Source organism: Psammomys obesus, unplaced genomic scaffold (assembly GCF_907164565.1).
Source record: "Psammomys obesus unplaced genomic scaffold, mPsaObe1.curated_primary_1811, whole genome shotgun sequence".
NCBI classification, from domain to species: domain Eukaryota; kingdom Metazoa; phylum Chordata; class Mammalia; order Rodentia; family Muridae; genus Psammomys; species Psammomys obesus.
In genome coordinates, this window is record NW_026596166.1 from 2021646 (window position 1) to 2151592 (window position 129947).

General features: G+C 45.6%; 6 protein-coding genes and 1 non-coding gene across 9 annotated transcripts in view; 5 read left to right on the plus strand and 2 right to left on the minus strand.

Annotated features, from left to right (window-relative positions):
- Positions 1-5866, plus strand: part of Vti1b (vesicle transport through interaction with t-SNAREs 1B) — a 17793-nt gene extending 11927 nt beyond the window's left edge. The window contains exons 4-6 of the mRNA XM_055595328.1: positions 677-850; positions 4193-4254; positions 5496-5866. Coding sequence (XP_055451303.1) covers positions 677-850; positions 4193-4254; positions 5496-5592 — 333 coding nt within the window. The 3' untranslated portion in view covers positions 5593-5866. The remainder of the gene's footprint in view (positions 1-676; positions 851-4192; positions 4255-5495) is intronic.
- On the minus strand, positions 5767-30942 carry Arg2 (arginase 2). 2 transcript variants are annotated; one of them, XM_055595326.1, is made up of 8 exons: positions 30737-30942; positions 30002-30074; positions 14609-14786; positions 12408-12567; positions 11574-11668; positions 11332-11436; positions 9841-9977; positions 5767-6226 (listed from the first exon to the last, which is right to left on the minus strand). In XM_055595326.1, the coding sequence occupies exons 1-8, from the start codon at positions 30845-30847 to the stop codon at positions 6027-6029; spliced, it is 1059 nt and encodes a 352-aa protein (XP_055451301.1). In that variant the 5' UTR covers positions 30848-30942; the 3' UTR covers positions 5767-6026. The 2 variants fall into 2 exon arrangements, with proteins under 2 accessions (XP_055451301.1, XP_055451302.1); XM_055595327.1 differs by lacking the exon at positions 5767-6226 and adding an exon at positions 8462-8823.
- An 18156-nt stretch (positions 30943-49098) lies between these two features.
- Positions 49099-49205, plus strand: LOC129667830 (U6 spliceosomal RNA). The gene has a single exon (XR_008718823.1). It is a non-coding gene; the product is annotated as a U6 spliceosomal RNA (small nuclear RNA).
- Positions 49206-59125: 9920 nt separating this feature from the next.
- On the plus strand, positions 59126-68049 carry Pigh (phosphatidylinositol glycan anchor biosynthesis class H). Of its 2 annotated transcripts, none has more exons than XM_055595305.1 (4): positions 59126-59356; positions 65156-65360; positions 66438-66521; positions 67419-68049. In XM_055595305.1, exons 1-4 carry the CDS (start codon positions 59184-59186, stop codon positions 67509-67511), a joined length of 555 nt encoding a protein of 184 aa, XP_055451280.1. In that variant the 5' UTR covers positions 59126-59183; the 3' UTR covers positions 67512-68049. The 2 variants fall into 2 exon arrangements, with proteins under 2 accessions (XP_055451280.1, XP_055451279.1); XM_055595304.1 differs by having other exon boundaries at positions 59128-59356; positions 65151-65360.
- Positions 68050-68240: 191 nt separating this feature from the next.
- Positions 68241-116509, minus strand: Plekhh1 (pleckstrin homology, MyTH4 and FERM domain containing H1). Its single transcript, XM_055595303.1, has 29 exons — positions 116292-116509; positions 106867-107043; positions 97747-97809; positions 96574-96723; positions 93261-93344; positions 91801-91882; positions 90969-91708; positions 87625-87703; positions 87023-87114; positions 85223-85373; positions 84908-85035; positions 83690-83800; positions 82290-82376; positions 81758-81919; positions 80896-80976; positions 80375-80557; positions 79728-79836; positions 78838-78950; positions 77976-78152; positions 77547-77644; positions 76665-76842; positions 76015-76170; positions 74872-74972; positions 74572-74713; positions 73458-73600; positions 73218-73347; positions 71303-71389; positions 70890-71036; positions 68241-70454 (listed from the first exon to the last, which is right to left on the minus strand). Exons 2-29 carry the CDS (start codon positions 106987-106989, stop codon positions 70299-70301), a joined length of 4053 nt encoding a protein of 1350 aa, XP_055451278.1. The 5' UTR covers positions 106990-107043; positions 116292-116509; the 3' UTR covers positions 68241-70298.
- LOC129667639 (proline-rich protein 2-like) lies at positions 115029-116774 on the plus strand. Its single transcript, XM_055595310.1, has 2 exons — positions 115029-115049; positions 115923-116774. The coding sequence occupies exons 1-2, from the start codon at positions 115029-115031 to the stop codon at positions 116772-116774; spliced, it is 873 nt and encodes a 290-aa protein (XP_055451285.1).
- An 8311-nt stretch (positions 116775-125085) lies between these two features.
- Positions 125086-129947, plus strand: part of Tmem229b (transmembrane protein 229B) — a 50096-nt gene continuing 45234 nt past the window's right edge. Inside the window, exon 1 of the mRNA XM_055595480.1 lies at positions 125086-125137. The gene's annotated coding sequence lies outside the window, so the exon portion shown is untranslated. The remainder of the gene's footprint in view (positions 125138-129947) is intronic.

Below are 129947 nucleotides of genomic sequence, written 5' to 3' on the forward strand. Positions count from 1 at the left end.
AAAAAAAAAAAAAAAAAAAAAAAAAAAAAAAAAAAAAAAAAAAAATATATATATATATATATATATATATATATATATATATATATATATATATATAGAATTGCATCTGTTCAGGCATGGTAGCACCTACTTTCATCCTAGCACTTGGGAGGCAGAGGCAGGTGGAGCTCTGTGCATTGAAGCTAGGCTGGTCAACAGAGTAAGTTCCAGGTTAGCCAGCACTACACAGTGGGACTCTGTCTCAGAAAAAAAGAACTTCATCTCCAAGGTATCTCATGCCCTTTTCTGGAATCCCTGGGCCCCTGGGCACACACAGATATACATATAACTAAATCTTTGAAAACATTTTCTTTGCTGAACATCTACTGACTCTTTCGTCATGATTCTGTTGAACCATAAATAACTGTTCACATAGCATTTATCTTTTATCAGTATTCCCAAGATTTGATTTAATGTATTGGGAGGGTGTATATATGTTTTATACAGATAATGCACAATTTTACTTCAGTAGGAGTGCCCTAGAAGCAATGCCCTGCAGATACAAAGGAAAACCTAATAAAATGATTGCTCACTAATATCCCCATTACACAAGAAAAAGGTCACAAGGAATAATGTATTGCCAATGAATTTATTATAATGGAAGAAGCCTAACATGTATCTTCCCTACTTCTGTCAGAATCGGCTGCAGTCTCAAAGAGCATTGCTTCTACAAGGCACTGAAAGCCTGAACCGGGCCACCCAAAGCATTGAGCGTTCTCATCGGATTGCCACAGAAACTGACCAGATTGGTTCAGAAATCATAGAAGAGCTGGGGGAGCAACGAGACCAGTTGGAACGTACCAAGAATAGAGTAAGTCTGGGCAATGTGTAGAGTAGTGGATCCTCATACCCAGGTGCCATACCAAGGCCAGACACGACAGCAGCTCTGAATTCTGGGAAGAACCTTCTCTCTTTCTCTCTCTCTCTTACACACACTTCTCAGTTTTTAAATTGCTTGGCTAAGAGATTCCACCTTAGGCTTAATTTTACAGGGCTAAGGAGATGGGCCAGTCAATAAAAGTCAGTGTAGATGCGCATACATTTGCAACCCCAGAGTTGGGGGACGAGGATTAGAAACAGTGAGATCTTTGGAGTGTGTTGGCCAGCCAGTGTGGCCAGATTCATTGGAAGACCCTTTCTTAGAAAGGTGGAGAGCAGTCCTCCATACCCACACAGATACACATACAACACACACACACATACATAGATACGTACATATGTGTATGTATATACTTGTGACTAAGTCTCACTGCTTAGACCTGACTGCTGGCCTGGAAGTTGGTGGTCCTCTTGCCCCTGCCTCCTGGGATTAAAGTTGTATGCTACCATGCTGGGCCACAAAGAGGTAATTTTATCCGTAAGATTTAGAAGTCATTAGTTTTGCTTCTGAAGAGTCTGATTTATGCCACTCCATCTCTTACTTTATTCATTACAAGAGAATGTGAAACACAAGCAAAGATCCCCTAGCACCATCATGAGATTTTAATTCAGATCTAGTCGCATATTTTTCTATTCTTAAAAAAAAAAAAAAAATTTGGTTGGGGAGGACTGTGGAGATGGCTCAGTGGTTAAGAACACTGCTCTTTCAGAGGTCCTGAGTTTAATTTCCAGCAACCACAGGAGGCATCACAACCATCTGTGATCCGATGCCCTCTTCTGGGCATCAGGTGTACATGCAGATAGAGCACGTATATAAATGAATCCTAAAAAATGAAAAAAAAATTTTATGTGTTGTCTTCATATATGTCTCTGTACATATATGAGACATGGGCCACGTGGGCCTGTTGCCCGAGGAAGCCAGAAGAGAGCGTCAGATTCCCGGGAATTGGAATTAGATGGTTGTGAGCTGCCATACAGGTCCTGGCATCAAACCTGGGTCTTCTGGACAAGCAGCAAATGCTTTTAACCATTGTGCCACCTTTCCAGCCCAGTTTTATTGTTTTTTTTTTTTTGGTTTTTTGAGACTGGGTTTCTCTGTTTTAGCCCTGGCAGTCCTAGAACTCTCTGTAGACCATGCTGGCCTCAAACTCAGAGATCTGCCTGCCACTGCCTCCCAAGTGCTGGGTTTAAAGGTGAGATTTTCCTTTTTTTTCTTTCAGTCATTTATGTTATGTGCATTGGTGTGAGAGTGTCAGACTATCTGGAACTGGAGGTACAGATAGTTGTGAGCTGTTGTGTGGGAGCCAAGAATTGAACCCAGGTCCTCTGGAAGAGCAGACAGTGTGCTCTTCACCACTGAGCCATCTCTCTGGCCATTTTCCTATTCTTATGAAAACACTGTTTATACAAAAGACCTATTATTAAAAGCAAAGGCTCTTTTTTTCTCACCTGTCAAAAATAGTACAGCTGATTGTTTATTGGCTTATAAATTATATTTCAATCTCATTAGCCTAAGGTAAGTTGGACCATTGAGGAAGAAAGCAGAAATATGCAAGTCAACTGATGACTGTAAGTAGCTTTGGAAAAGAATTCCCTTTTCCTTTACATAAATGGGTTAGTTTACACCAAATTTAAAGAATAATATATATATATATATGTGTGTGTGTGTTTATGTATAGGTGTTTAGCCTGCATGTATGTCTGTGTGAAGGTCTTGTAATTACAGTTATGCACTGCCATGCAGGTACTTGGAATTGAACTCCGTGAAAGAGCAGTCAGTCAGTGCTCTTAACTGCTGAGCCATCTCTTCAGCCCCGAATGTTATATTCTTAGTATTTGTCCTGAGGCAAATCTTAACATTGGACAGGAAAATACTAGCTTACTGTGGAGATTTGAAGAGATTTTTCTTATATTTCTTTAAGATTTTTTTGAGGCTCTATCTGCATGTACACCTCCATGCCAGAAGAGGGCATCAGATGGTTGTGAGCCACCATGTGGTTGCTGGGAATTGAACTCAGGACCTCAGGAAGAGCAGCCAGTGTTCTTAACCACTGAGCCATCTCTCCAGCTCCCCATTTATATATCTTATTAAAGGAATTCCGTCCTCCCTCATTTTCCCATTTTGTGCAAATTCACAATAAAGTGCTAATTTTATAGCAAGCTATGGGAAAGGAAAATTCCTAATGGATTGTCTAAGTTTTAGGTCTTGAGTATACTTGAAGTATACTTGAATATAAACACTGAAGCTTGACCTGAGGGAGGGTACTAGATAGGAGCACCATTGAAATGTCCTTCTGCTAACCAGATTAGTAACAGGTAATCAAATGGAAAAGGTACAGTGGTGCTAAATCCTTTCTCCATTCAGTGTAATTACTCAAATAAGTAAAGAAAGAAAAATAACCAAGATCCCTAAAGCATTAACCTACAAAAGGACTAGCACCAGCCTACAAAAATACTAAGGACTGCAGAACAGCACTTACTGTTCTTATAGAGGACCCAGATTCAGTTCCTAGCAGCCACTTGGCAGAACACAACTCTGTCCAGTTCCAAGGGGTCTGATGACCTCTTTTGACTTGTAGGCAGCAGATATTCACATGGTGTGCGTACATGCAAATACTCATATACATAAACTAAAAATAAGTCCTTAAAAAATACTTTTGAATTTCATCTGTCAATGAAATTGACAGGATGAGAAACTACGAGGAGAGCCTCTTGAATTGGTGTTTGCTTAAGTTGCCCTACAGTCACTGGTTAGGTACAGGTCAAGTCTTTCTATTTAGCAGTCAGAAACCGTGGCACTATTCTTTGTGTGTGTGTTTGTGTGTTTTTTTTTTTTTTTTTTTTTTTTTTTTGTTACTGTTTTCCTTTTTATTTTCCTAAGACTGGGTCTCATAGCTCCGGCTGTCTTGGAACTCACTCTGTAGACCAGGCTGGCTTCAAGACGCAGAGCCTGCTTCCCAAGAGTGCTAGGATTAAAGGTGTGCACCATCACACCTGTGAACAAGCCTGTAGCCTTCCTGTTTGAATAGCCCATGTGAAGGATTAGCTCCCTCACAGCCACCGGCCCCCACAGGAACAATGAAAAGTAGTGATTTCCTCCCTAATGAACACCCAACACCTTGACCTTTCTAAGTTCCTTTACTTATACTTAGATAGTCACCATTAAATTCATTTGATTTCTTTTCTTTGCATTTCTAAAAAAAGACCATTGAATGACCAATGTTCAAATTCTACAGAAGTTTTTGAAAGAAGAAAATGATTATTTTCTCTTTCAGCTGGTAAACACAAATGAAAACTTGAGCAAAAGCCGAAAGATTCTCCGTTCAATGTCCAGAAAGTAAGTTACAAAAACCCCACAATTTCTTGACATTTAATGTATTTCAACTAAGAAAACTTAAGCCTCCTAGTAAATTCTCTTAGTGTTATACAAGTACACTCTACTCACCATCCAAAGGATAGTTTTGTATAGTTGAATAGCTCAAGATAAACTCCTTTGTTAAAGTCATGTATTTTTTCCAAAATAAAGCATTGGCAAACCTGTCCACTGAGCACTGTTAACCCCCATTTCTTTAAGGGGACCTAAGAAACTAATTGAGCTTTTAGACTCCCTGGAATATGTTTGTGAACACTGGTAGTGTATAGTTCTTCCCTTTTGTGGAAGGAGTCCTGTCTTGTTAGCAACAAGTATTAAAGTAAGCTAGAACAGTTCGTAAAAGTGGTTATGGCAGGAGCCTGACGCCCTGAGTTGATGGGTAAGAACCATCTCCAAAGTTGTCCTCTGACTGCCACTGGCAGTATGCACATTTGTACGTGCACTAATTTAAGAAACAAAACAAAATAAAAAACTTTGAATTAAGCAGCAAAAACTAGGCCAAAGGGAGGCCAAACCAGGCCACTAGTTACATGTCCTAAAAGTAGGACCCATCCATGAGCTTAATTAACTTTGAAACCAAAGCGTGTACCCCAAACCCTGCTTCTAGTACACTCAAAGTGTAGCTAATAGGACCACATTTAAAGCATCAGAAATACAAGTGGAAGATTTTGGTGTTTTTCAAGACAGAGTTTCTCTGTGTAGCCTTGGCTGTCCTGGACTCACTTTGTAGGCTAGGCTGGCCTCGAACTCATAGCAATCCATAGGCCTCTGCCCCCCTGAGTGCTGGGATCAAAGATGTGCACTACCACACCTGGCTGGAAGATTAAATAAATAAATAAATAAATAAATAAATAAATATATATATATATATATAATATATTATATATATATATCTTTTTTTTTTTTTTAAGAATCGAGACGCCATGTTTAGGTGGTGCACGCCTGTATGGCTATACAGAGAAACCCTGTCTCACCCCCCGCCCTCCGTTTTTTATGTTTTGGTATTTATATTCCTGTTTCCCACCTGTAATATAGTCAGTGTTGTTTCTCAGTTACAGCTGAATAGCACCTGAAATGTCACTGACCAAAGGACTTAGTGCTTACTTCTAAGTGGCTATGTGGACAAGTACAAACGCGATCCGCATTAGAAACTGCTAGAAATAAAGTTACCCAGACTTGTGTCCACTTACTGTTTGTCTTTGTAGAGTGATAACCAACAAGCTGCTGCTTTCCATCATCATCTTGCTGGAGCTAGCCATCCTGGTCGGTCTGGTGTATTACAAATTCTTTCGACACCATTGAACTTCCTGGAGGAAGGGATTGTGGACCAGAATCTTGACTCTGAATGAACGGTGTTAAAGACATATGTTGCTGCTGTGGGCTAACAGTTCAAGAATGCATTGTATAGCCAGACTATGGGAGGGAGGGCAATGGAAAACCATATAAATGTGAAGGGACAGCAACAAGACCAGTATGTTATACTAAGGTAATAAATGCTGTTTATGACGCCTTCAAATTGACATGTATAACAATATCTTGTAAACTTCAAAAACAAAACAAAACAAATATAGTTACAGTAGTAGTGTTGGTCATCAAAATAGAGAAGGGAAATTATACAGTTGTGATAGTTCATAGATGTTCTCATTAAGGCAATATTGATCCAGACAGCCATTCAGTATCTGTCCCCTTAAATGCCTTGCAACTTGGAATGCCACTGTGAATGTGTACAGTATTTCCTAAATTCGCACACATTCTTCATTTTTGTGTGATGAACTAGGAGTAGGAAGGTGGTCATAGACAATGTGTCCTCCTTCTCTTGTCTGACCAAAACTTGAGGCAATCACATCCACTGCTAGGCTGGCTGTGGCCTTGGCCCCTTCCTCTGAGGTGGCCAAATGCGGATTGACTTCAACAAGATCCAGAGCTGACAGCAACCCTGAAACAAGGAAAGGTAGAACATCTCAGACAGTTCCCTGCCTGCTGCTTTCAGCGACCCTGAAACAAGGAAAGGTAGAGCATCTCAGATAGTTCCCTGCCTGCTGCTTTCAGCGGCGGCTGTTCAGCTGGTACAAACAAGTTGTTTGTCCAGCATAAAATTACCTCCTGTCAGAAAGCGCTCTGCAGCCTGGCAAGATGGCTTAGTAAAAGGTGTCTCTGCTAAGCCTGACACCCTGGAATTCAGTCCTTGGGCCCCACATGAAGCTAAGAGAGCCAACCCAGCAAGCTGTCCACCCACCACATGTGCTCACACTGCCCACAAACAAGTGACAGCAAAAGTAACTTTAAAAACAAAAACAGCCAGCCAGTAGTGGTGTGTATCTTTAATCCGAGCACACAGGATGCAGGGGCAGGCAGATCTCTGAGTTCAAGGCCAGCCTGGTCTGCAGAACCAGAGGGAGTTCCAAGGAAGTCATGGCTACACAGAGAAACCCTGTCTTGGAAAAAAAAACAACAAATGAGGGGCTAACAAGCTAGCTCAGCACTTGTTCCTTTGGTAGAGGACCAACATTCAGTTCCCAGCACTCACGTGGCAGCTCATAGTGTTTATAGCTCTTAATTCCAAAAGACCTAACACCTACTTCTAATCTCCATGGGCACCAACCATGTGTACACATCTATATGTAGGCAAAACACTCATTCTTACATACATACATACACACACACACACAATTTTAAGAAAGCCCTTTGTACCCCATCCTCTTGACCACAAGTTTAAATTAAAACTTAAAAATTAGGGCTGAAAAATTATAAAACCTGCCCTTGTTCAACTACTGTAATAAGCAGAGCTGTCAGGCTTTTAGGCACCTTGTCTGGGGGTTTTATTGGTCCTTTGTCCTCCTACCCACTGCTATGGATTAAACCTGGGGTCTTACGCATACTAAGCACATACGTTACCGCTGAGCTGCAGTCAGTCCCTATCACGGAGTGTGTGTGTGTGTGTGTACATCTGCCACCGTGTGCATGTGGAGCTCAAAAGACAACCTTGGATGTGGGCCTTCATTTCTACTTTGACACAGGGTCTCCTGTTAGTTGCACATGCCGGGATAGCTGGCCCTCTGGGAATCTCCTGTCTCTGTCTTGCCACAGGAGCATTGAGATTTCAGGCATGTGCTGTCTCTGGGGATCCAAACTCGGGTCTTAATGTTTGTACAGCAATTGCATTACCCAACACTCAGCCATCTCCCAAGTCTCACCATCAGTATCTCTTGCAGCACTACCCCAGATGCCCAGAAGGACACTTACTACTGTAAACTTTTTTTTTTTTTTTAATTCTGAGACAAGGCCTTGCTATGTATCCTAGGCTAGCCTCAAACTCTCAGTCGGCCTGCCTTAACCTCCTGAATGGCATTTACTCCCACATTTTCATGACTGTAGAGCCTGTCTAAGAACAGGCTCTACATACACTATATTTCTGTCTCTTATCTGACTGGCCCAGCCCCTTAGCATTTGGTCAGAGAGAGATCCAACCATATGTTGACTGGTTCAGTCTGGATTCCAGTTGCCTTCTCTGAGGGTTTGAGTTTGTGCCCAAGACCTCAGCATTGTTCCTGTGTGTGGAGTGGGCTGAGGGAAAGGAGAGAGCTTATCCACTTCCATCCTCCCCCTATGTGGCCTACTTCCCTTGAGATTTCTACTTAATCAGTTTACTCTGGGTTAGTCTACCTCTTAAAGGGTGATCTGAACAAACTAGAATTCAGTAACACGAGTGCTTAAGAATATTTAGGGTAGCTATAAAGTATATTTTAATACCTAATGGTTCATTGACATTACATTATGGTACATGACAAACTGTCTAGTGTTTCCTACCTTCTTAGTGATGCACGGTTGAGTATATTGTATGGTAACCAAGGATGCTAACATTACATTGTCATCGTTTCCTGCACCTGAACTTGTGTACACCCTGGTGATCTGTGTCTCGTTCCCACTGGTTGAACCCAGCATCTCTAGAATATTCTAAAGTAGTAATCAAGAGGGGTTTTTTGCACCATCAAAAAGGTGTACTGCCTATGTTTCCAGACTTGCCACCCTACATGTTAGTTGAAGTAAATTGCTGTCTTTGTTGACAATGTCATGTCAACAAGACAGGAGGGAAACACAAGACACGTCACTGCCACACCTGCTTGCTAATGGTATTAGCCCCCTCCCCCGAATGAAGCAACACGAAGTGTTGAGCTTCCGAGTTCACTGTTCACTGAAAGGCCACTGGCAATATTTATGATGATGGGTCTAAGAAAAATTCTGTCTTCCTATAGGCAGATCTGATAGGCAGTTCTCTCCTAAGGTTCTAGCAGACTCTAGGACCCAACCCCCATTTCTTTTCCAGCTAGTTAAGGGTTCCTTATATGGCTAGGGAGATGGCTCAGGACCAACATGGCAGAAGAAAGTTAACCATTGCAAGTTGTCCTCTTAACTTCCATGTGTGTGCACACATACACACACAAGAAATACTTTCTAAAGTGTTCCTTGTCAGTTGTGAGGTATACTTACAGATCTGAGTTAAAGGCCAGCCTGGTATACATAAGTGAGACCCTGCTGAAAAACAAAAAAGGATTCTGTATAGGCCTTAGCCTTTGAATCTGGGGTTCCCTTTGCTTCTGTCTCCCAGTTTCATGAAGTGATTACATGTGGTAGTCACTCTTGATAATCTAGAATTCACCTTAATCCTTTATCAGTCATTCCTCTGACAGTATCCTTCCTACTAAAAATACAAACAAGCTCCAATAGAAGGCTTATCCCAGATTTAAAAAAGATAGTAATTTAAACTGTCTTCAAGATGGAGTCTGGGGAGATAGTTCAGTCAGTAGAGTACTCTTGTCCAAGCATGAGGACCTGAGCTCAGTCCCCAAAACCAACATAAAAACGCCAGGCATAATGCCATGTGATTGTAATTCCAGTGTCAAGGAGGCTGAGCTTGCCAGGCTGCCCAAACAAGAGATCAAAGGGGGGGGGGGGGGAATGGATGGCACCTGAGAAATGACATTGGAAGGTGACCATATTTAAAAAAAAAAAGAAAACTTTTTTTCAAAAGATGGTTTTAAAATCTGGATATGGTGTCACTGACTGTAATCTCAGCACCTGGGAGATGAAAAGCAGGATATGGAATTCAAAGTTATTCCCTCCTCGACTATATGAGTTTCGAGTCAGCCTTTACTACAGGAGACTTGTCTCCAAAATGATATTGGGCAGGTTTAACTCCAAATTCCCAGTGGCTTGTGAACCAACAACCCTTCACAATTAGAGAAAATGACCTAGTTGGCCTTGTTTTCTTCCCTTTAGGGTGCTTAGACACAGGAACTGCATGTTTGACAATCTGTATGTTAAATCTCCTAGGTGTGTGAGTGACATTTCCTGCTTGGTATTGGCATATTTTTGCACACTCCAGATTCAAAGATGCCTCTAAATATCTGTCTATATCCTCAATTAACCATATGATCCTGGGTTATAAAAGTTTAACCAAAAACAGAGTGACACAGAAAAGATCCCTTGCAGAAAGATTTCAGCATGTTTCATATATGTAGTTAACAGGCCGAAGACCTGGCTACTACGTACCTGTATTATGTATTTCTTCCGTAATATACACTCCTTCCCTATAGGTTAAACCCCCTACAACAGGAGTTCCTGTAGCTGGAGCCAGTTTAGGGTCAAAAGCATCAATATCAAAACTCAGGTGGATTGGCCTCTGTCTTCTAGAAAGGAAAAGGACAGGAGAATGTGTATCGGTTATGCTGTAGCCTTCATTCTGTGGCTACGGCCTGATTACCTGATTTTGTTCTAGTTTCAGTGTGTGTCTGGATTTCTGTTCCTGGAAATGACTGAGAATGGCATATTAACTTCTTACATAGGGCGCTAGGATATTGCCATTTGTTCTACATGCTTCAGAGAAACGCCAGTGCACATTTCTGGGTTAGCACAGCATTAGAGCCTCTCTACGCTAGTCAGGAAACTTCCACAATGTACCAATTAAGTTAGCTTCCTTAAGTTATGTTGTGGGTTAAAATATTTACTATTGATAGATCTTTTAGTTAAGCAATGGTTATTCTTAAACCAGCTGTATACCCAAATCACCACACAGAGACTGGGATTTATTTAATTAACCTAGAGCACAATGCTGGGCAATAGTTATTCCATCCTAAATCTCCAATCCCACAGTTTCCTCCCATTCAGATTTCACCCATTATATTTGCTTTGAGTCATATCTTAGCCACGTGGTTCATTTCTCCACGTGGTTCCAAGACCTCTCCTGCAGATTCTCCACCTCCCTCTCCTGCTTCCTTCCCCTTCCCTCCCACTCTGGACCAGGATGTCCCACCCTATCCTCTCCACTGTTCAGCATTGTGGCTCGTTGTTTTAATTGACAATGAAGAGAACAAATGGTGGCATGTTTACACAAATTTGATACAGGTGATCCCTAGAATAAGCATCACAATACAATGTCCGGATTGAAAGCAGATAGTGGGGGAGAGAAATCAGCAATTGTATACATTCCACAAGAACATTATATCAACAAAGTTGTAGTTGTTGCAGCTGAACGCAATCCAGTTTTACACCTGCAAATTTATCTTCCAATTCTAACATGAGTGCAGGTAGCCCATGGCTGAAACTAACATCAATGTCCTCATAGCAAATAACTAACTTCCTAGCAGCTTGGAGAGTGACAAGGCGGCAGTTCTAACATTGACCACCCAGAAGAGGAGCCCCACTGTCTGGAAAATGATCCTAACTGGTATGCGGTGTTACGCTTAATTCAGAACTCAGATGAAGCAGTAAATGAGGCTAAAAAGAACAGGGCCACTGGAACAATGAATGAACGCTTCTCATCGAAAGATACTTGCAAAATCGAGAACAGACAGAATTCCCAAATCTCGAAGACTACAATTTATGACTGACATTCCGCCTTTCTGAACTATTTAAAAATATATGTCCATGTTTTGCTATTTGAGAAGTGACATTACTATGCTCAAGGCCTAAGTGTGCTGTGCTCAGAGTCTGCCCCATCTCCCCCCTGAGACCCAGAAGTAGACCTGTGTTCTCATCACTTACTTTCCAATCAGCCGATCGAATGTCTGTTCCATGACCTTCTGGATACCAAGTCGATCAATGTCTCTCATGGAAAAATACTGGATGTCATAATTCTTCAAGATAAAACTGGTGAAGTAAAAGGAAAGACTCTAGTTTTAAGAGCAGTTTTGACCAATGTGTATGTAGGGTATCTTGCCTTTATGTTGAACTACCATCAAGCAGGCAGGACAGGCCCAAAGCTTGACCCTTCTGTGTCGCCTTACCGTTCAGGGGGGTCCACATCTCTTAGGCCGATATACACGATGCTTGGGGAAGAGAGGCAAGGTTTGATCCAGGAAAATCCTGGCAGCTGTGGTACCTGTGCAGAGAGGAATGAAGCAGATCAGAAATCCTCCTCCTCGCTAAGATAATTGCATGTGCTCCTAGGAGTGTTCCGTCACCTTCCTCTCCTGCCCACTGTCTATGTTTAGAATGACACAAAGCACACAAGCTAGGAGGGACAACCGTCCTGTGGAAAGGATTCAGAAGTCAACGGCAAAATAATACAGGTTTCTTGAGGCTGTACAAACATGTCTTCTAAGCTGGTCCTGGTCCCTCGTTAAGTAGCAGGAATATGCTGGTCCGTCCTTCCCAACACCTTTGCTCACCACAGACTGGGTCTTTAATCTGTCCTGGCTTAGCTTGGGCTTCTCGCCGAGTAGAGAGCTACAGAGTCTTGCCTGTCTAATAAGACTCCCTTGGCTTTTGAAGAGCTCAGAATTATTTTATTTGAAGGTAAGCACAGGGTCACTTAGCCTCTATCTAAATCAGTGTTTTAGAATGGGGCCTCTGACCTAAGTCCTTGGGCTATGGAAGTCTCCATCACTACGGCTGTCACCTACTACTACAAACTTAATTTCCTAAATGGTTATGAGCCCCACTGAGAACAAAGACCTAGTTATCTTTGTAGCCCTAGCCGCCTGCTGACTGCCTGGCCCTTAATAATGTAAGTTAGGTAAGGCACACTCAGCCCATCCTTCATCCAAATCTCGCTTAGAGTTCTCAAAGTCCCAGGACAACCCTGCAAGCCATTCACCTCCTCATTTTGGCCCACTTACCTTGTCTTGCAGTTCTCTGACAAGAAAGGAAAGTGGCTGTCCATGGATATTTCCAGATACAGTCGTGAGGGGTGTGTTAATGTCAGCATGAGCATCAACCCAGATGACACAGAGATCCGGGCGGTGCCGGGCGTGGCCGATAATGGTGCCTATTGCCAGGCTGCAAAGAACAAATATAACAATAATCTTCAAGGCCCTCTGCTTGGCAAACATGCCCGGTAACAGATAACTTCAGCCAACATTGCTTACACTCTGTCCCCAGGGCAAAGTCAGGGTCCATCCTGAGGCTGGTTACAGTGAGACAAAAGTCCCTTAGTTGTACTTCCCCAGGATTAACTTTTAGACAGGAGAAAAAGGAAGGCTTTAAAGAGTCAGTGCTCCAGTCCCAGAGGATCCAACACCCTCTTCTGGCCTCTGAGGACACTGTACTCAAGTGGTGTACAGACATACATGCAGGCAGAACACACATATACATAAAGTAAGTTTCACAGTTGGGGGCGGGGTGGGGGTGCTGGCAGGCAGTGCTGGTGACTGGCTGTCCCTGCACGGTGATACATTTCACTGCTGCTCCATGTTAATTTGTCTGTTAGTCCTAGCCTGTAAAAGGAGCTTGAATATTAACATTTGTCCAGGGAATGAAATTTGGTTAAGCAGTGGGGTCCTGTCTATAACAACTTGCAGAAATGCTGCTTAGTCCCTTTAATTCTAACTTCCCAAGAATCTGGGACAATAGAGGGGTTTTGTCGGTTGGTAGAGATGGAGTCTTGCATGTGGCCTAAGCTGCTCCCCAAGGAGCTCAGGCTGTCCTCCCACTTCAGCTTCCCAGGTAGCCATGGCAACAGGGATGTGCCACTACATCCAACTTGCACTAACTTTTTGAAGACAGAAATTAGGAAGCAGACTTGCAGCTGTAGCTAAGCGGTGTGCATTTGCCTTAATGTGTGTGAGGTCCTAAGCTTAGTTCCCAGCACAACACAATCAGAAGGCTGTAGAAGTTTGTGTAACACTGCTTAAAACATGAGAACTGGGGCTGTTAAAGTGACAGGACAACCCCTGTTGAGCTCATGTACACCACTGAATAAAACAGTCATTCAAATACTGCATTCCTTCCTTCCTATAACACCCTCAGTGTCAGCTTTGAACTGAAGTTAAGTAACCTGGTTGTAGTATATATAGCTATAGACAAAAAGAAAAAACAAAACAAAACTAAGGGCTGTGGCTATGACAACTGATGACATCCCCAGTGAGCCTTGACCAGAAGAAAAACAAGCAAACAAACAAGAATAAGCATTCAGAGACGGGACTGAGGTAGGAGACAAGAGACCTGCCCTCTCCTCTGGTTGATTCCATTGAATGCGCAGTCGTCTCTAGAGAACCTGAGTCTGACCCGTTTCTCATCCTTCCTGAGTTTGTATTCCTGATGAGGAATCTACTTGCTTCTGCGTGGAGCAAAGTTTAGCTTCTGATTGTTATCTAGGAAGTTCCTTGAGCACCTCGGGGGAAACTGCTGGGCTCAGTCAAAGCGAGAAGCAAAGTGGATTTGGACACCGGCTCTGCTACTTCCTGGCCTTGAACAAGTTTAACCTCTGTCCCTCAGAGCTTCCAGCAATAAACGAGATAGAGCTGAATCTCCCTCATAACGTTGTTAGAAGGAGCAACTAACCGGAAGTATTAGAAAGTGCTTGATACTAGTATTGCAGTATCTTTCTACTTTCACTGCTCAGCTGTACCACACTCCCTGGTGGAATCTGACTACACTAGCCCAGGCTTTTCCCTCTGAGATTCTGTAGTCTTCAGTATTTTTCAGTTTTTCATTTTACACGTACTTATTTTAGTCCTAATAGATCTCAGTTGAGCTTTCTCTTCTCCCTTGAAAAAACAATTCATTAAGAAAGACTCAAAGGACTGTCCAGACTAGAGAGAAAAATGCATTCAAATGCCCAGGAAGAGGATCACTAACAAATGAATTAGTAGAAATGCTAATAAAAATGTGTAAATTCAGTCCATGGATGGATCCTATGAGTTCTCCAAAATGGCTGCACAAATGTCTTGAAACAGTTTCTCAAGGATCTTGCTAAGCCTACCTGAGTTTGTTGTATTGAGCACGCATAGTCTCTTCGATTCTCTATTTTTCTCCAAGTATGGACACTGAAATAAAGAAGCTAATCACTAAGCCCAGAGCACCCCAGCGCCCGGCTTACCTGTGGTCTCCTCCCACGGTGACACAACTGTAGCCAGCTGACACAGCTCTGCTGACCACATCCGCCAGTTCCTGATTGGCAAGGCCCACTGAGCGAGGATACACTACCAGATTATTGTAGGGATCATCTTTGGGGACTTTAGTAAAACTCAGATCGCCAAAGTCTTTTAGGTGGCATCCTGCAACAATTGAAGACCAACAAAATGAACTGTCCGTACCCTTCCAACTTCTACTGGCCTAGGCCACACAAGTAATTACTTGGGACAAAATGGTGACATGGCATACTCATTTTGTCACAAACAATTCAGAATGTCAAGGTTAGGTCAATCGTTTGTTAGGAACCAAGCCCTTTTATGAACACCGTTTTCCAGAAGCTGCATGTTGGACAATGAAATCTAGAGACATTATTAACCAAAGAATCACCAAATAGTTGATTAGCAAGCAAATAGACCTCACATCTCAGAATTATAAAGTAGAATTAAAATTAAAAACCCATAAGGACATAAAGAAAGTTAAGTGCTGTTAATTCAGGACAAAAATGCATGTGTGGAAGTTCTTAAGGCCCTGGTGTGATTCTCAGCACTGCAAGAGAACAAATTCTCAATTTTTTTCCCCCTAGAATAGAAGGCCAGGAGCTAAGGCTGGAGAGATGGCTCAGCGGCTTAAGAGCACTTTCTCCTCTCTCAGAGGACCTGAATCATGTACTCAGTATTCATTTGGGCTGCCTATCACTACAGCTCCAGGAGATGCAGTACCCTCTCCTGCCCTCTTCAGGCACAAGAGCACATATACCATATACATACATACATAATTAATGTCTTCTTTAAAAGTAAGGAGCTGGGGAGTGCCCACAGCAGCACTCCTCTATAATCCCAGCACTTGGGGAGTGACGGCAGAAAGATGGAAGGTTGTCACCTTGGTTATATAAACAAGGACAAGGCCAGCCAAGGCTCCAAGACTTGACCCAAAATAATAATAACACATCAGTCAGAGGACGTAAAGAGAGAGAATATCTAACACTTATTGGTTACTTACAGGCTTAACATAAATTTTTTATTTCAGACTCAAAATAATGAGGCAACTAAAATAATGCCTACCATAGAGATGAGGGAACCTGCTCAAGGCCGCACACCTAAGTGCCGAAATCAAAAGCCACAGCAGACATCTGGAAGGTATTTGGGGATTTTGTTAAATTGTTTTGTCGAGACAGGATCTCACTGTAACAGTGCTCCTGTCCTGGAACTCATTATGTAAATCAGGCTGGCCTCAAACTCACAGAGATCCATCTGTCCCTGCCTCCCGAGTGCTGGGAAAACCATACATCTTAGCATTTGCAGAGGTTGGTTAAGGATCTGGGTTATGACCAGTGAGATTTCATCACGAATTTAAACTATACAGTTAGCTTTCCGCTTCAACCCAACTCATTCCAAAGCAAAACTTGGAGGGAATGTAAGAATGAGAGGCGTTAACTCGAAACATAAAATCGTAAGGCCACGGTGACCTGGGACATGAAGGCCGGACTTAACCACCAACAAAAAATGGATATTGAAAGCAAAACAAAAGACAATCTTTTCTCAGAAGAACCTCAGCTAAAAATTTGTATGAACCTTTAGATCACTGAACTGTTAAGCAATTATAAAAGGCCCCAAAGGTAATCTAGTCAACTATAGGAGAAACTACAGGCAAGTGGAAGATGACTATGACAGCACGCTGAAGACACTGAGAGTTGTTCTAGTTTGCTTGTCTGTTGCTGTGAAAACAGTGTAACCAAGATCCACGTGGGGAGGAAAGAGTCGATTTAGTATACACATCTCAGGTCACGCCCCGTCACTGAGGAAGTCGGTAGGAACTCAACACGGGAACCTGGAGACAGGAGCTCCGGCAGAGACCATGGAGGAACACTGTTTACTAGCTTGCTCTGCATGACTTGCTCACGTACAACCCAGGTCCACCTGTCCAGAAGGGGCAACGGCCACAGTGAGCTGGTTCCTTCCTCATCAATCATCATTCAAGAAAGAAAAGGCTCCACTACTGGGCATGGTGGCACACGCCTTTATTCCTAGTGCTGCGGAGGCAGAGGCTGGTGGATCTCTGTGAGTCCCAAGCCAGCCTGGTCTTCATAGGGAGTTCTAGGCCAGCCAGGGCTACATAGAGAGACCCTGTAACAAGAAAAAAGAAAAGAAAGACTTACCTATCTAATGAAGACAATTACAAATCTAATGAAAGACAATTTTTAATTGCATTCTTCCTTCCTAGATGACTCTAGCTTGTGTCAAACTGACAAAATGACCAACCAGCTCAATAACCAACAGAAAAATTATCAAATTATTAAACAGCTGTTTAAAAAGGCTTACGAGTAGGGGCTCATGGAGAGATGGCTCAACAGTTAAGAGCACTTGCTGCTCATACAGAGGGACCTGTGTTCAATTCCTAGCACCCACATGGTAACTCCAATTCAAGGTAGTCTGATACCTTCCATCTCTTGCACATACACATAAAAAAGTTTGGGGGTGGATTCGGCAAAGTGGCTCACAGAGTAAGGGCTTAAGGCTCTTGTCCCCAAGCCAGGCAACCTAAATCTGTAATATGCATGGTAGGTAGAGAGAACCAACTCCCAGCCTCTTCACATACCCCAGCATGCATGTGCTCACACTCACACACACACACACACACACACACACACACACACACACACACACACACACACAAGGTAAATGTAAAAAAAAAAAAAAAAGTTGAGTATTCACAAACAAAATTTTTTTCCAATTGTGAATTTTTGAATTCACAAAGATCTGCCTGCCTCTGCCTCCCTGTGTGCTGTGTTCCACCACGCCCAGAGGGGGATAACCAATTCTAATCCAGATCTTTTGAGGTGGGAAGACCCACCTTTAATCTGGCCCATACCTTCTGCTGGAAGCATACATAAGGCCAACGGAAGGAAGGAAAGTTTAGCTCACTCTTCGCCTGCTTGCACTCAGTTTGCATCCGTTCCTTCAGGATTCCGGTGTAGACTGAAGGCCAGCTGAGACAGCCAGCATTATGGACGGAACAACTACTGGATTCTTGGACCTTCTATTGGTAGACAACCATTGTTGGACTAGCTGGACCACAGCCTGCAAGCCATTCTAATAAATCTCCTTTATATAAATATATATTCACAAATATATATTCATTCTATAAGTTCTGCTTCTCTAGAGAACCCTGACTAATCAAAAGGTTATAATAATGTTAATATTAACTTTTCAGAACTACTTGCCAAACCTTTAACTCATAGAAATCTTCCTATGACCAATCAGAAAAACAAGGACATTAAAGTTCCAGTGGATAAGATTAAGTAACAGAACTCAGGAAACACTCACACCCAATCAAGGATACCACAGTGTAAACTGTGAAAAGCCAGACAGAAACAAGAGACAGTACGCTACTCCCTTACATGAACTTCACAGAAAGAACTAAAAAGGTCCCTTCTGCACAAGAAGCCGTAGACCTGCATACGGCCTAACAAGAATTTGGCCATCTTACAGCAGTCCTCCAAGGAAGGGAGACAGCGCTTCACGGGAGGATTTGGGTCATTAAATGCACAGGGCTAGGCTGTAACTCTTGTGCTTAGCATTCGTAAGATCCTGGATTTGAATCCCTGACACTAATCAGCTGCTGGAGGGAGTTCAACAGATTCCCATACACGCTAAATGTGAACTCTAAGATTACCAACTCTGGAGGAGTGCTAATTAATTAATCACTGTCTCAGTGATTCAGAGCACAGGCTGGCCTTCCAGAAGACCCGGGTTTAACCCACATGGTAGCTCACAACCATAACTCCAGTTCTAAGGGATCCGACGCTCTCTTCTGGCCCCTGCGGGCACCAGGCCTACAGGCAAAACACCACACATATTAAATAAAAATAAGTCTTTTTTAAAAAAGAGATTACCCGCTCAACTTACTGGTTCTTTCTCTCACCCAACGGCCTTCCCGTTTCCCCACTCACCTCCCAGGTGCCTCACATGCCCACAAGGGCTTCCTGACAGTGCACGCTGGAAGGACTAGTTCGAAACCTAATTATGCCCAGCTGCACGCATTTTTGGTAATTTACATGTCAACATGAGTCTGGCTGGGAAAACCCGAGATGAGCTCTGCCACAAAACTAAAAGGCAGCCCCTGAAGGCGCTTTTATCTTAAAAGCCCCAACTAAGTGACCTACCTAACTCGGCTGTTTAATTTTCACAATGTAAGTGTCAGGTAAAGTGTAGGAACAATGACTGACTGCTGGAGTCAAGGAAGGGTCCTCTACGAGTACAATTTGTACCCACACTGTTTTGCTGTGCATTTTCCCCCTTCCCTTATAGGCAATAGAAATTCTTCCTTAAAAGGAGTAAGAAAGTATCTAATGGTGCAGGCTCCGAGGTTGCTCCCCAAACCTGACAAGCGTATTCTTGAAGACCTTTCTGCATGATACATAATTTTAAAAACAAGATTATTGGGTGGAATGGCTAAGATGCCTCAGCTAACCACTCAAAATATATAGCTAAAGTGCAGCCATGTTTGTTTACCATCCAGGTAAACGGCAGACTTTCCTCAGGGACCTGGCTCATGGCTCTTTTTTAGAGGTTCTTGCTCTTGTGTGGAGAGGTTTCCACAGGTTCAAGACAGCAGGAAAGGAAAAGGCACGGAGGAGGCCCTTTCAAACCTATGAGACACACCACAGATTGTAATGCCTAAGGCAGACTTTGGTAAGCAGAGAGGGCTAGTTCACCACAGCAATGCTTCCCCACTCATCACGAAAGCCAATGCTTCAAAAGTTGAACCAGTTGGGCAACGAAGCTCTGTCTCATCTACCATGCTCGCCTGACCTCTCACGATCAGACTACCATTTCTTCACACATCCGGACAGCCTTGAACACAACCAGAAGGATGCATGCTCCCCAGGACTTTTGTCAAACCTCACAGCAGGATTTTTTTTTAACACTGCAGGAATAAACAAACTTATTTCACCCTGTCAAAAAAAAAAGTGTTGATTGTAATGATGCCTATTTTATGTAACAAGCATATATTTGAGTTAGGTATGGTGGTGTATCTCTGAGTCCCAGCATGGATACATTGATACATAGGCCAGCAGAGACTATGTATCAATTCCAGGACAGCCAGCGCTACATAGTCAGACCCTACATTTAAAAGGGAAAAAGAAACGGGGCAGTGGGGGTGCACACCTTTAGTCCCAGCACTTAGGGAGGTGGAGACAGGCAGACTGCCGTGAGTTAGAGGCCAGCATGGTCTACAAAGCGAGTCCAGGACAGCCAAAATGTAAATAAATAAATAAATAAATAAATAAATAAATAAATAAATAAATAAATAAATAAATAAATAAATAAATAAATAAATGAATAGATGTATACATGTATGTTTGGGCCTAATAATGACTTAAAATTCATGGTCTGAAACTATAACCAAATACACTAGGGCAAGAGTCCTAGCCCACTTCACCAGACTTCATAGAAGAGTGAGGCTATCAAAGAATAGTGGGTTTCCAGTGAACATAGTAACTAGAACAGGAAGGGCAGGGCATGCTAGGGATTACCAATTACATGAAGCATCTTTGTGGTTTTTCTTTCCATGCTTCCTCTTACATTTTCTTTGAAACTGATGTTGTAACCTAAGATTTCCCCAAACTTGTTTAATGGTATGTCTGTGTCATTTAATTAAATAGTTTTGGGTAAGAAGACCCAATCACACTGAGAGACACACAGAAAATAAGTGAAATAATTAAGAGATTTTAAAAAAATACACTTTCTGTTTGACTTGCTGACTTGAGTTTCATTTAAAAAAAATATCATCATCATATGGGGGCTGGAGAGAGGGGTAAAAGTTTGCTCTTGCAAAGGACCTGGGTATGATTTCTAGAGTTACAGACAGTTGTGAGATGCCTCTTCTGACCTCCCCAGGCACCAAGCACATACATGGTACACTCCCATACATACAAACAAAAACATTCATACATAAAATTGATTCATTACATGAATTTTGAACTTGGATTTGGGGGCTCTGAAAAAGCCCCAAACATAATTCTTCCACTTTGTATTACATACCATTCTTAAAGTTGATGATTATAGAGTGAAAATATTGATCAACTCTAAAAATATCTTTATGTTCTGCAAAATCAAATATTCAGCCAAGATTTAATTGTTTCTGTTTTTGTTTTTATTACAGAGTCTTGCATTTGTTCCTAGGTTTGCCTGGAACTCTATGTCCCTTAATAGCCTCAAACATGTAATGATTCTCTTGTCTTAGCCTCTCAAGCGTCAGCGCTATTTATAGGTGTGAGCCAGCATATCTGGTTCAAGACTTAATTCTGCATATAACACTAAACACATCCATCTCATTAGTGTACGGATTGGCTATTGTCTTTAATAAATGTTAAAGTATGTATAGTAAGGAATTGGTTTTAAACAAATTTATGATTATCAAATAGTCACCTCCCCCTGAGAGGGGAGCAGCCTTACCAGGCCACAGAAGAAGACAGTGCAGCCACTCCTGATGAGACTTAATTGACTAGGATCAGAAGGAAGGAAAAGAAGACCTCCCCTATCAGTGGACTTGGGGAGGGGCATGCGTGCAGAGGGGGGAGGAAGGGAGGGATTGGGATGGGAGGAGGGAGGGAACCACAGGGGGCATACAAAGTGAATAATGTGTAATTAATAAAGAATTTAAAAAAATAAAAAAGTTTGATTTGTATATCTATACATATAGAATTGGATAAAAATTTCTCAAGTGAGCTGGGCAGTGATGGTGCATGTCTTTAATCCCAGCACTTGGGAGATGACAAGGAGAATTCACAGAGCTTGTATCTGAGTTGGTAGAGGAAGGGCTTGAGATTATAGACAAGGAGCCATTACTGAAAATGAAAGCAAGAATACAGTAGGATCTTAAGAGGAAGTTGGTGTTGAACTCCAGGTTCAAGGCCAGCCTGGTCTACATAGTGAGTTCCAGAACAGCCAGGGTTACCCAAAGAAACCCTGTCTCAGAGGGAAAAAAATTAATTCTCAGGTGAAAAGGAGTCTCGAGTAGAAAATGTTTGAGCCCTAATATAGACCAGAAGATGTGATGGTGGAGGCTGGCCAAAATCTGGACTTCCACCCACAGAGAATTTTCGCTGGAGTAAACCTCTTAGAATAGATTAAAGTTACCGGCTTTCCCAGAAATGGGATGTAACCAGCACCAGGCAACAAGTCTGTGAAGAGAGATGTCCTGCCATAGCTTCTTAGAAAGGGAAAAGTTCTCCTTTGTGCCTTCATTGTCCACTCAGCTACCCTGCCTCCAGAAATGAGTATACAACCATTATGCAGAAGCCTTGCCAGTAGCACAAGCTAAGAATCTAGGTCCGAGAGACAGAGCCACCAAACCAGTTCTGAGCCTCTTTCCAGACTGTTTACTTGAGAGTGAAATTCATTTTTTTCCAGCTGCTGACATCTCAGGCTCTCATTATGTTTGTAATCCTAGCTGCCCGTTACAGGGATGGGGTGTAGACTCTGGTGATAGTAGAGGAAAAAAATCTTGTTTTTATAACTAATTTGGGAGATGACAAAGAGAACTTAGCTTGTTTCTGAGTTGGTAAAGCAAGGGCTTGAGATCATAGACAAGGGAAGTGGGAGCAGGAATACAGATGGACTTGATGTTGAAGACCATTTTATTTTATTTTCTGAAAAAGATCTTACTATATAGGTCAAACTGGCTTCTGCCTCAGCCTCCTGAGTACTGACTGGTTTTCTGGGTAGGTACCGCTATGCCTGCCAGACTGTACAAGCTGTCCTCTGACTTTTACATGCACAAGCACAGAATTCAGAATGCTTTTTAAAGGGCTAGAAAAATGGCTCACTAATAGAGCGCTTGCTGCTCTTTCCGAGGGCCCAGCTCGCATTCCCAGCACCATCTGTAACTCCAGCTCCAGGGGACCCAATGCCTTCTTCTAGCCTTCAAGGGCACCAGGCACCCATGTGGTACACATACATGCATACATGCAGGCAAAACATGTAAAATAAAAACAAATAAATGAAACCAGACACGGTGCCACATGCCTGTAACCCCAGCACTCAGGGAGGCAAAGGCAGGTGGACCTCTGGGAGTTTGAGGCCAGCAAGTCCAGAATAGCCAAGGCTACATGAAGAATAGAAAGACAGACAGATAAACAAATGAGAGAACAAACGAAAAAGTGTTTTTAAGAATGAAAAAAAGAAATGATCACTAATAGCAAAATTCCAAGGGATAATTGAGAATGGAGTGGGGACACTTAAGACTATTTCTCAACTCAGCACTCAGCTCCTATTTCCCTAGGACATGTGGCCCATCCCACAAGGGCAGAGTGGCTTAGACAGGTCCAAAGAAGTGCAGCATTTTGGTCTTGTGCTAGAGTCTTGCTATGGTTTTGAATGTGTCCCTTCAAAAATCATGTGTTGAAAACTTAGTCCTAACGCACCAATGCTGGGAAATTGGGGCTCAGTGCAGAGCATGTATGCAGACAGATCACAAGGCCTCCTCATCCACAGATTAATGCTAAGTACAAAAGAGCCTGAGGCTGTAAACCTACTGTTCTCTTCCTACCACTCTAGGATACACTAAACCTGGGCCTCACCACATGCCATCTCTTAATCATGGACTCCTCAGCCTCCACACCAAGAGCCAAGAGATTTCTGTTCATTATAAATTATCCATTCTTAGGTATTCTATTAAAACAATACGAAATGAGCTAACACAATCACCAAAGGGAATATAAAGCCAATGCTCTGGCATTCCGTTTTCCAAAGACATGTCCAAATGATGTTAGTGACAAGGCAGACTCCAAAACTTTGTTTTAAAGAAGCTGGTGTCAACAACTTAGCTTCCAGACCCACAGTCAGACCCACACTAAGCTACGCTTGACTGCTCTTTGACATTTGCTCTGCAAAGGCAGACTGTCTGTTTTCACATAAAAGAGTGGCTACACACCCACTCTCCTCCCTTCAGTCATAACAAAGTCTGATATTCGCTATTTGCTACTGATTCGACCTAGCAACCGATTTTTGTCCCAAAGGTATACAAGTGTTATTCAAACAGCAACCCAAAGACATTAATTTTATCTTTTTTCTCAAGGTAAAATTCGTTTTCTTTTCCCTCCAAAACTAGACATTGTAAATTGGTAGCCTAAGATCTTGATGTTGGCAGACATGATTTGTAAAGTCTATGTAAAATATAATAACTTTTTAGTGTTTATAAAGCAAACGTCATAACAGAACATGCACGCCACAAGTTCCCTACAGTCTACATAGTTTGTTAGAGACACAATTTATATACCATGAAATTCCTAGAATTTACAATTCAGTGTTTTTTTAAATATATTCACCAAGTTGTAAAAATGCCAGTACTATCTAATCCTAGAACAGCTTCAGTTACCTTCCCCCTTAAAACCTAAACCCATTTTCAGTCATCTCCTATTTCCTCAGCCCTTAGGAACTACTAGGCTACTTCCTCTAAAAGTTCCACCCACGATAGACAGTTCACACTTAAGGAGCCACGCAGTGGCCTTTTAGATCTGCCTTCTCTCATAGCATAATGTCTTCAAGGCTCACAGTTTCAATTTTGATGAAATCCAACTGATCTATTTTTACTTTTGTCATATGTGATTTCGGTGACTGGGTAAGATGGCTAAGAAACTACAATCTAGTCTAGCCCAGATTCACAAAAACATAACATGATTTGTTCTACAGTTTCATAACTGCATATTAAATTTAGAGCTTTGGTGCATGCCCAGTTAATTAAAAATGTTGAATACTTACTTATTTTTAATTTATTTACTTGTGAGTGAGTGCCTGCATGTATGCATGTATATGTACCATGTGCGTGCCTGGTGACTTGAATGTCAGAAAAATATGTAGATCTCCTGGAATCGGAACTACAATATAGAGACGCCATGTGGGTTCGGGAACCAAACCTCTGAATGTGGTCATCTGAAAAAAACAGCCAGTGCTCTTAGCCACTGAGCCATCTTTTCAGCCTGAGTTAATTAGGAATTTTGAAAAAATACTATGAGGAAACTTTTTGAAATTTTTTCTATTTTTTTTTTTTTTGTACATGGGTATCCAGTTGTCCTGAAACCATTTATAAAAGATTATTCTTTTCCCTGTTGACTTGTATTAGTCAAATAAGGACCAGCCTTGTAAACAGAGCAGCCTAAGAAACTACTGGAATCATCAAACATTGCAAAGTTCCTAGGAGCTGTCTCTGAAGATGCTAAAAACCTGGAGTAGAAGGCCCACCCCTTTGAACACATCAGTCTTGGGTAGGGCCTGGGAATGGGTTCTGTTAATCTTCTAGATCTACCTCAGGGTCTTTGTAAGGTACTGTTCTCTCTGCTGGAAACATTGTTCTTCCAATTTTTCTCAGATTCCTTTTCTCCCTCCCAGCTCACTCAACCCCTTTTCATAAGTCTAAGGTTCAATGCTTACCCAGCTCCAACCCTTGCTGTCCCCATCCCCGGCTTCTACGTGCTCACAGCCACTTGATGTGCTCACAGCCACCTGACTTCCCTGGGTTTTACATTTACGGTTCCAATCACAGCCCATTAAAACATTGTTAACAAAAACTTAGTTTGTACTCTGGCACAAATATGCTAATTATACAACTCTGCGCATAGACTATCAGTGAGTAAATACATTCATATTTTTGTTTTCGTTTTGAGAAAGGATCTCGAGAGCTAACCCTGTGACTCCTACAAAGAGCAGAATGGCCTCAAACTCACAAAGATCCACCTGCTTCTGCCTCTGAGTTAAAGGCATGGAACTCCATGAGTTTGAGGCCAGCCTGGTCTACAGAGTGAGTTCCAGGAGAGCCAGGGCTACTCAGAGATTCCATGTCTTGGAAAGAGAGAGAAGAGAAGAAAAAGAAAAGAAAGAAAAGGAGAAAGAAAGAAAGAAAGAAAGAAAGAAAGAAAGAAAGAAAGAAAGAAAGAAAGAAAGAAAGAAAGAAAATGCTGAGCTGGGCACAGTGCCACACCTATCATTCCATAACTTGGGAGGCTAAGGCAAGAGCATTGTGAGCTTGGGATACATAATGATAGCTACTGAAAGAAAAAGGGGGGAGAGAAAGAGAGAGGGAGAGAGAGAGGGAGGGAGAGAAGGAAGAAGAAACCTAAAGGTGTTTCAAAACAGATTTGAGGCATACTTTATATTAATTCACATTTTAAGCTCAATGTGTTTTGATGGATATATAGTCCACCATCACCACACTAAAAGCAGAATGGAAAAAAAAAAAAAAGATTCAAGTCACAATAGGTCCATTTATTGAGAACTTGATATCTGTAAGCAAATCAAGACTTTACACTGCTATTCTCAGAGGTCGCCTTTGGGAATGTTACAGCTCAAAAACCACAGCACCTTCAAAACAGGAAGCTGCTGAAATACAGAATTAAGCTCTAGTCCAAGACTAAAGGCCAAAGAAACTAAACTAGGAAGCTGCATTAACTCAAAAACAAACAAACAAACAAACAAACAAAAAAAACACCATCGTGTAAAAGGGGAGACAGGCAGACGATCAAAACTTTATAACCAAGGTCACCATAGCAGTCTGCTTCTCACTGGTGCTTATAAACCACCTTATTATCAACAAACAACAGAAACCCGCCTAAGCAGAAAAACGACCTACTGAATCAGAGGCTTTCCCAGAATCATTAGAAGGAGTCTTTAAGAATCTAAGTCTAAAACCAGGCACGGTGACACAGGCCTGTAACCCTAGGTCTAGGGAGGCAAAGGCAGAAGGATTTGCTGCAAGTTTGTGGCCACCCTGGAGTTGCAGACCACCCAGGGTTATCTAGTAAGACACCGACTTACCAAAAGAGTCTAGTTTAAATGCTTGCTAGGAATAATGACACACACAACACAGAAAGATCCAGTGAAGGTCTCCTTACAGTCCCTTCTGGAATTTCAAATCAAAATTTGCTATGCATGCTTCCCTTGGTGGAACCTAGGTCAAATGACCACAGCTTTTGCTGCAATGAAAACAAGGTGGAATGTGCAAAGTACCGAAACTGAGAGAGAGAGGCAATGGTAAAAGTAACTTTTATTCACCTGGAGCCATCGTCTCTAGGCAATAAGCCTTTGCGTGCTAACCTAGACCTAGACCTGGAAGCTTCTATCCTCAGTACAATCTTATCTAGGCCTAGAATGCTTTCAGTCTCTGAGACTTACTGCTAAATAAGCTCACCCTTTCTAGTTCTTTCTGAACTCTAGCTGGCTGGTTCAACTCAGCTGTTTGCACTCAAACTCCTCTCCAAGCTGATTGATTCAATCTGGCTTCTCTCAGTTTCTCACTGAATTGCTCTGCTTGGCCTCAAACTAACTCCAGCAGTCTGTTCTAATCTTTTGGCTCCTGCTCATATTCTGGCTCATTCTGTCTTCACCTGTGTCTAGCTTCTTCTCGCTCTGCAACCTCTCTGTAAAACTCTCTGGAGGTGGGGGGAGGAACTGCCTTCTCTTTCCTCAATCTCTGTGCAGCTCCTTTAAGAAGCTTCCCTTTCCTCTCTTTTCACGAGAGTTGGGCATATCCTAGTCTGTCTGATCTTTCTCTGATCTATCACTTTTTTTTTTTTTTTTTTTTTTTGCCACTCAATTAAACATCATTTTCAAACATGGATGGTTCCTTCTACAAACTTTACCTTCATTGTTTGGGATTAAAGGCATGTACCACCATACCTGGACCCAAACATTTCTTTACCTGAAACTCAGAGATCTGCTTGCCTCTGTCTCCGGGGATTAAACGTGTGTGCCACCACTGCCCAGGCTGCTTGCATTCCAGCCAGATCACACAGACCTAGAAGGTCTTTGGATGTGATCTCGTGCCAGAACAGCCATGTTCTGAATTAAAATTCCACTACTGTACTGACTGCTCCGTCGGGGCTCGCAGGCTTCCATCTGCTCCAGATTCCACGTACGCTCCGGCCACCACAAAAATCCGTCCCTTCTGCCGTTACAAGTAGAAGGAATGTTCTGTGCTTTAGAGATAGCAGCAAGACTAAATTAACACTTTGAAGTCTCACTTTGTAATTATGGTAATGGGACCCCGCTGTGATAGCGAACAGGCCACAAGTTACTGGGGCTGCTGTGTAAAAAACCTGACAGTGTTGGTAGGCCACAGGGGCTGGAATTCAAGAAGCCACTCGGGAATTTTTCTGGCCCCTCATCACAAAGCTCACATTATTTTTCCAAAGACATTTCTTCTTGAATCCACCTGGCACTTTTTCAGATAAGCCGAAGAGGAATCTGCTTTAATAATGCAAGAGCTGCTGACGGAGACCCTGAGGTAGTCGATTAGACATTAGAGATTTTAAGCATGAGAACAGAGATCTGTGAATTCAGCATCTGTATTTGCTTTCAGCAGTGAGGAGAACTTTAGGAGGTGCAAGCTGAGCTGTTTGACAGTGATGGCTCTGCCTGGCTTCCTCCCACCTTTCCACCAAAACTCTCATGCTCGTGCCCAGGAATCTGCCAACTTTTATTTTGCTGGATTTCTTAACATACAGCTGCTTGCTTTGTTCCCAAAATGCTCTCCTCTTTAGAGTGAAGGCTAACACTTCACTCTCTCCTGGACTCCACTCTCCCTTGATTGGTCCTTCCTAGGTTGCTTCCTGGGAGATTCCTCTTACCCACAAACCCTCAACTGATGTATCTCTGGCATTTGTTCATTATGGCAGACCAGTCACATCTTAAGTATAAGTTGTTTACCTGCAAGTGTGTGTGTGTGTGTGTGTGTGTGTGTGTGTAACGCGCGCGTGCGTTACAGTCTAGGGATCTTGATTGGTTTCTTTTTCTCCCAGTTAAAGAATTAAGAAGCAGGATAAGTCTTGAGTGCAACAGGGTACAGCAGAGCAATCTCAATCACCACAGATAGGGACAGATGCAATCAACAGCTGAAGAAAGGTCTTTGGGGGTGAGGAACCATACACACATGTAAACAGACTCACAGAGAAAAAGACCTTCTAAAAAGACCGAAAACTCAGCCTCTTCTTGAGGGCTAGGGTTCGTAAGTCTCCAAAGACAGTTTGTAGAAAGTCAGTTTATAAGAAAAGAGGGTGGTCGGTTGGCATACAACTGTGGTTACTGTGTGGCACGTCCTGAACTGGCTTTGGACTTATTGAGCCAGTCCATTCGCAGGATGCCTGCTGGTAGGAGAGAGATGCCTAAAGCATCTCTCTAAGGCATTTGTTTTAAGCTGCCAGGCTTTTGTCTCACGTCAGGAGGGTGAGGAAGATGATTATAGACAGTTCTGAGCAGCAATGTGGGTGCTGGTAACCAAACCTGGGTCCTCTACAAAAGCAGCAAGTGCTTTTAACTGCTGAGACGTCTCTTCAACCCCCACCTTCTTACAGCTCCACCCCAACTCTGACCATCCTCTAGAAAGCCCTGCTTGCTTCTCCACCTTTGTTCTAAGTGCCTCGTCTTCCTTTTGTAGGTATCTCAAACCCATCATGTTAAAGAAAAAGTTTATTTCATCTTCAAATCTGTTTTCTGCCTGGCATGGAGGCACACACCTTTAACCTCATCATTCTGGAGGGAGAGGCAAGCATATCTCTTTGAGTTCAGTGCCAGCCTGGTCTACAAGTTCTAGGACAGTTCTCTATTGACTGCAAAATTTGTATTCGTGACACCAGAAAAGATAGGTGAATGGTCCTAGTGACAATGGGGGGCATGTTAGAAGTATTAAGATTTGGTGCCTTGGCACTAATAGTTCTCCACCTCTGTAGATGTGGTGTTTATCTTTGAGTCAGATTTACTTCTGGTCCTAAAACCCTAAATACTACCTTAATCACAACACAGAAACCTGCAGATCTGACTACAAGGAATGCCTGTAAAAAAAATACACAGATCTACCCAGCTCCTGCCTCAGCTCCAAGGACTCAGAGCTCTTCCATGGAGGAGTTTAGGAACTGCTTTTGACAAGTCACCCAAGTGATTTCATAACCAGGTAGTTTTGAGAAACCCTACTACGCCAGCTGAGGAAATGGTTTGGAGAGGGGCAAGACGTGAGACTGATGGCTCAGAAGCTCAAGACTGCCTTAGGAAAGCGACCGTGTAATCGGCTAACTGTGCCGGTAAAGCTGGAGCTAACCAGCATTCTTAGCTGCACTTGTCCGTTCACCTATGTCTTGCTCCAGGACCGACTCTGCTCTCCCCCACCTGCCGAACACTATTTGCCAGAAGACTTCCCCTGAAGACTTCCTGATAGACGTTGGTCTGCAGAAGGGATCCCAAGGATTACCAGGTGGGAACAAAGCACTTACAGGTGCAAAGCTGATACCACAGGACCCGGATCATAAGAGAAGATTCTGAACAGGCCCTTTCCCCCCTTCCTGAACAAACATGAAAGTCCAACCACTTACCCAACGCGGAGAGCCTCTTCAGCAAGCCGGCTTCTCGGATGGCGGCGGGACCATATTCCACTCCTTTCTTTTTCTGTGAATCATGCAAACCCCCAGATACACGGGAAAGGTGAGGAAAGGGGCAGGGACACTTTGCCACGGAAATCTGTGACGACACACTCGAGTCCCTAACCGCTTCCCCCGCAGACCTTCCACAGCATCAAAACTTCCACCGCAGGGGGCTGCTCGCTTCATCACATTAATGGGTGGAGGAGGGAAAGTTCCGAAAGCGGTTGAATGCGGTTATGAGCCGCTGACCCGGAGTGTGCGGCTGGCTGGAGCCGGCACCTAGCTTCCCCATCAGCGAGGGCGCCCTCCGCGACAGCGGTTTCCTTTCACTGAAGACAGAACAAAGCCCCTCGGGTCCTCCCGCGAGCCGGAAAGGCAAGCGCCGGTTTCTTTCCAGGTTAATGCGCTTTCTACAGGAATAGATCCTGGAGGCTTCCTTAATCCCCAGCCGCAGCCTCTCACCGCCTCTCCCTCCCCTCCATCACCCCAAGCTGCAAATGCCCACCCCTGCGTCGTTCTGGGGAGGCCGCAGACGCCCGCTGCCCTGTCCCTCGCCTCCCGCCTGTCCCTCACCTGCACCGTCTCCACCGAGGCCAGGGAATCCCGCGAGCGCCCCAGGTGCCCCCCGCGTTTCTCCTCCACTCTCTCGGGGCTCCCTACCCCGCCGGCTCAGGTCGCAGCTCTCACCTGTCCCTGCGAGAAAGGGGCTCCGACGACCGCCACAGAGTGGACGGATCTCGTCAGGACGCGCGGCGCTTGCCCGTGGAGGAGGCGCGACACGCTGCTCCTCAGAAACATGATTGGCAGGGAGGGGATCGCCGCGGGAGGAGCGACCAGGTACCACCCGGGACCGCGAGTGAGCGCCGCCGCCCGCAGCTTCCCTGCTCTACTCGGCGAGCGCCCCGCCCAGTGACGTCAGCGCCGCTCGGACACGCCCCCAGCCGGCCCCTGGCACACCTTCTCCGAGGACCACGTTTCTCCGGGGCCTGGGACGAGCCTGCTGTTGAGTCACCGGAGTGGTGACTGTCTCTTCCTGGTCACGCCCCTCCCCCCCATCCTAGCCACGAGGACCGTCTATAAAGACGCAGGTCAGGTCGGAGTGGCACCTCAGCAGAACACCCACAGGTACCCGCTGCAGGCGCTGTCTGGACTGAAGAGTTGGCACGGGCCCGACTATGGCCTGGCTGCACCCACCTTCACCAAACCAGCATCCACCTGCAGCTTTCCATCTCAAAGCTTAAAATCCTAGAAACTTTGACCCCCATCTTTGAACAGTCAAGACTCAAGGGCATTGTCTGGGTCTGGCTTCTTAATAAAGACTCACCTACCTTGGATCTTCCCAATGATGAAACTACCAGCAATTACTTTCTAAGCGTTTTCATTAAAAAACCAAAACCAAAAAAACAAAACAAAACAAAACAAAACAAAAAAAAAACCCACATAGATTTCTTTTTCAGATTTTTAATTTTATGCGTATGAATGTTTTGCCTGTATGTGTGTTTGTGCACCAGATGCATTCATGGCGCCCGGGGGGGGGGTCAGAAGTGGATTTGATGGAACAGTAGCTACAGACCTGTGGGTGCTGGGAATCGAACCCAAGTCCTTTGCAAAAGCAACAAGTGCTCTTAACTGTTGGGTCACCTCTCCAGCCCCTGTTTTCGATTCTTTCCACGAATAATGAGAGAGCTGGTTCTTAAAGGCCAAGTGTCAACACATTTGGACCGTTCTAAATTAAAAGGGGGCTAAAACAAACATGAAAATGCCTTGTAGCTACTTACAGCTTCAATAGTAAATAATGTTATGGGCACACACTGCTCTTGCAGAGGACCCGAGTTTTGCAGTTTTGGTCACAGCCTGTGATGCCAGTTTCTGGGGAGTCAGATACTTCTTGCCTGCCCAGACACTGCAAGCTTGGGGAGATAAAAGGCTTTGAAATCTTTGTTGTAAGCACAAGTTTGCAAGCGTTTGATAGAATAGACATATTTAATGTTTCATACAGAGGCGAGGCTGTCTATCGCCACATTCTTAACTGTGACACTACAGCATGCAAAAAATCTAGACCTTGTTCTTTCGAGGATCCATTTATATATATATATATATATATATATATATATACCTGAAATTTATTTCACCTGATGCCAATTTGTGTACTTCTTTCTAAAGCGGTTCACAAGTCTCCATGGCAACACTAACTCCAAGGTGCTTTGCTACAAAGGCCTTTATTCTTAGGGGACACCTAGCATGCTTGTCTCCCCCTACAGCTTTAAGAAAGACGACTTGTGCTCCTAGCAAAATCAGCTCAGTATTACTTGAACCATTATGCAGGACTGTGAGGCTTTGCCGGGTTGTTTTGTTCTTATTGCTGAGATAAAACATCACGACCAAAGCAACTTGGGAAGTAAAAGGTTTATTTCAACTTACACACAGCTCAATCTATTTTTTTTGAGAAAAGTCAGGGGGCAGGAACTTGAATAGAGTAGGAACCTGGAGGCAGGAGCTGAAGCAGAGGCTACAAAGGAGTGCTGCTGACAGGCTTACTCCGCTTTCTTACACAATTCACTTCCCAGAAGTGGCACCCACCCGTGGGCTGTTAGGTCTCAAAGAAGCCTGGGACAATTCTCACTCGGCACTTCTCACCCTGCCTGCCCCCTACCCTAACCCTCTCCAGCCCAGGGACTGGACTTCCCTTCCCCCAGCCTCTGATCTATATATAACCTCAGTTATTTTGGCCATGTAGTCTCTTGGTCTCTTTGTTTCCACCTTCACTCATGGCCTGCTTCAGTCTGGAGCCTTCCAGATGCTTCTGGCTATTTTCTCCCTCATATCTACAATAAACCTCCTCAGCCATACCTAAGAGCAGTCATGTTCTCAGCTTTTTGTTTTTTGTTTTTTTTCTCTTTTCATTCAGGCTGGGCCCTCCCTCATCAATCATTAATAAAGAAAATGTCCCCATAGGCTTGCCATTGGCCAGTCTGGTGGGACCTTTATTTTTTTCTTTGAGTAGAGGCTCGCTCTTGCCAAATGATCCTGGCTCTTGCCTGGTTGACAAAAGACTAGCAGCATGCTAAATCAGAGCATCTTAGGCTTTTTTTTTTTTTCCTTCTTCTCCAATTTATAACCTTTTGCTGTTTGGAGACAGCATTCTCTTGATTAAGGACTGATGTAGGAGGGTCCAGCCTGCTGTTGGTGCTAGCACCCCTCGGCAGGTGGTGCTGGGTTGTATAAGAAATTAACTAATGGACTAGGGAGATAACTTTGTTAGTAAGAGCACCTGTGGCTCTTGCGGTAGACCTGAGTTTAATTTCTGGCGCCTGTACGGTGGCTCACAATTATCTCTAACTCAAGTTCCAGGGTATCCTATATTCCTGACCGTGTCAGGCACACATGGTACAGATACAACAGCCGTACACATAAATAAGTCTAAGAAAGAGAGAAAGCCCGGCATGGTGGCACATGCCTTTCATCCCAGCACTTGGGAGGCAGAAGGAGGTGGGTCTCTGTGAGTTTGTGGCCAGTCTGGTCTACAAATTGAGTTCCAGGACAGCCAGGGTGATTATACAGAGAAGCTCTGTCTTGAAAACAAAACAAAACAAAAAAAGAAAGGAAGAGAAAAAGAAATAAAAAGAAGGAATGATAGCTAAGCAAGCCATTGAAAGCAAGGAAACAAGCAGCTGCTTCCATAATTCCTGTGCTGACTCCACTCAGTGATGGGTTCTCTCCAAGCTGGCTAGTTTTCTATCAGCTTGACGCAATCTAGAGTCATCTGTAAGGCTGGACTGTAGGCAAGCCTGGAAGGCATTTTCTTAATTAGTGATTGAAGGGGGTGTGGCCAGCCCATTGTGGGTGGTGTCATCCATGGCCTCTACAGCAGCTCCTGCCCCCAGGTTCCTCCCCTGATAGAGTTCCTGTCCTGACTTTGATAATGAGCAGTGATGGGGAAGGGTAAGCCAATGAACCCTTTCCTCCTTGGCTTGCTTCAGTGTTTTATCATAGCAACAGTAACCTGGACTGAGACTGTTCTGGTGTTTTACCACAGCGGCAGAGGAGCAAAGCAGGGCAGAAATCTTCAACATTTTTTCAGGGCTGTTGCTTTGATCTTAGGATTGCCAATGCTGAGAATACCACTTCAGATAAGTAGGTAGCCCAAAATAGCAAATGTACGTTTAGGGGCGCTTCAGTAATTGTTGGGAGTTCTGTGCTAATCCCCAGCCAAGATTCATTGAACATTTTTTTTTTTTTAATGAAATGTAAGCCAGCGCCAACAATTTCTAAAGTCCACCATTCTACCACAATACATCCCATAGATGTAAGAACCACTGTAGTCTTCACGGCCTGCCTTTGGAAAGAGGAATTCTGGGCTCTCGGAAAAGAAAGGCCTAGGAGACAGGTGGGTAGAGAGACTGTGATCTGAGGCCCTTCTGATGTCCTTCAGCTCAAAGTAGTCAGAATGCCAAGGTCCCGCTCTCCGGGGGTATTGTGCGCTGAGTTGCACATAGTTATCTCTTCAGAGTCAAAGCATTATTTCTAAATGTCTGAAATATTTTGTCTAATATGCTTAAGGACAAAATTATAGCAATTTAGAGGGGGATTTTTGTTTGTTTTGTTTTATTTATTTTTGTTTTGACACAGCTATGTTGCTCGAGCTAGCCTATAACTGGACTCCCTATACATGCTAGTTACAATCGCCAGCCACACTTTTAGACCTTCTCTGTCTCTCTCTGTCTCTCTATCTATCTATCTATGAACTTTCTTGTGTGCCATCGGCAGATATGAAGACACGTGAAATATTTCATCACTTGTGGAGCAGTTAGTTGGGAAAACAGTCAACTAATTTTAGTTAGTGGCTGGAAAGATGGCTCTGGGCAGAAGAGAGCTTGCTGTACGAGAATGAGGACCTACAGTTGGATCCCAGCACCCAAATAAAAAGCTAGGCATGGCCTCTCATGGACCTATACGCCTAGCATTACAGTGGACAGGGACAGGAGGATCACTGGGACTTGCTGTCCAGAAGTTTTGTTCGATGCCCAGTGAGAGGCTCTGTTTCAAAGGAATGAAAAGGAGAGGTAGAGCGGGTAACAATTCAGTTGGTAGTAAATGCTATGAAAAAGAAATAAGCAGAGCTAAAGAGGCCTAGACATTTAGAGGACATCACAATGGCCTTTCCAAACTCATATTTGAGCCAGAGACCCAAGGAAGAAGAGCCAGTTCTTTACCAAGGGGACAGCAAACTCAAAGGCTCAATGGGTAAAAATGCATCCTCAGGGCCTGGAGAGATGACTCAGTGGTTAAAACCACCTGCTACTTTTGCAGAAGAGCTATGTGTTTCTAGCACTCACATGGGGCTCATAACCACCTGTAAGTACAGTTCCAGGGGTTCAGACACCGTCTTCTGGGCCCCCTTCAGGCACACATGTGATCATAAAAATCAAAGGAGAGAAGGAGGATGCATTTGTGTGTCAGTGGAGATGCCAGAATGCCTGTGTAACCCAGACGTATAGAGCAATGGGCCTGTGCTAGGTTGGCTCAGGCATCCTGGCAGGGGCCAATCACCAGATAATTCTGCAGAGCTGAGAGCCACAGCTCTGAAGCAATGCTAGAAGTTGAGAAATTTTCTTGCTCTTTTATATTGGGAGTGGAGACCATTAAATCACCCTAGGATGGATTAAGACAACTGGTCGGAAGGTTTGTGTTTCCCAAACTCGTGCTTTGGAATCCTAACTCCCATCAAAAGGTAGCATGAGCACCTCCGGGAAATGCTTAGCTCACAGGAGAAGAACCTTCCTAAAGAGGACCAGTGCCTGCATTAGCTCTTTCTCTTGTTGCTGAGACCAAACACGTGTCAAAACCAACCTAGCTCACCATTTGTGGGTGTGGGTGGAATCCTGGGAGCAGGAACTTGAGTCTGGTGCTCAGTTGGCTTCCAAAAAGGCAGGAAGGAGAGACCCATGAATGCTTGTGTGTTCAGCTTGCTTTCTGCTTTTTATTCAGTCTGGAACTCCACAAATGGAACCTTGCTCCCCACCCCCCAAACCCTCCCCCCATTTAGGATAGATCTTCCTACCTCAATTAACCTAAGCTAGATATCCAGGGGTTTGTCCCCACGCTAACTAAATCTCCCCAAGTTGACAGGATAGCGAGCCCAGTATTGACAGAGCAGCAGAAGCCAGAGCCCTCAAAACAGACCAATGGCTCATGGCAATGAACATTTGAAAGTAAATATGTGTGGACAAAAGGGTGGCCAGCCATGGTGGCGCACAACTTTAGTCCCAGCACTCAGGAGGCAGACGCAGGCAGATCTCTATGAGTTCAAACAAACAAACAAACAAACAAGGGTATACTGTGCGACATGCTGTGACACACCACAGCTTCCACAAGAAGGTGTATTTTTCTTTTTCTTTTTTATTCTATCTTATCTTATTTTCTTTGGGGAGAAGTTGCAAAGAAAAAGGGCAGATACGAAGGGATGGGGAGATGACTGGGATTCGGGTGCATGATGTCAAATTCACCAAAAAAAAAAAAAAAAAAAAATCAGCAAAAAACTACAAATTAAAAAAAAATAGCTGGGCAGTGGTGACACAAGCCTTTAATCCCTCAGGAGGTAGAAGTAGGTGGATGTCTGATTCCGAGGCCAGCCTGGTCTAAAGAGTGAGTTCCAGGACAGCCAGACTACACAGAAAAGCCCTTTTTTGAAAAAATAAAATAAAATGTAAGTTTGGATGCTGGAGAGATGTCTTAAGAGCACTTGCTGTTCTTGCAGAGGTCTGGGTGTTGGTTCTCAGTGTCCGCATGGTGGCCTATGACCATTCAGGACCTCCTCTGGCCTCCACTGGCAGCAGGCATGCATGCAATACACAAATGCACATGCAGACAAAACACAAATACATATCAAATGAAAAGTCTTTAAAAATATTAATAACCAGGACTGGAAATGCACCTTGGTTGTAGACTACATGCTAGCCTGGGTTCAGTCCCCAGGACTGTGTGTGTAACACATGCCTGAAATCCCAGCCCTTGAGGGGTAGCGCCAGGAGGACCCAAAGTTCAAGATCAGGGCTAGAAAGATGGCTCGGCAGTTAATAGCACTGGCTGCTCTTCCAGAAGTCCAGGTTTGCGTCCTAGCACCCACACGGCGCCTAACAACCATCTGTCACTCTGGATGCAGGCACTCTGACACCCTCTTCTGGCCTCTGCGGGCACTGCATGCACAGACATGCAGGAAAACACCCACATACATGCAATAAAAACAAATTCAAAACCAAGAAATTCAAGATTACCGTTCTCTACATAGTGAGTGTGAAGCCTGCCTGGGAATCCATAAGATCCCATTGGGAGGTAGGGAAAAGGGGGCGGGGAGTGAGCTCTTTTTCCACAAAGCCCACCTGGACCGGAAGTGGTAGTTTATACACGAGGTTGGTGGTATTCCCAGACTTCTCCAGCAGAGGATGAGCAGTCTCAGAGTTGGGGTTGGGGGAATATCATCCCAAAGCAGGTGGGCAGATGGCGCCTATTTGATCCTTACCAACCCAGTCGTACGATCTGTTTCGGTTTTTGGAATCTCGAGAACAAAGGTCATTATTTCTTGAGCTACTCTTATCACTGGTTAGCTTATGCCTATGCTGTTGATATCACAAAGGGCAAGCCAGATGGGACATCTGTCCCAACGTCCTGTTGCTGATTGCCAGACTCATGGTAAGGAATGGAAACATACTTGGTTCTCCACTCTGGTTCTCCGCTGTCAGATGGTCCTTTCACAACCCAAGTGCCGGGTTTCAGCCTCAGGGCAGGCTACCGGTACCGAACAGAGGCGGGGCTGGCACAAGGAGACAGAGCAGGGCCTGGTGGGGCTTGAGACTGAGTGTCTGTGTGGTAGAAAGGTTTTTTCTGTTTTGGGCACAAAATACTTTCTCACGACCGTATGGGATCATATGGATGATTTGAGCTGCTGATGATTAATTACCTTTACTCAGATGGAGAATCACCCCAGGTGGTCTGGCTAGCTGAGCACCCGGGCCTACTTGCCACCTGTTATTACGAGTGTTTTGATTTACTGTGGACGTTTTGCTGATCATGAAAATCCGCCTTTCGTGGTGAAATAAACCAACACAAATAGTACTCTTCGGTTTTAGCCTCTCATTTAAAAAACATACACCGGGGGCTGGAGAGATGGCTCCGGGGAGTGGGAGTTAAGATTACTGACTGCTCCCGCAGAGGACCTGGGTTGGGCTAGCAGCACCTACATGGTGGCTCACAACCATCTAAAACTCCAGTGCCAGGGGATCTGACATCCTCTTTTGGCCTGCCTGGGCACCAGACACACATGTGGTACATAGACATGCATGCATGCAGTTCAAACATTCCTGTACATGAAGTAAATAAATCTTTTCTTTCTTTTTTCTCTTTGTTTTCAAGTAGGGTTTCTCTGTGTGGACCAGGCTGGCCTTGAACTCACAGAGATCTGCCTGTTTCTGCCTCCCAGAGTGCTGGGATTACAGGCATATGCCACCATACCTGGCTAAATAAATATTTTTTAAAGTTGAAAAGGTAAGTATTTTTTAAATTAAAAATCATAAACCTATATCTCAAATAGACATTCATACTATAATATAGCCACCTCTATCATTGCATCCCAGTCTTCTTTGACATTATATTAAATCACTGTTACTTTATGTATCAAATAGTTTTTAGCATATTTCCTATCTTTTTTCTAAACTTTCATTTATTTTTCAGTATTTTTTATATAGCAAAAATCCAGCAATACCAAGGAAATCCCATAACTGTCCTCTAGCAGTTGTGATATTTTCTTTTCTTCTTCCTCCTCCTCCTCCTCCTCCTCCTCCTTTTTCTCCTTCTTTTTCTTTCTGACACTCTCACTTTGTAGCTCAGGTTGACCTAAAAACCACAGCTGGGGCCTGATACTCAGTGGTTAGGAGGCTGCTCTTCCAGAGGACATGGGTTCAATTCCTAGCCCCTACACAGAAGCTCAAACCCATCAGTAACTCCAGGTCCAGGGGATCTGATGCCTCTGCTGACTCTCTTGGGTACCCGGCCTGCACGTGGGAAACACATATTGTAATGTGCGCGCATGGAAGCAAAGCACTAAACACAAAATAAATAAATCTTTGAAAAATAATAAAGGAGACAAACTGCAATCACCTGCCTCAACCACCAGAGTGCTAGGATGCCAGGCATGTGCCATTGCTCATGACTGGCTGGGATCTGAGGGAGCCACAATGCCTTTCTGTTGGGCAGCAAATTTTTAAAGCTGTTCTGAAAACTGAAACCAAGGTAGGCTACCCCGTGCTTCCAAATGTGTGTGTGTGAGAGAGAGAGAGAGAGAGAGAGAGAGAGAGAGAGAGACAGCTACAGAGAGACACACACACAGGGAGCTTTTGTGTCTTCTATCATACTTGGACTTGTAATTCTAAAGTCCCATGGCGCTTGTTAGGCATTGCCCCTGCGAGGACAGTTACATATTATAATATCAAGTCCCCCTTCAGTTTTAACTAACCCAAGTCTCTGCCCAAAGGTTTTTGTTTTTTGTTTTTTTCAGAGAAAGTGGTAGAGGCTTTACTGTTCTCCCTGGGGCTTCATAGTCCTTCAGCATCAAGCCCCGCCCCCAGACACACCCATGACTATCCATAAGGGCTTTGATTTTATCTCCAGCATCCTCAGGAATGCTTTCTGTTGCCAATATCAAGAAAATTCTCAATTACTTTGTTGTTTTGCTTTGTTTTCTCCAATGTCAGTTGCATCCAAGGAAGTCTTTGCCCTTCGGAACAGCATCGCTCCAGGGGAGAGTCCTAGCCAAACTGAACTCCTGGCTGATGTGGGAGGCAGAGGCAGGCAGATCTCTAAGTCTGAGGCTAGTCTGGTCTACAGAGTGAGTTCCAGGACAGCCATTAAATAATTATTATTAATTATGAAAATCATTCATGAGAAGTATTAGTATTAATGAAAATTATTTAGAAAAACATAACCTCTTTTCTGTTTTCCCATTTCTAAGCATGCTTTCCTTAACACTTTGAGTTTCCCCAACATTTTGAGTTTTTTTTTTAACTCTTTCTCTGAAGCTGCCTTCTCTGCCATGAGGCTATTTCTCTACCATGCATCTCCATGACAGCTTAAATAATATATTTTTTTCCCTCTCTCCTCCATTCTTCTCCAGGCAGCTGTAGATATTTAGTTTGCCGGCCCTAGCGAGTTTTCTTTTCAATGCAGATAAAATTATCCTGAGCTTCCATTTGGGTCAATTCTTAAATTCTTTTATTAGTGAGAATAAGAACCTCAGGGGGGTGGCTGGAGAAATGGCTCAGTGGTTAAGAGCACTGGCTGCTCTTTTAGAGGATCTGGATTCAATTCCTACCACCAACATGGTGGCTCACAACTGCCTGTAACTCCAGTTCCAGAGGATCCAGTGCCCTCTTCTCACCTCTAGTGGTACCAGGTATGTTCCTGATACCCAGACATGCAGGCAGGCAAAACATCTTACACATAAAATATAAATAAAGTAAAAAAACAAACAAAACCTCAAGAGGGGAACCCAATTTTTCCTGTTTCATCTGATTGTGTGCCTGGTGTCTTTGGAGCCAGAAAAGAACATTAGATCCCCGGAAGCTGTAGTTACAGATATTTGTGAGTTCTGGGAACCAAATCCATGTCCCCTGCAAAACCAACAAGTGCTCTTAACCACTGAGCTGATTCTCCAGTCCCAAATGACTATGCCGGCTCAGTGGGTAAAAGAGCTGGGGCCTGATGACCCAAGCTCAAGCCCAGGGAGACAGATGACCTCTGCTAGTTGTCCCCTGCCACACATTATCTGTGATACTCGTGAGGCAGAAGCAGGCAGATCTCCAAGTCTGGGGCCAGCCTGGTCTACAGAGTGAGTTCCAGGACAGCCAAAGGTACACAGTAAAACTCAATTTCCAATATATATACGTATACATATACATATATATATATATATATATACACACATATATATGTGTGTATGTATATATATATAAAAGGATATATATACATATATAATATATATATGTAGGATATATATACACATACATATAATTTAAATTTTATTTATTTATTATTTAATTAATGTATATGAGTGCTTTGTCTTCATGTACATCTGCTGTTATTCCAATAGCCTGCTTCTAGGTTGCCCAGCACCAGGTGGTGTGTGCCAGCCGGATAAAAAGGACCCTCCCACTATCTGGCCTTCTCTTTGTCTCTCTCTGGGGAGTCCCCCTTCTTCCCTCCCTCTTCCACAATAAATCTCTTTCGGACTAGATCTGTTGCATGGCCTTTTTAATCAATATTGTAACATTAGTGCCCAGACTGGTGGGACTCTCCTGGTAATGTCTGAGCACACTGGGATCCTTCTCTGCTATGCCACCCACATCAGATTTGTCTTCTGTGCCACTGACCACTAGGCTCCCCATCCATTCAACACCTACTGATTGACTGGTAGGTTTTCCCTTCCCGGTCAGCGTTAAGTGGCAATGGCGGGCTGTTTTGCTGACCTCCGTTCAGATCCCTTCCCTGGGTGATACTTTCTCTTGCCTCGCTTTCTCTTTCTATGTGACTTAAACATGCAGAGGGGCAGGGCTGGATGGGAACAGAGAAACTGTGCCTGCTCCCACCACTGGCTACCCAGCCACGAATTTGACCACTGCTGAGGTATGTGTGGACCATTTGTCTGTGAATTTGATCCTATGTGCTACTTAAGATTCCTCCACATGGCTCTCTCTCTCATGGCTACTCTCCTCTCCCCACTCCCACAGCTGGTGTACAGGAGTTCTCTATCCCTCTTCCTTTCCCTTCAGTGGACTCTCTATTACAAAAACCTGGCCTCATTCTAAGGTCAAAAATCACTGTAGCAAATTTCTAAATACAACCACAGACAAATGATTCCCAAACATCTAAGAGTGTTCTATGCTCTCAAAGCCTCTCATCCCCAATGCTCTACCTCCTAAATCTTAAAAATCTTTTCTCTCTGATTTCTTTACACTCTGCTCTCAACAGAAAAAAAAAATGTATTTTAAGATTATACTGTGAACACTTATCGAAGGTTTTATAAGTTGCTTATTGGGGATGACGTTTAAAATCTAAGTTCAAACTCGTGTGCACGGGTTTGTAACATCTACAGAAACACAGATGTTTTTAAACAGCACCCGTGTTAACCACCTGGCTTACAACCTGCCCACGTGACTCAACCATCTTGAGATGGCTACCTGGTGTAAACATTTACAAAGCTTCTTACTCCGAATGAGCTCTCGATTTATTATTTTATCTCCTTCTAGATTAATAAAGCAGCAGATATCATTTTAAATTGATACGGATTTTTATAAAAAACACTTTTTACAGTGTGCTGTATATGTGATTCAATCTGGTTCAAAATATTCTTTTATATGGTGGTGAATTTCCAAGGTTATAACGGTCTATCCAGATTTAATATGCCTTTGCTAGTTCTTGGATGCATGAATGAATGCTGTTTCTCCTGCCACTAACTGCCTACATGCTAGGCTTACTGGCCAATGGATTTCGTATAAAAATTCAACTGTAATTTTAAAGTTGTTTTATACTGTTCTACTGTATTGCTGACTCTAGAAATGGACTATTGGTCACCCCTTCTCAGACTCAATCAGGTTGAAATATATTAGTTCTAGAGACATTCAATAGTTTGCAACGTTAGAACTTTGTTATTATGCTCTATCTTCACTCTCAAAAGGTTAAAAATCACTGCCTCACAAACATGTTTTTACTAGTTACTAATCTATAATACAGCTTATAGACCCGTTATAAACTAAATCATACAGGAAACTGTTATGCTCTATACTAGTACACAATAAAAAGGTCAAACAGTTCCCAGTTTTTTTATGGACTAGGTTTATGATTTTTAAGGCTCCAATTTAATAAGGATGAAAACCTAAAATCCTAGTCTTTAATGATTAAGAAATGCAAGTTAATAGTCACTCATCTTATAAATGATCAAATCCTTTAATCCAGAAATATATTTGTAGTCATGCTAAGCACCAATGTGATTGATTAAAGGATTAACTTTATTTAGCATCCCATACATGGTTTCAAAGTTAAACAGAAAGTAACTGGAAAAAAGCAAAGCTTGTCTATTTAGATCTACTTAAGATAGATGTGGTCTTCAAACACTTATCTGTAGAATATGCCATAGTTATAGATCACAACATTCTGTTTTATGTTTGCAAGGTGTAGTTTAGAGCAGATAATTAAAGACAGACAATGACTGCTTAAAGCTCAAATATGCTGGCCCTTGAATCTGTCAGAGACCTGCTGAATATGGCATTTTCACATGTTCAAGCTTACTATGACAGTGACTCCCAAATCCTAACAGTAACTCCCAAGGCCTCGGAGAAGATTTGGGCACAACAACAGATGATTTCAACCCTGGATTGTGGTACGCTAACCACTTGGCAAGACTGCCCCCAGGGCCTTGCCTGCTGCTAGGACCTGGCCTGAACTAAGAAAAACTAGACACACGGAGAGTTATTGTCTCGTGTTGCTGAAAACGAGGTCAGGTCAGTCTCTCCCATGTTCTTTCTCCAGAGAAAAAGCCTCTCATCTTCTGTGCCTGATGGCTAGACTGCCCCTGCCCTCGTTGACATGGAGACCTCCCAGGAGCCTGGCACAACTGACTAGGTGGTGGGCCATGACTGACCAGTCATCTCTTTCCTTTTGATGGATACGTGGATTCATTTAGGTTACAATTTATCCTTCTCAGGTCTCTGCCACATTGTTGGCTAAGCTAAAGATGGCATGATAGCTAGAAAACAGAAATGTGCTCCTTACCCCAAGGTAATCCACCATGTTAGTTCATTAGTCAGTTCATTAGCTAGTTAAAACTACTGGGTCTAGGCGAAGGCTACCTTGCTACCAGACTCAGAAAAACAGGCCTCAGATGTAACTTTTTCTATTCCTTTAGCTAAAGGAGAGTGAATGCTGCTCCCAGCAGTCTCACCCGTGTCCCATGGAAAATAATTGGAGAGGAAGAAAGATGGAAAGCTTGTGTAGGGCCTAACACAGAAGCTTACGCTGTGAGGACTCCAGAAAGTATTTTAGGGTCTTAGAAGGTAATTTAAGAAATACAAAAAAAAGGAATAAAAATGCTTCAGATTTCTTCCTGTTATTATGCTACTGTGGTATTAAGACTGTTCAGAGCCTTGGCATTAATCACTGGAGCTCTGATTTATTAATCTGCCTCTGGTTAAAAAAACAAAACAAACAAACAAAAAAAAAATCATTCCACTATATGATTCACAATCATGGTTTCAAGCTCAAGATTTTAAATTTCCTTTGGTTTGTCTTTTAGATATAGACTTAAAAATGTTTTCTTGTTGTGTTAGATTTCTATCCATTCAGTCTTCTGCGTAGAGGGAAGGAGCCTCTCTTTCATGATGTGTAATCATACTGAAAGTCAAGATCGAGTGAGCTTTTGCCCCTTCTACTTCAATAGGCTTCTGTCTTTCCTGAGCTCACCTCAAAGAGTGTTTGTTCATACTGTTAACCAGAAATCATTTCCCAAGCCTCTGCTACGCTGTGACAGAGATGTCTACTGCCTGTCTCTACAATGTCTATTTCACTGCCGATTACAAACAATGGTGATCCTAACATGTTTAAAACGTATCTTCTTTGTAAACTAAAAAGGACTCTTGTAAACTACAGGAAATCTACCAGAATCTACCTTTCAGGTCAAATGGACTCCAGTTCCCACCTGTTGCCTATTTTTAGAGGGTGGGGTTCCTCCCCTTTTTACTAGTTTTGGGACTCCCCTCCCACAACTACCAGAACCATGGTTCCAAAAGTTTCTAATGTGCATCTAAAAAAAGAATGTTCTTCCTAACCTACTTATCTTTGTCTTCTGCTCACATATGTGTTCCAGTATCCTGTCAGGCCCAGGTGTTTCCTACATCCACGACAACCTCAAAACAATTGTCCACAGGTGCTCCAGTCTAACGTAGCAGGCTTCGTCAGCTGGACCTGCATTTCCTTCCTCTCCTAGCTGCAGATGTTCTCAGATCCTGAATAGCAATAAAACAGCCAACTCTCCCGGGACTTCACCAGCTCCCCCTCACCACACACACACACGCGCACACACACACACACACACACACTTAAGGTCCCCAAAGATGCCTGTTGCCCTCAAGTCAGCAGGAAGCTGCCTTTTCTGAATACACATTCTCATTCTAGCCTCACCACCCCTTCCTATTTCCTCATTTTTTTAAACAAATTTTTTAAACAAAAAGGGAGGAATGTTATTCTAGTAGCCAGCTTCTAGGTTGCCTAGCAACTCCTGACATCATTACCTGAGGCTGCCAGGTGTACACCAGGTGTTTGCTGGCTGGATAAGAAGGACCCACCCACCATCCCACCCTCCCTTGCTCCTCTTCCTAAGTCCTCTGTCTCTCTCTGAGGTGCCCCTCCTCTTTTCCCTTCCCACTTTCCACAGTAAATTTATTTCATACCAGATCTGTTGCATGGCCTTTTTAATCAGTATTATAGCATTCACACACCGAAAGAGGGCACCGAATCCCATTATAGACTATTGTGAGCCACCATGTGAGTGCTGCTGGGAATTGAACTCAGGTCCTCTGGAAGACCAGCCAGTGCTCTTCATCACTGAGCCATCTCTCTACCTCCTCTTTTTATATTTTTAAATTATTTATTTTATGTATATGTGCTTTTTGTCTGCATGGACGTCTACATACCACATGCATCCCTGGTCCCTTGGAGGCCAGAAGAGGGCACTGGATCTGCTGAAACTGGAGTTAGAGACAGTTGTGAGCTACCGTGTGGGTGCTGAGAATGGAACTCAGATCCCCTGGATGAGCAGCTGGTGCTCTTTGTTTGTTTGTTTGTTTGTTTTTCAAGACAGGGTTTCTCTGTGAGTAGCTTTGTCTGCCCTGGACTTGCTTTGTAGACCAGGCTGGCTTAAGAGTCACAGAGATCAGCCTGCCTGTGCCTCCCGGAGTGCTGGGATTACAGGCGTGCACCACCACAGCCACCTTACCTCATTTAATTTTTTGATAGTCAAGGGTAACAAAAAAATGAGAGGACATAGCAATGCTTTCTATTAGCCTGGGATGCTGTCTTACTTACTTCTCTACCGCTGTGATGAGACATGACCAAGGCAACTTACAGAAGAAAGAGTTTATTGATGATTTGCAGTTTCAGAGAATGAATCCAAGACCATCATGGTGGCAATCATGACAGTAGCCAGGCAGGCATGGCAATAGATCAGAGTTTACATCTTTAACTCCAAGTAGGAGGCAGAGGAAATAAACAAGGAATGGTGTGACCTTTTGAATTTCAAAACCCACCCCCTCCAACAAGCCTACACCTGTAATCCCTCCCAAACAGTTCCACCAGCTGGGGCCCAAACATTCAAATGTACGAGCTTATCGAGGCCATCCTTATTCAAACCACCACAGATAATGATGTACACCTTTAATTCCAGTTCTCAGGAGGCAGAAGATGATGGATCTCTGTGAATTTAAGGTCAGCCTGATCTACATATGGAGTTCCAGGCCAACCAGGGCTGTGTGGTAAGACCTTGGTGAGACCTTGTCTCCAAAATAATAAGTAATTTATGCTTTACATTAATCAAAGTACCTCTATGTAATATACATTGAAACCTTTCTATTTGATTTTTGCTATGGGTTTCTATTCTAGGAATAATCATATACTTGATTGATAACTGAGATTTAAAACATTATTTGTTATCGTGTGTGTGTGTCTGTGTGTGTGTGTGTGTGTGTGTACATCAAGCAAGCACCCACACAAGCATGTGCCCATGATATATGTGAGAAAATATGCCAAGGACTGAACATGGAGGTCAAAGAACAAATCCATTGATGGGGTCGAAGATTCAATCACATCCCCATCAGCTGGCAACCAATCTGTTAGTTTGTAGCCTTTGGGGACAGTTTTGGATCTAAACTGTAACAGCAGGTTACAGGATATGGTTGCCTCTAGCTGATGGACACACTCACAGTGGCAAACGAAAGCATCCTAGGCCAGATGAGGTGGCTCACACCTGTAAATCCCAGCACTCAGTAGGCAGAGGCAATTTTGAAGCCAACCCGAACAGCATCAAAACTTGCATCAAAATGTCTTAGTTAGGATGTCTATTGCTGTGATGAAGTACCATGACAGAAAAGCAAGTTGAGGAGGAGAAGTTTATTTGGTTTACACTTCCACATTGCTGTTCATCACGGAAGGAAGTCAGGACAGGAACTCAAACAGGGCAGCATCCTCCCTCCAGGCAGAAGCTGATGCAGAGGCCATGGAGGGGTGCTGTTCCCCTGGCTTGCTCAGCCTGCTTTCTTATGGAACCTAGCATATTACAGAACCAGACCTGGGATAGCACCACCCAATATGGGATGGGCCCTCCTCCATCAATCACCAATTGGAAAAATGTCTTCAGATGTCATGGAGGCATTTCCTCAACTGAGGCTCCTTCCTCTCTGATGACTTTAGCTTGTGTCAAGTTGACACATGAAACCAGCCAGTACACAAAATAGACAGACAGACAGACAGAAAAACAGATAGATGGATGGGTGGGTGGATGGATGGATGGATGGTAGACTGAGTTCAGAGTGGTTCCAGGAGGTAAGAACACATCTGCTGCCAGAAGGCTGACAGCTCAGTTCCATAGAAAGGAAAGTTCCTGCACTTAGACCTTTCCAGACCTTGCCTTGTATGTCTCTTAACCTATCTGTCCATTTGCAGCATGAATGCTTTCAAGAAGGGTCCAAGGTGGCTAATTGGGTCTCAGTTCAATAGCCAAGAGTGATAGCCATCTGCCAATGAGAAGTCATATACACAGTGTTCTAGAAGAACCACGAACTGAAACTTGTGGCCTTTGCTCAGAGGAGTTCCTATCTCAACCCTGAGATAAACAGCTTCTGGAAGCTCTTTTTGTCACTTACAGTGAAATTTAAATGTCACAGACTGTGTGTGTGTGTGTGTGTGTGTGTGTGTGTGTGTGTGTCTGTGTGCCCATGGCTTACTCATGCATGAGCATATGCGGAGGTCAGAGATCAAAACTAACCATCTTCTTTACTTGCTCTCCATCTTATTTTTTGAGAGTGGGTCTCTCCCTGCAGCTGGAGCTCAGGGTTTTGGTGAGTCTGGTGGCTATTAACCTGACCCCGAAGGCCTCCACTCCCCCAGCACTGGGGTTACAGATGGGCCACACTGCTGTGCCTGGCTTCCATGTGGGTAGTAGACATCTAAACTCTGGTCCCCATGTTTTGCTGCGTCTCCCCAATGGCAAGCTGCTGCTTAAAATAAAGCTGTGCGAGCAGTGGAGCATTTGCCTAGCATGCATGAGAGCCTGGATTCAATCCCAGTGCTGCAAAACAAGTAAATAAACATTCAAACTAAACTAAAACATCTTTTTCTGAAATTCCTCTCTTGCACATTTTTATTTTTAGGTATCAGAAGTGGGACCCTGCCACGGGGAGACTGTAATTCCAGCACTCAGGAGGAGGAGGCTAGTCTTGTTGTGGGCTAGTCACCGGAGAAGACTGCTCAGACATAGGAAGCCAAGAGAAAGTCTTCATTAGCCGGCTGACAACTACACTGGGTGTTCGGGATCCCAGGCTTACTACCTTCCTCAGGATGAGCTTTTAAGCATAAACACCATGTCCTGGGTTGATATGCTTCAGTTCACAAGATCAGTTAGCCAGAAGCAGAACAACTGAAACCAAAAGGCAAGGTTAAGTACCTTTAGAGACTTTCCCAGAACTATGGACTTTGATGGATTGGGTCTTTGTTTTCATTTTTGGCAGATGGTGCTGTCCACACGCCGACTTTTACAGCCGGCATGGTACTTCCAGCATGGAGTCAGGTGTGCTAAGGTCGGGGGTGGGGGTGGGGGTAGGCTACTAAAAACCGAGGCCCTGTTATTGTCTGAGTTATATAGCAAGACCCTGTCTCGAAAATAGTAATTAGTAAAATAAAATAAAACAAGTGGGTCCACGGTTAATTTCTCAGTTCTTTGAAAAAAAAAAAAAATTGTGCTCACTTTGGCAGCATACATACTAAAATTGGAATGGTACAGAGGATATTAACATGGCCCTTGTGTAGGGATATCATGAAGATTTATGAAGTATTTCATATTTAAAAAAATTTTTTTTAGCCTGGGGCCAGAAAGGCAGTTCAGCAGTTAAGAGTGGCTCAGTGATTTAGAATGCTTGTTGCTCTTGAAGACCACCTGGATTCAGTTCCCAGCACCCACATGGTAGCTCACAACCATTTGTATTCTAGTTCCATGGGATCTGGAGCCCTTTTCATGACTCTTGGGGCACTGGGCACACAGGTGGCACACAAACACTTACGCAAGTACTCACACATATACCAAAAATAAAAATAAATAGCCATACATGGTGCTATATAGCTTTAATCCTAGAACTTGGGAGGCAAAGGCAGGTAGATCTCCCAGTTCAAGCTGGTCCACATATAGAGTTCTAGGACAGCCAAGGATACACAGAGAGACCTTATTTTAAAATGAACAAATAAATATAAATAAAACAATTACGTTATTATTATTGTGTGTGGGGGTTTCAATGTGGACACAAACATCCCATGCCGTACTTGTAGAGGTCAGGTGACAACTGTTTGATTCTTTCTCTCAGAAATCATATTTGGCTTTTTTTTGTTTGGTTGTTGTTTTGTTTTGTGTTTTTGGCTGGTCTTTCTGTCATCTGTTAGGAAGAGTGGAACCCCAGGACAGGAGCACAGGAACTGGTGCTGGTGAGCCTGTTGTTCGTTTGGACTGGCCTTTTTTTTTTTTAATTCATTCTATTTTTAAAAATGTATGACGGGTATGTCTCCATGTGGTTGTGTGTACATGAGTGCAGGTGCCTCATGACCTCATGGGGAGGTCAGGAGTAGTGCTGGATACCCCGGAACTAGGATTCGAACTGAGATCCTCTAGAAGAGCAGGAAGTGCCTGCTAACGGCTGAGCCATCTCTCCGGCAACCCCTACCTCAACATCTATTCTTTTTTTGTGGGTATTTATTTATTTATTTGTGTGTGTGTGTGTGTGTGTGTTAGTGTGTGCCACCTGTGTACTTGCCACACGTATGGTGGTGCCCCGGGAAGCCAGAGGAGGGTATCGCATCTTCTGGAGCTGCAGTTACAAAGGGCTGTGAACCACTCATGTGGGTACCGGGAACCTGGGTCCTCTGGAAGAGCGAAAAGTGCTCTTAACCACCTAGCCGTCTCTTCAGAAGCATGGTGCCAACTTACACAAACTCCCCTGAGGGTCCCTAAAACAAACCGACAATAGTAAAAGGCAAAACAAAACCAAAAATTATGTGATACTCCTCTCGTGTCTTATATCCTGACACTTAAGCCTTTGTGCCTTTGAGGGACACTGGTGTCCAGCCTGTGTCCCAGCAGTCAATAGGAGTGTCCCAGCAGCCAATAGGAGACTAAAAACTCTAGATACGTAAGATACACCGCAGCAATTTTGTGTCTACGTGTGCCAGTCTCTCAGGGGCTTTGTTATACCAAGGGGCTTATGTAGTTCATTGGGGCCTTTTGTCCTCCTAATTTTTATTTCCCCCTTAGTACTGGGACAACTCCCATCCAGGTACCATCCGCCTGTTGTCCCAGGTTTAAGGGTCTGTAATCAGAAGCCTCCCAGTTCTTTCAGGAGAGGTCAGAGAGGGTATGGCAAAAACGTGCTGACCCTTGGCCACCACGGCAACAAAGGCCTCTGACTCAGTGTTGAGAATAAACTTTGGATCTCGCATGTCACACCTACTACACTCGCTTCAGAAACAGCTCTTACTCGAATCTCCAAATAAGGTGTCAAGGGGCTAATAGGACCCATGGTCAAAATAAAGTCTGGTTGCTATCTTCCAGATGGGGGTCACCTAGGTACTCTGTGTTCTTAGAATAATCACACACTGAACTTTGTAGCCCTTGCCCAGACATGTTCCTGTTCCAACTGCCAAGGTAAACAGCCTCCAGGAAGTCCTTTCTGCCACCTGCAATCCACTTTCTTTTCCCCCCTGTAATGCTGGGGATGGAACTCCAGGCCTCCAGCATGCTTGACAGGTGCTCTGCCACTGAGCCAAACCCTTCACCCCCAAGCCCTGACCTTTCCACCCTGTCCTGCAGTCCTAAATATGTGGTTTGCATAGTAGACAGAGTGGGGACCTGGGCAAGACATTTCTCTGTATAAGCCAGCCCTTCTCTTTGCTCCTCAGCCACTCTTCTGAAATTAATGATTTTACATTTAAAAACTTAGGCAGTCATATCTCAGAAATTTAAAAAAAGAAATCTTTTTTTACGTCAGACTATTTTTAATGTGTGTGTATAAATGTGTTTATCACACATAGGTAGGTACCCATGACCACCAGAAGATGGTGGCAGGGCCCCTGGAACTGGAGTCACAGGCAGCCACCTGACATGGGTGCTGGGAACTGAACTCAGGGCTTCTGGCAGGGGGTGGAGGATCTGATGAAGACATCCTACTTAAGACGAAATGCCCGACTCTTACCCTCTCTGCGCATGGTCTGGCTGTGGTCTCAGTGTTAATTCCGGTCTCCTGCAGGGAGCTTCTGTGATGAACACTGATTGATGCAGGGATCTCTGAGTGAGGTTTTTGTTCAGCATCCCGAGTTTTTCAGGTCCAGTTTTATTTCATTTGAGTTTTCTTTAGGGACTCCACTTCTTTCTCAAGTTCTACTTTAATGACTTGAGTAATTTTTTAAATTATTTCATTCAACTGTTTGTGTTTCCAAGGCCATCCTTTAGGAATCTATCCATGTCTTCTTTAAGGACCTTGGACACATTCATACTGGCCTTTTGAAGTCCTTGTCTTGTGCTTCAGCCAAATTGCTTTCTGTGGGGCCTCTGGTAGAGGTGTATGGTCTTGTCTGTTCATGTTTGCGTTTCTGCAGTGAGATGCAGGCTTCTGGACTTGAAACCTTTGAAGTGCTTCTTGACTTAGATCTGGTATCTTTGTTGAGTGGGTGTTCATTCTTGGTTTACTATTGCCCTCTCGGGATTCTAGCCAAGGGTGCTTGATGGCTGTGGGATCCCTGGTAGAGAGTGTTTCTGCAGATCAGCAGGTGTCACAAAAGAATGGAGATGGGGGGAAAAACAAGACTGAAAAGGGTGATAGGAAAGAAAGAGGGAAACCTGAGGTCTGCACCAGGAAGCACAGTCCCCAGGGCGTTGGTCAGAAAGTTTTGTTCCGGAATAGAAGTCTATCCAGGCAGGTTTAAATGCCATATAATAAGAACAATGATACTCAACCAGTGACCTAGCACTTCAAAAACAGAAGGCAATTATGTACTCCAAGCTACAGTAAGAAACGCTTGCAAAGTGGTGGCGCACGCCTTTAATCCCAGCACTCGGGAGGCAGAGGCGGGCAGATCTCTGAGTTTGAAGCCAGCCTGATCTACAGAGTGAGTTCCAGGACAGCCAGGGTTAAACGGAGACTTGAAAAAAACCAAAACAACAACAACAAAGAATGAAAGAAAGGAAGAAAAAAAGCTTTCCAATTGCCAGGTGGACATGGAATAAAGAAGAAGAAGAAGAGGAAGAGGAGGAGGAGGAGGAAGAGGAGGAGGAGGAGAAGAGGAGGAAGATGACAACACAAAAGTGAGGATAATTTTCCCGTCTAACTCCTGGGCTTTGAGTCTCTGTATTTACATTGGTCGTGTTAACTTCCAGCAGCATTTCTCACTACATCTGAGGATGTCTCGTGCCTTTACCAGGTAGATCTTTCCCAGGAACACCTCCATCCCTGTCACAACTTCAAAGCGGCGCATATCTGTATGACGGACTGGGGCTTAAAGATGTGTTTGGTGTCCAGCGCATTCTGACAGCCAAAACTAAGATGGCTTTGCACACGGTCCGTTGACAGGACTCTAGCACGTCAAGCAGCGGGACAAGCAGCGGGGGGGGGGGGGGGGGGCACTTCTCTCTGGTGTGCACTCTGCTTTTCATAGTAAAACCTTCCTTTTTCATTCTTTCCTCATGAGTGAAACCACCGTTCATAATAAGCCAATAAACACAATTCAATTGTCCCCCAGAGCTTTGGGGCCTTCTCTGACAACCATTATACCTTGTGGGGACCGAACAACTTCTGTCCTTCAGGGACATGCACTTGATGCACACATATACAGGCAGGAAACCCTCATGCACACAACATAAAAGGGAGCCATTTCCTGACTAGGGAAAGACTGACTTTGCACCAGAAAGGACTGATTTTGTTGTCTATTTGCATCAAAAGGCTCAAAAGAACTTTCTAGTCATTTTTCACTGAAGTGCACAACTGCCCCACTCTTTTGTCATGATAGCTCTGCTTTTACCCAGCTATTCAGAAAGATAGTCACAGCTGAGCTGTAACCAGGCCCCAGACTGACTCCACGATAGAAGTACTATTCAGGCCATAAAACTCAGCATGTCGACTGCCCCATCTGCCAAAACGGAAACAAAGACCTAATCCATCAAAGTCTCTAAATATAACTAACCTTGCTCTTTGGCTTCTGTAATTTCGTTTTCTGGCTAAGTGTTCGTCATAACTGAACTATGTCAAGCTAGGATATGATTTTTGTGTTTAAAAGCTCACCCCAAAGCCGGGTGTGGTGGTGCACGCCTGTAATCCCAGCACTCTGGAAGGCACAGGCAGGCAGATCTCTGTGAATTCGAAGCTAGCCTGGTCTACAGAGCAAGTTCCAGGACAGCCAGAGCGACACAGAGAAACCCTGTCTCGAAAAACCAAAACCACAAGAAACCAAACCCTATCTTTCTCCAGGCATGGTGGTATACCCTTTTACTTTTTAGTACTCAGCTGGCACAGGTGGGCAGACACTCTGTCAGTTCGAGGCCAGCTTCTTCTACGGAGTGAGTTCCAAGCCAGCAAGGACTGAGCCCATAAAATTGAGCTGAAAGTGTAGGCAGCCTGTCTGGCAGGAATGAATGTTGTAAAGAGACAAGCCCTCTCCTCGGTTTTCATACTATTGAAACACAGACCTGTAAGAAATTAGAATTTCTCTGGGATATCTTCTGATGGAAGAAAATGCAGAGGCCACAGTGGCAGCCAGAGGAGAGAGTTTCTTACCACAAGAAGAATTTGCAACCTCGCTGATGGCCTTGCAGGAGAGACAGGAGCAGAGACTGTGGTGGCTGGGGGACCACACCGTGGGCAGACTGCTTAGGCAGGCACATCCTTCACGTTGGGACCCTGAAGGTGGACTGAGGGAGGTGGAGGGGTGCCACTAGCTGTCTTTGTGCCTCTTTGCAAGGTGGTCGCATTTGATAAATCTCCTCTTTTTGCTTTTCACCATGAACCTGGCTCTTTTACTTGGCTCATGGAAGGTGAATGGCTGAACCTGAATGTGGTGATGAGCATCGCTAACAAAAGTGTTCTGATCCAGCTGAATCTACCTGTCACTTACGTTTTGATCCACTGTTTCTTTTGACTGTTTGGGCTTTTAATCTTTGAGACCATCTCACTATATAGTTCAGACTGGCTTTGAACTCATGATCTTGCCTATTTCCATCTTCCTAGTCCCGGGACTTCAGGTGTGAGCTACCTAGATGAACCAGGCTAGGTTCATGTTTTAAATACATTTTCCCATATGTTTGCTTTATTTTGTTTAAAACCCGGTAGTAAGGGCTGAAGCTGTCACCCAGCAGTCTCTCGCTTAGCATGTACAAGGCCCTGAGTTCAACTCCTCGCAGCACAAAAGCAACCAACCAGCCAAAAACACAAAGGAAGGAAACCCAGCACTTTAGTGTCCAAGGACACAAGAGAAGGAGAAACCTACACAAAAGCCAGATCATGTTCCTCTAATTAAACTGAAACTATCAACTGTCTCTATTGTGTATGGCCACAAGATGGCGCTGTGACGCCGTGGAAAAGAGCTATGTCGTCTGCACTTTCCCATTTTTCCTTTCTTCTTACCCGTGGCCTTCCCTGACACCCTGAGTGTGTGCTATCTGTATACATGTACACTCGTGTGTTTACACAAGTGTATGTGAGGATGAGGGCATGTGTATGCATGCGTGTGTAGACCCCCCCATGTTATTGTCAGGTGTATTATGGGCACAATGGCCACCATGCCCACCCAGCAAGCTACAGATCTGAATTCTGGTCCTCATGCTTTGCTCAGGCTGAGCCATCTCCCTGACATCCACTGTTTTCATATGTTTGTTTGGTTTATGACAGAGTTTTTCCGTGTGACCCCAGCTGTCCTGGAACTCACCGTGTAGACCAGGATGACCTTGGACTCACAGTGATCTGCCTGCCTTTGTCTCCTGAGTGCTGGGATTAAAGGTTTGCCAGGCTCCTCCATTCTTTTTTCTTACGTAGACTAATTACTAGACTTTTTCACTGAGTGAGAAAACAGTAGAGCAATAGTAAAAATACTAATAATGAGGTTACCTTTTATGGTGTAAAAACCCACATCTAAAAACAAATGACAATAGCTCAGTATCTGGTGCTTTGAAAACAAATATTCTGAGCTGAAAACTGCTTGAAAGTGCCTCCAGAAGAAAGGGCTTTCCACTTCTCATCTCTCACCTCCTTTTCTCCCTAAACCAGGCACCAGAAGCTAGGATTTCTTTTCTTTGAGGAAGTTTGTAGAAACCAGTTCTTCTTCCCCAAAAGCAAGCTATAAACCTGGAGTGCTCACTCTCTGGCCCTCTTCCCCTTGACAGCCCTTGTGAAACAAGTGTCCTGTAATATGTGCGCTGGGAAAGAATGTCATACAGAAAGGTCTTGCTGGGTTCTGTCATGTTCTTTTATACAATCACCTTTCTGTGCAGCTGTTCATTCTTCACTGGGCCTAAATAAAAAAGCAGTGCTCCTCGGGTCTTTGTGTTTTCTAAAGCCCATGCCATGTAAAACTTTAAATTAATAATAGTTACGGTTTTGCTTATTAACCTACCTTTGGTTGTAAGCATATCGGCCAGGACCTTTGTGATGGGTGACTGAAAGGGCATTATACTCTTTCACTCCTGCAGACTGCCTAAGGATCCTGGGCCTGAGGAGTAACAGAGTGGTTCATTCCATGATTTAGCCTTTTCCTTGTGTACCTCAGCCCAGACTCAAGAGAAGAGAGCAATGTGGTGATGTCAGTAGGCACACACACAAGATGTGTGGAGGAAAACCTGCTTCCTTCTGCCAAAGGGCAAAATAAGGAGCAGCTAGGAAGAGAGAAAACTCCAGACTATCTCCACTCCTGCCAAACAACACAGGAAAAAGTGTGGCTCTTGCTTTTAGCGCTGTCTGCAAAGGCTGAGTGAGAGAGGGCTTTATGTTCACCGGGTCTAAAAACTTGCCCCATACGGCCACTAGGGTGCAGCAAGGACTTCATCCCTGTGGAGCAAATGGGAGTCTCTGCTAGTCTCTCCCAGAGAGCATGCAGGACTTCCATCCTAGCCAGAGTACAATCAACACCTCCCCAAGCATGTATCGGTGAAAGTTAAATGAGGAGCCTAGACTTCTTCCTGCCTCTACTTGGCAATAAAAGGCTTAGGAAACTATTGTTGAAATTTGATATTAGACTCTAAAGGGCTTCTCTATCCCAGCTAGTTTTCAAATAATCAAGACCAAAGACATTTTAGATTTATGAAAGCATTAAGGCACCCATAGCTGGACAGATATCAACCCTCTAAGCTAACTAGCTATTTCCCAGCTACACAGTATAAGTTACTTGCCATAATTGCTCCTGCCTGGGCTTCTGTTCCATCAGGCCAGCCCTCATGGCCACATGCTCATGGCCCATGGCTAACTCCTTTGCTCTAGCTTTCTCTCCTGTTTCTCCTCTTCCTCATGGTTACTAACTCACCCCAAGTCTGGGAACCTAAGCTCCATCTACTTCTCTTGTGCCCAGTTACAGGCTTCAGCAATTTTATTAACCAATCAACTTTAAATTAGATAGAGCAAAGTTTATACAACAAAGACCGGTGATATGTGAAGATATGCTCTCCTTAACTGCAACCAGGTCTTGGGGACCAGTAATTTAGCATTTGAATGCAAAGCACCAGGCCAACCCCAACAGGGGCCTCTTTCCCTGGCAGAATAGTGTCAGAAAAGTCCTGACATAACAGATTTAAATAAGGCCACAGATTTAATAATATCCCATTTTCCCAGGTTTCAACTGAAAGCCATTCATTGTAATAAAAGATAGGAAAACAAAATAAAACACCAGCATGCTTGAGGGTCTAGGTTCAAATTCTACAAGTGTATACACACACACACACACACACACACACACCTCTGAGAACCAGAAGAATCTCAATTTAAATGAAATAATTAACAAAAGCAGTTCTGGGATGAAATAGATGTTAGACTTTTCTTACTGTGCTTCTTTCAATGAGAATGGTCTCCCTAAACTGGTACGTTTGAATATTTGGTCTCTAGTAGGTGGAACCATCTGGGAGGGATTAGGTGGCTTTGTTGGACTAGGTGTGTCGCTGGGGGCTGGCTTTGAAGTTTCAGAAGCCCACACCATTCCAGTTGGTGCTCTCTCCACCTTGTGCTTACAGATCAGATGTAAGCTCTCTCAACTACAGGGCCATGCCTGCCTGCCACCATGCTCCCCTCCATGACAGCCACGGACTCTAACCCTCTGGAACCGTGATCCCCACGGTTTCATGCTTTCCTTTACAAGTTGTCTTGCTCGTGGTATTTTTTCACAACAACAGAAAAGTAACTAAGACACTTACATATATCTTAAAATGCATAAAGCAATTGAATGGAAGCTAGGCACAGTAGCACATGCCTTTAATTGAAGCGACTAAGGCAATAGCATCTTGTCCTGATCTTACCCTGGGCTCTATGTTTACTCTCTAAACCCATGAATAGTGGTGTTTGCCTTGGCGCACTTGGAACCTACCACGATCCTGACAATGGTCCAAATGCATATCCAAGGTTATCTGCTGAATGGATAACCCAAACAATTGTTACCAGTTCTGACTCACACTTGACGGCCATTGTGGGTGGTTGCCTTACAGAATGCTACACCCCTAAGCCTCGGGGCCAACAGTTTTTTCTGAGGCTCTACCTTGCTCATGGTCACTGGCCAGTAAGGACTCTAATTTGGCCTTATATGCATGGCAGCCTGTAACTTTCTCACATGGGTTATTAACATAATCCCAGCATTTCAGGGAAGGCTGAGGCTGAAGGAACACAAGTTGGAGGCCAAGTTGGGCTGTAGAGTGAAATCTTGTTCCAACCCCCGACCCCCACCAAAATAAAATAGAATAAAAACTATACTGCAAGACAGCATTCTTTTATACATTTATTTATTTGTGTGGGTGCATGCATGCCATGAGACTAGCGGGCATGTGGCAATCGGAGGACAACTTGGAGCTGCTTCTCTCCTTCCACCACGTGAATTCCATGAATCAAACTCAAGCCATCAGCCTTGGAAGCAGGTGCCTTTACCTTCAGAGTCATCTGCATGGCTCATGACACAGTACTCTTAGAACTACTAAGCCTAAATGTAAGCAAATACTAAAGCAAGAGCTCCAAAAAAAAAAAAAAAAAAAAAAAAAAAAGAAGAAGAAGAAGAAGAAGAAGATTTTAAGAACCCAGCTTGAGCCTCAAAATGAAAAGTCAGTTGGATTATTTGATTACATCTGTTTCTCCATTACTCATATGTATGGTGAGTCAAGTTCCAAGAATACATTCAACAGTAGGAGTAATTACCCATCACCAGAGGTAGGATTACTTCCATGGCCTCCATCCATGCAAATATATTGCCTGGTTCTTATAACCAAAACCCTAGAAAAGTGTGGCAAAGACTGAACGCGTGAATAAATGAATATACCTGCAGACCGTGTCTTGGAGCTCATTCTAGCGCAGCAATATAAATGAGGCAGTCGAATGAGCAGAGATCCTAATCTGTGCAAAGCTGGTGCCACGATTCTGGGGAGTTCGGGTTAAGGACCAACCGGGAGAACCGGCTCCTAGCCCAGCCCTGGGCTTCAGTGCGCGACCACGGTTGCGCGGAGCGCGTGGCGGGCGGGGCTGAGCCGCTTCCGGAACGGCTGGGAGCCAGCGAGACTTGGGTCCTCCGGGTGGGCTAGAGCGGCGCGGCCGCCTGTCGCGAGCGGCCATGGAGGATGAGAAGAGCTTCTCGGACATCTGCGGCGGCCGCCTGGCCCTGCGGCGCCGCTACTACTCGCCGTACTGCTGCGAGTTCGGAATCACTTCGGCTCGGCTGTCGCTGTGCTCGCTCAGCGCCGTCACCTGCGCCGTGTGGCTGGCGGCCTACGGGCTCTTCACCCTGTGGGAGGTAAAGGCCGTCGCCGGCAAGCCGGCTTTGACAGGTCTTGGGGCTCACCGGTGGCCCCGGGGCCCGAGGGTGGGGACTCCCTGGATCCGGGACGTCGTCCGGCGGCAACACTGTCCTCTCCAAGAAGTTTGTGCTCCAGGACGTTACACCCCATTGGGCCGCTGTCCTGCTCACCCACAGAACACACACCCTCCTCCTCCTCCATCACTCCTCGCAGGGTACCACTGCCAACGGGTAGCAAGCGTACAGCAGAATTCCAGAGAAGTGCCTTTGCCTCCACAACTGTGCCACGCGTGGACACGGAAGGAGCGCTCGTTTTCTTCCTAATCTCTGCTTCTCACTTAAGCTACCTACCCCCTCCCAACGCATCCCCAATCTAGGGACACTTTCTAAAGAATTGCCAAGTCTAAGGCACGAGTGTTTTCTCTGCTCAGTTTCTAGACTTTCTAGGTTTTTTTTTTCCCCCTCACATATCTAAGATGGAATTAACGTTCACAATATTGTGAAGGTTGAATGCTGTGAGTCTGTGACAGTTCCCAAGTAGAAAGAATCATCCTACTGGCCCTTGTTCAGGATGAGTTTAAGTCCCTCTATAGCTGGAATGAATATATTTTTCCAGGAGAGGTCTCACTAGAGCTAAGTACACCCAGAACTGTTTATTTCTGTAATTTGCACATTACTTTTATCAGAACATCTAATAGCTTTTTTTTTCTTCTGTCTCTTGTCTCTCTCTTAGCTGTCACAGTATAGCACTGGCAAGGGTATGTGGAGCCTGCCTCTGTCTCCCTGGTGTTGGGATCAAAGGTGTGTGGCATCACACCTGGCCCATTAGCTTTTCTACCATCAAAGCATATGCCAGAGCCTAAAATTTACATAGAAGCAGATGAAATTAAGACCCCTAATTTAGGGTCTGGGGAGTGGATCAAGCAGGTAAGGGCACCTCCTGCCAAACCTGATGACCAAACATGACACCATGTGTGTCCCCAGAACACACATGGTGGGAGGAAAGACCAATTGCCAAAAGTTGCCCTCTGACCTCCACACAATAAATAAATAAATAAATAAACAAACAATAGTATGGGCTGGATGTGATAGTGCACACTTTCAATTCCAGCACTAGGGAAGCAGAGGTGAGAGGCTAGCCTGGGCTACATCAGTCTCCATCATGAGCTCCAGAACAACCATGGCTACACAGTGAAACCCTGTCTCAAAAACAAACAAACAAACAAACCCAAAACAAAAATTAAAGACCAATTTATATCTAAAAGTTTTTTTCATAGGTCAGTTGAAGTTATTAAATTGACCTAGCCCTTTCTCCAAATTGATAATATAGTTGGATTTTTATTCATTTTTTGGGAAGGCCGTCAGGGTGTCACCATGTAGCCTTGGTTGGTCTTGAACTCATTACCTAGCTCCAGCTAGCCTGGAACTCACAGGGATTCACCTGCTTCTGCCTCCCGAGTGCTATTAGAGGGATACAGCGCCATGCCCAGCTGAGTTTTAACACCAGCCTGTGTTCCAGGCGCCTGTGCAGTTATCTGAACGAGGGAGCAGGTATTCACTAACTGCCCAGAGTGTCAGCTGTTGTGCCGAATTTCTTACTTCAACCTTAGGAGAAAACCAAGGTTCAGAAAGAATAACTTAACAGCCTTGATGTTGGTAAAGTGACAGATCTGGGCTTCAAAACTGCCCGACTCTGAGATCCCTTTCCATTATACTTTGGTCTAGCAGATCTCAGGTTTATGTGTTGGTTTGTTTAGAGATACAGGGTCTTGCTGTGTAGCCTCAGCTGTCCTCAAACTCTGCATCCTCCTGTCTCAGCCCCCGTCGAGTACTGGAATTACAGGTGTGTACACCACACCCAGCTCAAAGTTTGTTATGTCTGTTCTCTGCTGTACTGTACTCCTCTCTCTTGCACGTATACCCTAATGACCCCCAACTGCAGAAATAATGCATGTCCCCTTAAATTACTCCAACACTTCCCTGGGGCTCCGTGTGCCAAAATTTCAGATCTTTGCTCCTATTCGAAATTATTCCGAAGGTAATGAATATCTAGAGTGAAAGAACTCTCAACAGAGTCATTCAGATATGTGGCTCAACCCGGACTCAGAGGAATAGTGTGCATTGTTAACATTTTAGCCAGGAAGGTGGACTCACAGAAGGCTGACTGGGTGAAATTCCCTAAGCATTTACTGTTCTTCACCCTGTCCTTTCTCTGCTTTTGGATTCTTGGTTCTGTTAACATTATCCCAGTCTGCAGTGCTTTAGCCCTTCCAGGGAAGTGCACCGCCTTCTCTGCCCCAGTCAGACCCCGCTTCCTTGGAGGTCTTCTTGGAAAAATCCTGTGTGCTTTGAGCTATCTTCTTTTTCTCTCTCCTTTTATCCTTCCCTCTCCCAACCTCCCTCTTCCTCCTTTCTCCTCACTAACACAGTATTCTAGGCTTTTTATGTATCAGTCTTGCATTTAATAAGTCTGTAGAAGGCTGAGTTTTAGCTTGCTTTTCTTCCATAATGCTTATTCGGTTTGGACTGTTTACAAAACACTGCCCTACACCTGGAGTTAATTAGCTGAAAGTCGATGTTTCTGGGTCATCAGCGGCCCACCTCTGACTCCTGTTTATCAGCCAAAAATAATTACCTGAACTGAAGCCAGCAAGCCTTTTCTTTAAGAGGCCAAATTAATCAAATTAGGCGTTGTAGGTCTCTGTCTCATACTCTTTTTGTCCTTTTTTATTATTTAGAATTTATTTTATGTGCAGGGGTGTTTGGGCTGTTTGTTCTGTCTGCATACCACATACATGCCTGCTGCGCAAGGAGGTGAGAAGAGGGTGTCAGTTCCCCTAGAACTGGAGTTACAGACAGTTGAGAACTTCCAAGTGGCTGCTAGAAATTGAACCCACATCCTCTGAAAGAGCAGCCAGTGCTCTTAACTGATGAGCCATCTCTCCAGCCCAGTTTTTATTCTTTGTTGTTGTTTGTTTGTTTGTTTGTTTGTTTGTTTTAGAGACAGGGTCTCACTGTAGCCTATATAGCCTTGTCTGGCTTTGAACTCGAGATGTAGATCCACCTGGCTCTGCCTCCTGAATGCTCAGATTAAAGATGTGAGCCACTGCACCCTGCTTCTTTTTTGTTCTTTTTTCAACCTTGTGAAAAAAAAAAAAACTTTTTTTTTTTTTAAATTGCACTTTGCTCAAAGTGGGTGAAACAGAAACAGATTATAGCCGAGAAGTTGGCAGATCTAAGTGTGTTAGGTATCATGAAACCAGACCAGTAGTTTAAAACAGATTTTTTTTTTCAGGAGCTACTACAATAGAAAAAAAAAAAAAAAAGATTTCATTATTGAACTGGCCTCAGGTTCAAATACAGGAGAGTGTGGAGATTTATAGCCAAGGAGCAGAGTGGGGAATGAGTGGATAAGCAATTGCAGTGGGAAGCACCAGGGCGGGGGAGGTGTGTGGCTAAACTTGTTAAGAGTTGTTGCTTTGTTTTATGTTTTTTGCTTTGGTTTTTGTTTGTTTTTCAAGACAGGGTTTCTCTGTGTAGCCCTGGCTATCTTAGAACTTGCTATGTAGACCCGTCCTTGAACTGAGAGATCTGCCTGCCTCTGCCTCTGTCTCCTGAGTGCTGGGATTAAAGGCTGTTGTTTGTTTGTTTGTTCTGAGACAGGGTCTACAACATAGCTTTGGCTGGCCTGGAACTCACAGTGATTCATCTGCCTTTGCCTTCCAAGTATTAAAACTGTGCACCATCACACCTGTCCAGTTAAGATTACTGCAGAAGGTAGGTGCTACAGTTTAGATTTGATATGTCCTCCGAAGGCCTAAACACAACAGAGAAGTAAACCAACAACAAAACAAAATGTGGAAACTTTAAGAGATGGGACCCGAGGGAGGTATTAGTCAGTGGGTTTGTCCTCAAAGGACACTGTTGTCTGGTATGGTGTGTGTGGTGTCCTCTTAAGCTAACTCAGCATAGTTCCTGAATGCCTGGGCAATCCAAGTCCATTAAAGACAGGTGCTAAGGCATAGAATGCTTAGAAGAGTTTGGTTAGAGTCAGGTTAAAGGAGGACTGATCTGTACAGAGAGCAAGACACTGCTTGGCTTCAGCGAATGTGGTCAGAATTACTGAATTTTATACATTCTAGGTGTGCTGGTTAGTTTTTAATGTTGACAGCATAAGCTAGGATAATTTAGGAAAAGGCAATATCGGTTAAGAAAACGCCCCCACCAGATTGGTCCTTGGGAAGCCTGTGGTACATTTTCTTGATCAATGATTGATGGTAGGCCCACCTCACAGCAGGTAGTGCCAGCCTTGGCTTGGTGTTCCTGGACGGTACGAAAAAGCAGGCTGAGCAAGCCAGTAAGTAGTACTCCTCTATGGCCTGTGCCTCAGCTCTTGATTCCAGGTTCCTGCCCTGTTTGAGTTCCTGCCCTAACCTTCCTTAGTGCCAGTGATGGACTGTGCGATGGAAGTGTAAGCTGAAGTAAACCCCTTCCTCCCCAAGTTGCTTTTGGTCATGGTGTTCTATCACAGCAATAGAAACCCTAAGACATTAGGCCACTGATACCAGTCAGGGGAGTAAAAGGGTGTGAGAAACTAAATGAAAGAAACAACAAACAATATGTCCCACATTTTGGCTTCAGAGTGTTAAAAGGTTATAAATGTGTCATAGACAAAAGGGCATACATAGCAGCGTGTGTGACGGAGGAGGTTTGGGGGGACCGTGTGCATGCTGGACAAATGCTCTACCACTAAGCTACATCTCCAGCCTGCCTAACATTTTTGCCCCCTTACAATAATTTAGTCATAGCTGTAACCCAGAACGCAGGAGATTAAAGTGATAAGGGCCTTTATTAACACAGTAAAAAGTGAAGCCCAAAGATTCCAGAGTTGACATGAGAGTCTTATTTGGCCCTGGCTTCTCTCACACTAACATCCTCCAGTGTACTAGTTTTTAACCTGTCTTTGTGGGAGAGTGTACCCATCAGAAACCACTTACTTCTAATAACCTCTGTGCCAATTAAGTCCTGCTTTATAGGCTATTCCTGTGTGCTTTAATTTTAGTATTTCTCCCTTTTTTCCTTTCTTCGTTCTGTTTCCCCCCGCCCCCCACCCAAGACTAGGTTTCTCTCTGTAGCCTTGGCTGTCCTAGACTTACTTTGTAGACCAGGCCTTGAACTCACAGAGATCTGCCTGCCTCTCCCTGCCAGAGTACTGGGATTACAGGCATGCCCACTGCACCTGGCCCCATTCTTCTTTCTACCCACCTTTTTAAAAACATAATTAATAAGTTGGCCTCTTCTATAGCCCTCTGGCCACCACATCTCAGTGCAGCATGTGTCTACTTCTGAACCAATCACAATTCATTCCGAATTCTCTTAGGAAAAAAATAAGTGGCTGTTTATCAGTCAAGGAACAGTATCTGCTACTGTGCTAAGCACTTCACAGTCATTCTATTGTAATTTTGCATGGGAAATTTTAGAGGGAAAACACTGGGACCTTCAGTTGTAATTTGGGGAAGCCCATTTTCTGATGGATGACAGATGTTTTGCTGGGAGCCTCCCAGATCTATTCTTTAGTAGTCCTGATCTCTTTCACTGCATGCCTTTCAAACACTTTGTGAGCTCAAGTGAAAGTGATCCCCCTTCATGCATGTTCCCTCATCTGTTCACCTCATAGCACAGCAACCAGAGTAAGGCCTTTTCCTCATGTCCAGTTAACTTGCTGATTGGCATAGGTACATGCAGAGGAGCATTTGGTGATCTTACTGCCTGTGTCTGGCTCTCTCTTCAGAATAGCATGATCCTCTCTGTGGCCATCTTTATCAACATCGTAGGCCTGCTTGGTTACCTCCATTTTGTGAAGGTTGATCAGGAGACTCTGCTAATCATCGATTCACTTGGCATCCAGATGACTTCATCCTATGCTTCAGGCAAAGAAAGTACCACCTTCATAGAGATGGACAAGGTCAAGGATGTTATCATTAATGAGGCTATTTACATGGTAAGTGTCCAGATGGTGTATCTCTGGGCTCTCCAGAGGAGGCAGTCAGCCTGTGGGGTGTTCTGGGATCTAAACTTATTCCATGTCACAGAATTAAACTTAAGGTGCTCCATTCCACTACAAGTAGTTATTTTTGGCTGGCATGCCTGCGAACCATGGGAGAGAAACTTACGTTGAAGTAAATGTTTCTTTATAGTCATCCTTTCCCAGTATGCGCCAAGAAATGTGCTGTTCATGAGTTTGCTGGTTGTACAGGCATCACGGCACACACTTACACTTTGATGGAATAGTTTAGTCACGCAGACATCCCACTGATGATGTGTAACTATCACGAGATGCTTGAGGTTGCTCCCAAGTGTAACACTGCACACTGCTTTACAACACTTTTTTTTTCCTGAGTCAGGGTCTTATTGTATAGATTATGCTGGCCTTGAACTTTTAGCCTCCTGTCTCTATCTCTTTTTAATACATCTTTTTTTGTTTACTTGTCTGCTTTCTTTCTCTAAGAATGAGGTCTTACTGTGTTGCCTAGGTCTAATAGCTAATCTACTCTCATGCAACCACCTACTTGGCAACTGTTTGTTTGAGTGACTACCTTAATTTAGTTTTGTTGTTTCTATTTGTGAGTGCTACGCATGGTGGCACACAGCTTTCATCCTAGCACTTGGGAGGCAGAGGCAGGTGGATCTCGGTGAGTGAGGCCAGCCTGGTCTACAGAGTGAGTTTCAGGACAGCCAGAGATACATAGTGAGACCTTGTCTCAAGAAAAAGATCTCTCATATATAAAATAAAAATAAGGGGTGAAAATATACTTTTCTTTCTTTTTTTGTTTTTTGAGTCAGGGTTTCTTTGTGTAGACCAGGCTGTCCTTGAACTCACAGAGATCCCCCTGCCTCTACCTCCCATGCACTGAAATTAAAGGCCTGTGCACATGTGCCACAACCACCTGGCACGACAGAAGTTGTCAAATATTTCACTTAGAGATAATTTATGAAAAGGATTTTTTAGTCTTCCCTTGAAGGAAAAGGAAACAAGATGAGTTTCACTGAGCCATCTGTCTGGTTTCTTTTCTTACAGCAAAAGGTCATTTACTATCTCTGCATTTTACTGAAGGATCCAGGGAAGCCACATGAGGTATCTCAAGTAGTTCCTGTCTTCCAGGTGAGCACGGGGCTCTTCCTTTCTCCTGTGAAATCCTGCCTTTTCTCTTTCTGCTCACCCTTGCCTGTCTGTTCAGTAGGACATGAATGTCTATTGTCTAAATCAGAGTAAAAGGATTTTTTTAGATTTTAGGGAAGACAGTTACCAATACTATAACTACTTCTGTCTACAAAACACATTCTTGTACTTCAAATCTGTCAGTCTATAATTTAACATTAATATCAGTGAGGTTGAGATTTCTTTATATACATATAACATAAAAATATATGAATATTTTATATTTTACTTGCCTGTAATCCCCTTGTTTCAAACTATCAGTCTTCTCTACTAGCTGAGTAGAACCTAGAAATCAGTTATGCATCATAATATTTTGTGTTATTTGGAATAGTAGACATTAAATAGACTTTCTACATACAATTTTCCTATTTTGTAATATCTTAATTTTTGTTGTGTAATACAAAATCTTTTCAGAATTTATGTATTAAACTTCCCATCTTGTCTCTGAGGCTTATTTCTCAACTTGTAACAGTTTCTGAGATGGTCTGTTTCACTGTCATATAATTTTGTCAGGCTAAAAGCTGTTTTTTGCACACCTTTAATCCCAGCATTCAGGGGGCAGAAGCAGGTAGATCTCTTAGTTCGAGGTCAGCCTGGTCTACAGAGTGAGTTCTAGTACATTCAGTGCTACACAGAGAAACCCTGTCTCGAAACAAAACAACAAAAAAAGCTGTCTTTATTCCTCCGCATCACGCACACACACACAAAGGCCTGATTTGGAGGCCTCCCAGCAAGGTGCACACAGTTGCCACTTAGAGCCTATGGTGTACATGAGAGGTTGAGGTTGCAGGTGGATTCTTATACCCTCCTTGACTCTGCATCTCTCCCTTTGGAATTCAGAGTGCCAAGCCCCGGTTGGACTGCTTGATTGAAATATACAGGAGCTGCCAGGAGATTCTGGCACACCAGAAAGCCACGTCAACAAGGCCATGAGTCTCAACATTCAAAGACCCGTATTGTCTTTATGGAGAGGATCTGAAGCCATAGTGGCTGGTTTACTTTCTGTACATGTAAAACCACCAGGGGACAAAGCTGAGGGAGTCAGAATGGATACTCATAGAGGAGGCAGCTGAAGCGTGACTTGGAGTTTCGATGTACAGTGATGTGGGGTTACAGGTTTTATCTACTTTACCAATCAAGGGGCGACCTTAAGGATTTTGACATAGTGGCGCATGCCTTGATTCCCAGTACTCAAGAGGCAGAAGCAGGTGATCTTTTGAGTTTGAGGCCATCAGGGCTACAGAGTGAGGACCCCCACACAAAACAAGTAATGTTCACACAGACCACTCTGTGAAGTTTCTAAGTACTTCATGTTTGTCTTAAAAGCTGTGGAGTATTGAGACTGGTACCAGATTTCACAAGAAAAATATATCCATCTGCATAGACTATTGTCTAAAAGTTAGGGGAAAATAAGTCAAGTTTTTTTTTGTTTGTTTGTTTTTAATTAGCAGGAATAAAATGCCTTACAAATAGCTTCTGTCTACCTAGCTCCTATGATGTGCCAGCTGATGACCCTTAGTCCACATCTTAGCTAGGAGTGGTATAATCCCAGCACTCAGGTGGTGTCAACAGGATTGAAAGTTTGAGGCAAGCCTGGGCTACATTGTGAGACAGCGTCTCAAACCCCAAAATAAATAAATAAATATCCCAAACACGCAGTAGTTGCCTGGTTCACTGACAGCTTTTTATTGACAAGCATGATGCACAGCATTTCAGCCATGGGTGTCAAGCACATTAGTACCTTTTTGTTACTTGATATTTTCTATTGCTTCAAAAGCTGCTTGGCTAAGAGGGCTTAGAGGAAAAGTGATCGATTTCATGTTGGTTCCCAGACATGAAACTGTCACCTTAAAGGATGAAGAAGCCAACTTGTAGAAGCCTTTGTTTCTAAGGCAGTTTCTTAGATTCCTAAAGATCAGGAAGGATAAAAGGAGCTGGGCTAGATAGCATTCGCCTGTAATCCCAGCACCTAGGAGGCAGAGGAAGGCAGATCTCTGAGTTTGAGGCTAGCCTGGTCTGCAGAGTGAATTCCAGGACAGCCAGGGCTGCATAGTGAGACCCTGTCTCTAAAAGAAAACAAAAACAAAACAAAACAGAAACAACAAAAAACCAACAGAGAGAAGAAGGCAGCTAATCTGATCTTCAAGTCTAATACAGTTCCATTCTTTGGAACTCTGTTTGCAAAGTAGAGCACATCTTTGCTGGCTTTAAGAGCCACTTGGGCTGTAACCCTAGACCAGCACTCTCTGCCCTGCACCTGTCTTGAAGGAGCTGCCCAAGAGCCTGTAGTGATGGGACTGAGGTAGAGCTGTCTCCACTAGAGCATTCTGGATGGGAGTTGGGTTGAAGCAAATGGTTCTAAACTGCCTACCCTGCAGTCAGGCTTGTTTCAAAGAAGACTGTTGTGTGTTCCTAAAGCCACACTGTCAGTTCCAAGGCTGAGAACAGAACGATCATAGCAGCTGAGGCACTCGGACGAACAAACTTTTGGCCTTCTAGTTGTGTATGTGCAACATACACACTGTTTAAAGACTTATTTCCTGGATGTTCCACGGATCCCCTAATCCATATCACTGAAAAACTATAAACACTGCCTTAGAGCTACACAATAAAACTATGTTTTCTATATGTTGGAAAACTAAAGTGTGAACTTTTGTTTTTTTATTATTTTTTGGGGGAAGGTGGAGATAAAGATCATCTTCATCAAAATCAATGAGAAGGTCTGAGTTGAGAGGGATTATAATGTTCTCAGGAAGACAAAAGTGAAAGAAACTTTGTACTTCAATATATTACTAAGGCAGATATCAAAATGCCCTTGCTTCCAACTAATTTCCAGAAGACATCTACCAAAAGTCTTGGGGAGCAGTTCAGGCCTTCCAGGAATGGAGGTCCTTAGTGTTCCTGACATATTGTCTCTGGTGGCCTTGCAGAGCAGCAACAAACAAAATTCATGTGCTTTGTCTTTCAGAGGTGGGGAGATGACCACCGTGTCCTTCAGTAGTGAGCACAGCCTTCAGGGAGCCCTCTTGGGCCTTAAAATGACACAGGGAGGGTGCAGACTAAATCTATCCCTGCCTATGCTAGTCCAGTGTGAGAAGAAGCTTTAATCTTAGCAGGAGTAGTGTGCTGTCCTGAAAAGATTAGAGTTGCTATCCCAGTAGGGGCATGGCAAATGCCTCCTCACCAGCAGGGGGAAGCTCGTCATTCTCTCCAGCTCTGCTGGTATTTTTCCCATTTGGGAAAGAGGTCCAGTTTTAGAGATTTGTAGGTATCTGCCAGAGTTTAGGTGAATTAGGAATTTTAGTCCTATTTTGTTCAGGGATGTTCAGAAAACTTCAAGTATAAGTCCCCACGTAAAGACCATGTACAATATAAAAAAGATGAGCTTCCCTGAGTATCAGTGCAGAAGCCCCAGATACAGTACCATTGCCCTGGTAACTGTGGGCCATCCCTGTCTCAGTCTAGAAGCAGGTAGTATCCAGTCAGTATTCCTGTAAAGAAATAGTGGTTTTGCTGTTGGGTCTGGACCTTAAAGTGTCTAGGTGCCTTGAGAGATAAGGCACCTAAAGGGTACAAAGGTTTCAGAGACCCTGAAGTATGCATTTCACAGAACAGTTTGAGGAGGGGGCCGTTTGACCCATCACAGTAGTAGTATGTTCCGGGATATAAATCTAATCCTAGAGGCACCAGTGGTGGCAGGGGTATGGGGAGGAGAAACATTCACAGCAAAGCTGGCCCCTTAGTGCAGGAAACAGAAGCAAAGAACTGTCCATCCAGGTCTCGGGGCTGGCGGGCTGCAGGCAACTTGGCTGATTGGTTCACAGTTGCAGAACAGTGGTTCATGTAGCTGGCCATCATGAAGGTAGCTTCTGTAATCTAAGGAGATCAGGGAAGTGAAGGAATTGAACTAGCCTTGTCTTGAATGATGGTTTCCTCACTGGCTTATTGGGTACACAGAGTTCCTGGGCTTTACTGCTTTCTCTTGTAAACTACTCACTCAGGAGAAAAGCCCCAAAGAGACTACTATGATGTTCAGAGGCCCAGGAAAATGTACTCCTAGAGAGTCTGACAAGCATAGTACCCTCCCGAGGAAAGGAGGAGGAAAGGAATGCTGGCTCAGGTGGTTCCCACCAAGTACCAGCGCAGTAGAGATGGACATGCTACTCCATCTGGACCCTTTGGGATGCTGATCACACACCAAGGCCAACGATTTTATCTGGGGAAGAACCCGTCCAGAGTTTATCTCTAAGCACCAAGCTTACCACATCTTACCAGGCCAGAGTAAATTGTTATAGTGGCTGTCAGACCTACCTTGGGAGCAGGCATTCGAAAGATCAACTTGTCAATTTGGCTTTTTCCAGAGTTCTGATCTGGAGTGGATCTAATGACAAGCATGAAGTCATCCCTGCAGCCACCAAACGTTGTCACCAAAGAGTAGGGATAAGTGATGTGCACTTGCTGTGGAAAGGAACCAACAGAATTCAGGGGAAACTCTGTACCTGTTTCTTTTAGATATGGGGAGCCTTAACCGTGAAGGGAGAACCTGAGTAATGATAATTTGGAGAGTTAAACCACATATGTATGTGTTTTGTCTAGACCACAGGACAGCACTGCTGGGGCAGAGGTTAGAGAGGGAACCACGGCTACTTGGTTCAGGCCTCCAAGTCCAGAGCAGGGAAGATAAGCGTTTAGGAAGGGTTGGAACCAGCCTTTTCCTCTCCTACCATAGTGCGGTGGTCCAGGATGCTAACACCATCCTCATTCACAGCAATCCACACCAGAGTGTTCTCACTGGAAGACAGCTGGGCAGGCTGCAGAAAGAGAAAAGGCCTATCAGACACACCCACAATAGAGATTCTGAACATAAGTACTCTCTGAGGAAGAAAGTCCATCCAGAGAGTCTGGTGGGCAATTGTGTCTTCATGGAAAACACAGAAAACAGCATCTATACAACTTCAGGAATGCTGTGGCAGGAGGCATTTGTTCTTGGGGCTCTGCCACCTAACATCCAAAAGGTAGAGGGAATCACAGCTGCCAGAACACAGGACAAAGAGCTCTGAGCAGCAGAATACAGGCCAGCATGAGGGTAGCTAGGTTGGTAGGTATTTTTTTCCTGTACCCCAATCTCTCACATGCAAAATACATCTTGATTAACCAATTCCCTAGGGACGATAAAAGAAATAGGAAGACAAGAATTCAATGGGATAGGCTTTAGGTCCTTTCAGTGAGTATGACTATGTGGTAGCTGTTTTCTGGGTGTTTCTGTCAGGACTACAGTGACATGCTCCAGGAAGTGTCTCTCTACTACCCAAAAGCCTGGGGGAAGGAGAGACACTTTCTATGAAGCCTTTTCCAACCTTCCAGATCAGTGGTATTCTATTACAATACCACTTTTCTTCTCTCTTCCCCTCTCCCTCCTTCCTTCCCTCTCTCCTCCTCCTCCTCTGTCTCTCCTTTACCTCCTCTTCTCTCACTTACAGGTGGAGGTATAGCTTAGGCGCAGACAGTATTCATAGCATGTACAACGACTGGGTTTGGTCCCCAGCATATCCCCCAAATTAAAAAGAATAGATTAATGTTGCTAAGAAAAATTGAAAACAAACAAACAAAAAAAAAAAAAAAAAACAGGAAAACTGAGTATAAATACTAGTATGATTGGTATACAACTCCCCCATTGTTCTCTTCCCACTAGTTGAAAAGCCTCTTGAAGGCAAGGGACTGATTTGTTCATTGTTTAATAAAACCTTTAAAATTTTATTTTTAATGTGTATGGTTGTTTTGCCTGCATGTATGTCTATGTACCATTATGTGTTCCTGTATCCAAGGAGGCCAGAAGAGTATGTCAGGTTCCCGAGATGGAAATTCCAGTTGTAAGCCACCATAGGGATGCTGGGTTTCATGGGAAAGAAAGCAGCCGGTGCTCTTAGCTTCTGAGTCACCTACCTCCTCAGCCCTTGGTCATTTTTTGTAACTTCAGACAGCTAGAATCAGAAATATTATGCTGTCAACAACCTATCTGTCTATGCTAGATAGGTAAGTCCATTTTCTGACCTGTAGCTTCAACGAACAGAACCTAGATCCAGTCTCAATGTCTGATTATAATGTCTGGTCACAGGATAATGTCTATAATTATCTGTGAGGTTCAGGCGTACCAGACACCTACTGAGGAAAACTTGCAGCTGAAATTACTGTGTGCCTCCTGGCCTTCATGAAGAGGCAAAAGTAACTGTTGTCTGCACAGTCTGATTCCCTGGGTGGTCCATCTCTCTCTACCTCTGGGCTTTTGGGTGGCCAGTCAAGATGAGTTTGTTTAGGTTATACATTGTTTTGTCTTTCAAACTTTTTAAGTCTGAATCCTCATGTGTGAATTAGTTGAGCTTGTCTTTGCAGGAGAAGCACTGAAAAACCAATAAAGGAAATATGAAGATAAACACTGCATTATAAGTACTCTGGAACATGGCATTCTACAGCAGCCAGAAATGGGGGGGAGGGGCTGGCAACTCCTAGTGTTTGATAGTGAAGGTGGGGGCTGCAGACTGGAGTGACAGACATATGGCCAGAGAGAGAGAAGAGAGAGGAGGAAGCTCCAGGAAAAACAGCATTCTGAGGGGTTGGGCAATTCCTTTTCCTGTCACTCACCTGAGCAGCAAAGAGCTTAGCACCAAAGAGAGACCATTTCCGAGCCACAGTCAGGTAGATGCGGGTGCACTCAGAAGGGGAGCAGCCTTGGAGTGCTGCCCACTTGGTGGCCATCGTATCTGCCAGGTGCCTGGTTCGGGCGGGTGGAAAGAAATGGTGCTAGTGAAGTGCCCGCCTGTTTTCATCGAAGCTCCGAGGTTTCCCCAGAGGCCTCCTCTGTAAGACCTTGCCTCGGCCTACCTCAGCTGTTCAGGTGGCGCTCCGTTTCGATAGCGCCTTGGGTAGAACCTGTCAAGGACCTGCTGGAGGAGATGCTGAGCTTTGGCAGGAGGTGTACCCCCAGGGCCTGGCAGCGTAGGCTTCTCCAAGTCTCCATATTCCACCTGAGGTAGGAGAGGGCAGTCATGAGTCAGGGGGAGGGGAGGGAAGGGATGGGCTGCTGTTCAAGAGGTGAATGAGCGTACCATGTTACTGCTGTTTATCACATAACGATAAGAATTTAACCCATGTTTCGTAGATATTTAGAGAAGAATCCTTGGGGCCCTAGACTATTAGACCGTCTAGATCAGCTCTCGTTTGTGCCTAAATGCTGGACGATGGAAGGTGCCACAGACTGTAGAGGACAGAAGCAGGCTTGGTGTCGGACGCCCAGCTCAAGATTCAGCTTTGACTTAGCAGTTTCATGTCTTTGTTCAGTTTATTTAAACTCTGAAAGTCAACTTCCTTCTCCTAAGTGGAGAGGAAAAGTACACAGGCAAATACATCTGGTATGTTAGCATGTGGCCTGCCACAGAGCACTCACATTGATGATTATGATTATGAAGAGACACCGTGGAGCCCAGGCTGGTTTGAAACCCAGATTGGCCTTGAATTTGTGCCAATTCTACCTCAGCTCTCCAAATGCTAGGATTATAGGTGTGTGCCACCACATCTGGCTAAATACAGGAAAACCATGGAGGTATCCTAGATAGCCCTAGCAGACAGCCTCCTAGAGGAAATATAAAGAATAATTCTAAACGTATGTTTTTTCTAGCTTTCTACTTAGAATGTGGGATAGTTCATAAAGTTTATCAAATGCATTGTGGGACATACATTGCTCAAGTACGTACTCTGGAGGCAGAGAGGGTATTGTGTTTTCCAAATACACAACAAAAAACTGAAGCACTGAGAAGTGACTTGGCCGAACTCCTACACTGGAGGAAAGCTGGGCCTTAGGCCCAGTTTCTCAATTCCTGTCCTACCCTGCTCAAAGCCTCCGAGTGCAGTGAGTAAGGAGGTCGCTCCTCTCCTTGCTGCCACAGGAGCTGCAGTCTCCTGTCAGGTTTCATTGTGTTTGCAGCAGAAAGAAACCTACCTGGGCCATCAAGGCAGCCATCTCAAGAGCCAGTTCCTTGGTGACTGGAAATCTTCCTTGCACTATTTCTCCACTGGTTTGGAAGGCGAGTAGCAGCCGCTCTCTCTCTGTCTCCCCTTTGACTTGACTTCGAAAGTATAGCCTACAGGGAAGACATGGAGAAGCCAGACTTCAACTGGCATGCCAATCAAGAATGTGAGGGCTTTCTCTGAATCGTTATTATGGCCCCTCAAGTGGAGATAACTGTTCTGCCATTTGTGAGTCTTCACGCCCACCCCACCCTCAAGCAGCTCCCAGGACCTGTTCTTATACACCAGCTTTGCGACTCGCGTCCCACCCTCAGACTTTCCGGGGTGCAGCTCCTTCAGCGTTTGCTCCCACTTGGAGATGGCATCACAGATCTTAAAGAGGCAAAAGATTGAAGTCAGAAAGGCCCCTTGTGAGGAGGATAAGGTCCAGCCAGAGCTGTACTCTGGCCAAGCTGAGTGAGGGTTCTGCCATTAGAAAGTTGTCCTGTGAGGCCGCAGGCTGCCAGGATGGGAGGTGCCTACTGGTTCCCTTTCAGATGAGGTAGGTGGCACTATGGATACAGTGAGCATCCAAGAAAGGATCGTTGCCTCACAGGCTTTATGAAGGCTGACCTCTTGAGGGACTAGACTAGACTAGGCAGGACCCAGTCAAAATCCATGGCATTGAGCGCCATACTTACTTCACTCACCATATTCTCCTTTCAATAAGTGCACATCTAAATGTCTGCTATGACCAAAGCCTTACAGATGCCATACATCTGCTAGAAAGATATGCGGCAGTATTTTCATCCACCGCTAAAGACTAACCCTTTGTTCTAGGACAGCAAAGAACACACCTGCTGTAGCCAAATGTACCCATCCAGTGTGGCAGTACATTCTCACAAATGCCTAATGCCCTTGTGGAGCGAGCTGTCCCTTCCAGCTTTCCACCTACAGAGGTACCATGAGGACCTCCCTCCCTAAACTATGGTTGAATCTGTAAGTGTTTGCCTAAACGCGCAGGCAGACAGTAGAAGCTAGGCGATAGTGCACGTGGCACCTACTGAATCTAGGTTATAGCTGTTGACCTAAGTGGGCAGACGTAATTGGTGGCAGGCTTGGCAGGGACGCCTCATCCTTCCACGGAGCTAAGAGGCTCTGCTCCTGCATGCTGCAGAGCCCTGTGAGGGAGACGGACTATAAGGATCATGTCACCAGAGTCAAGGTCACATGTAGCTGTCTCTGCCTGCACAGATACATTTTAGGAGGGCACAGAAATGCTGGCATGGAGACATCTTGGTCTTGGTACCAGACAGGCCACTGAAGAGTTAGTTAGGCACACACTGGACGGGCGCTGTCCCCACCACCTGTATTTCTGAGCTAAGAGGTAGGTGGTGGTGGTGGTGGTGGTGGTGGTGGTGATGAGGGTGTTTACCTTGACACGCCCTTGAAGACAGTGTTCCAGGTCCCTGCCTGAAGGATCGTCGGTGAAGAGGGCAAAGCCAGACTGGGATGGCTTCCTCATGCCTGTCTCCTGGTTCAGCCGCTGGAGGAACTCATCAACTGTGGAGGAGCCATCAAATCCAACCACCTGGGAATGGGGAGAGGCTCCCTGAATCAGCAAACTTCCTGAGGAACTGTCACTGGGGATCATGGAAGGATCTGAACACAGTAATGGAGAGGTTCAGGGGTGAAGGCAAGAGGCCAAAGCCAGCTGGTTACCACATTCATATGTGGAGGAACCTGAGCCTGCCTATTGTAAGCTGGAACTGGACAGAGGCCTAGTCACTCCTTTTCACTCAATATTCTGGGAGTTTTATCTCATGCTTTTCTGGCCTATGTCTCAGCTTCCCTGCTCATGTAGTGGTTTGGAAGACCTACCTGTGAGGCACCAGATAGTACAGCACTTTGGGATTCACACTCCTTTCTCCCTACACACACTACTCAAGCCACCCCCACCTCACATCTAGGTCCATCTCTTTTGTTGATGTGCCTAATAATCTGAAAGCCTCCAAGCACTCAGAAGTAGTCTCTATAGAGTGATACAGGAAGTCTCGGGGTAGGGCGCATGCTCAACTCCCTTACCTGGTAAGTCCCGTTGGCAAAGTGCACAGGGATGCTGAAGGGTAAGGAGTGGTGGAAGGGGTTCCGCAGCAAGATGGACACTACTTCCATACGCGATGGCCTGGCCTCCCGTTCTCCTGTCTGCAGGGTCCGCTCCACTGCTCGCTGGCAGTATGTGGCATACTGGCCAGTTTCACTTCTGAAAACAGAAGGGAATTCTAGCAGTTCCTTTCTCTTGGCACCCTGGGGTGTGTACTCAAGACTGAGCCAGGAGAAAAACTAACTGGTTGTAGAGACCTGAAAACTAGTATGGGATGTTTTACATTTTTCGTTTGAGGAAGGAGCACACTTGTGGAGGTCAGAGGACAATTTATAGGAGTTGGTTCTCCTACCATGCGGGTCCTGGGAATCGATCTCAGCCTTGGCAGCATGCACCTTTACCCACTGAGCCGTCTTACCAGCTGCAGATTGTCACTGGGCACCTATCTGCACCTCCTGGCTGCCATGGATTGATTCCTTCCTTTTAAAAACCCATACGAGGGAATCTAACCAGGGCCTTCTTCGTGCCCTGGCTCGGCTACACCCCCATCTCTGCGTGGATATTTCCTTGCAGAGGCCAGAAGAACACAAAATAAACATTTGGGGTTAATTTGAGATAGTATGGCTTCATGTGAGAGTGCCCCCCAAATACCCAAGCACACATGGGTATGCTAAAGCCTACCCAGCTCTCCACCTGCTCATGTGTACATGGTGATGGCTGAAGTCTCTCAACCCCGAGCAATTCTAAGGGAAGATGTGGTCAAGTCAGCCAGCCTCTTCTCCTCCCCTCCCCGCCCCCCCCCCCGTCCCTTTGAATCATGCCAGTCAAGAGTGTAGGAGTGGCAGGAAAATGCTTTTACTTACCTGGGATCTGCGTGGCGTTGAAGCTGCTGTTTGACATACCAGAGGAAGTGATGCTGAGGCAGGAAGAGTGGGGCGCACAGAGCCAGGAGCTGCCAGCACTGCCACGGAACACAGGCGGCACGGGATGAGGGCCGGGATCCTGCTCTTGCAGCTACAGAACCGACGCTATTCTTTCCCCCCAACCAACCAGAACCTCGACCTCTTTGCCAGGTACCGGAATAGCTACCTTGGCCAGGCACTGCCCAGGATAGCCATTGCAGACCCTGCACACAGATTGGGTAGCCGTGCTCAAGCTACCTGAAGCACAGAAGTTGCCTACTGGCTAGGACTGGAGAGCACTGCCTAGGCATCTGCTATGACCCTCCCCAGCCCTTCAACAGCTCTCTCCAATGGTTCCAGTCAGTTGTTATGTCCCCAGTGTATGCCCACCTGCATGAGAGAGTACTTCTGAGGAGGGCGGCAACTGATCTGCTTCATGAGCTGGCAGTAGATCTCACTCTGTAGCTCAGGGTGTACCAGGCAGACCTGCAGTGCTGTCTGTGCCAGGGACACGTGGTAGTCCACCGAGGCGGCCTCCACAGGCACATTGATGAAGAGCTGGCAGGACTGAAAGGAGACAACAGTGGGCACAGGCAGGGCATCACCTGGTTTTCTTGTGACATGCACTGGTGTCGCAGAGCCTCAAGACTCAGGTTCACTGGTGGATAGCCCTCTCTAGAGGGAGCGGGTTCTACTAACGGGGCTACTTTAAATGTTTCCTTCTTTGAATGTTTCCATCACATAAGCTTGCCCAAAGCAGCAGAAAACATTCCTTCAAGACAGGGTAGCACAATGTAGCTCAGACTGGCATTTAACTCCAAGGCCTGCCTCTGCCTACTGAGCTGCTACCATGAGTATTTAGCATCACACTAACCCCTTAGCAAATGCTTTTTTCTTTTTATTTTTTAAGGGCAGAAGTGCAGATGGGCACAGAGACTGTAAATTAACTCAGAATCTCTGATGTCCAAAAGTAGTGCAAATCAGGCCTATTCTAGTGTTAGTTGTGGGTGATGGCTCGTGAAGGGAGCATTTTGCTGCATTTCCTAGAGCCCCAGAGCCTCCTGGCCTACAAGAGGGTTATATTCCTGTCATAAAGGGGACCTCATGGGACTTTCTCTTTTCTCCACAACCCTTGCACCACCCACAACCAGATAGGTCTCCTGTGCTGTGGCGGGCTCAAGCTGTGCCAGGCTGAGCCTGGGCACATGTGGGCACCAATATCCAGCTGGCCTGGGCTCCACTCCCACATTACCTTGAAGAGCTTGAGGGCCTCTGTCTGCAAGGCCTCAGAGGGCAGGGTGGTGAGGGAGGTACACAGCCCATCGCGGCTGTAGCACAGTATGGGGTGCCTCCAGAGCGGGGAATCTGCACAAAGCACAGACCAGCGAGCAGTGTGGTTACTACAGAGAACTCGCCTCCTACCTACCAGCCCCGGCTTCCACCTGCAAGGAAGGCAGTGGCTTCACTCTGCGGGAAACGTGGGTTGTGCCGGGTTGATCATCTACAGACGGGTGTGTACTACAAGCTGCACATTCCCAAAGCTTTGCTGAGGAGCCACGACAGGGCTAAGTGAACAGAGTCTGAGAGCTGTGAGCACAAGTGTTGCTGCAGGGACGGCTCTCCGTCCAGTTTCAGGTTGGAGGAACGGCTGTATCGACCCGAAATGGACCAACCCTCAGCAGCAGTAAAGAGCCACGTGTGGTGCGCACCTCTGGTTAGTCCACGAGAGCCCTGAGAATTAGTAGCCAAATAAGGACCCCCACACATCCCAGGTTTGGGTTAGTCTGATCCAAACTGAGGCTTCATTTATTAACAAGCTGAGCTATAGATTAACCAGCTGTCTCCCCTCCCCTAACCGCCGTCCCATGTCTTCAGCATAGCTGGCAAGGCCAAGATTAAACGGAGTAAAACATTGACCTAGGTTTCTGGAAAGTCTGTTTCCCAGACAGACTCCCTCCCATGCAGTGGTTACCTTAGTGTTCTGGCCAGAGAGAGCGAGGCCAGACACGAGGGCACGGGATGGAACTTGCTCTGGGCATGTTCAACGCAGCTTGGGTATAGTAGTGCTCTCTTTACTTCTGGTCCAGTAAGCATCCTGTCACTTCCCTACAGCCCAGGTGGTGATGGCCACTCTTGCCTTACCTGGGTTTCCCTCACCATCCATCAGTTTCCCAATGAGCTGCTCATAGACAGTGCCCACCCTGGCGCTGCTGCCACCCGCAGCCACTGTGAGGTGGTAAAGCCATGTATCCTGGGAAAGGACAGAAAATAACCAGACGTTAAGAGGCAAGGCAGGAGATAGAGCTCGGTGACAGGAGCACTTGTCTAATGTGTGTGAGGCTCTGTGTTTGAGTCCCAATACTCCCCTCCGAAAGCGCAGCCTATAATCTGAAGATGGGAATGGAGGTGTATACCTGTAATAATGTCAGACCAGGATTTGGGAGCCGGAGGCAGAGAAGCCTCGGGCTCATCCTGCCTGGGCTATGTGAGACCTTGTCTTGGCAAGAAGGGGTTGGGGGGGAGTTATCTTTCCTTAGCTTGGCTGGCATGAGTCAAGATCACCACTCCAAAGAGGACAACAGAATTGGGTGGATATAAACCCAAATTTCTAAGTTTGTGGCTCTGTGTCATGGCCCATGATGAAGAGATGCTGGTCACTTGGAATGAATGAGTTCCAAAGATAATCAAAAGTAACGTTCCCCATTCAGTGTCCGAGGGGAAATAAACCTGAATTTGGAAATCTCTGGAATAGAGAAGAGGGAACCACAAAGGTCAGGCTCCTCCCTTACCTTCTCATGCTTGGTGCCTATGAGGAGGTAGGTGGGGCTGTGCTCTGGGGGGTGGATCACCAGGGTGCAGTGGGAGGAGAGCAACCGCCCAGTTCCCCCAGCCTCGTAGTCTTCGTCTGAGTCACAGGATCGATCTACTTCCTCTATGTGAGCATCCTGCACTGGTAGGCAGCCCAGGGGTCTCTGCAGACACGAACAGGAGAACGGGTGGAGAGGAGGGTCTCCTTTTCTGAGTGCTTAGACCGTGTAGGGCTGGCTATCACAGATGTGGGCGGAGGGCAGGCTGAGGAGATGGAAGCAGCGGCATGGCAGCCAGGCCCAAACCAGAATACTGTGCTTTAGAAAGCACCACCTGAGCACACTGGCCATGATGCTGGTCACGTTGCTCTAGAGGGAGCCGGACAGCCGACCTTTGTATTTGTTGTAGGGTGTGGTGTGGTAGAAGGTGAGCTAGGGACTGCCATCAGTGGCATGCAGCTGTGCAGTTTGGAGGTGGCACCGTTATGAAGCGGATGAAATACCTTGTCCTCATGACTCCGGTAGTAGTAGAAGGTTTTCCCAACGAGGGCACACCAGACCAGCTTGGAGTGGCCGTGCTTTACCTGCAAGCAAAGGGATTCCATTATAACCAGGACTCCAAAACAAATCCAGGGCTAGCCAAGACAGGACACAGGGAAGGTTGCCAAAGTCAGGTCACCTTTGACAGTGAGCTTGCTATGGTGTGTATGGTGGCACTCAGGGGCCTAGGCCCCGCCAGTGACATTATCCAGGAAATCAGAATATGCATATGGGAAGAGCCTGCTAGTTCCCATAGGCAACAGTCATAAGGATGCTGCAAGGTAAACAGAGGCCCTGGCAGTCTGAAGCCCCGGGTAAGGTACCATTACTCACCAGGGCACAACTGAGAATGACAGAGCAGCAGAGACTCAGAAGAGTCTGTGAGCACCGAGCTTGCTGAGCACAGTAACTGCTCCTGACAGCATACAGCCCTGTTCGTGTGCTTCCTAGTTAACTTTCTTTGCTTCCAGAAAAGCCCTAATTAATATGCCTTTAGGCAAACCTGGGGTGCTAGTCTTCAGATGGTGGCCACACTGGCTTTACCCAGGTCTTTTCTTTGTATTGTTAATCCCGACACAGCTAGCTACACTGCGGGGGCAATGCCTAATGTCCTAAACATTAAGAAAAAGCATTTCTTTTCCTTCTGTCTTGAGAGCAGTGGTTCTGACAGCTCCCATCTCTGTTTCCAGAATCACCACCATCATTTTGTATGCTCAGGAGGGCCGACCCGCTAACTGGGATGTAGCTCTTGGAGAAAGGAGCCCACCATGTCTGGGTATTCCCATGCCTGGTTCCCATTACCTTCCTACCACTTCCACCTTGTACCTTGGTCAGCCAGCCCTTCACGGTAGGCTTGGTGCCACCTTGGTGCAGGGCTGGAGGTCCAGTGACCTGCACCTTCAGCAAGCTCTGTAGGACACGGATCCATTCCTCCAGGAGGCTGGGGGACTCCGCTGTTAGGTAGTAGGTTTTGTTTTCAGAGATGAGCTGTGGGGTGGGGGTGGGGGTTAGAGCCAGTGATCGAAAGAGAGATAGCACGGATCCTTCAACCTGCTGGGCCTTCCCCCTTGCCGTCTGTTCCTTCCCTTCTTTTCCTCTCTTACTTTCTTCCCTTCATCTCTCATTCTGTCTCCTCTTTCTCATGCTCACAAACTAAGATTATATATCCTTCTCCTGGTATGAAATATATATCCTTCTCCTGGTATGAAATCCTTCTCCTGGTAAGGAAATAATATATCCTTCTCCTGGTATGAAATAATATGAAAGATGAAAGCCTCATCTTTGCTTCACTCACAGTCATATCCAAATCCAACACCAATCAATAGGTCTAAAACCTAGCTGCGGCGAGCAGGCTTACCTGAAATGTCTGGGCTCCTTCCCCTCGAACAATCTGGCAATGAGAGTTCAGATCCACTTGACCTTGAGGTTTCCGGATGACATCACTCTGTAAAAAAAGGAGTGAAGAGGGGAAACATTGGAGTTTGGAGGCTTCTCAGGTCACCATTTCTTATGCCAGGTCAAAGGCACAAGGTAAAATGTGACTCCCAAGCTTCCCTGGCCATGGGATAGTGAGTGAGTGACCTGTTCCAGATTCTTATCCTGAACCATAATTAGGAACAAGAGACTCTCTAACCCAGGCTTCAAAAGATCTCTAAAAGCAGAGTGAGCCTCTAAGAAGCCGTCTATAGCACACTCCTAGTCCTTTACTGAGCTATTGTGGTGATGTGTACCTACAGTCCCAGCCACTCAGTGGGCCATGGAAGACATATAATTCACTATTATCCTTTCCAGCATTACTACAGACACTACTAATTGATAAAGGCATGTTTTTCATCAAGGACTGAAGGCCCAGAATCCTTAACATGGAGCCGAAGACAGCTCCTATCAAGCCAACAGTTTTACAAGAGACAAATTCTTTTTGTCCTCTTTAAAAAACATTATTAGTCTAACCAAGGACCATGCATGGAGATAACCTAGAACTCCTGAACAGATGTAGCCCATGGCAGCTCAGTATCCATGTGGGTTCCCTAGTAAGGGGAACAAGGACTGTCTCTGAAATGAACTCAGTGGACAGCTCTTTGATCACCTCCCCTGAGAGGGGTGCAGCCTTACCAGGCCACAGAGGAAGACAATGCAGCCAGTCCTGATGAGACCTGATAAGCTAGATAGAGTCAGATGGAAGGGAAGGAGGACCTCCCCTATCAGTGGACTTGGAGAGGGGCATGGGAGGAGATGAAAGAGGGAGGATGGGGTTGGGAGGGGATGCGAGAGGGGCTACAGCAGGGATACAAACTGAATAAACTGTAATTTATAAAAATAAATAGATAGATAGATAGATAGATAGATAGATAGATAGATAGATAGATAGATAAAACATTATGATTGGTTCTCCCAACCTAATTCACATTATTCAAGGGTCCTCAATTGCAGGCAGTGGAGGAAGGAAGAAGAAGAAGCAATCGATTTTTCTGTTAGAACAACCCAGAAAAGGTAAGGGCAGCCTGGGGACATCCTTTTACAAAGCCAGGCACAAGAGGAAATCAGTTCTGAAGGAAGAAGAAATTGGCAGCCAACTGGCCTAGGGCTGCCTCGATAGTCTCCCAGCTTGTTTCAAGCATAGGTGACCACCTCAGGGTCTCCTATGTGGCTTGGCACCGCCGAAGGCCAGGCCTCGAGCCACAGTGCCCTCCCTCCAGCCCCTTACACAGTTCTGGGCTGTGATTGCGCAGTTGTGGGGTTATCCGGGGAGCGTCTCACCGGGGACTTGTAGTATAGGATCTGTCCCTGTCTCAGGACAAACCAGCGCCTCTTCCACGTCCTCACGCGGCTCCCCATTTTCAGCAGGTAGCCCGACTTTTCCAGTGCCTCCTGAGGGGGAAAGCAAGGAGGGAAGAGGGAACAAAAGGGGGAAGTCACGTGAGAACCCTGAGGTGTGGAAGGACAAAAGGGGGTAAAGAGGAGGTCATATCAGGCTGCTGGACACCACTCAGGGCAAAATGGTCTCGGCCACCACTGACATTTTTTGTTAAGAAAATTATTGACCACCTGTTATGAGTATTTATTTCCGGCTTCTACACACTGATGAGATCCGGAGAAAACTGAATAAAGTATGCCAGTACTACCATGGAAGAGGTCCCAGGGATGACTGAGGGATGAACACCTAGCCCACACTGAGAACACGGGACGTCAGGGGCTGCAAGTAGGAGAGAAGCTGGCCAGGGAAGGCTTCAGAAGAGTGGCATCTAAACTAGCCTCTAGAGAAGCAATTCGCAACCTTCCTAATGCTGTGACCCTTTAACACAGTTCCTACGTTGTGGTGACCTCCGACCATAAAATTACTTTTGCTGCTACTTCATAACTGTAACTTTGCTATTGTTATGAATCATACTGTGAATATCAGATAATCAGATATGCAGGATATCTGATATGCAACCTCTGTGAAAGGGTTGACACCCCCAAAGGTGTCGAGACCCATAGATTGATAACTGCTGCTCTGATGGAAAGGCCAGATTCTTTTATGAAGGCCAGCCAAGAGGAGGAAGGCCATTCAAGGCATCACAGGCAGGAGAAAGCCCGTAGGTCTCTGAGCCACAGGCTCATCCATAAAACACAGCAAGAACCAAGAGGACCATGAGGCAAACGAGACACGAAGCACAAGGCAGGCACTGAGGCAGCACCTGGCACAAAAGCTTAACTGTCAGCTCGTGCCAGCGACTGAGGGTCAGGGTGGAGATGAAACAAGGTAACAGGTGCAAACCCTCGTGGGGTCTGAGGAGTTCCTGGACTTGAATTCGAACTTTCTTCATCTTGGGGTCTGTGCACAGCTGTCTGTAACTCCTATAGCTCCTCTCTCTACCATCCCTGTGTCCTTCCCCTCTTGCTGCTTCCTGTGTGTGTACTGAGGCCCAGGAAGCCTCTGTTCAGCTCTGCTCCCACCCAGTGCCCCTTCCCCATTCACACATGGACTGTGCTCACCCCGTCAGTGGAGTAGGATGAGGTACGCTGGAGTTTGTGCTCAGGCTCCGAGTAGTCGCTGTCCAGTGAGCAGGCGTCAGGAGGGATGGCATAGTCACTCTCGGAGCTCAAGGAGGACATGGAGACTCCTGGCCACAGGAGAAAGAATCAAGGCCGGGGTCTCCCACAACTTCCAGTACCCATATGGTCAGAGATGCAAGGCTTTCATTACCCTCTAGGATTTCCCTTGAGTCTGGAGCTGAGGGTAAAACTGGTCAGGACCCCAGGCAGAGATCAAGCAGGAAAAGACTGAACGTTCCCTCTCGCTCTCTGTACCTCTCTTGATGGCCCGGGGGCTGCCTAGTCCACTGGTCTTCCTATACTCAGAGCAGGGGACCGACATCCGGAAACTCGCTTGAGAGCCGCAGTCATCATCAGACCCAGAGGATTCATCCACAAAGGGCACATTGCTGATCTGTGTGGCTTTCTGCAAGACAGGCACCTCCCCACTACAGTTCAGGCTTCAAAACAAGTCCCCTTCCACACAACAGCTGTCCGCTGTGCCCACACAGCCTGTCTGGGGCTCCCATGAGGCCATCACCAGCCAAGGCACTGCCAACTACATGGTAGTCCCAAGCAGTATCAAGTCCCTTCCTGCCCTCATTCCTGTGTTCCTGCCTCCATGCTGCTCTTTGGGGGCCCCACTCCCCTACCTTACTTCTGTGGTTCCCCAGAGAGCTCCTGTTTCTTCCGTTAAAGGGCTAGAAAGCCACACTACAGGGCAAGTGTGAGACAGGACACTGAGTCAGGGAGGGAGACATTCCAAACACTTAGGCTGACCCTTTCAATGCTGTGAGAGTGTGGTAAGAACATAGCCTATACTCTGTGCTGAGGGTGGTGACACATGGCTTTAATCCCAGCATCCAGGAGGTAGAGGCAGGAGTTTGAGGCTAGCCTGGTCTATATAGTGAGTTCCAGGCCAGCTGGGGATACACAGTGAGACCCTGTCTCAAAACAACAAACAAAATCCAAAACAAAGAAACAAAAAAACCCTCTATTGTGACAAAGCATTTGAAGCTTTTGTTTGTTTGTTTGTTTTCTCCTTTTTTTGGTGGGGGCTAGTGCTGAAGACAGAACACAAGCCTCACTCTATCTAGGCAAGCACACTATCACAGGGCTCCAGCTCCAGCCCACAGAGCACTTTTAGAAACCAAACTGGCAGAACCCATCAGAATCTAAAGTGTTCAAAGAACCTGCCCAGCAATTCCATCTCTAGAACTGTGTCAGGACAGAAACCTGGTACTCGTTGCAACATTTGTAAAAAGACAGAGCTACAGCCTACTGTAAATGGGTGGAGGGAGACCTAAGGCAGTCACAGTGTTGTCTACACTAGGGGTAACACACAGAAAGCATGGAGGGTGAGTAGCCAAGACACAGGCTAATGTGTGCAGGATCGCTTTGTGAGCATGTGTATGCTTTCAAGTATGACAGGACGAGAGTGAGAGTGGGAGAGAAAGGGAAGGAAGGACAGAGCATGTACAGGACACACACACGTCTCTCTAACTCAGCCGCAGTGGCATTAGAAGGCCTTGCAGAGTAAACTCCAGCGCTTTACAGATAGCTGACTTTGAGCTTAGGAATTGGGAAAAGCAATGTGAGAAAAAGTTTTACTTTTACTTTTGTGTTTTTATTCTTCTAAGAAAAAACTTTGTGAAGCATTACCAATATGGTTTAAAGCTGAATAACAAGGACTGGGAATGTAACTCAGTGGTATAGTTCCAGTCTAGCCAAAGGAGGCTTTAACTCAAGCACTGCAAAAACAAACAAAATCCAGTGGCAAAAAGATGAAAATCTCATGTTGGAGCTACATGATGAATTTTTATAATAAATTATAAATTATGAAAAAATGAAAAAATTATGAAAAAAACCCTTGTTGCTTCCTGGCTTGTTAACCCCACCCAGTGAACTGAATAAACTTGTTTTCTTCCAAAAAGAAAACAACACACATGATATGCTGAGCTCTCGGACTGTGGTCACGTGATGGCGCCTGACCCTCCGGCCCCAAGGCAAGCACTGTACTGAGAGCAGAGGCTTTTCCTGATGGGGACAGCCCCTCTTTTCACAGCAGGTTCTTACCCCCTTCAGTGCTGTGTAGACAGGCACAGTGACATTCTTGTAGACAAGGCCAGAGAAAGCCCCGGGGAACGCAAGGGCAGGAGGGCCTGCAGCTGGGGGGAAAAGAGGAAGGAGTTGAACTAGGAGGCAAACTCAGCCAGAGGGTTGGGGAGGCCACTGGGCAAAGCCTTAATTATCGTCTCTCCCTGATTTTTGTTCCCTTGACTTCCCTGAGGATCATGATCTCCAAGGATGAAGGACCCATCGCCACAGAACCCAAGCCATTTAACCACTTCCTCTCCAGGAGGCTTGTTTCATATCCCACCCTTGCTGAAAGAGTTACAAGTGTGTGCCTATTACTGCAGTGCTATGGGTGTTCGGTGACAACTGAGCCAGTGGGCAGTGCCCATCTCAATTGTAGGGCTCAGGGCTCTTCTTGTCCAGTTCAGTCCCACAGGAGGGAAGCACTAAGAGGTGGAAGGCAGGACTTGAGGGCCCCTCCCTGCTAGGTGATAAACTGAATGTATACAAAGCCCTTTCTGGTTGCCTGCTGCACCCCAGGGAATGGGAGCCAGGCCCACAAGGGGCATTTTTTAGGCTCCTCCCACCCCACCTGGACTCACCGCAACAAGCAGAATTACTTCTGGACGACACATCTGAGAGCTGCATGCCTGACGTGGCCATCGCATAGATCCTGCTCTCCTGAAATAAAAAGTCCAAGGTGGTCAGGGACTATGCTCACCTCAGCCCTTCCAAGAGAGTGGAGGGAAAACATGTCCTGGGGGTAGGCAGACCTGGGTTTGCTACTCAGTGAAAGCTGGTTACTGGCTGAAGAATTGCAAACAAATTTCCTCATTTCTAAGCCTCATTTTCTAAGCTCTAAAATATTGCTGACCTTTTAAGGGTCTGCTCGATGGAATCAAGTGAAGTAATTAGTGTATAATATAATACACAAATATAAGTAAATGTATATTACAGACATTTCATGCCTGGCACATGATCCATGCCCAATGGATATTCACTCCCTCTGGCCTCCACCCTTCCCCTTGAGGCAAAGGAGGTTCAAAGAGAACTTTGTCTTTCCATGTCTTGCATTCTTGCCTGTTTAGAGTTGGTTGGGTTCCTGGGTCTCAACCAGAGGTTAAAAGTGTTGACAGTGGGGAAGGAGAGTCACAGGGAGATAGATATACTTTTGTAATTTAGCTATTTGGAGGCTAGGGGATATTAGCTTCCTACAGTAGCAATGCTCATACCTTAGGTTTCCAAGGCCAAACACAAAGCTGCTGGAGCCCAACAGGCCTCCAGACCCCGAGGTAAAACACTTCTGCAGAAACTATGCATGCCCCTGGGTTTGAAGGACTCAAGAGCCAGACAGTTTTGCTTTCAACAGCCTAGAAGGCCCTCCCAGGCTGCTCCAGAGCTGTTTGCTCCACTTGCCCTACAGGGAATTGCAAAACCCCTCAGGTGACTGGTGATTCATATGGGCCTGACCAGGAAAGTCGGCCATGCTGTATTAGAGAAGCAACTAAGGAAGGGACTGGGATGAAACCTGTGGTGTGGCCCAGGGGGGCGCAGGCAGGGGGGCAGCTGGGGATGATGGGGAATGATATGACAAGACAGGTAGAAGACAGCAGAGAGACCCTGAGGCAGGGCAGTGCTGGGGCAGAACGCCTATGCTCAGGCAGGGCAGATACATCAAGGGTGAGGAATAGCTGGGCGTAGATCTCTCTGTAGTGAGCATGCAAGGACTTACACCAAGGACAGGCTCCCACTTCATAAAGGAAACGAACTCAAGGTTGAGGGAGGAAGGCCAACAAAAGACAGTTCTGTTGGACAAAGGACGAGAGTCTCCCTCACACAGTTGTTGAGAGGATTAAGAGAAAAAGAGCTGTACATACGGAAGAAGCTGTGCTGACCCACCAATTACTTGGACTGAGGACGTCCTCTGAATTCCCGACTGTGGTGGTGGTTACTGCCTGGCTGGCCCTGCCTGAGGGGACACCTAAGCTTGGCTAGGGACACAGGTAGCTGCCAGTATGAAGAAGCAAGTTACAAAGGGGACTGAACACAGGAGCATCTTCTTACACTGCACTGCTGGTAACTGGGGTTCCTGGGTGCCAGCTGGAGGCAGGGGGGTCGGTGGGAAGACCTGACACTGAATCTTAACACACACACAATTCTACACACTTAAACATGCCTGGGCAAAACATAAGAACCACTCTTTTTTCTTTTCTTCAATTTTTTTCCCAAGATAGGATTTCTCTGTATAGCCTTGGATGTCCTGGACTCACTTTGTAGACCAGGCTGGTCTTGAACTTATAGTAATATGCCTGCCTCACCCTCCCTTAGTGCTGGGATCAATGGTGTATGCCGCCACACCTGGCTACATAAGAGTCACCCTAAACCACCACAGTGGCAGACACGTACAAACTTTCTTTCAGGTAACACCTACTGAACAGACCTCTCTGGCAGCACTGTGTCTGAATGTTCCTTTGTCCTCATCTAGCTTCAGGAGTGTAGGACAAGAGAACAATCAACAGCAGGGCCAGCAGCCATGGCTGCCCCCAGTGATGCCACAGTTTCTTACCTACTGTCCTGACTTCCAACCTTGCTTGACACTTGTGATCTGAGTCTCCCAGCTGGTCTTGTAGCAACCAGCAAGCTGGCCTGCAGTGACTGGTAAGGATACAGCCAAAAGCATTTCACACGGAGACCTGGGATCATGCTGCTGACATAGGGGCCTCCACCCCACCCAAGAGGATCCGTTCTCTCTGCTGCCAGGAGGGGTCCTAACACACCTGTAGCACTGGGCTGGATTAAAAGACTGGCACCTGTGTCTGTGTCCCTAGGGGGCAGGGCAGCTAGAGCACTGGGGCTATGCTTCCGGGCAGCCAGACCTCCTTCCTTCACTAAGGTGCCCTGCAGAAGTGGCTGCAGTGGCTTCCATCTTCCCCCACACAGATGAGGACATTCGGGAATGCCAGGCTCTGCGCCAGCCTTTGTGTCACCCCTGCCAGCGACCTGAAGTATAGTCTACCCTCCTTGCTTTAGATGTCAGAGAAGTGGAACAGTAGAAAGAATGACCCCCTGTCCCCAACACCCACCTTCACTCTGTATGGATGGATGTTCAGTCTTTTATATCTGGATCCCCACCTCCACCCTAGACATCCTATCACTGTATAGAATGTTACCTATAAGGAAGCTAAGGCTCAGAGACAAAAATAGCATTGAGAGACCACTAACCACTTACAAGCACTGTTCAATACATATTTTAGTTAATTAATTAATAATTAAATAAGTAGGGAGCTTTGTCTGCATGTATGTCTGAGCACCACTTGTGAACTTGGTACCTAAGGAGGCCAGAGGAGGTCATTTGATCTCCTGAAAGTGTTGCAGACAGTTGTGAGCTGCGACCATGTGGGTGGTTGGATTCAAACCTAGGTCTTTTGGAGGAGCTGAACCATCTTTCCAGCCCCTAAATATACGTTTATTTCTCCAAGGAACCCTATTAGTAAAAACAGCAAGATACCTCGGTGGGTAAAGGCACTTGCCATCAAGCCTGACGACTTGAGTTTGATTTCCAGAATCTGCACAGTGGAAGGAGAGAACTAACTCCTGTTACTTGTCCTCTGACCGTTACATGGGAACAAACCATGGTGCATGAGATCTGCCCCCCCACATTAACTATAAATAAATAAGCCCTATTAGCAGTTATGGCTGCCCCATTTTGGAGATAGAAAACTTGGTCTAGAGCTTTAGTAACTTGCCCAGGTTCCCAGGCAGAAATTCAAGACCTTTGGCTTGATCTTAGGCACAGATCATCACTTCCATTTGCCTCAGGAAAAAAAAGCACAAAGCACCCAGCTGTGAGGATGAGCCTTATTGCATGCTCAGCCCAGGCTATTCTCAGGGAAGTCCATGCCTGTGGTTGGCCCCGCCCCCTGCCCAACCCCATGCAGTCACTTACCCAGGATGGAAACCGGTGCAGTGGGGGAGTAGGTGGCTTGTCCTCCGGCTCAGCTCTGGGGAGCTGCGAGAGCTCTCTTTCTTCCTGCTTCCCTGCTGGAGGTGGCTCCTCCATCTCCATCTTCTCTGTGTCTTCCCGGGCTTTAGCTCTGGCTTCAGACTTGGAGAAGCCAGATGAATGGAGGGCTGACAGGGCCCCAATCTCAATGCTTACCACATGGTCAAAATGCCCAGGGCCCACCTGGGGCTGACTGTGGTGCCTTTTGGCCACTTGGAAGCTGTTCTGGGAGATGCTGGAAGCCCGCACCTTTGGCAGGGTCAGGCTACTACCAGGGCCACCTTCCCTGGCAGAGATCTTGGTTCCAGGGAATGTTCCTCCCTGAGCAGTGACCAGAACTTCCCTGTAAGAGGCTGACTCGTGTTTGGGGGTGCCTGGCTTCATGAACTGCTGGCTGGGACAGCCCTCTCTCTGAAGATGTGATTTAAGGTTCTTGGCCTCTGCTATTTCCACGGGGTGGACCATGCTGAAGCGCAAATCCTCGAGGCTTCTGGTTTCTGACACAGAGTCCTTGCTCTGCAGGGTACCCAGGGAAGGCACAGGCACGGCCATCTTCAAAGTTTGGGTATGGAGATTACTGTCTTGCTCCACTGGCTGGGCTCCCGGCCCTGAAGGGACAGGATCCTCCTCTGGGGTTCCCTCAGGGACCACTAGCACCTTCTCTGAAGGTGTCATCCGAAGATCTGTGGACAAGACAAAACCAGGCACACCCGGTGAGAACGGCTTCCATTCTGTTGTACGCCCTGCTGGGGCTGCCCACGCCTGGCCTACCTACCCTCAAGAGCATCCTGAAGGGCTTCCACCTGCTCCACCAGCTGCTGGTTACAGGTCCTCAGGTGCTGATTCTCCATCTCAAGCTGGGCAAAAAGAAAATGAAGGTTTAAAGGGCTGTGTCAGTCAGCGGAGCACATGCCCACCATGCTGGAGGCCCTTCGTTTAGTACCCAGTCTCTGGTTCTTCATGTGTATAATCCCCAAAAGCCTGAGAGTCCAAATCCTTGAAAAACAGCACATGGCACCGTTTCATAGCACCCGTACTTTCTTTTCTAGGGGTGTGTGTGTGTGTGTGTGTGTGTGTGTGTGTGTGTGTGTGTGTACACCATGAGTTGGATACATCACTGCAGTTAATTTTTTTTTTTTTTAAGGTAGAGTCTGTATGTAGCCTATGCTGTCCTGGAACTGTTCATTTTCTCTTTTTTCCTTTCTTTCTTTCTGGGAAATATAACAGATACACAGAAAACTGCATCTCACTTCCATCAACGACTTAGGTGATTCTGAAGCTGTTGCTCCTATGACCACCTTGTCTGTCTGTTCGTTTAGAAAGAGCCCTGTCTGCTTACTGGTAATGCTGTCTATTCCCAGCTTCCTAAATCCAACTGCAGCCAGTGATGAACTACAAAATGCATGGAGAGGGACGAAAGGGGCTGAGAGAGGAGAGAACCAGAGGTGCTTGGTGTGAACAAAGTTTCTGTCTGGGTGTGGAGCTCTGGAAATAAGTGGTGGTAATGGGCACACACTATGCTGTCCTCTATGCGCTTAGGACCTCTGCACTGGATACTTCATAAGCAGTCAACATGGCAAAGTTTGTGTATACTTTACACAAGTTTTTCGAGACAGGGTCTCACTGCCTCCCAAGTGCTGGATTAAAGGTAAGTGCAGCCATGTCAAGATTAACCATTTATTTATTTATTTATTTATTTATTTATTTATTTATTTATTTATTTATTTATTTATTTATAGTTTTTGTGTGTGTGCGTGTGTGTGTGTGTGTGCGCGTGTGTGTCTGCGAGGGTCTGTGGAGGCCAGGGAGCTGGAGGCCCTGGAGCTGGAGGCACAAGCAGTTGTGAGCCACCCAACTTAGTTATTAGGAACCGAACTCAGGCCCTTTACAAGGGCAGTGCACGCTTTTAACCAGGAGCCATTTCTTCAGTATTTCTTATAATACTTTAAAAAGAGAACCGAGAGAGAATAAATGGCATTGTGAGTGTGCTCACTAAAAAGAAGCTGAGAGGATTCTCAGAAACTTCCAGCTGGTAACCCCTTCTTCCAACCTCAGACCCAGGAATAGGCTGGAAGGAGGCTGACCAAGACAAAAGGAAGGGGAAGTGATCAGAAAGACACTAAGCAGAGACAGAAAGGGAAAGTGAAGCTGGGTGTGTCTGAATCTCAGCCCCGCAGGATCCCGGATCCGTTGGTGGTTAACATCACGAAGGCAGAGGCTGAGATTTGAACTCACCTCGGCTAACTTCACTGTCACCCATTCCTTGATCTTTGCAGCTTTTTCTTGAACAATTTTGGCTTCTTCAGCTCTTGTCTGCTTCTGCAAAGAGAAAGCCTTCAGTTAATTACAGCAGACGGCAAGGCGGGGGGGGGGGAGGCAGGAGGAGGAACGAAGTGACTGGATGGGACAAGGGAGCTGAGAAAATTAATTCTGTCATGATTTTTAAACATACTCTTCTTGGGCATGAAACTGTACACTGACAATCTCAGCACTCAGGGGCTCCGGTAGGTGGATCCCAAGATTAGATGGACTACACAACAAAAACCTGATCAAACTTAAAGCAAGAAAGGCTTTTTTCTACAGAGAATACAAATTCCAGAAACCCAAGCAGGAAAAACACTAAATAATAAATCCATGTATCATCACTATAAATTGCTGTGCAATGAAAGAAAAGCAGCTAAACAAACTAAAATACCAGTGGAGGGCCAGCCATGGCAGTGTACACCCAGATACTCACCTACGTAGGAGGCTGAGGGGGGAAAGACAGTTAAACACAGGTTCAAGACCAGCCTGGGCAACATAGCGAGAGCCTTTTTGAAAACAAAAGTCCTATTGGAGATGGATTTGTAACAAAGACAACACACATAAAAAGGGGTATTTACCATGAACAATCAAATAAACATGCTAAACATGCAAAGACAATGAACAGAGAGTCAAAAATAAAAGAACCCATGAAAGGCTGTGAAGCTCAACCAGAATTTAGGTGTACAGATAGCATTTCCCGCTATCACACTAACTTGATATTACCCCCAGATGTCAACAACACTGGGAGCAACACTCACACAAACCTGCAAGGTCTTTGTGGAGACAATTAGCATCAAATGCCAACATTTCATACATACATGCCCTTGAACCACTGCATAGGAAACACTTACGGCAATACTATTTGAGACAGCCACGCAACGTAAGAACCCAAACCCAGATCCGGCCTGAGTGCCCACCAAGAGGAGTCGCTACGGTAAACATGGAGCAGCTACAGCATGAGTCACTTCTGAGCTTTGATACACAAGAGACAAGCAGGAAGCATGGGGGAGAGAGGAAACACGCCACCATTTTAGACCCTTCTGGATGATGTGTATCTTTTTTTTAACATAGCATACATTACCCTTACAGTGAAGAAGAAGAAGAAGAAGAAAAAAAAAAAAAAAAAAAAGAGTTAAGCGAGCACAGAAGTAGAGTTCTCAAAAAAAAAAAAAATCAATAGCTGAAAATGTGTTCATCTAGTCAGGCCTTTAATTCCAGCACTGGGGAAGCAGAGGTAGTCGGATTTCTGAGTCTGAGGCCAGCCTGGGTCTAGTTCCATCCAGGACAGCCATCGCCATAAGCTTTTGTCTCGAGAAAGAAAGGGTTTGCACACAGAGGCAGTGAAACCTGAGGATATGTATGGCTCAGGGGCGGAATGTCGCTGATCACGCACCATGCATAAGAGTTGTGTGTGAGTTATCAGTGCTGGGAGGGGCAGGGGAAACTGCCTAAAAAGGAAGCCAAGGATAAAATGAAAATATAAGTTTTGATTCTACATGAAACTTTCTTGCTGTAAAATATTAGACAGTAAACCTAATTCTCTGGGCTTGAATGTGTACTTCTAAAAGAGAGATAAGATATCCCCCTCTTGCTGGGCCAGTCTGAGGGTGAAGTAAGAGTACAGAGGTCAGTGCTTATAGCACACACATCCAGCCAGCTTACATAAGAACTACTTCCGCCTAAACAGCATGGAGCAAGTGGTGACCCCTGAGTTGTTCAGAGTGGAGCAAAAATGGCTCTTGTTGAACTTCTAGGAGAAACTGCCTGACAATTCTCAGATGACAGATACAGACTCCAAACCAGAGAGCTGTGGAGAGGAGCTAGGGATGTGAAGACCAAGAAAGATCTTTAAACAATCACCCTGAGGCCAAACCCAAGTCTTCCACCTGTTTGTCTCCCACGTGTTTTTATAAATAAAGCTTTATTGGAACACAGCCATGGCCACTTATTTACAGATCAATGTTGACTTCACACTGTAAACAGCTGACCTGGGCAGTTGCAACATTGGCTATATGGTATGCAAAGCCAAAAACACAATTAAATTCTTTGGCTATATACAAAAAAACCAGTGGACTCCTGAACTCTACCTCAGCAGTCTGCTCTTTATCTACTGATTACTATTGTAAACATTTTTCCCCCTAACCTGGGAGGAAGTCATTCTGCCCTATCAACCATCCAAATGCTGCCACTTTTTCCAACTCAGAGCCACTCAAAGGAGAAAGATTCTCTAAAATCAGTGCCTACAGGGCACACCCAGTGAGGGAGTGTTCAGTGAGTGCTGACGGTTACAATTCACTGACAATGACTGGAAGGAACTGCCTGGATCTGCTGGGACCTTGACAGTGAATACACACGCAGTCTCGCAACTCCTCCACTGGCTGGTTATTGGGAATGGATGCTAAGACAGCACCAGGGGAAAGCTGGGCAGAGGAAGCCAGTGACAAAGGAGATGGAATGGGATAGAGAAGACACGGTGGGATGTGTCCATTATCCCAGCACTTGGAAGGTAGAGGCAGGAGGACAAGGAGTTCAGAACCAGATTGGGCTACATGATGGTGATAACAAGACCATGAAGAAGTCTGGTCACAGGAAGTAGCAGAGGGGCCAGAGGAGTTCCGGAAGTCCCTAGGAGCAAGGATTTTAACTTGCAGCGGCACCAGACAGTGTTCTGTAAGGCTCCCATGTCCTCATGAAAAGTCTTCATTTTCAGTGGCAACTCTGTTCTCTGCCTGTTCAGGTTCATTAAGAAACTTTGGCCAACTAGCTGCTGACAATCCAGTCCTATGCCATTTCAGTTATGCTACAGCCAAGTATCAAGTAGCACATGCTGGCTGGGCACAAGGCCACCACAGAGAAGGAAAAGATCTCCTTACAAAGCCCCAACCACGTGTCTGATATCATACACAGATACCTGAGGGTAATTATCCCCCAAACCTCAGAGGTTTCATAACCTCCACTGTATAAAGGTATAAAATGAGAATCAGTGACTCATGCCAATTTCCCCAGAGAGCAGAAAGCAGCAGGGGTGACATTCCCTTCCAGGTGCACTTCTTCTATATTCCTCTAGCTTCCAGCAAACAGATGTGAAAAAGACATTAACGACCACCATACGAAAGAACAGTCTCATGAAAGAATGAGTTTCCTATCATTCCAGGGCTCAAGCCCAGGAGGACTAGAGACACTGAGGCCAACTGAGGCAGATGCTGAGAGGGGAAGTGAGGCTGTGCCTCCCATGAGCCCCTACCTGCTTCTCCAGCTGTGCCTCCAGCTGGCTGATGAGCTCGTCTTTGCTTTGCACGGCTTTCAGCAATTCTTGATACTTTTGGTGCAAGCTGCCCGTGGAGTCCACATTCTTCAGACTGGATAGTTTTATCTTCTCTTCCATCACACCCACCTGAAAAGTACCAACAAGTCCTCATAAGGTCTCAGATTACTCATGTAGCGTGTGCAATGGCTAATACAATATGGAATGGGCTTCAGAATATGCCTTCTAGCCAGAGCATCTGGGCCTGTTAATGAAGTGGTTACTGATGCCTCTCTATGAGTAAAGAAGGAACTGACAGCAGAGAAACTCTTTTTTAGCTACTCTGAAAAGACTGGCTACACCTATCTTTGTGAGTGCCGTTGGGAAGGATTTGAGCAGTTGGGTTCAGGAGGACATTGCTCCCACCCCACTGGGGCAAAGATACTTACTGCTCATAAGGTATCCATGTGCTTCCCCCTATTTCCTAACCCTCTTAGAGTTGGACAGGGCCGTGCCATTCAGCTAACCAAAGGGCTGTAAGTAGGAACAACACATCCTTTCTGGGCTCAAGTATTTACAGTTCTGTTGTTTGGAGGCAGGGTCCTGCTCTGTAACCTTGAATGACCTTGAACTGGCTCTGTACTGGTCTGAAGTGTTTAAAATATGGTATCCAGCAAGTTCTCTCCAATGGCAACCCAGAAGGCTGTGTGTTCCAGGAAGGAGTGTCCATACATTGACACTGTAACATGAAAGTGTCACCTACCAATGTGTTGTGCTATCCTGGGATGCATGCAGACCCCACAGGTTGTACACGCCTGTGTAAGATCCAGCTAAAAGGCAATGGACCCTCTTTCAGCCTGGATACCTGAATGACAGTGGAAGCTGGCTCCCTGGTTAATGCTAACGGATATAAACCAGTCATGGGGACTAAACATGATACACACAAGCTGCAGACTCAATTTGTTCCTGCAGTACAGCTCAGCCAATTTGGACTAATACAGCCATTCACTACACTGAACCTACCCGAAGACTCCTTCATGAGCACAGACATCTCCTTGTACCTTAACATGTTCGAGCCCCATCTGTGACTGCGGGTTCTTCTTAAGAGCGTGCCCATGTGACCATGGGAAGGGACGATCACTTTCCCCAGCACTCTCCCACCAACCCAGTTACCTGAGTTTCCGCATTCTCTGCTCTTTGCTCAGCCTCCAGCAGCCTCTGCTCCAGCTCCTGCATCTGTTCAGGCAGAGGGAGGAGAATATTGTTATCATGTCCTGGCGATGAAAGTGGCATCGGGACACTCAAGTGCACAGAGCCGTACTCAGGCCACACTTCAACTGCCTGTCTAAATGACTCCAGGGTAAAGACTGTCCATGGCAATTCTCAGCTCCTGGATCCCAAGTTTATAGAGCAGATGAAGTGTCACTGCTGGTGTCATTACTGAAGAGCCCTTTGTGTAGGATAGCAGGTCACTGCCATTTTTTCCCTGCACACTGCTGTCCCAGTTGTACCTTGGTCTACTCTCTCTGGTGCCTCTTTCCCCTCTACACTGGGTGACGGGTAGGGCCATGCTGCTCTCTGCCCATGTGCAGCATGGACTATGCTCCTATACACGTCTTTCTGTCACTGGTAATGGCATGCTTCCACCACCCCAAGTATCTTACCAGCTGGTAATGGTATTTATGAGTATCCTCTTGATTGTATTAATTTTGATGAAGTAGAAAAAGGCCAGGGGACTGGAGAAATGGCACAGAGGAATGAACTCATTGCTCTTCCAGAAGTCCTGAGTTCAATTCCCAGCACCCACATGGCAGCTCAACTATCTGATGCTGTCTTGTGATGTGCAGATGTACATAAAGACAAAGTACCCATATACATAAAATACAGAACTAAAAACAAAGAACAAGGCCAAACATGGTGGCACAAGCCTTTAGTCCAAGCTTTCAGGAGGCAGAGGCAGGTGCATTTCTGTGAGTTCATGGCCAGTCTGGTCTACATATTGAGTTCCAGGCCAGCTAAGGCTACACAGTAAGATCCTGGGAGAATGGGGGTAGGAAACCAAAAGAGACACTAAAGTATTTGCGTGTTTATGTATGTGCTGGGGATCAAATGAAACCCAGAGTCATGATGATCCACCAACTCCTAGTCTCTAAAAGAATTCTGGTAAAAGTATTCTGGTAGGTAAAAATTCTGGTAGGTAAAAGTATTTGCTGACAACCTGAATTCTACCTCTGGAAACAGATGTGTTTCACACCTGTAATCCCATCACTTGTACCATAAGATGGAGTCTAATGGGAGGCAGAGACAGAACTGGCCAGGAATGAGCCAGTACCGAAGTGGTAGGAACAAGAGGAAGACAAGAAACAAATCCTGAAAGTTGTCCTCTGACCGTCATACGATGTACAACACACACACACACACACAACAATAAAATGTATTTTTAAAATTCTACCTTGCACAGGGCATAGTGGTGTTTACACCGGCAATAACAGCTCTGAGAAATGGGGACAGAAAGATTAAAAAAATGAAAATGAAAAGCAAGACTAGCACATAGAAAGTTCCTGGCAGCTTGGGCCACGAAAGACCATGTCTTAATAAATAAGTAAATAAAATTTTAAAAAGTGACTCAAAACAAACAAACAAGCAACAACAAAATTTATACTGGGCCAGCCAGACAGCTCAGTCAGATGAAGGGTGCTTGCTGGGTAAGCCTGGTGATCTGAGCTCAATCTCTGAACCCAGATAAGGCCAAAGGAGGGAGTTAGCTCCACAGCTGTCCTCTAACCTCCACACATGGGCCGTGAAATGTGCACCTACACAAACATATCATGTGCACACACTTGAAAAATTAATTTAAAAAAACAAAACCACCTACCTATCTACTTTGCTGGCTAGAGGTACAGTCAGTGGTAGAGCACTTGCATAGCACATGCAAGGGCCTAGAAGTGCACATTCCCAGAACAGGGGTCAGGGGGAGTCTATCTCCCTGTCAGGAGAGACATACTGTTTAGGTCTGAGGACCCCAGTAATTCTGGATTTTTTTTTTTTAACAGTTTCTTTCTATATAACCTTTGCTGTCCTGGAACTCTTGTTGACTAGGCTGGCCTAGAACTTACAGAGATCTCACTGCCTCTGCCTCCTGAGTGCTGGGGCTAAAGGCTCATCTAGAATCTTATGTAGGGGCTCCTCAGGGGCAAGATCTAAAAGCTGCAGCCTTCAGGGTGTCCCTTTGCAGCCCCACAAGCTCAGAGATTAGCAAGTGGGGTACAGGTCCTCCCTCAGTTGGCAACCTCAACGTGCTGCATAAGCCACTTTCACAGAGGACAGATTCATGTGGCTTGTATGTCAAAGGTCCCGAGCCTTCCCCGAGACAAGAAGGTGCCAGCTCCTTCCCCACCCTCCTGCCCCAGGGCAACACACCTACATTGTTCATTCGTGTGAAGCACCTCGCCCTAGTCCTCTTTGTGGCTGGGCAGATCTGAGCCTTTCACTTTCCAAGCTCCAGCCCTCACCTCACTGATCACCTTGACTTCTTCAAATATTCAACCTTCTCTACCCTGGCCTAGACCCTGGCTTGATGTTTACCAGACAGTAAGCAATTCCCCGTGTCACACCTCGGCTACAATTCTGCTTTCCTTGAGCAAAGATGTCCCTTCCAGCTTGGGACAGGGAAAGTCACACCAGAGCTGTAGGATCTCTTTTCTGAGGCTGTCCTTCCCTTGTCTATTTCTTTATCTTTTCTAGGATAAGAAAATATTGCAACTTTTAGGATCCACTGCCTCTGAGGAGCACTTGGGGGATGCTCCCCCAAAGGTCCAAGTAAAACTCAAAGTTACACCACACAGGTCTCCCAACAGGTCAGAAGGATCAAGGGTGTGTGCGCTTCCTCCTCTTTTCACCCTTTATGGAACTGAGTCATCATGACCAAACCTTTCAACACAAGCCAGGTGAGAGGGCTGATTGTACCAGACTCAGGTCCCCTTCATTTAGGACCTGATGAACTTTCTCAAACCACGTTGTCCTAGGCCAGCCCTGGGGTTCTCTGACCTTCAGGCAGTTTCACACAGCACAGAAAATTACTATAAGCATAGAAGTGGCTGCCCAGCCCATAATATTCTACTAGGTAGCTGGAGGGGAGGGCTGAATTACAGTAGTGCAGCACAACTCAGAATTAAAGAATTCTCCCTTCAGTGTTGGGCAGGTTAAATCTCTGAAATTCTGAAACCTGAAATCAAGAGACGGAGGCCAGGGAGCTGCACGGAAGTATAAGGTGTGTGTGCGGTGGGGGCGAGGTCTATTAAAATAGACCATGCCATGGCTATTGGACAGAAATAAAGAACTTCCTGCTGCCCTGGTCCTTCTGATAAAGTTCCTGTTCGCTTTGACTAACCAGTGTTGAGGGTTTTGCCTTACTGAAAGAATCTACTTAATGCAGAGCCTTAAGTATGCTACGAATACAATGAAATGTTGAATGGGAGGGTCTTGGCGTCTCAACAACTTTCACAGATGGTTTGGCTGTAGTTGCAATGTCTGCCGTAGGCTTTTCACGGGAAATAATTCACATTTATGACTTTCCACAACTGTCTGACATTTCCTAATTTTGTCCCATGGAAAAACTTGTCTCAGCCAAGCTGTGCTGGTGGTGCGTGCCTTTGATCCCAGCTCTAAGGAGGCAGAGGCAGTGGGACAACAGAGTTCAAGGCCAGCCTGGTCTACACAGAGAAAACCTGTAAGGTCATCCAGAGCCAGTCGCCTCCTGCCAGCCACTGGCAGGCAGCTGTGCCCCACAGCTGCTGATGGTCCTTTGCTGCCAACCCTCCCTGCAATTAACTTCAGCACACTTGGCACACCAGAGAACTTTGCTTTCACTTCTATGTCTCGAGAGCTGGGGGAGGTCCCAAAACTAGTTTCTGAACACTGAAACATTTTAAAAATATAGAAGTTCTGATTTTTTTTTCTTTTCTTTAATAATTTATTTTTTTATGTGTGTGTATGAGTGTCCAAATACATGTATGTGCACCACATTAAGTGCCTGGTGCCTGTGGAAGCCAGAAGAGGGCGTCACATCCCCAGATCTGGATTATTGGTAGTTACAAGCTGCCAGGTATGTATACTGAAAACTCTTGCAGGTCCTCTGCAAGAGTAACAAGTGCCCTTAACCCTGGAACCATCTTCCAGTGGCCCACACACACACACCACATTTTAAAAAAGAATCTTGAGGGGCTGGAGAGATTAAGAGCATTTGCTGCTCTTGCAGAGGACCTGGGTTTAAGTCTCAGCATCCACACAGTGGCTCACAACTGTGTGTAACTCCAGTTCCGGGGGATCCTGTTCCCACTTCTAACCTCTTCGCGCACGCGCGCGCGCGCGCGCACACACACACACACACATAGGCAAAACACTCATATACATAAAAATGAGGTGAAATAAAATTTAAAAGCTTTTATTTTGGTTTGTGAGACAGGGAGTCTACCTATGTAGTCAGGCTGTCCTCAAACTTACGATCCTCCTGCCTCCGCCTCCTGAGTGCTGAGAAGAAAGGCGCACACAGCATCACTACACTCTAAAGGAGAAAAGCATGATGCCTATCTGTGCATCGTCTACTGCACTCAGCAATGACCAATACTGGCCGTGAGTGAAGAGAAATTCTAAATGTTTCTGTTTTTATGAGAACAGAGTTTCTCCATTGCTGAGGGAAGGCCCACAGGTGTGATCAGGCTGACACTTTGAGTTTGGACTCTCCTTTTCACTGAATACAGTGAGCAGCAGCAGCTGTGTCTTCTCTACACTTCCTTCACGAGGCACACTTGGACTCTATGGGCAGGTCACCCTTTATTTGGGTTCTGTTCTTCCTCTCAGAGGGTTCCCTATGACCATGTCCTCGGCTATCCTCTCAGTGTGTGGGTCTGTACTGGCGTGCCAGCCAGGAGGTGTCAGGTTTACGCAGCTGTCCAGGATCCACTTTCACCAGCTGCAGTTAAGACTCGTAAGCTCCCTAGAACTTGGCTGTAGCACCCTGATGAAAAGCACTTGGCACCAATCTGGTATTCAGCTCCCCATGTCCACGGCGACTTGTGACACATGGCAACACTGTGAAATACCAGCCCCATAGCAGCAGGAGTAGCAGGCACTCCCTACACCCGCTGTCATGACAAGGGGTGTTACCTGAGCTAAGTCTTCCTCGGTCTCACCTGCCCCTTTGAAAAGGGGTCAGGCCGGGTGTGGTGGTGCGTGCCTGTAATCCCAGCGTTTGGGAACGGTGGTGGAAGAAGCGGGAGTTCAAGGTTATCCTTGGCTACTTAGAAGTTTAAAGCTGGCCTGGGCTCTGTGAGACTGCCTCAAAACAAGACCCCCCCCCCCCCAAAAGGTACGGGTGTAACAGAAATGAAGCATCGCTTACCATGTTCAAAGCCCTGGGCTTGATTCCCCAAACCCAAAAGTCAGCATCCTGACTGCCTTTCACACACTGGACAAAGCAGGACAGGTAAAAGCCAAGGTTTTGGACCCTGGCTGATGTCCGAAGTTGTGGCTGTAGAATACTACCTCAGTCTCCCACGTGCTGTGATTGCAGGTGGATGCTAGCACCTGACTGCAATAGTTTGCTTTTTCATACGCCAGTGCTACAATATATACATCACCTTTTGATTAATGTATTTAGATTTATTTCTACCATTGTATTGTCCCTTCTGTAGGTCCTCTCTCCTTTGGTTTGTTCGGTTTTTGTTTTTTTTTTAAGACAAGGTCTCACGTGACCCACCCTGACCTTGATAGGTCTTCTGCCTCAACTTCCAAGTGCTCGCATTACAGGCTTGTAATCCCGTACTGCCATACCTGGTTGATGTTCCGCTTTTCTACACTGCCTTTCCTATTTGCCACCCCTATTCAGTAGGGTTTCTTTACCTCATTTCCTCCCTGCAGTGATCTGAAAGCTAGTGTATAACTTATTTTTATTCATTATCACTTTTATTATTCTAGACTCAAAGACAACTGATTACTGCGAAGGTAATTTGGTGGTAGAGCGCTTGCCTAGAATGTGTGAGGTCCTGGGTTCTAGCCCTAGTACCACAAAATGAGAAGGCAGAGGGGAAGGGGAGAAACAGCTGGTTGTTGTGTGAAGGGTTCTCTCCTAATATACCCACTTTAAGCTGAGCACATGGCTACTGAGAATAAAGACATTTCCCAGCCTTCTCTGATGCTGAGTATGTGACTAAGATATGGCCAGTGGGCTCTGGGCAGAAGGAACACAAGCAACCTCTGGATCATACACTTAGAAGGAGAAGAATGTGGATCTTCCAGCTCATGGATGGACTGCTTCTGTCTGGGAAGTTACACATGACAGACACAAGCATCTGCCTGGTCTAAGCCGCTGTTCTGGGTCTTTCTTAGATTGGCCACACTATCAAGTAGCTAAAAGAGAAGACAAAGATGTTTACTTTTTTACCCGTTCTCATGCTTTCTGCTTTCTCAATCTGAGGCTTCACCTCTCTTTTCAAGTTTGGAATGTTTTTAGGCATTAGCTTTCCACACAATCCCTCTTCTCCATGCTCTTCTCCATGGCCACTATGAGGTGTGATTTGGAATACACAGGTTCTCATCTTGCTATATATTTGTCTGTGTTGTCTTCTTGGTGGTTTCCTTTGGTGTCCCTGCCTGTTCATATCTTCTGGGAGAGCACCTGCCTTCCATGCACAAGGCCCTAGGTTTGAACCCGAGTAACAGACACACACACACAATCCATCGTATGGTTCCCAACCTGATATTTAATCTAGTCACTGAAAAACTAGTTTCAATGGAACACTTTCTCAAAGGCCTGTCTGGCTTTCAAGTCTGCCTGGTCCTTTTGGAAACTGTGTTGTTTTTATCTCAAGTTTTCAACGTCTTCATTCTGTTATCAGTAGTTTTTTTTTTTTAATAATTATTTTTATTTTATGTGCATTGGTGTTTTGACTGCATGAATGTCTGTGTGAGGGTGTGGGATTCCCCTGGAACAGGAGCTACAGACAGTTGTGAGCCACCATATGGGTGCTGAGAATTGAACCAGGGTCCTCTGGAAAAGCAGTCAGTGCTCTTAACCGCTGAGCCATCTCTCCAGGCCCTAGTTTTTAATGAATTAACTTCCAGTCCCTTGCCCATGATTCTATCATTGGACATTCAACTGTTTCTTGTGCACATGAATTCCTACTAACTATAGATTACCCGACAGGCACTAGTCATTTTGGGTTTTACATTCACCTTCTCTAAGGCTCATTCTGATTCCTGAAGGCTCCTCTGTGACCTGGATTGAAGCCTTCTTTCCTACAAGTTTGAATCTGTTCCTGCAAGTTTCTCCTGTGTCACCCCTGTCCCGGAACTCAGATTCTTAAATCACACAGCTGTGTAAACCCAACAGTAGATCACTGTTCTTCCCAGATGCTCTGACAAGCTTCAGCCATCTCACGGTGCTGGTGGGTGATCTTACCTTCATCTACCTTTTTATTTACAAACAGTTTAGATTACACAGGAGACTCTGTTTTAGCTCCAAGCAGCCAAACCTCACCCTGACTCCACAGGTGTAAAAACTCAAGCCTGAAACCTTATGAGACAAAGGGGAGCCTGGCCACTTAGCCCTTCCCATGCATGTGCTAAAACTGAGCTCTCCTGTTCTGTCCCTCTTTAGTTTACTCTTTGAGGAGGCCTCTAGCTTTTTTTTCAGTGTTCAGCTCACATTTTGAATGATGTTTCTTCTTTCAGAGTTTCTATGTGCTTCGTTCACTGCGTTGTTCCTTTTGTTTTGTTTTATCTGAGGCTATTTTGTTGTATTTTTAGAAGTCTTCGCCCCACTTAGCTGAGCTGCTCCTCCCTTATCTTTTCTTTCCCTTATCACCTCCCCCTACACCGAGGCCTAAGGCAAGGTCCTCAAACTTTATATGGACAAAACCATTTTCTAGGAGCCTGTTAACCAGACATTAACAGCACTCCCAAGACTCAGAACAAGAGGACTGAGTGACCCAAGAGCAGACACTCTAACAACCAGGCCACCACAAGGTTCTGGCAAAGAGGCTCTAACCACCCATCCTTAGGCCCACTACTCTTCCCCTGGCAGTACCTGCAGGCACCCACAGCAACCCTATGCTGTCTGAACTAAAACAATGCCAACAGACCCAAGGTTCAGGAGTTCAAGTTCAATCTAGTCCAAGGCCACGCCCCAGCCATGGGAATGCCAAAATGACACACCACCTGCTTGCCTTCCCAAACTCCAGGTTGCAGGATTGTCAGAAGAGCAAGTCATTTGTTCCACTTTTTCCAGCTTTACTAATCAAGGCTTAGACTTCACTTAGAAAAGGTGAGCTGAGATCTATCTTTGGACTGAGAAAGGGTTATCTAAGCACACCGATACTGTAATCAGAACCATCAAGAGAACAGTTGGTCGAGTCACTCACCTGTTGTGTACCCACACAAATACATTTTAAGTGCAGGCCTCCACTCCCTAAACAGGTTATACCTCTGAGAGTCAGCCACTTGAATGTACCTTCCCAGAGAAATGTGACAAAAGTGGTCAGTGTTGCTGAGCAGCCTGCCTAAGCCTAGAAAGATAACACACCTGTTCACGTTGCTGATTCTGCGTCCACACTCTTATGGAAGTTATCAGATACAAGTCTCAAAATAACTCTGAGAGGTATAATCCCCTGGCCTGATAGGTGGAAGTCCACAGCCAGGCAGGTCTGACTCCCAGGCTTGTTTGCTGTCCTCAGAAAATCAGGCACTTTCTGAGGCTCTGTCTGTTTATAAGGCATGGGCAGGAGGGTGGAGATGCCCACTGTTCTCCTAAGGAGTCATCTAAAGTGTTAAATTAACAGTAGTAGGAGTACTAAGAGAAATAATGATGAAGATGATAAGCCATGAGGGGCTCAAAGTAACAGAGGACCAAGACGATGGTATCATTTTTAAAAGTTCAAGTGTTTGTTTCTGACAGAGTCTCACTATGTAGCCCAGGTTGCCTCAAATCCTTAGAACATGGGAGTGGCCTTGAACTCACAAAGCTCTGATGGCCTCTGCTTCCTGAGTGCTGGGATTAAAGCTGTGTTACACCATGGCCAGCTTGACTGTTTCATTCTTTACTGTGTAGCACTTGGGGAGGCAGAGCCAGGAGAAATGTCAGGTGACAGATTTAGAGTTTTCATTTCTCATGAAAAGCGTAGCAAAGTCTTAGCAAGAGAGTTCACTTTCCCCACCTCACCCTCTCAACGCTGACACTGACAATGGCTGCTGGCCTGTGCCCTTAAGTGAGGGAATATCATGCTCTCTGGGACTCACCTTGTCAGCCAGCAGCTCCCTTATCTTGCTGGCCTGAAGGCGGAAGCGGAAAAGCTGTGTTTCCAGAGAAAGGCATCGTTTCTGCCAGTCTATGCTGGCCACCTCCACCTTGACTTCTGCCATGATGGAATCAGTGGCCAAATATTCCCAGAGCTCCAAGATGCAGCACACTGAGAACTGAAAAGATAAAGAGAGTATGAGGAATTCAAGGGAAGGAGGAGACCAAAGGGCAGAGAAAACAGGGTGGGGAAGAGAGGTGGTTCCAACGCTCCCAACTGTGTTCCCACTTCTCTCAGCCCAGGACCAGGTGCTAAATGACTTCAGGACAAAACCCAAGACACCTTCCAAAGAACCTGGTTTCCTTCTCTCTTTCTGTTGCCTGTTTTAATATATTTTAGTAAGTGATCCTTATGAAGAGTTTCAGGCTTTACACTTTCTTAATTAGCACACAGAGCATTAGCTTTTCTTGTATTTTCAAATAAAAATTCTCCTTCTCCAACCCACTGCCCCACTCAGATCCACAGGCACCTTCTTTACTTTGATGCCACCTGCATTCTATCGCCCATCCCACTTTCCTCATCTTGTTTCTCTCTTGTTCCCTTTCTAGTTTCGAAACTGCTGCTGGAACTGTCTCCTTGGGGAGATGTAAACAAAACACCAACTCCCTCCTTATAAGGCACCAACAACAAACCAAAGATAATTCCACTGAAGTCCAACTTGGGAAACGAATGAATTCATCAGGCTTACTTAGAGAACCTGGGTAGAGGGGCACTTCCGGGAATGTGGGTGACCACAAAGCAGTTTCACCCCAACCTGGATGACAACTTCCCCATAACTGCATAGATGGTATCTCCTCAGTTAACACCCCAGTTAACAAGTGGCCAGGAGGTGAGAAGGGAGCTTCAGGAATCTCAGGGGAGGGAGGGCCCAATGACCCTCCCCAACCCCTCCTTCTCTGTGGGATCTTCAACAGCAAACAAGCCTCAATGGGGGTGGGGGGGCCGCTTGCAAATAGTCACAGCTGTTGTACTCAAGCTGTGGCTATTACACTCGGATGATAGCGCTCTACAATAATAGCCCATACCCACACTTGCTCAAAGCCTACACACACAGACACAGAAAGCAAAAATCCATGTGTGAGATACAAGACAGTCTGAGTCTAGGTCACCTTGCTTCATGTAATAATTTCCAGATTTATCAGCTCTCCTACAGATTTCACCATTTTATTTACAGCTGAACAAAACTCCGTTTGGCATATGCCACATTTTTATTATCCACTCATCTGCTGAACATTTAGGCTGTTTCCATTTCCTCTGTATAATGAACAGTACAATGAGAAACATGGATGAACAAGCATGTCCAAGGCAGTCCTCTGCGAATATGCCCAGAAATAGTATAGCTCATTCTACTTTTAATTTTTTTTTTTATTACATCTTAAAAAAAAATAAGCTGACTGCAATCCGTAGAGTTCATATACTTCTGGGTGTGGAGCTACTCACTGGAGCGTGATGCACTGACCAGGCCACACCCTCAAAGAAAACGGACTCTCCCTCCAGAAGCCATCAACTGTCCATAGTTCCTCAGTTAGGGCTGGAGGTTCATGAACACCTTCCCTGTTTTTAATTTACGGAGAAACTTCCACCGTGATTCCTCTATTGCATTAGCTTACATTAACATTCCTCTTAGCAGTGACTGATGGTCCCTCTTTCCCCATGTCCTCACCAGCATTTGCTGTCATCTGCTTTCTTGACGGTAGTTAGGTAAGCAGTGAAACATAGGGCTCCCTTGTTTGTCATGTAACTGTCTACTCAGCTGCCATATTGTCACATACCGTTCTAGGCTCTGTAGTTAAATAGGGGTCCCGCACTTAGTTTTCCATTATAAAATACTCGCAAATGTGAACAAGTAGGAGCAGGGAAGGGGCTGAGTATACGGGAAGGAGCCTTGGTGCTTAAGAAAACCCTGAAGTCACAAACAGACTCATCTAAGGCCACACAGCTAACCGGAGGCAGAGCTCTGGTTCCTACGTTAGTCCTGTATCTCTGTGGATATTAGATTGGCTGAGAGTGGACAGGAAATATACTTTGGGTTCCCTTGACACTCTTCTGTTTAGCTGGGATCTTGGCAATTATCATCAGTTCATCCTGACTGGGAACAAAATCTCGTTCTCTCATCCCCTCCAAGTTGTAAGACACAAGCCAGAAGACTTCGAGATGTTTTGCTCCAGCCTCCGGTGAAAGCCACCCTTCATAACCCAGACGGAAAAATGTATCCAGATGCCCCCTACCTGTAGCGCAGACAAGAAAAACTGGGTCAAGGATGAGAAAAGAAGCAGGCAGGAGCGTGCCTGAGCTTGGAGACAGAGGCACAGCATGAGCAGGAGAGGAAAGCTGGATGGTGTGATCAGCATCAGGACTTGTTACGTCTCCCAAGCCACCACTGGCACTCTCAGCAGTGAGCCTAAGTAAGGCCTGGGCCGAACCACAACATATGGTCACCTGAATACTAAATCACTTTAAGGAATGACTGTGAAAGTAGGGCCATGGTGGCGTGTGCCTTTAATCAACAACAGCCAGGGCTACACAGAGAAACCGTGTACCGAAAATCCAAAAACATAAAAAAATAGTAACAAGTGTGTATTCATGTTTGTTGCTGGTAATCAAACCTGGGGATAAATGCATCCTAGGTTAAGTGCCCTGACAGCCTCTCAGCTACACGCTAGCCCTAACTAGCTAGGGGGATAGGTCTACAGCAGTTTGTTATGCTGGTCTTTCTACTTGAAAGTAATGCTTGGAAATTTCTATAATAAAATGTGTTGTACTTTGAGATCCTCTTCTTTCATTGTTCAGGGGCCTGGCAGCCTCTGAAAATCCAGTCACTTTCTACTTGGAAACACTAAGTGGGAGCGATAGTGGGCCTCTTTCACCACTCATCACCATTATTGTTTCTCCCCTCATGCTAGACTTTGATTAGTAGCTTTCTCTCATTATGTTTTTGTTTGTTTTGTTTGTCGTTGTCTTGTTTTGTTTTTGAGACAACAGGGTCGCACTGTGAAGCCCTGGCTGACTTGGAACTTGCTATGTAGACCAGGCTGGCCTTGAACTCACAGAGATCTGCCTGCCTCTGCCTCCCGAGTGCTGGAATTTAAAGGCCTCTCCTGTTAGACTTTACAAATAGCTCCCACTTCTTGAGTACTTACTGTATAGCAGGCACAAGCACTCTCTTTCTTAGGTCAACCTAGAGACCATAGGAAGGCACTACTGTCTCTACACAGGTCACTGAGGAATAGAGCTGGGGTGATTTCTACAGATGGTTCCACAGCTAGTCAGGAGTAGGACCAAACCCAAGGAAGGAAGGACGGAAGGAAGGAGCAAGCTGGTGGCGCAGGTCATCAGTTGTATACCTGTTTACCTAGCACCCTTGAGGCACTGGGGTTTGAGTGGGGCAGTGGCAGGGTAGGGTGGCAGGCATTCTATTCCTGAGTCCACAAAGAGTAAGATACATGGTTAGCATGCTCAAATACCTTTCAGATGTCTTAGCACTAAGATAAACCCAGATTTCCCAAGGCATCTGGGGCTTAGACATTCCCCACCACAAACCTCCATAAGCACAGACATTTGCCCAGTCGGTAGACCCTGAGAGAAGGGCAGAACAATTAAGCCACTGATAGGTCTGGTGTCTGATTCTTTCAGCTCTGGGATCCTCTGAACACTGGACACATGACCTAAAGCCAGAAGTGTCATCCCAGACAATAGGGACATTGTGACCTCCCAGCCAGTCCCACTTCAAAAGACTGGGACCGACTGGAACAAGCAGGAAGACAAAAGACAAAAACAAAACATGACCTTATCTGAGCTAAGATCACTGCTGTAAAGACAAACAGAGCCTAGGAGGGCTGGGAGAAGGCTGGGAGGCTTCATGTTTGGGTCTCCTTGTCCTTCAGGGAAACTGTGTTTTTCGTCCTATAAACAGGAAAAGTGGCAGATCTGAAACTAGGACTTGTGGAATCTTGTTCTCTAGTCTAGGGCTAAGAACTAAAGTATCTAAGAAAAGGGGTTGGGGGGGCAAAACAGCAGAAATTTGGTGACTTGATTTGATTAAAATACTTAAGTCCTTCTTTTGATTGTCCAAGCTACTTAAGAGATTCCGTGGGGACTGGGAAATGCCAGATTATCAGTCTCCTAGGATTTGGGAGATGAACTGTCTCAAGTCTCTGCCTGGCCCTGGTAGGAGATTACACTTAAGACTCCAGGGAGTGCTTTCTCCATTGGAGCATCTTCATGACCTCACAGTTCTGGATCAAGTGATCTGGTTAATCCTTCTCCTGCCCTAGGGATGCTGACAAGTCCTCAGAAGGCTGGGGCTCTCGCTAGGCTTGCCTCGACATGTGAGGGGATTTAAAGGTTTGGGATTAGATCTAGAGTAAGGTATCTACTGGTAAATCAAAGGCCTGGAGGCTCTTCAGGCTAAAGCAGGTGGTAGGACCAACAGCTATAGAACAAGAGATGTTAAGGAAGATGCTAGTAAACTGAACTTTGCCTGCTCAGAGTCCTTGCACTTGTACCACCCAAAAAGACAGATGACCAAGAATAAACAGAAAGGAACACCTGACATTTTAAAAATGTCGTGTGTGTGTGCATGTGTACACACATGAGAAGGCCGGAGATCAGCATCAAGTGTCTTCCTCAATCACTCTCCACCTTATCTATTTATGAGCTTGTTTCTGCTTTCTGAGACCAGGCTTTTCACTGGATGTGGAGCTCACTGGCCAGTGGGTTCCTGGGATTCTCTTGTGTCTGCCTCTTCAGAGCTGGGATTTCAGGTATGCTAACACGCCTCATTTTTTTTTTTTTTTTAGTGTGAATGCTGGAGATCAAACCCAGATCCGCATATTTACATGGCAAGTGTTCAACCAACCCAGAGCCCAGTGCTTAACTTTTCAAAGCATCACATGTGTTTGCCTGTGATCCCGAGACAGACAGCAAGTGCAGTTATTCACAGTGAGCACAAGAGGTTAACTGGCACTTGTGATCAGTTCAGTGACAACTAGAGGAGAGCAGGACTGAGTCAAGACATGTGCTCTCCCAACATCTACAACAGCCCCCCTTCTGTGAGGATGCTTCAGCAGTGATGGCAAACATCGGTGAGTGCTACCCGGCTTGCATCACGGCCAACGAAATTAATAAGAGAGGGTGGGGGTATAGCTTAATGAGCTGGAAACAAACCCTAGCTCAAGGGTACTTTGTTTCCTCCTCTGAATTTTTGTTAGGAAGCTACAACACACACAAGAAGTGAGAACTAGCACAACAAGTTCCTGTGTCCCCCACTCAACATCTTCATCACCCCGTGCCACTCTTCTGAAACCTGCTCTCTTGCTTTCACCAGGGCCCAGAAGACTGTGCGCATGACAGACGAGCCAGGTGATTCCAGGGCTCTACCTGCCTTTCTGAAGCTCTGCATTCCCAGCACCCTGGATTTAGTGCCACAGAGGCCCACAGAGGCATGCTACAGACAAGGGCTGGGGGTGGGAAAGGTTGTGGAAAAAGATACAAGACCAGTTTGGTGACTTTGGACTCAGAGAAAACACAAACTTGCTTTGGGATCTCTGGGTCAAAGTTGGGGATTTAGCCAGACCAAAAAAAAAAAAAAACAGAAAATACTGAGATTTAACTTAATTCAGCCAACTTTTGGTGATTCCTATGTGCAATTTTCAAGCACTAAGGTCATTAAAGATCTTCTGGTTTTCACTGCTGACCCAGGACAGGACGATGCTTCCAATAACATTACCAGAAGGTAAGAAGGGCCAGGCACAGTGGTGCACCTGTGTAATTTCAGCACTCTGGAGGCTGAGGCAGAGGGAATCACCACAAAGAAGGTAATGCAACCTCTCACTTCCCGAATGTGGAGAAGTGAGGACCCTATGTGACTTCTGTTTCTAAGGATGGGTATCACCTAATCTGAGAGCTGCTCTCAGGCCAACCGTGGGAAAGGAAGACCTCCATGCTTCTTTCTGGTGTATCTGGGAGGAGATGGTGAGCCTCACCCCACCCTCCTGACAGCACTGAGGAGATAAAGGAAAGCCAGAGCTTGCCCTAGCCCTTGAGAACCTCAGTATCAAAGGAGGAACACAGCACAGCACTGACCATCCCAAGCTGAGGCCAAACAACTTGGGTCTGAATAATGGCTCAGACACTAAATAACCCATCCGCTTAACTCCTCTGGTCCTCACTTCCCCTCTGAAATCGACAGCAATGTTTAAAAATGAGAGCAGTGCTATCATTTGAGTCCTGTGAAACTGCCAACATTTAACTTTCTTTTTGACAGTCAAAACAGCAATTCCAAGCTGGGCAAGGCAGTTCAGAACTGTAACCCCAGCACTCAGGAGGAGGCTGAGGCAGGGAAACAGCCTCAAGTTCCAGGACAGGCTGTGCTATGAAGTAAGACTTTCTCTCAAACAAGCAAAGGTAATTTCATCTGGGTTTGTGTCCCGTAATCCCAGTGCTTGAGAGCTGGAGGCAGGAAGGGACTAGTTCTAGGATAACCTGGACTATACAGTGAAGCTACTGGGTGGGGGGTAGCGATCCCAGGGCTATGTGTATTTATGTGTGGAGGCCAGGGTTCTTCTATACCTGCACAGCAGAAAGGGAGGGAGAGAGGGAGGGGCAGAAGAGACTTTGCACAGAATTTCCTTGAAATTTTAATTCAGTATTATCTGCTGAGTATATGACTCAGTAAGTGTCAGCTAACGTGGCTACCAACAAACAAAAGGCATGAACCAGCAGCGCCCCTGGCATATGGTGACGTGGTTCACGGCAGCCCAGCACTGTAATTTGATAATTACATTGTCTTCCTATTTTTCAGTATTAAAAAAAAAAGAAGAGTATAAGGTACACCGTAAGGCTCCTTCCCACTCCTGTACTTCAGCAATAATTTTTTTTCCAGCTATTCAGAGTGCAAACATTCCCCTCCCCCCTCTCTCCGAGACAGGGTTTCTCTGTATATCAGCCCTGGCTGTTCTGGAACTCACTGTAGATCAGGCTGGCCTCAAACTCACAGAGATCCGCCTGCCTCTGTCTTCCATGTGCTGGGATTGAAGGTGTGCATCACACCACCTGACCAGAATACAAGCATTCAAATACATGATATATACACACACTATATGTGTGTGTGCATGTTTATATATGTATGTATATACATATATAGTGTGTCTATATCACGTATATGTATAGATATCTACCATATATGTGTATGTATGGATATACACACTATATGTACATATATATATACATACATATGCATATATACCTATACTGTGTATGTGTGATCACATGTGTGTGCTGTGTCCACAGAGGCCAGAGGGGCTGTTAGATGGAATGGAGTTGGAGTTACGGTGGATGTAGGTGCTGGGACCAAACTGAGATCCTCTGCAGAAGCATCGAGCCCCCTTAACTGCTGAGCCATCTCTACAGCTCCATATGCTATAGTCACCGTACTTAACAGCAGAACTCCCAGTTCTTCCTCTCGGCAAACGTCCTTACTGCACACCCCCCTAAGGCTTTTCAAGAACCTTAATGCACTCTATTGTCAGGCGATTATTACATGATCTTAAGAATCCCTTGTTGACAGACAGTTGTTTCCAACCTTTTTCTAAAATAAACACTTCTACAATGAATATTCAACGAATATGCCTCAGTTTATATGTATCAGCAGAGGGGATAGACCTAGAAATGAGATCATAGGATTAAGCAGCGTGTATTGTAAAGTGCTGTCCCCTGAGGCTCCCCTAATTCATACTTCAGACAACAGTAAGCGCCCATTCTCCAACTCAGACTAACTTTCGGTTTTCTCTTGATGTCTTACTATGTAGCCTAGGCTGGCCTGGAACTCGCTACATAGTAGACTTACTCTGAACCAGTGATCCCTCTTCCTTACCCTTCCCAGTACTGAGAAGATAGGGATGGACCACCATGCCAGGCTACAGTCTCAGTCCAGAACCAGCTATATAGGTAGAGGGTAAGACAGTGCAGGATGGGGCTCAGCACTAGTCTGCAGCGAGGGAGGGAATCCCCGTACCTAAACATCTACATGCACAAAGCGTTCTTCAGTCTCTGAGGAGGGGAGTGTCAACACTTGTGCAGAGCCTTGTAGAGATGAGAATAATTATGAGGGATGAGTTAGATGTGGTGACATTACTATAATGTCATCGCTAGAAAGGCTGAGGCAGGAGGACTGTTGTGAGACCCAGAAAAGAGGGGGAAGGAGAAAGAGACAAAGAATAAAAAGAAGGAAGAGGGAAAAGAAAAAAAGACACCGCGAAGAATGGAATGAGAGGAAAACGCTTCTCTCCTATTGCTGGTGCCGTTTTTTTTTTTTTTTTTTTTTTTTCTTTCAGCCAGAAGGGCAGTACATTATTTCAGGCTAATGGTTCATTTTCCTAAGTTTGAACAGTTCCCTGAGGTGAACAGTATCACGCCCCAGCTCTGAGTAGGTCCCTTAGGCAGCTAGGAGAGGTATCACATTTGGAATCTAGAAGGCTTACGTTTGAGTCCTGTCTCTACGTGACCTTTACAGTCTTTGACTATATAACCTTGCGCAAGGCACTTTTTTTTTTTTCTGAGTTCTAGTTTCCTCCTTTACAGAGAAAGGTGAATGGATTGAGACTGAGCGGCGACTACTTGCACCTCACACTGTCTGACGCGGGAGACGGTCCAGAAAGTCTGGTGCTGAGGGATTGATAGCTATTCCATTGGGGTGGGGTGGGGCGGGGGAGTTATTTCAAATAACCATCTTCCGAGCATTCTCCTAGAGCCCGGAATCTACCCGTGTCAGTGAGTTTTACGAGGTGGACTCACAATAGAAGCTAATGAAGACCCTGACAGGGAGGAAGTCCGCTGAAGGAGCCACAGGGAGAACATTCTACCTCCGCGAGAGGGTCTCCGAAGCCTCCGCCACCCCCGGCCATCCTCCGTGGAAGGCTGCTGGGACACAAAGCCCCTGATGTCACCCAGCGCCCAACCTGTGCCCTTTTCTGTCTGGCCGACTCCTGACACCCCTAGAGGAGCGACACGCAGAAACCACAGAAGCAACAACCCGGGACGAGGTGCTGGTCGCGAGCGCCGAGCAGCGAGGTGGAAGGAAGCCTGCGCGCACGTCCCGAGGGCCCTTCCCAGCAGCAACTGGATCGAGCCGGTCCCGAACGGCAGGACCTACCGCGGGAAGGCTGGTCACCGCCTCCCAGCGCGGGCGTCGAGGAGCTCCCGGTGGCCGGCGCCGGTCCCGCGGCTCCCAGGGAGGGAGGAGGCACCTGCTCCGGAGTCGCCCTCCCCGCCGCAAGGAGTCAGCCGCGTCCGCCCCGCCGGTCGCCCTCTCCCGGCGGCACACCCCCCTGCCCGCCCCGGCCCGCCCCGGCCCCCGGGGCCGCTCACCTGAGCGAGCTGCCGGGAGTCCCGCCTGGACCCCGGTCGCCACGCGCGTCCCCGCCCTGCAGCGGCTCCTCGCCCGGTGCCGGGAGGCCGCCGGGTCTCCGCTCCCCCGCCGCAGGGGTCGCGGTGGGCGTGGCGGGCCGAGGTCGGAGCCTGGGAGGTCTCCGCCCGCTCCGCACAAAGCCCGCCCGGCGCCGCTGCAGCGCCGCGCCCGCTGTGTCCGCACCGCGCTCGGCGGGCAGCTCGCGGCCAGGCACAGGAAATGACCTCAGCAGCCGCAGCCTCCCACCGCGGGGCGCGGCCGGGGCCCGCCGGGAGGGCTGCGCGCTGCGACCCCCGGACTGCGTGGGACGCCCCCCACCCGCCCCCCGGCGGGATGCTCGGGAGACCGAACCCAACCCCCTGAAGGAGGGTCCAGCGAGAGTCCAGCGAGCCACCTGTAAGAAAGTACCACCTGGTTATTGGGTCCGTCCGGCTGATTTGTAGTTTGGAGAAGAAAGAAGGGAGCGCGTCGCCGCAGCTCACGAGGAGACCTTGTTTGCTTGTTGTGTGTCTTACTTATTTTAAAGGCGACAGCCAGGGAGTCAGAAGGGCCAGGAGCCCTCGTTTGCAATACCTAACTCACAAAATAATAATTACACATCCAGAGGGAACGGGACACTTGATGTTTGGTTAGGGGATGGGGCTGACGAAGATGCAAATGAACTGAAGCTAGGAAGGGGCCGCTTTGGAATACTGCTTCTTTTGGCCGGGCGGAACTCATGATGGAGGTCCTGGGTTTGAGCCCTAGAACCAAAAAGAACAAGCAAACAAAAAGACAGAAAAGTCACAGAGCTGCCTTTCCCAGTTCCCTGGAGTGAACAGAAAGAAACCCCCACCAGGGTCTATATTCACTCCATGCACCCACAGAGAAAAATCCCCGGCCCCACCCCAGGTTTAAATCTGAATCTGGGAGTGGGAGTGGAGCCGGGGAATTGCCCATGGAGGAAACAAAAAAGCCTCAGGCATTCTCATGGACAATTTTGAAAGCTCGGGCACTAAGGAAGGCAGTTAAACTGGGTGGGTGGGACCGCGAGTGCCTTTACAGGCAAGACCTCTGGGCTTTGTGATGGGGAGACTCACCCGTTCACTTTGAATTTGCAATCGTGAGCTTGAGTATCAAATACGGAGGGCTAACAATGGAAACTCTCGCCCATTGAGATCACCCCTAACCCAAATCCAACTACTGTCATTAGGCATTGTGTATACGCGTAGTCATAGACATTATGTATTCATATGTATTTGTCTATCTCCGAGTATGTTTACAATCACCTTTTAACACTAATTAAGCACCCTTCCTTTTACACACACACACACACACACCCCTTCTTTCTCTTTTCAGAAAGTATCATACTGTGCAGCCCTGACTGCTTTGTAACTTGCCTTGTAGGCCAGCCTGGCCTTGAACTCATGGAGGGTTCTGGCCTCTGCCTCCAGAATGCCAGGACTAAAGATGTATATCACCACACCCAGCTTGCTTCTTATTCCTGACCTCATTTGCTGGTGTCAAGTGTGATGGATGAATGCACTCATACTTGTGATAACAAATATTCAAACTTTAGATTGTTAGCTTGTTGTTACAAGTGACTAGCTTCAGAGAGTGGGAAGAATGTCACCTCAAGCCTTGGCTTTAAGAATCCCTTAGGGCACTCTTGGGAGGTGAGGATGACATCCACTCTGAACCAATTTGGCCCCTTGGTGGGGGTAGAGTCCTCATAATTAGCAGCAATGGAACATGAGCAGAGGCTGTTTGTCCTCTTATACATTCCTATGGGTGAGATATTAAAAATGGCTGAGGCCAAATCAGCTAAGTGTTCATGTATCAGCAAGCAGGCACAAAAGAGTCACCTATCCTACTTGAGGGCAGGTCAACAGTTGGCCTGATCTGCTTCATTCAAAGGCAGCAGGGCCCTGAAAATCTTCCTGGCCACGATTCTGTGTCGTGAAAACCACTTATTTCGCCAAAGCAAGATTACGTCTAGTATCTCTCAAGCCCATTAAGGCCTTGGGTGTAGATTTTGATGGCCTTTGAAGTGCTTATGTAACCAAGCTCTGGTGTGTAGATTCCTGATTAGACCACTTCAGATGCTAACCCCACTTGTGGGGGTAGAGGAGTCTGTTTGTATACACACACTAGAAGGGGGAGGCTGGAAGTTGACTAGATCCGTACAGAGTCCGTATAATAGAATCTTAGTGTGGGCCGGATTTCCTGGACAGCGCTTTGGGAAAGAAGGGGAATCTGGGGACTAGAGAGACTTCAGTTTGGATCTCTACTTTAGCACTTCGGTGGTCATGTGACTTTCCAAAAGTTGCTGCATTTTCTGGGTTAATTCTTCTTTTCTAAAGTGTTGTTAGTAACAAATTCTTTAGGAAGAATGAGTTGAGGGGCTGGAGTGAGGGCTCTGAGGGCAAGAGCGCTTGAGGTTCTTCCAGAGGACGTGAGTTCAGTTCCCGTCACCCACATTCTCTGGTGGCTCACAGCTGCCTGTAACTCCAGTTTCAGGGCACCCAACACCCTTTTCTGACCTCCTTGGGCACCCACACACATGGCATACCCATATGCACACAAACATACAGATACACAAATTTTAAAAATTAAAAATAAATCTGAAAGAACTGAATGAGATGGCACAGCAGCTGACGTGTAACAGGTGACCTATACATGGTAGCTTTTGTTTTCAGTCTTTGAATAAATATTTTCTGGATGTCAAATGTTTCCCAGACTACTAAGTCTGGGGTAGGAGGATGTAAAGAGGCTTTCGTTACAGGACTGCCATTCCTGTCTCTCCTGGATGGAGACACAGGACAAATCTAGAATTACAGTGTGATTAGCAAGTCATGTTCTTAGGAGCCTGCCAGTTTTCTCTGAGCAGGTTCTGGGCTACAAAGAACCACACCCCCTGGATTCACCGAAACCTTCAGGAAGCAAAACAGTCTTCCTTCTGCCTGCTTCTTTTAGAAGAATAGAAAGGGACTAGTGGAGGAGAAAGGAAAGAGGAACCCAGACTTCTAGGGATGGGAAGTAGAGGCAGTCCTAGTCCTACCTCTGCCCTCATAGCCAGGAATTGAGCATGGTAGCCCTTAGGGAAGTCAAGAGGTCATTTACCGCTGAAACCTTTGGGAGTAGCTAGGGCAGTTATGCGTTGTGCCAAGGTTGGGGTCATCATCCAAAGGTGGCCTAGAAGGGTAGGGACTGGGCATGCAGGAGGAGAGGGGGTGGAGGGTGACAGGGAGTATGAATGAAATGTTGAAGGCAGATGAGCAAAAGGGGTCCTAATTTCCAGTATTCTTCCTCTGCTCACTCAGCTCCTCACCAATACATACACCTTAAGTACTTGCTGTTTTCTAAGCATTGTGCTAAGAAGACAGACTTTAGAACCCTCTGTGCCTACCCTAGACTCTTGGCTAGTCCCAGAGAGGAACACAGGATGGACCTGATTCAGTGACCACATATGGCTGTATGATCTGTGGAGGCAGAGGGAGCCAGACAGAGGCTAGGGAAGCCAGGGCTTTTCCTCTGTAGAAGAGGAATCAGTTATTTCCTTAAATGGTATTTAAAAGGGAGAGATCAAAGGCCTTCCCTAGTGTCTGGCATATTATAAGCATGTAGAAATTATTTTTAAGTGAAAAGCAATCCTAAGGAATAAAGGCAGAAAAGACTACCATGGAAAGAAAGAGATGGAAAGAAAATCCAGTCAAGGAAGACCCTGATGAGTGGATACACAGGTTTCCAGTCTGACTTCACATTATAACCTCCTGAGGGCACTGATTGAAACCATAGATTCCAGGTCCCACCCCTGACCTTCTGAATCAGCAGGCCTTGGGGTGTTGGAGGGTGCTGTGTTTTCTCTTTCTTAGGACTTGCCGGGTGTCTGTATTGACTAGCAGAGCAGACCTCATATTCTGACATTTCTGTGATCACCTCAGAGAGTAGCAGCCTCAGAGGGAAACATAGGGTAGAACAGATATAATTACAACATTATGTCAATGCAAAACGATCTGCCCAGTGCAGCTGTGGGCAAGAAGGAGCCAGGCAGGGGCAGCTCGGTGTGATGAGAACAGAAGAAAGGGAGAAGGGAAGCTGAGTTGTGGACTGTAGTACTCAGAAAGTGAGGACCAGGTAAATCTAGCCAGTTCTAGTCCATCAAGGAGCTTGTATCCCACTTTGATGTAGTCTGTTTCCCTGCCAACTTTCATCAACGATGAAAACCCTGGCTGCTCATATCAAGACAGGGAGGGGTGAGCGGCTGGGGCCGGTTCTAAGGCAGGTTCTCTAGCAGGGAAGCCTGTGTTGGGAGAGACCCTGGAGTTCTAAGAAGCCAAGAAAACCCAAGTCAGGTACAGAGCTAACCAGGGCCTTTGGCTCCTTTTCTGTGGTAAATAGACGGCAACGCCAAATACATGAGTTTTCAGATTGCTGGTCTTGCGCTTAGCTCTTGGCACGTCGGTGGTCACGTGACTTTCCAGAAGCGCTCATCAGAATCAGGCGCTGATGCTGTGATCCGTTCAGCCCCTGACAGACACAAGCTGAAGAAGTCTAACCCACTACCTCACCCACTTGGCTTCACCTCAGCTTCCATAAGCTCATCTAGGGTAGAGATTACAACGCAAGAGGTCTGGGGAACTAGGGTTCTGATTTCATATGTTCAAGTCATGTTTGCTGCACATCTTCTGTGGGCCAGGGGAAGGAGAATGTGGAGCTGACCCCAGTCCCAGGCAACAGGATCTTGGAGGATCTCCGATGGTCCTCTGGCCTGCCCTCCTCTGAGCCACTGTTTTCTAGAACAGGAAGAGCCTCGTGTTCTGATGTAGGAACCTACACAACACATAGGGCTGTTTGTACCAGTTCCTGCTCAGCCTCTTTGTTGTGACCTGAGGGCAGTCTCTTCAGGTCCTTGTGCCTCTGCTAATCTGTGAAACCAAAGCAAGACTTCTCTGGCCCCCATCCTCACTGATAGAGGATGGACACTTCAAGAGAGCCGGGATCTGGGAGGAGCGCTACGAACACCACTGGCCAGTGTGAGAACTGACAGATGGGGATAAAAGCAACACCACTAATCCTACCTGGGATACAGCCTGCCAATTCAGGGCACTGAGAACAAGTGTGACTTGCTCTGATTTTCTCGTTGGGAAACACGTTATTTTTACGCCAATAGTCATTGAGGCTCAGTGAGCATGTTCCTCCGGGTATCTGTTAAACATTTTATAAAGCACGTTATTAGGAAGAAGAAGAAGAAAAGAAAAACTTTCTAAGGAGTGATCTTAGTTCCCACAATTCTCTGTGCCCAAAGCTGTTTTTCCTCTCCATTTTATGAATAAAGTGGACTAAGGTAGCAGACATGCAGCTAAACGGGGACTCAAGCCCTGTTCTGCCTGACTATTCCAAAGAACATGCCTTTAGTCACTGTTGGGGCCTACTTTGGAGACTGATAGGTCTGGTTACACTGGTTTAGTTAGAAAACAACAGGGCGGCTATCTCCTTTATCAGGTCAAGACCTAAGCTGTCACATTTCTCTGCTCACCAGCCTCTTACTGTCCTGGACACTCTGTCTGCTGCTCCCAGTGATCAACCTGTCCTTCCTCCTCTGGGCTCGACCCAGAGGGAAATGAGAGGCTATCTCTCAGTGCCCTCTAGTGGCCAAGATGGCCTGTTTGATTTCCCAAAGTACCCGGAGCGCCCAGCATTCTGACCCCCAGCCATGCCAAGAGCCGGATCAGTTCCCTTTTAATTTGAGCACTGTGAGCTTCGACCACCTCCAAACATAAGCAATAGTGCAGCTTTAAGCTCTGCTTAAAATGGAGAAAGGGTCTCATGTAGCCCAGGTTGGGCTTCAACTGTGGCCTAGTAAATAAATATTATTATGGTGACTCAACTAGAAAATAAATACTTAGAGTATTAAAATGTAAGATAAATGATTATGTTTAATGAGATGAAAAGAAATTCATTACTTGATGCCATGAAAAACAATTTCTCTAAAAGTATATGGACTAACAGCCAGATGTGGTGACTCATGCCTTTAATCCCAGCACTTGGGATGCAGAGGCAGGCAGATCACTGAGTTTGAGGCCAGCTTACTCTACAAAGTGAATTCTAGGACAGCCAGAGCTACACAGAGACATCCTGTCTCGAAAAACAAAAACAAACAAACAAAAAGTCTGTAGACTACAAAGAGAGAGGAGTCCTGGAAGACTAGCCCAGCAGTTTGGAGTGTTTGTTGTTCTCATAGAGGACCTGGGTTTAATTCCCAGCACCTCTAGAGTGGCTACAAACATTGTAACTCCAGTTCCAGCGAATCCAGCACCCTTTTCTGACCACCCAGGGTATCAGGCATGCATGTGGTACATAGACATACATGCAGGAAAAAAACATATACATAGGAGAGAGAGAACATGAATGGGCAGAGAGGTGGGAGATGATCTGGGAGGATCTGGGGAGGGGAATGAATAGGTTTAGGATACATTGTATGAAATTCTGAAAGAATTAAACAAAAACATTTAAAAATGAATAAAAGAATGTAATTTTTTTTTAATTTTCTTGCTCCTAAATGGAATGGTAAAAGTATATAAGTTTGATTTACAAACATATATGGAAGATTTCCCTCCCCCCACCCCACAATGCTAAAAGTGATTTTTCTTTGGGTAAAGAAATTTAATAGGGTTGGGTTTTAGTTTCTGTTTTGATCTTTTCTATATTTTATAAACATTTTTCAAGAAGCATGAATCATTTTTCTAATAAAAGCTACTAAAATGTTTAAAAACTATCGATCTCATGAGTAAGGGAGAAGGCTGAGATTCAGGGAAGTTGACAAGCAACTCAATAAAGCCACAGCGTTCCTGTCCAAGAGCAAATGTGGCCCCAGCTCTCAGGTTTAGTGCCAGCCAGCCCTGTAAGTCCTGTCTCCAGCTGGATGAGGTACTGAAGAGGACTATGGCAGCAGCGACCTGGGGGAGTCAGGAATCAATTGTAGGTCAGAGGGGACTCACATGCCTATAGTATTGTGTGGGTCCCTATTAGCTCTTCAAAGCAATTAAACTATGACCACAACAGCATTACCGGGTTCCCATTATACACTATGTTCTTGTGGTCTGGCTGCTGCCCAAGTATTAAAGAAGCAGACGCAAGTCTGGGGACAGAGTTAAGTTGGGCTTTTGTTTCTAATCCAAGCCCATCTCACGTCCCACCAGTGAAATGCTGTTTTCAGCCACTTTCTGTGCTTGAGAGAAGAAGGAAGCTTGTGCTGGCTGGCCGGGTGTGGCCCAGAGGCCTGGCTTCAAAAGATTCCAGGGAGAAGCAAGTGGCTTGAAGGAGGAAACCCTGAATCTGTCTCCCTGCATCTGTCCCTTCTCACCCTTCCGTATCCACCCACGTCCATCCTTACTCCTCATTGTACCCCTGATTCCCTTGTGGGCCTTCCTTTGATCTTAGTGCTGGGTGCTCCATCAAGCTCAGTTCAGCGGTTGGGGTGGGGGTCAGAGCCCACAAGGACCAGTGTATTTCTAGAACATGAATTTAATTTAAATGGTGATAAATGAAGGATGTAGTGAAATATTAACAGTCTCTCATACATCACAGCACACATGAGGGGCATCATGAGCCATCTTGCAAGCCATTTTGTTTTGTTTTGTTTTGTTTTGTTTTGTTTTGTTTTGGGACAGTCTTATGTAACCTAGACTGACCCTAGCCTGGTATGTCTCCAGGGCTGGTTTTGAATTCCTTTAAACATTTTTTTAATGTTTCCTTTGTTTGTGTCATATACATGTGCATGCATTTTTGTATGTGTAGGTACAGGTGCTCACAGGCCATGGAGAATGTAGAATGTGTATAGGTCAGAGGGCAGACTTTGGGGATGCGATAGGAGCCCTTGGATGCTACGTAAATTGGGGTAGCTAGCTGTCAAGCTTCTGGATGATCTCCTGTCTCTACTTCCTGTTTCTTGTGGGGCCTCTGGGATTACAGATCTGGAGACCCAAACTCAGGTCGTTAGGTTTATGAGCAGCAGGGTGGTGGGGTTTTGCTGTTGTTTGTTTGTTTGTTTGTGGCTTTTGCTTTCTTTGGGCTACCTTATTTTTCTTTTTCCTCCACTGAGCTATCTTCCCAGTTCCGGTCTTGAAATCCTCATCACCCTGCCTTCGCCTCCCAAGTGCTAGGATTACAAGCGTTCATCGCCACACCATATTTTTTGGTTTTTTTTTTTTTTTTTTTTTTTTTTTTTTTTTTTTTTTTTTTTTTTTGAGACAGAGCCTTACCCTGCGGACAAGGATGGTCTCAAACCAAAGGTGATCCTCTTGGCACCACTTCCCCAAATGCTAGGGTTACAGTTCCCATTTTAGGCCATCCTCCAAACACGTATTTATTACGAGGGGCCCTCCCCACTGAGCTTTTCCTCTGAGTCACTGGAAACCCCAAGTTTCCCCCCCATCCCTAATCATAGACCTCCCCTAATCTTCCAAGGGGAAATTATAGATCTACATATTTGACATCACTGCTCAGGCCTATAGAGAGGAGAAAACATCCCACCAACGATGTCCCTTTCTTACTGTCCCTTTCCCACACCTGTACTTTGTGAAGAAGATATCTGACCTTGACCTAAGCTGGGAGCCAGAAAGAGGAGCAGTAGTGTTTTAAGGGAAAGGGAGTTTATGGGTGTGTACGTGCCAGCCAATTGTGAGCTCAAACCAGAGAGTTTACTTTGTAAATAAAGTATAGTAAAGATAAGGTCTGCCTGTGGAATCAGCCTGTGATAGAACACAGGAACCACAGGCTCCTCACTGCACAGAAGTCGAATCTGAAGCGTTCTCTTGGAGCTGGGGTAAGTTACAAACCATCCTGTGTTGTTGTTGTTTTCTCTTCCCATAATGCATAGTTGCAAACCTTTGTTACCGGTGGGCTCTAGCAAAATGGGACGTTGAATAGAAATTCCTAGAATCTAGTCCTCAAACAGCACAGTCTTAAATAAGAGAGGACAGACAGTAAATGAGTTATTTATTAATCAACTAACATCTGACGCTAATGGGATGACTCAGCTGAACTCATTTCCCAGGCAAGATAGACTCCATGGGATCATCAGCCTCCCAGAATCATGGTGCTTTCCCTTAGGGTAACCGAAGGGCCAGAACGAGAAGGGTAACAAGAGTAGAGTCGGGTTCTATTCTACTTTCTGTGATGCAATCCATATATATTGCTGCCCCAGGACAGTTTGCTCTCCACCAGCTCCTAGGGGAAGAATCTCTTGACTCAGTTCTACGAAAAAAAAAAAAAAATCCTATTCTAACTCATTCCAGGACCTAATAGAGCTGGTGATCTGGGCTTGGGTGAGATGGCATGATAGAAATTCTTAGCCTGTTAATGCTGCCAAGTCCCAAGATACCTTTCTGTAATGGCTATGTCTGGCTGAAATTTCCCTTTGAACTGATATGGTAAAGTTGGGACAAGCACACAGTGTCCCTTGGGGGGGGGGGTCTCAGACAGCAGCATAAAAGCTTTTAGTTGCAGAGCCTCTCACACCCAGGCTCCCCTTAACAATACTCCTTTGTCCCTACTCAGACAACCGACCGCACTCCCTGTATCCTGGCAAAGGGAGGCACAGAGGGAAGGTGACCAGCTTAAGAGTTTGGTTTTTAATCTCTAGGGCAGAAATTCTGTTCAGTTTGCCCGGCATCTGGGTTGACTGCTGAGTCAGAAAGAAGAGCAGCAGAGTTGGGGTGAAAGTACAGGTGTGTGTCTGTGTGTATGAGATGGAGTTCTCCCATGATTCCTAGGTGTTCTAGTCAATCTCCTCCCAAAGATTTACAGCCTTCCCAGTTAAACCCACACTTAGACATCTGAAGCGATGTGGTTTCAATGTGTGTTCATATTTCATTTTACATTTTTCCCTTTTATATCATATTCTTTCTTTCTTTCTTTCTTTCTTTCTTTCTTTCTTTCTTTCTTTCTTTCTTTCTTACTTTCTTTCTTTCTTTGTTTATTTAAGACATGAGCCACCACTCTCAATTTATGTGGTGCTGGGGACTAAACCCAGGGCTTGGTTCATGCTAGGCAAGCCCTCCATAAACTGAGCCAAACCTCCAGCCCAGCCCCTCAATTTTATTTCTTTAGCTTTGACCTTGTACTTTTTAAATTTACTGTTAGCCTTTTGAGTCTGCACTAATTTTCAGGGTTCTAATTAATGTCTCAATGCTTTATGATAATTCACATTAGCACAGAATCATGAGGTGGTTTTTTTTTTTTTTTTTTTCAGGCTCATGGTGCATAGTTATTATTCACTGTATTTTCTGGAGAGAGAGAGAGAGATTGAGAAAGACATGACTTCTGAATGTCCAAAGGAGCCAAGGGCGAGAATATAGCTATAAGCAATCCCTGAAGCAGGGGGAGGCCGGTCTGGGCTTCATACTAGATGTTGTCCAAGGGTCAGGGGATGAACATACCCCTAAAATAGAAAGATAAATTACTTTTGAGCTCTGTGAAACTGAACATCTTGTCCCTACAGTAACCTTGATCATGTCCCCAGAGTCTAGTGCTTTTTGTTTGTTTGTATGTTTTATTGTTCTTGTTTTGTTATTTGAGTCAGGATTTCTCTGTGTAGCCCTGGCTGTCCTAGAGATCCCTCTGTAGACCAGGCTGGACTTGAACTTACAGAGATCCATCTGCCTCTGCCTCCTGAATGCTGGGGAAAAGATGCGTGCCACCATCACCTGGCTGATCCTAATGCTTTTTATCTGTGTTGCAAGATATTTGATCATACTGTGAACCCCGGGATTGTGTTGTTTACTGGAAAAACCTGTTTCTAGTTGTGGTGTGGCTCAGCCCTACCAGTCACCTTTAATCCAAGAGTTTTCTGCTTAAGTATTGTAAACAGGATTAAATAAAGTTAACCCCAGATCAAGAGGCAGAGTAAACAACCAATTGACAGGGAGTGAACATAGGAAAATACCATAGATCTACCTGGGAGGCAGATCTCTGTAGGACAGCCAGGGCCGTTACACAGAGAAACCCCGTCTTGAACCTCATCCTACCCCCCATATTAAGATATTTATAAACGCCTCATGGTGACATACATCTGTAATCCTCACACTCAAGAGGAAGAGGTAGGAGAATCAGAGTGTCACAGTCACCTTCAGGTACACAGCAAGTTCTGAGTCAGCTTGGGCCATGTGAGACCCCAGTCAAAGAACCCTAAATGATACAGATTCATATTCTTTAGCCTCTTTAGGGACAGTTATTTTCTATTTGAAGACATGTTTGTTAGTTAGAAGTGGTGACTCATGACTATAGTCTCAACATGTGGGAGGTTGAGGCAGAAGGATTGTCATGAGTTTGAAGCCTGACTAGGCAATAGTGTGAGACTCTCTCAGAAAGAGTTGTTTTGTTTTGTTTGTTTCTTTCTTTTCAGAGGTGGGGTGTTGCACAGACTCCCATTTTCAAATGCCAGAGTGTTACTTTGACATATGTCCCTTTCCTCCCCTTCTCCCTCCCTTCCCCTCCCCCATCTCTCACCTAACTTGCCTCCCCAAGAAGCACGTTCAAATATGATGTTCTTTCTGTTTCTGCTTCACGTCGCTCTTATCACAGCATCTTTGATAGACTGTACACATTCCTTTCTTGGTCTCCAGTTTCTGTGCCCAAACCCTTCTCATCTGGCTGCAGGCCAGTCTCCACTGAAATTACTCTCTTAAGCCATATCTCTCCTGACTCGTGGTCAGAGGGCAACCGCCAGGGAACCAGTCCTCTCTAACAAGCATCAAGAAATCTTTTTGAGTCTCTTCAAAAATCACCAAGAACATCCCTTATGCTGGAGACAAAGAATAAGCCCCTTATGAATGGTTTGCTTGATAGAAAAAGCAGAAATCCCATGTCCTTCAGAAAATATGCCTAAGAACTTAATATATGCAAGAGGCTGCACAGATACTTGAAATCGTGTTGTTTTTTATTTTAATTTTTACATCATGATAGAAAGTGCAAAGAGAACTCTTGACTGTGTGGCAGGGACTTTCCATGACAACGTTATTGGTACTACTAGTCTCAGGTTGTACTGCCACCGTACATATGGCAACTTTTTTCTTTTCTTTCTTTCTTTTTTTTTGTTTGGGTTTTTCTTGGTGTTTTGGCTTTTTTTTTTTTTTCTTCCAAAACAGGGTTTCTCTGTGTAGCTTTGGCTGTCCTGGACTCGCTCTGTACAGGCTGGCCTCGAACTCACAGAGATCCGTGTGCCTCTGCCCCCCTGAGTGCTGGGATTACAGTCGTGCACCACTGTGCCCGGCTCACATATCATCTTATTCACACAGCTTCCTACGGTGAGCACTGTTGCCATGTCCGCTTTGTAGATGAGGGAATAGGCTGAGAAAGATGAGCTACCTTAAGACATCCAGCTCGGATGTGGAGTCTGAATTCAAATCCAGGTCTAGAGTGCTGAAAAAAAAAATCTCCATTAGAGCACCCACCATTTTTAGGTGCGTATACGTGCTGTGCGTGTACGCATGCATGCTTGTTCATGTTTTTGGGTGAACCTATGTGCTTATGCAAAGTGGAGGCCCCAGGCTGATTTCAGGAACCATTCTCTTCTACTTCATTCATTGAGGCAAGGTCTGTCAATCAAACCCAGAGCTCACTGACATGGTAGTCATGCCAGTTGGCTTATTCTGAAGATCCGCTGTTGTTTTTGTTTGTTTGTTTGTTTGTTTTTGTTTTTGTTTTTTACTTCTTGGGCTGAAATTACAGGCAAGTTTCCATGCCCATCTAATGCTTATGTGTGCTCCTGGGGATCCAAACTCTGTTCCTCAGGCTTGCACGGCAAGTATAGTCATATCCCTGGACACTACACATATGTGTGTGTGTGTGTGTGTGTGTGTGTGTGTGTGCACACACACACACATATATATATATATATACATATAAATGTGTTTATATGTGTCTACAAGACTGTGTGTGAAAAATATATGCCTGTTTGGCCACCACACTGCTCCGATGGCTTTTTAAGACAAGAAAGAAAAAGGGGTTGGCATTCCCATATGTATGAGTGCTGGGTCTTGGTTTCTCTCAGGCCTTTCTGCCTTCAGTGCATCCTTGAGTCTCTACGGCCATGATTTTATGGTGCTTGCCTTCAGCCGGGGCTACTTTCCCAGTGTCCTCCCCCGCACTGCAGGCAGGCGCTCTTTGGGTGGAAAGCGTGCGGACCCACTCACTACCACAGAATGATATTTTTAGGTTCCCTGCTGCAGCAGACGGCTCTGTCCCGTGTTTGACTGTTTTTCTTTCTCCTCTCGGTGCAGGTGGGAAAGCTCTTGGTTAGGGTTCTGAAAGATCTGAGTTTGAGTTATGTTCTGTTTTTTTCTAGCAGTGTAACCTTGGCAAAACCATGCACCCTCTCTCAGATTTTATTTCCTCATTTATGTAATGAGAGATAGAAGTAGCTGCCCTGCCCAAAGAGAGGTCAGCTGTGTAAACTGTTGCTAGGAGGAAATGATCCCTTTTAAAGAAGGGAGGAGAATCCTGATCATGCCATTAAACCCGTGGGAGAGGCCAATGAAGATGGCATGGTGCTGCAAGATTTAACGAGATCACTTCTGGCCAAGCATGTCTGTTGGGGGCAGGGGGCCAGTCTTGTGTCTTTGTGAAGAGGTCCA

Excerpts from the sequence above, each read along its gene's own strand:
- LOC129667639 (XM_055595310.1), top strand. The coding sequence starts at position 115,029 with ATGAGGGATGAGTTAGATGTG. Across the intron at positions 115,050-115,922 it reads TGAGGGATGAGTTAGATGTG|AGGAGCGACACGCAGAAACC; the intron begins GTGACATTACTA and ends TGACACCCCTAG.
- Plekhh1 (XM_055595303.1), bottom strand. The coding sequence starts at position 106,989 with ATGGCAGAAGTCAAGGTGGAGGTGGCCAGCATAGACTGGCAGAAACGA. Across the intron at positions 79,837-80,374 it reads TAGGCACCAAGCATGAGAAG|GATACATGGCTTTACCACCT; the intron begins GTAAGGGAGGAG and ends GTCCTTTCCCAG. Across the intron at positions 76,171-76,664 it reads TTGCCAACGGGACTTACCAG|GTGGTTGGATTTGATGGCTC; the intron begins GTAAGGGAGTTG and ends CCCCATTCCCAG.
- Pigh (XM_055595304.1), top strand. The coding sequence starts at position 59,177 with ATGGAGGATGAGAAGAGCTTCTCGGACATCTGCGGCGGCCGCCTGGCC. Across the intron at positions 59,357-65,150 it reads GGCTCTTCACCCTGTGGGAG|AATAGCATGATCCTCTCTGT; the intron begins GTAAAGGCCGTC and ends CTCTCTCTTCAG. Across the intron at positions 66,522-67,418 it reads AAGTAGTTCCTGTCTTCCAG|AGTGCCAAGCCCCGGTTGGA; the intron begins GTGAGCACGGGG and ends TTTGGAATTCAG.
- Arg2 (XM_055595326.1), bottom strand. The coding sequence starts at position 30,847 with ATGTTTCTGAGGAGCAGCGTGTCGCGCCTCCTCCACGGGCAAGCGCCG. Across the intron at positions 11,669-12,407 it reads TCAGAGAACTGCAAGACAAG|GTACCACAGCTGCCAGGATT; the intron begins GTAAGTGGGCCA and ends CTCTCTGCACAG. Across the intron at positions 6,227-9,840 it reads GGAAGAAATACATAATACAG|GGTTGCTGTCAGCTCTGGAT; the intron begins GTACGTAGTAGC and ends TCCTTGTTTCAG.